The following is a 144,179-nucleotide window of genomic DNA, read 5'->3' as shown; positions in this document are numbered from 1 at the left end:
ATTTTTCTTTCCCACTAGACTGAGAATCCCTGGAGGGCATTTGCTGTATTAACCTTAGTAAGCCGGGTGTCTAGGCAGGGCCCAGAAGATAGTAGATGCTTAATAAACTCTGCGTGCGCGTGTGCGCACATGTGGATGTGTGTGTGTTTTACTGTGAATGGAACCTAGGGGCATTCTACCTCTGAGCTATTCCCCCACACGTATTTTTTATTTTGAAACAGGGTCTAATTAAGTTGCAGAGGGTCTCATTAAGTAGCTGAGGCAGCCTGTGAACTGCAATCCTCCTATTTTAGCCTCCTGAATGCTGGGATTATAAGAGTGTGCCACCATGCCTGTCTAGGGGCATGAGGGACAGTCTTTTCTATGACAGGAAAACATATCTGGTAAGTCCATTCCCTTCCTATAGTCAAGGTATTATTAAAAAAAAAAAAAAAAGAGGTGGGCATGGTGGCGCATGCTTGTTAATTCCAGCAGTTGGGAGGCTGAGACAGGAGGATCACAGGTTCACTGCCAGCCTCAGCTACTTAGTGAGGACATTTTGCAACTTAGTGAGATCCTGTTTCAAAATAAAGAATAAAAATAGGGCTGGGTATAGCTCAGAGGTAGAATGCCCCTGCATTCCATCTCCAGTGCTGACCAAAAAAAAAAAAGTAATATCTCACATTTACTGAGGACTTGCCATGTGTTAGGTGTTATTTTAAGCATTTTGCATGTGTTTAAAACTCTTTTAATCATCATAATAACCTCATGAGGAAAATATCTGTATTTTATAAACAAGTCTGAGATACAGAAAAGTTTTTAAATAACTTGCCTGAGATCATACAGCTAGCAAACATACTGTGTTGTAGCAATCAAAGATCACCTGAACCAGGAGTGGTGCCACATGCTTGTAATCCCAGCACTTGGGAGGCTGAGACAGGAGGATCGTGGTTTGCATTTAGCTTCAGCTACTTAGTGAGGCCCTCCACAACTTAGTGAGACCCTGTTTCAAAATAAAAAATAAAAAATAGGGCTGGGGATGTAGCTTGGAAGTAGAATGCAGAGGTCCATGCAGAGGTCCTGGGGACAGGACTGAGAGGGAGAGGGAAATCACTTGGTAAGACTGAAATCTTAGCAAAGGGAAGTAAAATCCTTGAGGCCATTTAATCTGGATCATGATATATTCACTCATTCCTTTCGTATGTGTGTGGTACTGGAAGTTTTTGAGTTTAAGAAAGTACTAACCAGTTCTCAATTATCCACACTAAGAAGGTAAAAAGTGACATAAATAATTCAAAGCAGAGAATAAAAAGAAATCCTCAATAATTTACCTTTGAATGCACTGTCATTTTTCCTAAAGATTTATATAAAAATTATCTTTTGGCTGAACTAATAATTACATAGCCTGGACACATATTAAAGACATCATGGAAGTAAATTCAAGATAAAACAGGAAACCAACATGAGATTTGGTTTTTTTTTTGTTTTTTTTTTGTTTTTTTTTTTGTTTTTTTTGGTGGTACTGGGTGTGGAACCCAGGGGCTTTTCTACCTCTGGGCTACACTCCCAGACCTATTTTATACTTTATTTGGAAACAGGGTCTCACTAAGTTGCTGAGAGCCTCACTCTGTAGCCGAGGCTGGCTTCAAACCTGTGCGATCCTCCTATCTCAGCCTCCCAAGCGCTGGGATTGCAAGCGTGCGCCACCATGCCCACATAATGAGATAAATTTTGATGGATAATTTGCATGAGGATAACTTAAATCTATTATATAATAATTCCTTTTGACCTCACAGCATCTTCTTGTGGCTCAGGCCTAGCCATAAAATTCTTTCAAATGAAAATCTCTATTTGTCACTTAGAAATAAAAGATGAGAACAAGTGAATTACCAGTGGTGAATCCATCTAGGTCCATGAGGCCACTAGAGAAGGTGAGTACTTTTCACCCACAGATCCAGAGGTATATTATGCCTATGGAGCTAGAAGTGGGTACCAGCCTAACCACAGGCAACTTATTTCATAAAACCAAGCTACTATTATCTTTGTCTAAACCCTTTGATTTTATAAAAGAAATCAAGATTCAGAAAAATGTCTATCAGACTATATAGTAAAAATCATTTATTGGGAAGTTTATTATTTAATAATTCACATATAAATAAATAACCCTTCTCCTATATTTCTTTGTTTCTGGTACTGGGGACTCAACCCAAAGGAATTCTACCACAGAGGAATTCTGCTTCTGAGTTCCTCCCCCACCCCTATTTTATTTTTTATTTTGAGGCAGGATTTCACTAAGTTGCTGAGAGTCTTGCTAAATTGCTAAAGCTGGCGTTGGACCTGAGATCCTTCTGTCTCAGCCTACCAGGTACTGGGATTACAGGTGTGTGCCACCACAGCCAGCTATAAAAAGTAACTTTAATAAATCCGGACTGCTTAAAGTTAGGCCATATCTACACATCTACTTTATCTTATAGTTCCATACTGCACAACATAAGGTGTACTAAATTAAAAGCAGTCACTGGGATATACCCTGAGCCCCATACCTGCCTTTCCACTACTTAACAACATAAACTCTCCTCTCCAGTTAGCTGACTCTAACCTGTTTGTCGGCTCACTCATCCCACGATATGCCTTTCTCAAAGTTGTCACACCACCCTGAAAGCCAGGATTCTACCTCTTATCTGAATACTTCCCTTCCAGATCCAGGTCAAATCCTACCTTGCCACCCCACTTTATTCTGAATTCTTCTCATACTTACTGTCACTTTCTTGGCAGTTGATAAGTGTTACTTAAAACTCATGAACTGACAAACATGGCATCGCCAGAATTGTACTTCTCTATATATGTCTTGCATTACTCCCAAGTTCTTTTTTGATAGAGATGAAACCTAGGAATACATACTTTTTTTCTGTGTATGGTACTGCAGATTGAACCCAGGTGGCATTCTACCTATGAGCTACACCCTCAGTCCTATTTTATTCTGTTTTTACTAAAACAGAATATTCTGGGGTTTTTTTTTTTTTTTTTCTGCTTAGTTGCTAAGTGCCTCACTAAGTTGCAGAGGTCCTCACTAAGTTGTACGTGCTGGCCATGAACCTGTGATCCTTCTATCTCAGCCTCCCAAGTACTAGGATTATAGGCATGTGTCACCATGCCCAGCTACAAATGTTTTTTGGGTTTATGTTTTTGTTTTGCAGTACTGGGGATGGAACCCCAGGGGCATTCTACCTTTAAGCTACACTCCAAGCCCTATTTTTCATTCTTCATTTGAAACAGGGTCTCACTAAGTTGCAGAGGGCCTCGCTAAGTAGATGAGGCCATCTGCGAACTGCCATCCTCCTGACTCAGGCTCCCAAATGCTGGGATTACAAGCATGAGCCACCAGACCTGGCTAGAAATAAGTACTTTAAAAAAAATGTGTCAGATGACAAAAACAGTTGCTATACAAATATAATTGATATTTTTCATTTATTAAAATGTCCTTTAATCTGGGCGTGGTGACACATACTTGTAATCCCAGTATTTGAGAGGGAGAGAGCAGAGGATCACAGTTCGCAGACAGCCTCAGCTACTTAGTGAGACTCTCTTTCAAAAAATAAAAAGACTAAGAAATAGGGCTGGGGATGTAGCTCGGAGGTACAATGCCTCTGAGTTCCATCCCCAGTACCGTTTAAAAAAAAAAAACAGTCCTTGCCGGGCGTGGTGGCGCACGCTTGTAATCCCCACGCTTGGGAGGCAGAGACAGGAGGATCGCGCAGGTTCAAAGCTAGCCCCGCGCGCTGGCTTAGGAGACCCTGTTTCCAAATAAAAATGCAAAAATAGGTCTGGGAGTGTAGCCCGGAGGTAGAAGGGCTTCCAGGAACCCCAGTACCACCAAAAAAAAAAACAGTCCTTGATTGACTGTGCATGCAGCTCAGTGGCAGAGTACTACTTGTCTAGCATGTATTGGATCCTGGATTCAATATCCAGTATACCAAGAAATTAAAAACAAAACAAACAAAAATGAACTTAATCTTTTCAACAGTAAAACAACTTAAGAAACAATTAGGAAAAAATTTAACACTGCACATTCTTTAACACAGTCATTCCACTGCAGGAACCAATCCTAAGGAATCAAATCAATCTAACCAGTATATAAAGATCTATGTACAAAGATGTGCATGACAGCATGATTTAGGAACAAAAACCAGAAAAGAAAGACATAAACAATAGAGAATTGGCAAAATAAAATACATTGTACCCATGTTATACATATGTATGCAGTTATTTGGAGAGATTATTTTTCCTGAGTTTTTAAATCAAGTTTTAAAACATTATAATCAGCTAGGCGTGGTGCCACAGACTTGTAATCCCAGCATTTGGGAGGCTGAGACAGGATAGCGGTTCACAGTCAGCCTCAGCTGCTTAGTGAGGCCCATTACAACTCAGTGAGTCCATGTTTCAAAATAAAGAATATAAAATAGGACTGGGGTGTAGCTTGGAGGTAGAATGCCCCTGGGCTCCATCTCCAGTACTGCAACACACACACACACACACACACACACACACACACACACACACACACATTCAATCCAGTTTTTGTAAAGACATACTTTCAATACAGATATATAATACATGCACATATACATTTAGAGAAATGTTCAATAAGATAATGAGATTCAGAAAATGTTAACTATAGTAAACTCTGTGTGGTGGAATTTTTAATCTCTTTTTTACCTTTTTCTTTACACTATATATATATTTTTTTTTTGGTGGTACTGGGAATAGAACCCTTCTACCTACAGGCTACACTCCCACACCTATTTTATATTTTATTTGGAAACAGGGTCTCTTAAGCCAGCGAGGCTGGCTTTGAACCTGTGTGATCCTCCTGTCTCTGCCTACCAAGCGCGGGGATTACAAGCATGAGCCACCACACCCAGCTTCTTTACACTTTTTAATTTTTTTCATAAATTATTTTATAATCAAAAAAAGTCAGCCGGGCGTGGTGGCACACACTTGTAATCCCAGCATTTGGGAGGCTGAGACTGGAGGATCAGGGTTCATGGACAGCCTCAGCTACTTAGTAAGGCGCTCTGCAACTCAGTGAGACCTGGTTTCAAAATAAATAAAAGCCGGGCATGGTGGCGCACGCTTGTAATCTCCACGCTTGGGAGGCTGAGACAGAAGGATCGCACACGTTTGAAGCCAGCCTCAGCTACTTAGTGAGGCTCTCAGCAACTTAGTGAGACCCTGTTTCCAAATAAAGTATAAAATAGGTCTGGAAGTATAGCCCGGAGGTAGAAAACCTCTGGGTTCCACCCCCAGTCCCACCAAAAAAATAAAGAAAGAATAAAATAAAATAAAGAATAAAAAAAATAGGGCAGGGGATGTAGCTTGGAGGTCAAATGCCTCTGGGTTCTATCCCCAGACCCCCAAAAGAAAAAAAAAAAAAAAAAAGAAAAGAAAAGAAAAGCAAATACTTTTACCCTGAAAAAATACAGTGTATATTTTTAAATTACATGCAACTCCTTTTAATGTTTTGTGTACAGTGCATTACTCCCACTTACTACAATCACAGTCATAAAGAGTAATAATCCCAGCCTGGTACAGTAGCACACACTTATTATCTCAGTACTTGAGAGACTAAGACAGGAGGATCACAGGTTTGAAGTCAGCTTCAGCAACTTAGGAGACCCTGTTTCAAAACAAAATATAAAACAGGACTAGGGGTGTAGTCTAGGATGTCCCTGGGTTCCATCCCCAACAAGAATCAAAGCTGATATGCAACTAAATTACCTGCTACCTTAATACTGCTTTTTCTTTTCTTTTCTTTCTTTTTTTTTTTTTTTTTTTTTTTTGGTGGTACTGGGGGGTCCTGGAAGCCCTTCTACTTCTGGGCTACACTCCCAGACCTATTTTTACATTTTTTTTTTTGGAAACAGGGTCTCCTAAGCCAGCGTGTGCAGCTGGCTTCGAACCTACAAGATCCTCCTGTCTCTGCCTCCCAAGCGCGGGGATTAAAAGCGTGCGCCACCACGCCCGACTTAATACTGCTTTTTCAACTCAGAAATTTCTGAAACAGCAGTCATGGTGGTACACACCTGCAATTCCAGTACTTGGAAGGCTGAGACAAAAGGATTACAGGTTCAAAGCCAGCCTCCACAACTTAGCAAGGCTCTAGAAACTTAGTGAGATCCTGTTTCCAAATAAATAATTTAGGGCTGAGGGTGTAACTCAAAGGTAGAATACTCCTGGATTCAATACCCAGGACTACAAAAAAATTAAAATTAAAAAAAAATCTGAAATAATTTACAATAGCTTTCACTGAAGGAAGTTTCTCGCCCATGCAGATAGATGTTTCCATGAGTGGCGAAACTATGGATGGCAATGATCAAGTCAAGTTATATTCCGAAGGTCAACCATCACCAGCACCCACTGTAAACCACCAAGGTGGAGGGGAACGACCACTGCTTTGGCACCCCTGGTCAACGGATTAGAGTACTGGGGTGCGCCCTGAGCAACATATTACTCCAGTATCCTTGTGTGGACAGGATGGCAACTTCATATCTTAGCAAAAAGAATTTTTTGGAACTTCTGCATTTACCAGATACCAACTTCTGAATTCTTCTCTCTGCACTCCTATCCCTCTACCAAAAGGAAGGAAAGAGCCAAGACATGAAAATCAAAAAATACAAAAACCCTGAGTGAGGATTTAGCTGGGTATACTGGAAAAATAGAAAGTAAGACAGCATAGCCTGAACATGGTAACCAAAGAAAACACTGTACTGCACAGGAAACAAGCAAGGACCATATCACATATGACTTGATAGGCATAATAAAGTGTGCATATTGTCATTTTCATCATCTTGTTACTTTCGTGGTGAATATATATACATATATATTTTTGTTTGTTTGCTTGTGATACTGGGGTTCCTGGAAACCCTTCTACCTCCGGGCTACACTCCCAGATCTATTTTTACATTTTTTTAATTTGGAAACAGGGTCTCTTAGGCCAGCAAGGCTGGCTACGAACTTGCATGATCTTCCTGTCTCTGCCTCCCATGTGTGGGGATTACAAGCGTGTGCCACCATGCCCAGCTTCATGGTGAATATTTTTATATAAATGAACTTGTTTAGTTTTCTTTTCTTTTTTCTTTCTTTCTTTCTTTTTTTTTCTTTCTTTTTTTTTTTTTTTGTGTGTGTGTTACTGGGGATGGAACCCAGGGGCCTTTCACCTCCGGGCTACACTCCCAAACCTATTTTATATTTTATTTGGAAACAGGGTCTCCTAAGCCAGCTCAGGCTGACTTTGAACCTGTGCGATCCTCCTGTCTCAGCCTCCCAAGCTCAGGGATTACATGCATGCGCCACCATGTCCAGCTGAACTTGTTTAGTTTTTAATGTATAAAAATAAGTTTCTAGGAGCCAAGCATAGTGGTGCACACTTGTATTCCCAGCACCTGGGAGGCTGCGACAGGAGGATCGCACAGGTTCAAAGTCAGCCTCAGCTACTTAGTGAGGCTCTCAGCAACTTAGTGAGCCCCTGTTTCCAAATAAATTATAAAATAGGGCTGGAGTGTAGCCCGGAAGTAGAAAGCCCCTGGGCTCCACTCCGCAGTAACACACACACACACACACACACACACACACACACACACACGTTACTAGATCTGTATTTCAAACCTCATCTCCTCTTTAAACTCCGTGTGAAAGATCCAACTGCCTGCTTGCTAGAGGGGGTCTCTCCTAAATGTTAACACATCCAAAGCCAAATACACTTTTTTCCCCACACAAGGTTCATTCTGACTGTTTCATATCTGTGGACAGACAAGCATTTATCCAAGTTTGACATCTCAGGATATCTTTAATTCCTTACCTTCTGTCCACCCCCACTGAATACAGGCTCCACAGGTCCTCAAATCTCCAACCTACTCTTTCTTTTCCAGTCCCACTGCCACTATCCCAGTTCACATTAGCACCAATTCTTGTTCAGATTACTGGAATAGGCTAACTAGTTTCCACACCTCCAGTTCCTTCTCTATCAAATTTATCCCATATGATGTCACTTAGACACTTTAAAGACCATCAATAAGCAGATGATATACAAATTACCTCAAGCTCATTTCATTTGAAGCTCTCCTCCTATATCTGCCTACTTAACATATTTATACTTAGCTTCATTCACATCTCAAATCTAAAACTGAACTCTTGATTTCTGATCTTCCCTCCAAATCCCACACCTACTTCTCCTCTCTATCTCCCACTCCCATCTCAGTAAATGACACCTCTATCTATCCAGTTGTTTGAGCCAGAAACCTGGGAGTCATTCTTGACACCTTCCTTTCCATCAACCCCCACATTCAATCAATAATTAATTCTTTCTTTAACATATTCCTCAAATACATCCACTTCTCTCCATCTCCTCTACCACTGAGTCCCACCTGCAAATATTCTTATTTAAGTGGTATAGGTGCAGGCCAGGCATCAGGAGTTTTAAAAGCTCCCCAGGTTGGAGTGTGGTGGTGCATGCCTGTAGTCCCACCTCTTGGGAGGCTGAGACAGGAGGATCGCAGGTTCATGGCTAGCCTCAGCAACTTAGTGAGGCCCTCCACAACTTAGTGAGACCTGGTTTCAAAATAAAAAATTAAAAATTGGGCTGGGGTGTGGCTTGGAAGTAGAATGTGCCCCTGAGTTCCATCCCCCCTATCACCAAAAAAAGAAAAAAATAAATAAAAAGGACTGGGGATGTAAGTCAGTGGCAGAATGCCCCTGGGTTCAATACACAGTGCCAAAAATATAAAAATTAAAAATTAAATAAAAATATGAAAGGTTTTCAGGTGATTCAAATATTACAGGATCTGGATTTAACTACTCTATAGAATCTGCTCTACAGGATCCAGGCTTTCTTTTGTTATGTTTGTGCATGGTATTGGGAATTGGATCCAGTATCATTAACACACCCAAGACCTTAATGTTTATCAATGTTATCTAATGCCATCTTTCATATCTCTCCAGTTGCCTTCTATAGGACCTTCAGAGCATTTCCCTCAACCCAGGTCTCAATCAAAGTTCACACACTGCTTTTCTGATTTTCATTCTTTGAACTACAAAGGTCCTTCCCATTCCTTTTCTTTTCTATCTATGTGATGCTGGGAACCAAACCCAAGGGCATTGTACCCCCAGCTACATCCCTAGACCTTTTTATTTTTTTGAAACAGACTCACTAAATTGCTAAGGCTGGTTCTGAACCTGCAATCCTTCTGTCTCGGTCTTCCAAGTACTGGGATTACAGGAGTGTGCCATCATGTCCGGCTTCTTATTTTGAAATAAGAATCTAAGACAGGGTAGGACACAGGATACACTGAAGTGTAAGGAAACTTATTACCTGATCTGATAATAACTAAGTCCTTAAGAAAATTTGGATGAAAGTTCAGAACTACAAAATGAGCCAATACTATGCTCTTCAACTGTCAGAAAAAAAAAATTAGTTCTTCAAGCAAATAATACTATTTTAATCATAAAGCATAAAGACCACCATTACTAGTAGGTTTGCACTGGCCTTTGGTCAAACTCAATACAAATACACTGGAATGATGAATCACCAGCCTTTCCTCCTGTACCTTTTCCAGAAAGGTCGAGCCATCCAAGTGCAATTTTTAGAGTAATTTCCCCCAACTATAAGAGTTAAAATATATTTAATCTTCCAGGCATGGTGGTATGTTCTTCTAAGTCCCAGCTACTTCCAAAGGCTGTGATAGGATTGAGTCCAGGAGTTCAAGGCCAGCTTGGGCAACAAGGGGGGTCATCTCAAAAGATAAGATATGACACTGAGGAGATAGAAAGGAAATAGGCAGATAGGGAAAAGGCCTCAATAGAAAAAAAAACTTAATTTCCTGAGGGGTGAGGGGCCAAGGTTCAGAGATAAGAAGGGCCAAAGCTTCACAAAGCCATCTGTTTACTAATCAACAAACCCAGGAACCATCACCTGAGCAAGTCTGACACTCCTACTGAATGAAAGGAGACTCTTCAAAGGACTTGCAAATACCCTATGCAAATTCTGAGAGCTGCTTCCCAGAATTCCCAGGATCCCAAACACAACACAACCAACAGAGGAACCTCAGACAGGCCACAAAATTGGGTTTCTCCCTCTCCAGTACCCCCTCCCCTTTGGGGAGCTTCTCTCTTCTTCTTCTTCTTCTTCTTCTTCTTCTTCTTCTTCTTCTTCTTCTTCTTCTTCTTCTTCTTCCTTCTCTCTCTCTCTCTCTCTCTCTCTCTCTCTCTCTCTCTCTCTCTCTCTCAGGTCGCGTTAGCCTTGAGAGAAGGTGGAGTGCAACTGAGGGCACGTGGCTTGGGCAACACTCGGGTAGTGACCTAAAGGCCTCTGCTGGACATCAAGGCTGACCAGGGCCCCTAGGGGTGACCTGCACTTTTCTGGCAGATCGCGTGGACCCTGGGAGAAAGTAGTTTGCAACTGAGACGGCACGGCACTTGGCTCGGGCGACACTTGGCTAGTGACCTGAAGGCAGCTACTGGACACCAGAGCCCCGACAGCCCCTTTGGGGTGTTCGGCCACTTTTCTGTACCATTACTGATAATGGCCTAGGAAGATTTGAGAAAGCTATGATTATTAATATATTTAAAAAACTGGGTGAGGGGCAAATCTGTGCAAGGACTTGGTTTCTGCCTAAAAGCAGGCAACTATTCCAATGTAAATTAACCTAGCAAAAAGCAATTAACAAGTCAATAGGAGAGGAGAACTAGGTCTTAGGAGGGGTCCACCTTCATGAAAGGAGACACTTTGCCACACCTTGGTAGGGGAGGTACCTTACAGGGACATTCACTACATCAGAATTACGTAAACAAGATGGAGGTCATGGGTATAAGGAGTCCAGTCCACGTGCTGTATCTGGGGAGTGGTGAGTTGGCCCGGGCCACCCTCCCCCCTCATGCCATTTTGGCATGGGGCTGTAACTATTTTCTGTATTTCTATTTTCTGTATTTCTATCTTTTTAATAAACTTCTTTAAATCTTCAGCAACTGTCCAAGCTATGCATATTTATTATTAGCTTAGGACAAGAACCCGCGGTTTTTCTGTTTTTGGTCGTTTGGGGTTTTGTTATGGGTTGGAGGAAAGTGTGTCCCGGTACCCTCACAGAGGTTCCCGGGGAACAGTTTCCTCACAACCATATTCTCCCAAACCATAACATTTTCCCTATTACTTTCTGGCAGATCGTGTGGACTCTGGAAGAAAGCAGCTTGCAATTGAAGGCATTATTCGGCTTAGGGTACTCTCAAGTATTATCCTGAAGGCAGCTGCTGGACTCCAGAGTTCCAACAGCCCCTTTGGGGTGCTCAGCCACTTCGCCGAGTTTCTTCTCACGAAACTCCGTTTCATCTTTGATGAAACTCCGGGTTTCTTCTCAAGAACCTGCCCCCCATTTCATCTTGGGGTCTCAGAAGAAACCCCCCGTTTCAACAACAGGGCCAAGCATGGTGGCATACGCTTGTAATCCCAGCACTTGGGAGGCTGAGACAGGAGGATTGCACAGGTTTGAAGCCAGCCTCAGCTACTTAGTGAGACCCTGTTTCCAAATAAAATATAAAATAGGTCTGGGAGTATATCCCGGAGATAGAAAGCCCCTGGGTTCCATCCCCAGTATCACCAAAAAAAAAAAAAGATAAGATACGTAGATAGATTTTTTCAACTGCCTGAAAAATGTTAATTATAGTGCATTTCTACATGAATGAATGCTATAAGCTTTATTAAAATAATTTATCCTAAGATTATCATCTACTTGAAAAAATATCTGACTGAAAATCTTTTTTGTGTGTGTGATACTGGGGATGGAACCCAGGGGCACTGGACCTCTGAGCTACACCCCCAGCCCTAAGTTTTATTCTTTGGAAACCAGGTCTCACTGAGTTGCAGAGGGCCTCACAAAGTAGCTGAAGCTGTCCCTGAACCACAATCCCCCGGTCTCTGCCTCCCAAATGGTGGGATTACAAGCGTGTGCCACCATGCCTGGCTGAAAATCTTAAACTCTTGTTGGAAACTGCTAACTCCTACAAATGTCTTTTTTTTTTTTTTGCAGGTCTGGGGATGGAACCCAGGGGCATTCGAACTCTGAACTACAGCCCCTGCCCTATTTTTTATTCTTTATTTTGAGATAGGGTCTCACTAAGTTGCGGAGGGCCTCACTAAGTAGCTGAGGCTGTCCGCGAACCGAGATCCTCCAGTCTCAGCCTCCAGAATGCTGGGATTATAAGCGTGTGCCACCACGCCCGGCTCTTAGGAATGTATTTCTGTTCAACTAGAAATGTGAAACTTTTTGTACTCTTTTAAAATAATCCACTTATTTTATCATGTTACATGATAAGTGACTTCGCTAGCAATCCAATAAAATTACACCATGAAATACTTGTTGCACTTCAAATACAGACCTTTGTTTCTGCGCCCACATGCTCTCTTAAATTGTGGTTCTCAGAGTGTTCCACAGATCTCTGAGGGTCCCCTTCAAAGGGTTTGTGAAGTCAAAAGTAATCCCATAATAATACTAAAAAACTGTTTGCTTTTTTATTGTGTTATTGGCTCTGAAGGTATGACAGCAACAATGGGAAAAGCTGCTGGTGGTTTATCCTAAACCAAGGTAAAGGCTTCAAACTGCACTAGAGTACTGTCTTATGCCACCATGACAGATGATTTAAAAAAAAAAAAAAAAGGCAATTGCATAAGGGATATTCTTTCTTTTTCTTTCTTTTTTTTTTTTGTGTGTGTGTCTGGTGCTGGGGCTTGAGCTCAGGGCCAGGCGCATTCTACCACCAAGCTACACCCCCTGCCCCACTTTTTATTCTTTATTTTGAAATAGGGTCTAAGTTGCAGAGGGCCTCACTACGTAACTGAGGCTGGCTGGCCGAAATCGCAGACCCCCTATCTCAGCCTCCCAAGTACTGGGATTACAAGTATTCACCAACCACACCCAGCTCTCTTTCTATTTTTAATACTGGGATTAATCCCGGGGCATTCTTTTTTTTTTAAACAGGGTCTCACTAAGTTGCTAAGAGTCTCACATAAGTCGCTGAGACTTGCTTCAAATCTGTAATCCTCTGTTTCAGCCTCCCAAGTACTAGGATTAAAGCATGAACCACCATGCTCAGCTATATGAAGAATGTTCTTGATGAAGCAATAAAATTATTTTATTAAATCTGAACCTCAGGGTATAGGTCTTTTAAATACTCTGTAATGAAATTTATGCATAAAGCCCTTCACAGAATACTCAAACACAATGGTTTCCAGGAAAAGCACTTGTGAGTAAGTTGTGAACTCAGCTACTTTTTTCATGGAACACTACTTTTTCTTGGAACTAAGGACAAACTGGTTATTCAGACATGAATATTTAGCAGACATTTCCTTGAAAATGGAGTCTGCCACATTAAGAAAAACAAATGACAGTATTTGTTGCCAACAATAAAGCTCTTAAGCTTTTAACGAAAAAATTTACAATTCTGGAAAACTTGTAGCTGCTTGACAGCTTCCCAAAACTGACAGACATTTCTCATAGAATGGGTGGTGATATTAACTATGATATTATCTAACATGCGGTTTTGTGTGTTTGTTTGTTTGTTTGTTTTGGTGGTACTGGGGTTCCTGGAAACCCTTCTACCTCCGGGTTACACTCCCAGACCTATTTTATATATATATATATATATATATATATATATATATATATATATATATATATATTTTTTTTTTTTTTTTTTTTTTTTTTTTTGGAAACAGGGTCTCTTAAGCCAGCGCGGCTGGCTTTGAACCAGCGCAATCCTCCTGTCTCCACCTCCAAAGCACTGGGATTACAAACGTGCGCCACCACGCCCGGCTGTTAATATGCGGTTTTAAAACACTGCATCATGCCGGGCGTGGTGGCTCACGCTTGTAATCCGCGCTTGGGAGGCAGAGACAAGAGGATCGCGCAGGTTCGAAGCCAGCCGCGCGCGCTGGCTTAGGAGACCCTGTTTCCAAATGTAAATGTAAAAATAGGTCTGGGAGTGTAGCCCGGAGGTAGAAGGGCTTCCAGGAACCCCAGTACCACCAAAAAAAAAAAAAAAAAAAACTGCATCATGAAATGTTTATAAAAATCTGGAAGATCTGCTCAATGCAATAATCTACTAGTTCCCAAATAACCAATACCTGATATTATAAAATCATGTATGGGTAAAAGATTCATTCAGCCATGTGCCTATAATCCCAGCTACTCTAGAGGCTGAGATGGTAGGATTATTTGAGTCCTGGAGTCTCGGGCTGGTCTGGGCAACATAGTGATACCCTATTTCTTAAATAAATAAATGAACCACTCAAATATAAGACAGACCTATGGGTTTCACCGTCACAGTAACATCAATATAAATCCAGATACCATACTGCAATGTAACTTACAAGAAACATTCATCAAGTTTTGATATAATATCAAAGAATGAGCACAATTGTCTGAAAAAGCTTTAAAATACTTCCCATCTTCCAATTATCCTTTGAGAAGTCATATTTTCTTCATTTTTTTACATACCCCTGAGGCCATATTTTTTCATATACTTCAATCAAAACAATCCATCACATCAAATTGAACATTGAAGCAAATATGAGAATCCATTAAGCTGGGTATTTGCAAAAAATCTAAAAAATGCCACTGTTTTCAATAATTTTAAAGTTATTTTTCATAAAAATATGTTAATGAAGCCAGGAGTGGTGGCGCACGCTTGTAATCCCCGTGCTTGGGAGGCAGAGACAGGAGGATGGCGCTGGCTTAGGAGAACCTGTTTCCAAATTTTTAAGAAAATGTAAAAATAGGTCTGGGAGTGTAGCCCGAAGGTAGAAGGGCTTCCAGGAATCCCAGTACCACAAAAAAATATATATATGTTAATGAAGTGAGTTTACTATTACAAATAATAAATATTTTTTAAAATGTTTTCCATTATAATTTCTAACGTGGCAAATATAACAGATTATAACCCACAAAAGAAAGTCCTTTTAGGGTACTCAATTTTTAAAAATGTATAGCATCCTAAGTGCTGGCATTGTGGCGTACACCTGTAATTCCAGTTCTTGGGAGGCTGAGACAAGAGAATCACAGGTGGGAAGCCAGCCCCAGCAATTTACCAAGGCCCTTAGCAACTTAGTAAGACCCTATTGCAAAATAAAAATAAAATAGTACTGGGGGTTTAGCTTGGAGGTAGAATGCCCCTGGGTTCCATCCCCACAACACAACCCCCCCCAAAAAAAAACACCTAAAACCAACATGCTTAAAATGCACTCATCTAAGAAAATGTGCCTCTTAAGTGAATTCATACCCAAAATATTCATTTGTACCGAATCTTCCCTTACTCATCCACAACTGTAGTTGAACCTGGGGCAGATAGCTGGCCCAGGGGAAATCAAGCCTTACCCTGACCAAATCAGATCTCCCTTAGGAACCTGAATTAAGCCTCGTGGAGACTAAGGTTTATTTATAGGAGAGCAGAAGAGTCTATAGCTCTGAATGCTGAAATATCTGGAACTGTTTTCAGTCTAGTTCTAAGTCTAGTTCAGTTTCTCCTTGTATTCTACAACTTCAACTCCCTTTTGATAAATCTCTTTGTATGGCCTAGTTTAAATTGGTTCCATTTCCTTTTTTTGTGTATGTGGTCCTAGGGATTGAACTCAGGTGCATTATACATTTAAGCTATCCTCTCCAGCCCTATTTTATTTTTCATTCTGAGACAGCATCTCTCTAAATTACAGAGGGCCTCACAGTTTCTGAGGCTGAGAACCTGTGATCTTCCTGTCTTAGCCTCCCAAGTACATCACTAGGCCCAGCTTCTATTTCCTTATGATCAAGAAAGTTTTAACATCATAAACCTAAAATGCCTTTATCAAAACTATTTTATTTGATGTCCTTGTTCAAGACCCAAATATAACATGATGCCTTTCCATTTGAAGATCATATCCTTATATGAAAATGAAAATCATTCCAAAGAAACTAAAAACTGAACAAAAATTGTACACTCATTCTGAATAAGTAGTCACTTGCTAAATAAGGCTAACTTTTTTTTTCTTTTGGAGGCCGTTACATATCATGTGAGTATGTTTAGACAGAAAATGGCTTCATTAATATGTACCAATCTTGTAATCCCAGCATTCGGGAGGCTGAGACCGGAGGATCGTGGTTCATGGACAGCCTCAGCTACTTAGGTCCTCTGCAACTCAGGGAGACACGGTTTCAAAATAAAGAATAAAAAATAGGGCAGGGGGTGTAGCTCAGAGATCGAATGCCCCTGGATTCCATCCCCAGATCCACACACACACACAAAAAAAGTACCAATCTGAGCCAGGCTTGGGGGTACACACTTGTAATTCCAGTACTTGGGAAGCTGCGACAGGAGGATCGCAGGTTCAGCGTCAGCCTTAGAAACTTAATGAGACCCTATTTCTTTTTCTTTCTTTTTATTTATTAATTTATTTATTTTTGCAGCACTGGGGAAGAAACTCAGGTATATTCTACCTCTGAGCAAAACCCCCAGCCATATTTTTTATTCTTTATTTTAAAACAGGGTCTCACTGAGTTGCAGAGGGCCTCACTAAGTAGCTGAGGATGTCCATGAACTGCGATCCTCTGGTCTCAGCCTCCCAAATGCTGGGATTACAAGAGTACACCACCACGCCCGGCTCAGCGAGCCCCTATTTCCAAATAAAAAGTAAAATAGCCCTAGGTTCAATCCTCAGTACCTCAAAAAAAAAAAAAAGGTACCAATCTTACTTGGGAGGCTGAGACAGGAGGATCGCAGGATCACAGCCAGCCTCAGCTACTTAGTGAGGTCCTTTGCAATTCAGTGAGACCTTGTGTCAAAATAAATAATAAAAAATAGGGCAGGGGTGTGTAGCTTGGAGGTAGAATGCCCCTGGGTTCAACCCCAGTACTGTGAGAGAAAAAAAAATCCCAATCTGACAGGGATTTTCAGGAAGCTTGATGAACAGAAAAAGGAAAAGATACTGAGTCTTGCTCTACCAGATAAGAATTATTACAAAGTTCTGATAAATTAAGGCAGCCGAGTATAGGCAAACAGACCAATGGTACAGAACAGAGAAATAAAGATATAAATTCTCACATATATGAAATATAATTGACATTATAAAGCAGGTGCATAGGTACAGGAAGTTGCAGCAGCACACACCTATAATCCCAGTGCTTCGGAGGCTGAGACAGAAGGATCACAGGTTAAAAGCCAGCCTCAGCAATTTAGCAAGACCCTGTTTAAAAAAATGAAATAAAATAAACCCCCCATATCCACAGCAGCATTACTCATATTAGCCAAAATGTGGAAATAGCCCAAGTGTTTACCAACAGATGAATGGATAGACAAAGTGTTGTATATACATACAATGGAATGGAATATTATTCAACCTTAAAAAGGAAGAAATTTTGGCACATGATACAACATGGCAGAATTTTTAGGATACTATGCTAAGTAAAACAAGTCAGAAAAAAATTCTGTATGAATCCACTTATATAAAACTCTTAGTCAAATTTCTAGAGAAAGAAATTCTCTAGAAATGGGTATAGCATTTCATATTACAAAATGAGAAAGTTCTAAACCAGGCCTGGTGACACATACCTATAATCCTAGTACTTAAGAGGCTGAGACAAGAGGATCACAGGTTCAAGGCCAGCTTCAGCAACTTAGTAGGACCCTATTTCAAAACAAAAAATAAAATAGGGATAGACATGTAGCTTTGAGGTAGAATGTCTCTAGGCTCATTCAACCTTCCAGTACCAAAAGAGAAATTAAAAAAAGAGAAAATTCTGGAGATTTGTGGCACAACAATGTGGATATATTTAATATTGAACAGTATACTTAAAATGGTTTAGATGAAGCTGGGTATGGCGGAGCACACTTGTAATCCCAGTACTTGGGAGGCTGAGACAGGAGGATCACAGTTTCGAGGGCATCCTCGGCAAAGTCTTGAGACTCTCATCAACCTAGCAAGACCATGTTTCAAAATAAAAATAAAATAGGACTGGGAGCCAGGCATGGTGGTGCACACTTGTAATTCCAGTATTTAGGAGGCTGAGACAGGATGATCACGGTTCATGGACAGTCTCAGCTACTACTTAGTGAGGCCCCCTGAAGCTCAGTGAGACCCTTTTCAAAATAAAGAATAAAAAACAGGGTTGGGGGGTATAGCTCGGAGGTAGAATGCCCCTGGGTCCATTCCCGATACCTAAAAAAAAAAAAAAAAAAAAAAAAGCCAGGCATCGTGGCACATGCTTGTAATCCCCAGGCTTGTGAGACAGAGACAGGAGGATCACGCAGGTTCAAGGCCAGTCTCGCTGGCTTAAGAGACCCTGTTTCCAAATAAAAATATAAAATAGGTCTGGGAGTATAGCCCAGAGGTAGAAGGGTTCCATCCCCAGTACCACCAAAAATAAATAAATAAAAATTGGACTTGGGTTGTAGCTTAAAGACAGAGAATATACCCCTAGGTTCAATCCCCAGTACCAAAAGAAAAGTTTAAGATGAAAATTTTAATGTTATGCTTTTAATTTTTTTAATGTTTATTTAATTTTTAAATGTTTATTTTTTAATGTTTTTATTCAATTTTTTAAATGTTTAATTATTATATATTTTTATTATTTATTTTTTATTTTTATTATTTATTATATTAAAATGTTTATTATTATCCATAATAAAAATTGTAAGGTGGGTGTCATGGCTCCTGCCTGTAATCCCAGGACTCGAGAGGCTGACAGGAGTATTGCAGGTTCAAGGCCAGCCTCAACAATTTAGCAAGCTCCTGCCTCTAAATAAAAATTAAGCCGGGCGTGGTGGGCACGAGCTTGGGAGGCGGAGACAGGAGGATCGCACTGGTTCGAAGCCAGCCTCGCTGGCTTAAGAGACCCTGTTTCCACATAAAAAAGTTAAAAGACAGGTCTGGGAGTGTAGCCCGTGGGAGTGTAGCCCGGAGGTAGAAGGGCTTCCAGGAACCCCAGTACCACCAATAAATAAATAAATAAATAAATAAATAAATATTAAAAAGGGCTGGTACTTCAGAGATAGAATGCCCCTGGTTCAATCACCAGTACCAAATAATAAATAAATACCCATTAGCAGGAAATGGATAAATAGTAATACAATATATTCATACAATAAAATACTATAGAGCAACTGAAATAGATTCAAGTTACATATCAACCTAAGTAAATCTCAAAAACCACATTAAGCACAAATATTAAAGAATAGATTATATAGTACATATTTGATGATAGCAAAGGTGGAAAATAATAAACATCGATTCAGGAAAGGTATTACCTCTAAGGAGGGAAGGAAGAAGAAAATAGGAGTATACCAAGGGTTTGCTTTTTCTATAATGTTAGAAAACAACTCCAAGCACTTCTCTGATGCAGCTGGTGCCACAGCAGAAAGACATATACCAACAGCATCTTAATAAGAAACATCCACAGCCAGGCATGGTGGTGCAGGTCTGTAACCCCAGTACTTGGGAGGCTGAGACAGAGGACCACAGGTTCAAGCCAGCCTCAATAATTTGGCCAGCCCCTCTGCAATTTAGTGAGACTCTATTTCGAAATAAAAAATAAAATAGAGCTGGTACAATGCCTTTGGGCAGCTGGGCATGGTGGCGCAAGCTTGAAATCCCAGCATTCGGGAGTTGAATTCCCAGACAGCCTCAGCTACTTAGTGAGGCCCTTTGCAACTCAGTGAGACCCTATTTCAAGAAAAAAAAAAAAAAGACTAAAAATAGGGCTAGGAGTGTAGCTTGGAGAAACAATGCCCCTGGATTCCATCCCTGATACCACAAAAAAAAAAAAAAGAGAGAGAGAGAGAGAGAGAGAGAGAGAGAAAGAAAAAAAACACCCAAGGCCAGGCATGGTGGCACATGCTTGCAATCTCAGTACTTAGGAAGCTGAGATTGGAGGATCTCAGGTTCCAGGCCAGCCTCAGCAACTTAGTGAGACTGTGTTTCAAAAAAAAATTTTTAATAAAATTAAAAAAGGCTTGGGGGAGGGGTGTAGCTTGGAGGTAGAATGCCCCTGGATTGAACCTCCAGTACCACAAACAAGAAAGAAAGAAAAGAAACATCCAGCTATGAGTGGTGGCGCACACCTGTTATGTCAGTATCTGGAAGGCTGAGACAGGAGGTTTGAGGCCAGCCTCAGTAATTTAGTGAGTCCCTCAGCAACTTAGACCCTGATTCAAAATAAAAATAAAATAGGGCTAGGGTTATAGCTTGGAGGCAGAATGCCCCTGGGTTCCATCCTTAGCACCAAAAGAAAAGAGGAATCTAGTAGATCTTAATAACAAATGTGTCAGCAGAGCCTTCCACAGTGATTTGGGCATGCTAGAAAACAAACACAAGAAACACGTGTGCTTCCCAAAATCCACAACCAGAATATGGAGCAGGTGTTATTATGCAACGAGGCTGAAGAAAAATAACCATGCAAATATGACAGGATGGTAATAAGAAATTGAAAAATGAATTTCAGATAAGTATCAGAATACTGCTATTGTCTGGTTTGTGTCCCCTGAGTCAGTAAGATTACTCAAAATACCAGTATGTAAACTGGATATGGTGGCACAAGCCTATAATCCCAGTACTTGGGAGGCTGAGAGGAGGATCGCAAGTTGCAGACAGCCTTAGCAACTTAACAAGACCCAGTTTTTCAAAATAAAAAAATAAATAGAGCTGGGGGTATAGTTCAGAGATATAATGCTCCTGGGTTCAATCCCCAGACACCAAAACAAAACACAAACAATATGCATGGGAAAAGTCTAATAAAACATTCCCCATCCCCGACTAGAAATTACACCATCCCCTGAACCAGCTTTAAAATGCAGTTCTATTATACGTTTCATTTGTATTAACCTTCATTAGTATGGTGGATTTTCAGAAAACACTGTAGATACACTGACATTTCTCCTTAGTCTACAGTACATGACAGAAATTCACAGGATTCAGCACTGTTCTAGACTTTAAGACAACTGGATATCAGAGTTCATGGCCTTGCTGAAGTTTTTTCCTTAATTAGGAACAATTTGTCTTCCTCTTTTATGATGAAAATCTAATGATAATAAAAAATATGCCATTAAAGCATAATCTTACATAACACTCCAACTGTATATAGAAATGTGTATAAATGAGAAAAAGGGAAGGAAAAACACGACTTGTGCATATACACACAAAGATGTTTTTATATAACAATAAAAATGCCACACTGGGTATGGTGATGCACACCTGTGATTCCAGTATTTGGAACACTGAGACATGAGGATTGCAGGTTCAACCAGCCTCAGGCCAGGCCTGGTGGGACATGCCTGTAATCCCAGTACTTGAGAGGCTGAGACAAGAGGACCTCAGGTTGCAGACCAGTCTCAGCAGTTTAGCAAGGCCCTCAGTAACTTAGCAATACTGTTTCTAAATAATATATAAAAATACATTGACTGTACATATGTGAATATATCAAAGTCAATCTCAGAAGTCTGTATTGGAAAGGGGGGAAATGGGGAGGTGGGGGAGGGCCAAGTGCTATGTGCATGTATGTCATTGTCAACATGATTTACGTTATGTGAGACTATTATGTACCAATAAAAGCACATTATAAAAACTAAACAAATAAATATAGCAACACACACACACACACAAACAAAAAAAAAGCAGCGTCAGTAATTCAGTGAGATTCTCAGCAACCAAGTGAAATCCTGTTTCAAAACAAAAAAAAAGGGTTGGGGCAGGATAGCAGCTTGGAGATAGAATGCCTCTTTTGGTGTAACACACTAACACACACACACACACACACACACACACACACACACACACACACACGCCACATCACCAACAAGGCTTATGAACACAATTTCAATTTCTAAATATCATTCTGTGTACTTTTTATCTCAGAAAAAAACAAGGTTGATGACAAGAGAAAAAAAATCCACCAGTCTTCTATATATAGCTAAACTTTTATCAAGGTGGGGTGGGGATCAATATACTACCTGTCTTTCACAAAGAATATTCAACAAAGTACAGTGACACACTCTCATAATCCAAGTATTCCCAGATATTCAGAATACTGAGGCAGGAGGATCAGTTTGAGGCCAGCCTCAGCAACATACTGAGACCCAGTCTCAAAACAAAAATAAAAACCAAGGGCTAAGGATGTAGCTCAGTGGTAGAGCACCTCAACGTTCAATCCCGAGTACAAAAAAGAAGGGGAAAGGGGGAGCAGGAGGGGAAGGTAGTGGCAGCTATGAGGGTTTTTTGGTGGACTAGGGATGGAAATTAGGGGCAATCTGAGACACGCTCAACACTATTTTATTTTTTATTTTGAAACAGGGCTTCACTAAGTTACTAAGAGCTTCACTAAACTGCTGAGGCCAGCCTGGAACATGTGTTCTTCCTATCTCAGCCTCCCAAGTAATGGGATTACAAGAATGCACTATCATACCTGGCTTAGAAGCTGAGTTCTAAGATCTAGAATCCAGCAATTCTAGTTGCATAGAAGTCAAACATTAGGCCCACTGGGTTAATGGGTTAAAATAAAAGGCACCTTTAGTTTTTAGAATTTGGTTCCATAAGGGAGATGAACAACCTAATTTACTGAAAGGCAAGATATATAAAGGTAAAGTGAGGGTTCCACATCTGGGACAGGAAAAATACAAAGTGAGCCAGGAACTTCTTGTGCCAGAAAGCAAGAAAGCACTCATACGCCAAGTTAAAGTGCTCCCACAAGCCAAATACAGAACATCTCATGCATCACAAAGACTGTCAGTAACTGCTGGTAAAACACAATAAATTGAAATCCATGAGTTCATGATGATACTAAAGGAGATTAAACAAAAATTCATTTACCACCATTAAAGATAACTACTATAAATCAGACGTGGTAGTGCATGCCTATAATCCCAGTACTTGGGAGGCTGAGATAGAAGGGTCGCAGGTTAAAATCTAACCTTAGAAACTTAGTGAGGCTCTTGGCAACATAGCAAGACCCTACTTACAAAGAAGAAATAAAATCAGGCTGGGGTGTAACTAAAGGTAGAATGCCCCTGGGTTCAACCTCCAGTACTGCAAAAAAAGAAAACAAAAGAAAGAAAGAAAAAGAAAAGAATGTCTCAACTTCAAAGCTGGGCATGACATGATAGTGCACACTTGTAATCCCAGTACTTGGGAGGCTGAGACAGGAGGATTACAGGTTTAGGAACAGCCTCAGCAACTTAATGAGACCCTTCAAGACTTAGTAAAACCCTGTTTCAAAATAAAAGAATAAAATAGGGCTGGGGGTGTAGTTCAGAGGTAGAATGCCCTTGAGTTCATCCCCAGTACCACACAAAAAGAAGTGTCTCAACTTTTTAAATAGAAATTTTAATTTATTCTTAATGATGAGGAAAATCTTTACAGAAAATTGAAAACTAATCAATACAGAAAGTATGATAGAATTGGAAAATCAACATTTTGTAACAATCTGATTCAGGCAAGGATCTTCATCATTAGGTAAAAAATTTCTAGAAAACTGCAATAGTATGGTGCCAGCCCGCTCTACAGATTACTAAGGAGAATACAATACAATACAGCTTTACAATACAGCTGGTATTTACAATACAGCTGGTATTATCACCTAAAACAAATGAGCAAGCAAAATCAACATCATTCCTAGAGGGCTATGGCATTATGTTCCTCCTCATATGATACGATGTAGAACAGAGAAACACCTATGAAGTATTCTTACCAAAACTATTTAATCAGAATCTCTCAAGCCTTTAGGTCTTAATATCAGTTATAGGTAATGCAGTGATAGAGGAAAAATTAAATGAAACGGTGAGAGAACAACCAGAAAATACCAGAAGTATTAGATTCTACAACACAAGTGGTCTGGTCTCTTCAAAAAGATCCAATGTTAGCTGGGTACAGTTGCACACATTTTTTATCCCAGTACTTGGGAGGCTGAGACAGAAGGATCACAGGTTCGTGGTCAGCCCCAGCAATTAATTGAGGCCCTCTGCAACTTAGTGAGATCTTGTTTCAAAAAAAAAATAAAAAATATAATAAAAAATAAGCCAGGCGTGGTGGCACATGCTTGTAATCCCAGCATTCAGGAGGCTGAGACCAGAGGATGGCGGTTTGCGGACAGCCTCAGCTACTTAGTGAGGCCCTCTGCAACTCAGTGAGACCCTGTTTCAAAATAAAGAATAAAAAATAGGTCAGGAGGTATGGCTCAGAGGTCGAATGCCCCTGGGTTCCATCCCCATACACACACAAAAATAAATAAATAAATAAATAAATAAATAAACAAAAATAAGTTAGATAGGGGTGCAGCTCAGAGGTAGAATGCCCCTGGGTTCAATCCCCAGTACCAAAAAAAAAAAAAAAAAACCCGCTGTTGTGGGTCATGGTGGCTTACACCTGTAAATGTACTGGGGATGCTGAGCCTCAGCAACTTAGCAAGACCCTGTCTCAAAATATAAAATTAAAAGGAAAGCCAGGCATGGAGGCACACACTTGTAATTTCAGTACTTGGGAGGCTGAGATAGGAGAATCACGGTTCGCAGTCTCCTAAGCACTGGGATTCCAGGTATGCATCACCATGCCCAGCTCAGGAGACTCTCTTTTTTTTTTTTTTTTTTTTTTGGTACTGAAGATGTAACCCAGGGGCATTCCACCTCTGAGCTACACCCCTAGCCCTATATTTTATTCTTTATTTTGAAACAGGGTCTCATTAAGTTGCAAAGGACCTAAGTAGCTGAGGCTGTCCGTGAACTGTGATCTTCCTGCCTCAGCCTCCCATGCTGGGATTACAAGCGTGCGCCACCACGCCCAGCTTCAGGAGACATTTAAAAGAGTGCTAATTCCAAAATTCCACCTGAGACAATAAGCACTCAGTAAAGCAATATTTTTTTTTTCAAACTGGGGATGGAACCCAGGGGCATTCTACCTCTGAGTGACACCTCCATCCCTAATATTTTATTCTTTTTTTTTTATGGTGGTACTGGGGTACCTGGAAACCCTTCTACCTCCGGCCTACACTCCCAGACCTATTTTATACTTTTATTTGGAAACAGGGTCTCTGAAGCCAGCTGACTTTGAACCTACGTGATCCTCCTGCCTCCGCCTCCCAAGCACGGGGATTACAAGTGTGCACCACCACACTCGGCCTTATTTTATTCTTTATTTTTGAAACAGGGTCTCACTGAGTTGCAAGGGGCCTCACTAAGTAGCTGAGGCTGCCCAGGAACTGCGATCCTCTGGCCTCTGCCTCCGAAATGCTGGGATTACAAGTGCGCACCACCATGCCCAGCCCAACAATTTCAAACCGAGTTAACTTTTCAATTTCTTAACAGAACAAAAATTCATTTGTATAAACAATCTCAAGTCAAATCAAAAGGAGATCACAAAAAAAATCATATAAAGGTTTACAGGGCTTAACATAGATAAATTGACATTTAAGAGGTAAAAGAGGCTGTGCACGGTAGCACATACTTGTAATCCCAGTACTTGGGAGGCTGAGACAGGAGGATTGCAGGTTCAAAGCTAGCCTTAGCTACTTAGTGAGGCCCACTACAACTTAGTGAGACCCTGTGTCAAAACAAAGAATAAAAAATTAGGGTTGGGGATATAGTTTGGAGGCAGAATGCCCCTGAATTCAATCTCTAGTTCCACACACACACAAAAAAAGTTAAATGAGTATAAGCCTTATATGCCTTCCTTGCACTGTCATGGATGTGCTGGCATGGGGCTTTATTCTCTGGCATTATTCATCAGCCCAACAATATCCTCCACCACCCCCTGATCTGCAAAACAGTGACTATATTTGTCCAAAATTCTTTTGTGCAATGAAGCTTAAGAAGCTACATAATAAAATTTGATACCTTAAATTTCAGGTGTGGTGGTGCACACCTATAATCCTAATATTTGGGAGGCAGAGATGGGAGGCTCGCAGATTCCAGGCCAGCTGGCAGCAATTTAGCAATGCCATCAGCAATTTAGCAAGACATTGTTTCAAAATAAAAAAATAAAAAGGGCTGGGGGTGTAGCTTGCAGGTTGAATGTCCCTGAATTCAATCTCAAGTACAAAAAAAAAAAGATTAAAAATTCTGATAACATAAACTGGGCGTGGTGGTGCATACTTGTAACCCCAGCGCTTGGGAGGCTGAGACAGGAGGATTGCACAGGTTGAAGCCAGCCTTTGCAACTCAGTGAGACACTGTTTCAAACAATAAGCAATAGAGCTGGGCTTGGTGGCACATGCACCCTTGTAATCCCAGTGCTTGGGAGGCTGAGATAGGAGGATTGCGCAGCTTGGAAGCCAGCCTCAGGTACTTAGTGAGCCTCTCAGCAACTTAGTGTGACCCTGTTTCCAAATAAAATATAAAATAGGTCTGGGAGTATAGTCCAGAGGTAGAGGCCCTTGGATTTCATCCTCAGCACCACAAAATAAATAAATAAATAAACAAATAACACAAAAAATAAAGAATAAAAAATAGTGCTGGGGGTGTGGCTTGGAGGTAGAATGCCTCTGGGTTCCACCGCCAGTACTGCAAAAAAAATTCTGACAACAGTAATGGTAAGGAAACAGGCAGACTCACACTGTTGACGGAAATATATATTTCATTCAACCTCTAATATTACCTAACTTTGAACATGTAGACCCATTGATCTAGCACTTCCACTAGAAATTCAATCCAACAGACATCCAAATATTTTAAGCACCTACAAATAATTAATTGTAGCTACCTGGGAGGCTAAGACAGAACAATCACAGGTTTAGGGCAAGCCTCACCAATTTATCAAGACCTCAACAACTTACTGAGGCCCCGATTCAAAATAAAAATGAAAAGGGCTAGAGGTGTAGCTCTGAGGTAGAATGCACCTGGGTTCAATCCCCAATACAAAAAAAAAAAAAAAGAACTGTAGCACTGGAAACAACCTGAATGTCCAATAAGAGTTGGATGAATGATGGACCATGCCACCTTCCAATACCTGTCATCTTTCAAAAAGGAAACGATACTGTGTAAACTTTATGGAATGATCATCAAGATAAATTAAGTGAAAGAACAAAGATTTTTCTCTCTTATATTGTGTACCTTTTGAATTTTGTCTCATATGAATTTACCTGTATTACTCATTTTATTTTAGAGTGATTTATTTTTTATTTTATTTTTTGTTTTGGTGGTACTGGGGTTCCTGGAAACCCTTCTACCTCCAGGCTACACTCCCAGACCTATTTTTATACTTTTTTAAATTTGGAAACAGAGTCTCTTAAGCCAGCACTGCTGGCTTCGAACCTGCATGATCCTCCTGTCTCCGCCTCCCAAGCGCGGGGATTACAAGCGTGTGCCACCACGCCTGGCTTTAGAGTGATTTTTAAAGCTCTATCCCAATACAAATTAATTAACAATATTTATATTAATCCTAAAAGCATTTCATGCCTTTGTACAATCAAAATTTTAAAGGAAGCTTCAGTGAATTCAACTAGATAAAATAATTTCAGATAAGAAAAAAGCATCCGAGAAAAAAGAAGCCTTCTGAGAAGACATTTATTAACTCAATAGTTTGACTTCTTGATTTTACCAGAACCTTTTTCCAAGTCTGGACCACAGGCATCATGAAATATGTCCAACAACCAAACTATTATTATTTTGGTGGGGGTTATACTGGGGACTGAACCCAGGGGCATTCTACCTCTGAACTACATCCCCAGCCCTATTTTATTTTTATTTTGAAACAGGGTCTCACTATGTTGATTAGAGTCTCACTACTTGCTGAGGCTGTCCTGGAACTTGTGATCCTCCTGTCTCAGCCTCCCAAGTACTAAGATGACCAGCATGCGCCACCACACCCAGCTTCTAACTACCAAACTAGACACTATAAAGACTGTCCAGGCCAGGTGTGGTAGCACACACCTATAATCCCAGTTTTTGGCTGAGACATGACAATTAAGACCAGTTTCAGTAACTTAGCAAGAGGTTCAGCTTTACAAAACAGTGTTTCAAAACAAAAAATAAAAAAGGGCTAAGGGTTATAGCTTGGAGGTAACATGCCCCTGGGTTCAATCCCCAGTACCATAAAAAAAAAATTGCCCAAAAGGAGAAATCATCAAAGTACCAAATGGATACCCACTGCCCCAATCTTAAGTGTGCAACTGACACAAGAACTTATAACCTTCAGTCTTCACAAAAAAAAGAAAGAAAAAAAAAAAAGGTTTCCAGCTCTTTCCCAGCACACTGGATATTTGCACCCCAAATCCCTGTGCTACCTCTGTGTCATTTCTTGGCTACAACTGTAATATGACCACAGGAAGTAGCACAGAAGACAGCTGAACCATGTAAAGGCCCAGGTTAAAAGGGAAAGTAAAAGCCGGGTGTGGTGGCGCACACTTGTAATCCCAGCATTCAGGAGGCTGAGACAGGAGGGTCCGGGTTTGCAGCTAGCCTCAGCTAGTGAGGCCCTTTGCAACTCAGTGAGACTCTGTTTCAAAATAAAGAATAAAAACAGGGCTGGGGGTGGAGCTCGGAGGTAGAATGCCTGGGTTCCATCTCCAGTACCGCAAAGGGGGGGGGGGGGATATGTATGTGTGTGTGTATGTATGTATATATACATATATATTTATTTATTTTAAGGCCAGGAACATGAAGTCCTGGTTAAGAATGACAGCAAAAAAAAAAAAAAAAAAAAAAAACTTGAGAAAGAATACCCAAACAAGGACACAAAGGAAAGAGACTTAGAAAATAAAGGTCATGAATATGTCCCATCCCCATTTGTCCATCTGGGAGGCGAGGCTGGTGAGGATAACTGAAAAACACAAAAAAATGCCCTTCTTCTCTGTGCCCCCCCATAGTTTAGCTATTCATTTCAACACTATTCAACAAATCTTTGCTAGTTTATCTTTTCTGATAGCAGAGGCAGACACAGCCAAGTATTCAAGAGAGGAGCAACACAGAACACACTAAAGAACCAAGTATAATCTGTCAATTTAAACCCAAGCCCAAGTTCACTAGCATTTTATTGTACCTTACAGTTATTTATTTATTTTGCAGTATTAGGGATTGAACCCAGAGGCAGTCTACCTTCGAGCAACATCCCCAGCCCTATTTTATTTTTTATTTTGAAATAGGGTCTCACTAAGTTGCGGAGGACCTCATAAGCTGCTGAGGGTGGCCACGAACCTGCAATTTTCTTGTCTCAGCCTGCGCAAGTACTGTGATTACAAGGGTGTGCCACCACGCCTGGCTTGCAGTTCTTTCATTTAAAATTATTTGCCAAGGTAAAACACTGCTGTCATTACTTAAAATTAAAACCTAGCTCCGCACAGTGGCACATGCCTGTATCCCAGTACTTGGGAGGATGAGACAGGATGATCACAGGTTTGAGGCCAGTCTCAGTAATACCCTCAAGTGACTTATAGAGATCCTGTTTCAAAATAAAGGTCTGGGGATGTGGATCAAAGGTAGAATGCCCCTGGGTTTCTATCCCCAGTTTCAAATAAATATATAAATGAGCCAGGGGTGGTGGCACACGCTTGAAATCCCAACATTTGGGAGGCAGAGACCAGAGGATCATGGTTCTTCGACAGCCTCAGCTACTTAGCGAGGCCCTTTGCAACTCAGTGGGACCCTGTTTCATAAATTTAAAAAAAGATACTAAAAAATAGGGCTGGAGGTGTAGCTCAAAGGTATAATGCCCCTGGTTTCCATCCCAGTACTGCAAAAACAAAGAAACAACAACAAAAATGCAATATATATATATATATATATATATATATATATATCTTTATTGCAGAAATTATTTTCCTTTTTTTTTTTTGGAGGTACTGGGGATGGAACCCAGGGGCCTTCTACCTCCGGGCTACACTCCCAGACCTATTTTATATTTTATTTGGAAACAGGGTATCTTAAGGCAGCTGAGGCTGGCTTTGAACCTGTGCGATCCTCCTGTCTCAGCCTCCCAAGCGCGGGGATTACATGCGTGCGCCACCACGCCTGGCTTATTTTCCTTTATTTTCATGGGATGGTCACAGAGCATCAATATTGTATAGCTAAAATGGAAGCACTAAGGAATATCTTTTTTTTTAAAAAAAAAAAAAAAAAAGCAGATTTCAGGGCATGGTGGCGCACGCTTGTAATCCCAGCATTTGGGAGGCTTGAGACAGGAGGATCACAGTTGGAAGACAGCCTCAGCTACTTAGGCCCTTTGCAAACTCAGTGAGACCCTGTTTCAAAATAAAGAATAAAAAATAGAACTGGGGCTTGGAAGTAAGAATGCCCAGGGTTCCATCCCCACTACTGAAGAAAAGGAAAAAAAGGAGGCAGAGAGGTCACACCAAGTAGGACTGGTAGATGAGAATCCTGATGTCTTGATTCTTAGTCTGTGATTTAAGCCTTAAACTCTATGTGCTTTTTCCCCTTTTCTATCTAGTTCTGTGAAGATAATTAAGAATTTTACTAAGAGGAATTCCCCTCTTCGTTTTTCATGATCCTTAGTCCTCCTTAGCAAAGATAATCAAAATCCCCTGCCAGATTAAATGAGTTGGGACACCTACTCCTAAATTTAGGGGAAGTTTTTACTAAAAGTATTACATGATGATGGAAGTAGAGGAAAGGAAAAGTAATCCTAGAACTAGAAGTTGCAGTGGCAGTTTCAAAAGGGTCAGTGTGGGACACATTGGCTCTGGTTGGCATTGGTAGCCTGGGAGTCTCTAGGGCAACACCCGATGCAAACAGTGCTTTGTCCTTAAGTCTCTCACATAATTTAAATTCTCCCTCTCGGAGAGGAGCAACAAGCTCACTATTGGGCAGCAAGTATAGCCCACTGCCTGGGAAGAAGGCGGGCGCGTGGTCAAGAGGCTCTTTATTCCGCCAGGTCCCTGCAACACTGCGATGCGCATGCGCCCGGGGGGCAGCGACCAGGCACCCCGAGCGCGTTCACACTCGCGCATGCGCAATCGCCCGCCTCGCCGCAGGCGACAGCTCACTATTTGGCAAGGGGGATGGGGCTGGGAAATGATGGGGGGGTGGAGGCAGGGGGCGCGTTCGTGTCTCCTGAATATGCTTGGGATAGGGAGAAGGGGCGTTTGAGTTGGCTCTGGCATTCGCAGACCACATAACCCGGCTGTAGGAAATGGGGCAGAGAAGAATATAAGTGTGTGGTGGTGGGGACAGTGGGGGGGGCGGTCACCTCCTATAGGAGGCGCCCCCCCACCCCGACAGGACCACCCCCTCCCTCGACTCTCCTCCCCCCCACTCACCTGAGAGCGGCGGCGACAGCTGCTGGTCCCCGTCCCCCTGCGCTCGACTCATACTGTCCGCAACATCCGGGACCTGCGGGACCGCCGATACACAAATACACACACTCGGAGCGCGCACACACACACTCACACACCACACTCACACACACACCGACACACACCGGCCGGAGCGTCCTAGCGTCAGCACGTCGACGCAGCGAGCGCGTACCCGCCCGGCCCCACCCCGCGCGGCCTCCTCCCTCTCCCCTCCCCTTCCTCTCCTCCCCTCCCCCCTCGCCTGGGCTCTGCGGCCCCGCCTCCCTCCTCAGACTCCGCCTACATCCCCTGGTGCGCATGCGCCGGGCCACCCGGGTCCCGGGATCTGAAGAGAAGGCGGGGCCTGAGTAGAAAGAGGCGGGAACTCGGAGAGGGTCGCGTGTAGGATGCGGGAGGCTGTGCTGAGGTGCGAGGACCAAAGGGAGGCGTTCCGCCCGGCAGGGTGGACAGCTTAACAATAAAGGCATTTCACAGCAGGAATTTGTGTTTGCAAGCATCTTATGGATTACCAACGACTTCTACATGTATTCGTTTGGTTTTATTTTATCGAAACCAATCCTATCAGTGAAGGATTTTGTTTTGTTTTGTTTTGGACAATGCTAAGGTAATTTTTTTTTTTTTTTTTTTTTGTACTGGGACCCAGGGGCATTCTACCGAGCTACACCCAGCCCTATTTTTTATTCTTTATATTGAAATGGAGTCTCACTGAGTTGCAAAGGGCCTCACTTAGTAGCCAAGGCTGTCTGTGAACCACGATCCTCCTGTCTCAGCCTCCCAAATGCTGGAATTACAAGTGTGTGCCATCACACCTGGCTTTGCTAGGGTTGTTTTGTTTTGTTTTTGTTTTTCAGTACTGGAGATGGAAACCAGGGACACCCCCAGCCCCTACTTTTTATTCTTTATTTTGAAACAGGGTATCACTGAGTTGCACAGGACCTCACTAAGTAGCTGAGGCTGTGCGCGAACTGCCATCCTCCGGTCTCAGCCTCCCAAATGTTGGGATTACAAGCATGCGCCACCACACCCGGGTTTGCTAGAAGATTAAAAGTGCTTTTTTTTTTTTAAGCCGGATGTGGTGGCACACGCTTGTAATCCCCACGTTTGGGAGGCGGAGACAGGAGGCTCAGGTTCGAAGCCAGCTGCGCTGGTTTATGAGACCCTATTTCCAAATTTTAAAAAAAAAGTACAAAAATAGGTCTGGGAGTGTAGCCCGGAGGTAGAAGGGTTTCCAGGAACCCCAGTACCACCAAAAAAAAAAAAAAAAAAAGTGCTTTTTTTTATTATTTAGAATTTGGAAACAAAAACAAAAAGGATGCCGGGCGTGATGGCGCATGTTTGTAATCCCTGCGCTTGGGAGGCTGAGACAGGAGGTTCGCACAGGTTCAAAGCCAGCCTCAGCTACTTAGTGAGGCTCTTAGCAACTTAGTGAGACCCTGTTTCTAAGTAAAATACAAAATAGGTCTGGGAGTATAGCCCAGAGGTAGAAAGCCTCTGGGTTCCACCTCCAGTACTACCAAAAAAAATAAATAAATAAATAAAAGGATGATTCTGTCCTGGGAAGGTGGAGTATCTAGATAACTTAAGTGAACAGAAGTTGATTCAATGACAGTGTGTTGTCGTGGACACCTGGATTCCTAGTTAGCATAACTTTTATTTTATTTTATTTTTGCAGTACTGGGGAAGGAACCCAGGGGCATTGTACCTCTGAGATACACCCCCAGCCCTATTTTTAGTCCGTTTATTTTATTTATGTTATTTATTTTATTTTAATAATTTATTTATTATTATTTATTATTATTAAAATTTTTTGGTGGTACTGGGGTTCCTGGAAACCCTTCTACCTCCGGGCTACATTCCCAGACCCATTTTATATTTTTATTTGGAAACAGGCTCTCTTAAGCCAGCGCGGCTGGCTTCGAACCTGCACCTCCTGTCTCCGCCTCCCAAGTGCGGGAATTACAAGTATGCGCCACCACACCCAGCTTTGCTAGGGTTTTGTTTTGTTTTGTTTTGTTTTCAGTACTGGGGCTGGAACCCAGGAACACCCTAGCCCCTACTTTTTTATTTTGAAACAGGGTCTCACTGAGTTGCACAGGACCTCACTAAGTAGCTGAGGCTGTGCTCGAACCACGATCTCCCGGTCTCATCTCAGCCTCCCAAATGTTGGGATTACAAGCGTGCACCTGCTAGAGTATTAAAAGTGTTTTTTGTTTTTTGTTTTTTTGGTTTTTTTACCTGGGCGTGATGGTGCATGAATCTAATCAAAGCACTTGGGAGGCAGAGACAGGAGGATCGGCAGGTTCGGAGCCAGCAGCGCTGGCTTAAGAGACCCCCGTTTCCAAATTTAAAAAAAAAAAAAAAAGTATAAAAATAGGTCTGGGAGTGTAGCCTGGAGGTAGAAGGGTTTCCAGAAACCCAGTAGCACCCCCCCAAAAAAAGTGTTTTTTTTATTTTTTTATTATTTAGCATTTGGAAACAAAAAGGATGATTCTGTCCTGGGAAGCTGGAGTATCTAGGTAACTTAAGTGAACAGAAGCTGATTCAATGACTGTTGTTGTGGACACCGGGATTCCTAGTTAGCATCACTTTTTTTTTTTTTTTTTTTTTTTTTTTTGCAGTACTGGGGAAGGAACCCAGGGGCATTGTACCTCCGAGATACACCCCCAGCCCTGTTTTTTAGTCCGTTTATTTTTATTTATTTATTTATTTATTTATTTATTTATTTATTTATTTATTGGTGGTACTGGGGTTCCTGGAAGCCCTTCTACCTCCGGGCTACACTCCCAGACCCGTTCTATATTTTTATTTGGAAACAGGGTCTCTTAAGCCAGCGCGGCTGGCTTCAAACCAGCACTATCCTCCTGTCTCAGCCTCCCAAGCGCAGGGATTACAAGCATGTGCCACCATGCCTGGCTTTTTTAAAAAAATTTTTGCAGTACTGGGGATGGAACCCAGGGGCATTCTATCTCTGAGCTAAATCCCCTGCCCCCTTTTTTTTTTAATTCATTATTTTGAAACAGGTTCTCACTAAGTTGCAGAGGGCCTCACTAAGTAGTTGAGTCTAAGAACCGAGATCCTCCAGTCTCTGTCTCCCGAATGCTGGGATTATTACAAGCATGTGCCGCCACACCCGGCTGGCATCACATCTTAACTTCCATGAGCAATAAATGCCTCCTGAGTTAAATACAGGAAAAAATCTCAATGCATCTTACCCCTGGGAGTAGAAAAGAAAAGTCATCCCTCACTGGAGTAATAATGTCATTGATGGGATATTTGTCGTTGTTATGATTCTTTAGCTTAGACTATTTGGGGGGGGGGGGGGGTACCTGGGATTGAACCCACTTTTTTGGGTTTTTTTTGGTGGTGGTACTGGGGTTCCTGGAAGCCCTTCTATCTCTGGGCTACACTCCCAGACCTATTTTATATATTTTATTTGGAAACAGGGTCTCTTAAGCCAGCACGGCTGGCTTCGAACCTGCGGGATCCTCCTGTCTCCACCTCCCAAGTACGGGGATTACAAGCGTGCGCCACCACGCCCGGCTTGAACCCACTTTTTATTTAGAAACAGATCTCACTAATTGGCTGAGGCTGGCCTTGAACCTGTGATCCTCTTCTCAGCCTCCCAAGTACTAGAATTATAGACAATGTGTTACCACACCTGACTTAGCTTAAACTTTTAAAAAATGGTTTTGCTGGACGCAGTGTTGCATGCCTGTAATCCCAGTACTTGGGAGGCTGAGACAGGAGGACAGCCTCAGAAAGTAGTGAGACTCAGCAACCTAGTGAGACCCTGTTTCAAAATAAAAATAAAAATAAAAATAGGACTGGAAGTGTAGCTCAGAGGTAGAATGCCAAAGCAGGCATTGTCTCCTTTCCATATTGAGATATTATTACACACACAAACCTACTCACATACACAATCATAAATGCACATGGCATTAGAAGCACAAGAACAACCTCGTGAACCCGTGGGTCACAGAGTAACAGCGCGGGCCCTCTTGTCTTGGGAAGAGCTTCCGGGCTTCCTGCTGCCTCCTAAGCCTGTGGGACGGTCTCCAGGAGATGGTGCTTGCTGTCTTCTGCCACATGCATCATGGTACCAGGTGTTTGGTGACCCTGTTCAGCAAGGAAGGCTGGCAGCCTATAAGCACAGAGCTTTGGTGAGAAACTCCTGACAGTGCCAGCTGTCATCCCTTTTTTTTTTTTTTTTTTTTTTTAGGCACTGGGGATTGACCAGTACCTCAAAAAACCTGTAGAACCCAGGAGCATTGTACTTCTAAGCTACACCCCAACCCTATTTTTTATTCTTTGTTTTGAAACAGGGTCTCACTAAGTTGCAGAGGGCCTCACTAAGTAGCTGAGGCTGGCTGCAAACCTGCAATCCCCCTGTCTCAGCCTCCCAAGTACAAGCATGGGATTACAAGCGTGCGCCACCACACCTAGCTGTCTTCCACTTTCAACCACAGAAGCACACTCTATAAATGCCAGAGCTTAAAATTTCTTAGAATCATAGACAAAACACTCCAAACTCGTAGAGCTTACACAACGCATATTTCAGCCAAAACGATATTTTTAAAAATGGGAGATCCTAAATTCTACAATGATGTTGTTGGTGTGCCTGCGCCACTTCAAAACAAAAAGAGCTTTCATCACCAATTAGGCAGATGCTTGAAACTTTCCAATTAGATTACACTTATCATTATCAACATTCATTCCTTTAGCTGAAGCTAGCAAGGTTTTTGGTCCTTGCAAAGACTCATAATGCCCCAAAGATATCCTAGTAACCAGTTACCACTGGCTCCTGCTATCACCGAGGCTGTTCAGTTACCTGTTCTCTTAACGAGATTTCATGGAAGGCAAAGAAGAAAAAAGAGAAAAGACTAGTCCATGGAGAAAGGAATCCATTGGTGGGGAGGGAGAGCAGAAAGGGGAAACTAGAGACCGCCTGCTTTAGCGTCCTCACAATTGAGATGAATCCTTACAGTGTAGCCAGACTCTACCCAGGATCTGGGAGAGGGCTCCTCGGGGCAAGTGAATCTATGCCAACAATTTGTCCAGACTGAGCCTGAATCCCCAGTGATCTGGAAGGACCGGAGAGGTCCTATCTCCATCTGGAGCTCAATGCAATGAGGTTCCCATTCTACTGTGGGATCTTACCGCCCACCTGAGAGCTGCTCCTACCAGCCTCTGTACAAAGGACTTTGATTCGGTGTGGGGCTGATTAAATGATTGTAGATGTCCTTGGAAGCACTACGTGGAAGAATTTTAAACAGCTTCTCCTTTTTAATATGCACTTCCTATTCGGTTTTAATTATTTTGTTCCTACATTTTCCCTTTCAATTTACTAAAATCTAGAAATGTAATTAGAGCAGAGGCCGGGCTCAGAGAAAGCTGCCAGGATTTCTACAGCATGATTAAATATACCAGGCATCCCTTTAGTGTGGGACTGAAAAATAGGATTCTCATTATTATCTTTCCCTTATCCAGGAAAGAATCGGCACCACGTACAGATACGGATTTATTGAAAATGCAGCACTAATTAAAAACTCACCCAGTCTCTTGACGAGGTTTGGGTAAAAAAAAAAAAAAAAAAGCAGTTATTTAATTATTTCCTCCATTTAATGTTTTGTTGTTGTAACCACAATAAGCAAGAAGCCCTCCTTGCTCCTCTTGCCTCAAAATAAAATTCTTCTCTCCTCATGAGGGACTTAATGAGGCTTTTATCTATGCACCAACAATCAAGTTTACAATGGCACCAATTCAATTCGCTGCTCCTTGTCATGGTAGGAAACTCATTTTCTTAATCCGAAAACACAAACGACAAAGTGTTCATTGGCCTGTTGTGAGCCAGGTCTGGGCAAGGAATCTGTCTCCAAAGACCCTGAGATGTCTGGCATTTATTTATTCTGCCAACAAGAATCTTCTGCTCCATTTTACAGCCCAGTAGGCAAAGGCATGGTTTCTCTCCAAACTGTAGGGGAGGAAGAAGCAACCAGGACTGGGAAGATAAGTACAAACTCCCATTTCAGTTGTAAGCACTTTAGGAAAAATCTGTTCTCTCTCCAGCTCATCCTTTGTCAGTCAAGAGCCAACTCTTTGTGTTTTCTTTCTTTCTTTCTTTCTTTCTTTCTTTCTTTCTTTCTTTCTTTCTTTCTTTCCTCCTCCTCCTCCTCCTCCTCCTCCTCCTCCTCCTCCTCCTCCTCTTCCTCTTCCTCTTCTTCTTCTTCTTCTTCTTCTTCTTCTTCTTCTTCTTCTTCTTCTTCTTCTTCTTCTTCTTCCTGGGAGTTGAACCCAGGGGCATTCTAAGTTGCTGAGGACCTCACTAAGTTGCTGATGCTAGCCTCAAACCTGTGATCCTCCTGTCTCAGCCTTCCAAGTACTGAGACTACAGATGTGCGCCACCACGCCTCACTGGTAGCCAACTTTCAATTGGGCCCCTGGGCCCTATGGCTGCCATGGTGGACATTGGAGAGGGCTATACAGGAAGAAAGACCTATACTGAATATAATCCTGTGCTCTAGAGATACCCAACCCAGAGGAAGAGTCAGATGACACACCCAAGGACACAGGTGTAAGATCACACAAGGAAACAACCACACATTGATGAGGTTGTGCTGGGGCCTCATGGGCTTAATAGAAAAAAAGTCACTAGAGAAATATTTACTGATGGATTAATTTTCATAGTGAAGCTGTAGCTTAATGAACAGCTTTCGTGTCTAGAGGTTCTAGTTCAAACACAGCACTAACACTTAACTATAAGACAAACTTGGATAAACTTCTCCGAGACTTTGTTTTTCCTCTGGAACAATGAAATAAATGATGCCCAGCTCGAAGGATGTGTTGGCGCACCCCTGTAATCCCAGCACTCAGGAGGCTGAGATAAGAGAATCTCAGGTTCAAGAGCAGCATCCGTGTTTCAAAACTACAAAAAAAAAGGGAAGCCGGGCATGGTGGTGCAAGCCTGTAATTCCAGTACTTGAAAGGCTGAGTCAGGAGGATCACGGGTTGGAAGACAGCCTCAGCAAGTAATGAGGCTCTCGTCAACCAAGTGAGACCTTGTTTCTAAGTGAAAAATAAAATAGGGCCGGGCGTGGTGGCGCACACTTGTAATCCCCGCGCTTGGGAGGCAGAGACAGGAGGATCGCGCAGGTCCGAAGCCAGCCGCGCGTGCTGGTTTAGGAGACCCTGTTTCCAAATAAAAATGTAAAAATAGGTCTGGGAGTGTAGCCCGGAGATAGAAGGGCTTCCAGGAACCCCAGTACCACAATAAATAAATAAATAAATAAATAAATAAATAAATAAATAAATAGGGCTGGGGCTGTAGCTTGGAGGTAGAATGCCCCCAGGTTCAATCCCCAGTACCAAAAATAAATAAGTAAATGGGGCTGAGTGTGTAGCTTAGAGGCAGAATGCCCCTGGATTCAATCTCCAACAATAAAACAATAAAAAATAATGCCCACCTTATCATATTAGGAGAATGAACTGGAATAATATTTGTTTGCTTGTTTGTTTTTGGTGGTACTGGGGGTGGAACCCAGGGGCTTTCTATCTCCGAGCTATACTCGAAGACCTATTTTAAATTTTATTTGGAAACAGGATCTCACTGAGTTTCCGTGAGCTTCACTAAGTAGCTGAGGCTGGCTTCAAATCTGCGCGATCCTCCTGTCTCAACCTCCCAAGCGCCGGGATTACAAGCGTGCGCCACCACGCCCGTCCTGAACTGAAATAATATTTGAACATAGCACAGTCCCTGGCATAGAGGACTATGTGTCCAGATGTGTCACTGAACATAGGTTTTGGGGGTAGTGTTGATAAACCTGCTGGTATTCAATCGCCACTCTGTGTATCATGCTTCCTCCTTCTCCCTGGCCCTTTATATTTCTCCAGGAAGTATGTTTTCAAGGAAACAGCACAGACTTTGTGGTCATAACACTGTCTTTTCCTAGCTATGACCCTGGAGCCCGTTTCCTCAGACATCAGTTTGATCGTACACCAACTTTGATCATAAGACCAGAACTGGAATTTACTGAAAAAATACTGTATTGATGACTTCCAGGTTTAACAGGAACTTAAAAAAAAAAAACAGAATAGGAATTTTGGCTGGAAACCAAGAGCCTGTGGTGGAAAACAACCTTCTCTGGAAGGACATTCTGGCAAGGTGGTCCAACTGCAGGTCACTGCCACTGAGTGCCACCATCAGACACATCACCACTGCTGCAAAGGATGTCTAACCTTCCCCCCAACCGTGTGCCTCATGCTGCAAACATGAAACCGCAGGTGGCAGAACCTTGCTGGCTAAACCTGGGCCCTGACACCAAGGAGAGCAAGGAGGGAAGGTCTCACTGCCGTGGTGTCCACGGTGAGATTTGGAGCCTTTCTTCTTATTCATTCTGTCCATAGCCGGGGATTCATCCCATACAGGAAGTGGGTCAGATATTGGACCCCCAGTCGTCCCCCCATCTCATGGGTGAAATGGGCCATTGATTATCACAAGGTAACAAACAGCACTGAACGACATGTCTGTTCAGAAGTGACTGGAATATAAAAGGCATTCTGTCATTTGACTTCCCTCTTTAATAAAACAAAAGGCTTGGTATACTTACCCGAGGATTTGATCAATATGCTTAAAGATATTGAAGTTCTGAGTTTTTAGCCTAGGAGAATGGCTGGGAAACATGATATCTGAAGGATGAAGGTTCAAACAAGAAAGCAGCAGCAGCAGTAAAACAGAGGGAGAAATGGCAGGTTGAGATCCCAGGTGTTTTTGTTTGTTTGTTTTTGCCTTGGACTGGCAACAAAACTCCATCTTCATCTCATTCATCTTTAAAACAAGCCTAGCCGAGCGCGGTGGCACACGCTTGTAATCCCAGCATTTTGGGAGGCTGAAACAGGAGGGTCATGATTCAAGGACAGCCTCAGTTACTACTTAGCAAGGCCCTTTGCAACTCAGTGAGATCTTGTTTCAAAATAAAGAATAAAAAATAGGGCTGGGGGGGATAGCTCAGAATAAAATGCCCTGGGTTTCATCCCCAGTACTGAAAAAATAAGAAAAAGAAAAAGGAAAAGAAAAGTCTAAACATTATCTGAAGACATTACTTCATAATAGGCTTTAGAAGGTTAACATTTGTTTTCAATATAGAACATATTACCAAGAGTAGATTATATTCACTATTGTGAATTATTCTCAGTGTTGTTTTTTTTTTTTTGAAATGGGATTAATTCAATACCTGTTAGCATATGACCCAAAATAAATTTACCTAAATGTAGGTAATTAGTTTAGCATAAACAAAAATTCTTTCTGCCTCCATTCAAACAGGAATTACTTTGGATTTTACAATTTTAGATTATCCCTGCTGTGGCTCTACTTTATCAAGGTGAATTGGTTTCAATTGAAAGTTTACTCTATGTTAGAATCCTATTTTTAAGAAGGAATTTAATCTAAAATTCAATTATGGAAGATCTGTGCCAAAGTGAAAAGTCAACTAGCACTTACTGAATGCTCCCCAGACACAGAGCTCCACCAGGGTACTACAGGATGAGTCAAAAGAAATAGAAATATTGCCCCTATTCACAGAATAAAAGCATCTTACATCGGGAAGGACCAGATCTAACCAGATTCACAGGATAAAAGCATCTTACATCGGGACCTTCATATCTAACTTGGTGGTTTTCAAATGATGCTTCCTTCTCAAGCTCCGGGCTTCTGAAGGTTTGTTCAGGGACTCCGAGGAAGAAGGGAACATTATGAATGGAGTAGACCAAGCTGAGAAAACCTGGCTCCCTTTCCATTAATTTAGACATCACTCGTCATCCCTGACTTTCCTATTCTCCTGGCACCTCACATCTGATCCATTGGGAAGTCCCATAAATTCTAGTTTCAAATATCTCTTGAAATCAGCCATTTCTCTCCATCTCTCCTGTCCTGTTTAGGTTCTAGCCACCATCATCTTTTGCCTGAACCATAGGAAGAGGCTCCTAACTAGTCTTTCTAATCCTCTGCATGTCCCTTCATTCTTGACTTTGCAATCAGGGGACCCTGAGTAAAAACTGAAGTCAGGTCACATTGCAACCCCACTTAAAACCTGTGAAGCAGCTGTGGCGCACGCTTGTAACCCCAGCATTCGGGAGGCTGAGCCTGGAGGATCGCGGTTCGCGGACAGCCTCAGCTACTTAGTGAGGCCCTCCGCAACTTAGTGAGACCCTGTTTCAAAATAAAGAATAAAAAATATGGCAGGGGGTGTAGCTCAGAGGTCAAATGCCCCTGGGTTCCATCTCTAGACCCGCAAACAAAACAAAACAAAACCCTGTGAAGCCAGGCGTGGTGGTACATGTTTGTAATACCAGTACTTGGGAAGCTGAGACAGGAGGATCTGGGATCGCGGCTACTTAGTGAGGCTCTCTGCAACTTGTAAGACCCTGTTTCAAAATAAAGAATTAGATCCGGGTGTGGTGGTGCACGCTTGTAATCCCAGCATTCGGGAGGCTGAGACCGGAGGATTGTGGTTCACGGACAGCCTCAGCTACTTAGTGAGGCCCTCTGTAACTTAGTGAGACCCTGTTTCAAAATAGAGGGGTGTAGCTCAGAGGTCGAATGCCCCTGGGTTCCATCCCCAGACCACCCCCCCAAAAAAAAGAATTTAAAAAATTAGGGCTGAGGGTGTACCTCGGAGGTAGAATGCCCCTGTGCTCAATCCCCAGTGCCATAAATAAACAATAAATAAATAAACAAACAAACAGCAGGACTAGAGATGTAGAATGCCCCTGGGTCCAGCCTACAGGAAAGGAAGGAGGGAAGGAAGGAAAGAAGGAAGGGAGGAAAGGAAGGAGAAAATCAAAACCTTGTCTCACTGCCTACAGAAGCTCAGCCCCATGGTCAATCACATTACGCCGCTTTGCTGTCTGTCCTCACTGCAGCCAACTGGTCATCTGTCACTTCCTAGAACCCACCAAGCTCTTCGCCTCCACAGGCCTTTGTGGTTACTATTCCTTCTGCCTGGAACACTTTACCCCCTCATTCTTCACATGGCTGGTTCTGCCTCTTCTTTCTGGTCTCAGCCCAACTGTCAACTCCTCAGAGAGCCTTTTCCAACTAACCCCCCCCCCGTCATGCCGTCCAAAATAAAAACCTTCTATCACTTCCTATCAAGGTCCTCTGTTTACTTCCTTTACAACACTAACAACAATCCGTACTTATTTCGTATATTCCCTTGTTCCTAATTAGGCTCCCCTACTAGACTGTCAACTCCATGGGGACAGGGCCTTGTCTGATTTGCTCTCCATCCTGTCCTGGCATCTGGCACAGAGCTGACACATGGACAGAAGGTGTTTAGCACATACTCATTGAATGAATGTCTGGAACGCACAGAACCTCGTCTGGCATGTCAGAGAAGACTCCGGCAAAGGTTGCAAGTACAGATGGAAGGTTGGTAGGCAAAGGCGGTGGAGAAGGGAAGAAAAAGAGTTCCAGCAGGCAAAGATCCTGAGCCCAGGGAGGGCACGGTGTTCTCGAGAAACTCTGGGATCATCGGTGTGGCTGGAGAGCAAGTGGGAGAGCCATGTGAGACGGTAGCAGGTTGGGCCAAACGGGCAGCATTTCTCCCCTGGGAGCCAAGCCACAGGTCTGAGCACAGGCAAGAGGGACTTTCCCAAGGGGAAGTCAGGGTGCTCTTGGTGGGAGAAAGGGGAAGCGTTCCTTCTCAGAACAGTCTCCTGTGCACCTTCCCTGCCCTCACTCCACCTCCCCCTGGTTTGTTCTTTGCTGATTCTTCAGGCTTCTGTATCCAGCTGATGCTCGAGGCAGCTCTGGACCATCCCAGGACCTGAGCAGGCTCTTCCCGGGTTCCTCCTCCAGGGCAGGTGTCTGGCCTCCACTCTGTGTTCCTCATCCAACAGGAAGCTCCTTGGAGGGAGGGTTCTTTCGCATTTTTCTCTGTCAGGAATGTATCTAGCAGCATCCCAGCACAGAACATAACAGGTATTCAGATAAATGCTCCTGGGATGAATAAATGAGTGAGCGAGTGAAACAAACATCCCTTTCAAGAGCTGGCTTCCTGGAGTCTGAGCCACAGAAGCCTGCACTTAGCTCCCTCTTCCTGCAGCCATGGTTGGCCAGCCACTGGAGCGGAGGTCAGCAGCCTGGGTGAACTCCACAGGCAATTCCAAAAGGCTCCTTGACTCAGACCCTCTGCTGGGAGCCAGTCTTCCCTTAAAAGGCCACCTTATCGGAAAGTGCCTGTGATGGCATTTATGAGCTCTATTTTTATCTATGTTGGAAAGCCTCAAAGTCAATTCCCAAGCCAAAGACATTAAACTCAGGAACGTGGATGAGCAAGGAAACATCTTGGTGACGCCTTTGAGTCACAGCTTTGTTTTCTGTGGCCAGGGCCTCGGATCCTCCCCGTCCTCCGGCACTGGCCCTCGTTTTTAAGGACCGGCTGGCTCTAAAAAGCTTTTGATCTCTCATTGGTTAAAACTAGATCCCGCAGCCCTTCATGGTCTAGGCGATAGTGACCTCTTCCCTAGGATTTTCTAAACTCTGCTGGGGCCCTGAGCACAGAGCAGAGAGGATTGCCAGCCAGCTCCTAGTGTGTTCACACTGGCTTCCCACCCCCGGCCCCAAATGGAAATTAATCATGGATGATGGAAGAAAGGATGTAGGGTGGCCAGAGGGGAGGGCTCTCAAAGATCCTGGCCAGAGAGAGAATTGGACAGAAGCAACAGAAATGAGGAGCGGAACCCAGCAGGGCTGGTGAGCAGCTGAACCGCTGCCAAGGAAAGGATTCCCAGAGATGGAGAGCAAGAGGAGAAGTGTGGACAGAGAGGAAAGACAGAAGCAGCCAGGATGGGAGGGATCATAGGTAGCTGGTGCAGAAGGGGAAGAAGCATGCATTTTCCCCTTTAATTCAAGGAAACAAGGGAGAAACAGGGTTAGAACCAGGTGGTGACCCCAGAGAGATGTGTGACTAGAAATTCAGATGTGTGGATTAGAAATGGCAGCCAGGGAGGGAATCATGGAAACTTCTCACTTTCAGACATAGGACCCTGACTCTGCCAACCATCGATCCCTCTGGGTTTAGAAAAATTAGGTTTCGCCGGGTATGGTGACTCACACCTGTAACCTTAGTACTTGGGAAGCTGGGACAGAGGATTGCAGGCTTGTGGCCAGCCTCGGTAATTTAGTGAGGCCCTCTGCAACTTAATTTAGTGAGTCCCTGTTTCAAAATAAAAAATAAAAAGCTTGGAGTGGTGGCGCACTCTTGTAATCCCCAGTATTTGGAGGCTGAGACAGAAGGATCACAGGTTCAAAGCCAGACTCAGCAACTTAGTAAAGCTGTCAGCAACTTAGTGAGAACTTGTTGCCAGATAAAGAATAAAAAATGGGGATGGGGATGTTTAACTTGGAGGTAGAATGCCCCTGGGTACCACAAAAATAAATAAATAAATAAATAAATAAATAAATAAATAAATAAGAAATAGGGCTGTAGCTCAGTGGCAGAATGCCCTTGGGTTCAATCATCACCAGTACCACATACAAAGAAGGGAAGAAAGAAAGAAAGAAAGAAAGAAAGAAAGAAAGAAAGAAAGAAAGGTAGTTTTGTCAAAGGGTACTAGAGACCAGGCATGGTGGCACATGATTATAATCCCAGTTCTTGGAAGGCTGAGATAGGAGGACCACACATCAAAGCCAGCCTCAGCAACTCAATGAAACTCTCAACAACAGCAAGATCCTGTTTCCAAATAAAAAATATAAAATAGATATGAGGGCATAGCCCAGAGGCAGATGGCCCCTGGGTTCCATCCCCAGTAACACACACACACACACACACACACACACACACACACACACACACACACAGTTTGGAACCTGTGTGACTCCAGATACTTTTTTTGTTTTTGTTTTGTTTTGTATTGGGGATTGAACCCAGGGGCATTCTACCTCTGAGGTATACCCCCAGCCCTTTTCATTTTGAAATAAAATCTCACTAAGTTGCTGAGGCTGGCCTTGAATCTGTCATCCTCCTGTCTCAGCCTCCCAAGTACTAGGATTACAGTTCCAGCCCACTGCACCTGGCTTTGCTCCATTTTTTATTCTCTCTGTCCTTTGCCTTAGCAAAAGCCTAAATAATTCCAGATTCTTGCCCCGTGTCTCCACCTTCCCTTCCCTCATTCCTCCTTCCCAGAACTGCATGCACACAGTCTTGGACCACCATCCCCTAGGTGCTCCTGTCTTGGGTACCCACTCTGAGACAGGATTTAGAGTCCATCATCCTAGCTGTTAGTGCTGCCTGCGGGAGAGATTGCTTCTTGGCGAGTCTTGTTTCAAAAGTGGTGACTGTCCAAGCACTGGGTAGGGAGCACCAGGCTCTATGGGGGTTGGGGGTGATTTCTGCTTTCAAGGTATTCCTCCTCAGAAAAGCGGAGACAGAAACCTCTCCTGTTCAGCCTAAGGAGAAACTCCAACCTACCTCGACTGCCCCGACACCCTCTCCTCTGTCCCATTCAGAAACCCCATTTTCCAACTCTCTCAAGAGATTTCAGGGACAAGATGGAGGCTCTGATTTCTGAATGATCTAGTTGCTTTTCAGATAAAATGTACTTTCTAAGCCTCAGATGTCTATTTTTCAAAGATTAGCCCTTATTCGCTGGGGCAGTGAGAACGCATATGGGTTGCTCCGTGTGGGCGTGAGGCAGCATCCTCTCTGGATGAAAAGGACAGCAAAACCCATTCCCGGCAAGCAGCAGACTACTCCGGGGTCAAGTGCCTCCTCTGCTTTTGGGGGCCCTGAAGAGGAATGTAAGCCGCCCCCACCCTTCTCTTTAACTTGGGAATTTTGATCACTCATACATCTTCTCCCCCAACGCAGGGCAAAGGATCATTTCAATGATCTCATTTTGGACAGGCGAGAAGAGAAAGCCTTTTAACTCTGACCTGCACAAATGCTTGCTATGCAGTGGGCACTCCGGTGGGTAGGCAGTGGGTGGCAGCAGCTGCCAGACACCTTCCCCCGAGGATGCATCGGTTGGTGCCAAAAGCCTATATAAGCTCTTTCTGATCTCTGTGCCAGTGGCAGCAAGTCCTGGAAGGAAGCCAGTGAGCCCCGCATTCTACCCCCACCATCCTCCTCAAGGAATGGGGAGGGATAGCCTGAGAGCCCACTGAGGAAGGAGCGGATGGTTCTCAGACACATTTTCCAGCTGTCCCACCTGCTAACATGGGAACTCACACTTGTATGCACACACACGCACTCGGTCATAAATCCAGCACCAGGCTTCCTTGTTCCATCTGCCCCACGCCCAGAGCAGCGGCAATAAGAACTTCCACCAACAAATGTTGTTCCCAGTCTGTCTCCTCCCTCCCTCCTCTTTTCCTTCCTTCCACAAACACTTATTGAACTCTTATCGTATTCGGGGCTTGACGCTACAAAGAGACACTCTTGGGGTTAAAAATACATTCGAGCGCTAATCTGAGGTAAGGCAGTAAGGTAAGTGCTGCAGTATTTTAGGTGGCAAACTTGTGGCCCTGGGCCAGCTTGACCCGCAGGCATGCTTACTTTAATCTGGCAAAGAATTCAAGAGTCAAGAGAGTTCATGCAAAATCAGGATTTCCATCTTCTCTTGAAAGAACAAATTTGGCAGCAATCAGGAAGAGGTTGAAAAGCCACTGCATCCTATAGATATAGACGGGACATGTTTGCTCACTTTGCCACAGGTCACACCACCCCCAGCTCCTTCCCTATTGGCTTAATTAACCTAGATCCTGCATTTGTGTGTTTGCAATTGATTGTGCACGCAAGGCGCTGGGATTTTAGGCCCTCGACTTGACAGCCATAAGGAAGGAACAGTCAACTCTATTTGAGACAGATCAGTTAACCCTTGAACTAAGTCCAAGCACCTTGTTTATTGCTTTACTTGTTTATGATTCCCTCCTCGCAGTGTCCTCAAGTCCCCAGCGTGAACCCCAAGGAAGGGCTACAGTCAGCAGGCCTTCTGCCCCACAGTATCTCCAGCACGTAGCACAGTGCCTGCTTCGTGGTCCATCTCAATGCAGACTGGTGAACTATGTTGAATGAACAGAGTCACAAGAAGCACCAAATGGAAAGGGAAATGCAAGCAGAGGGAACTTTTCAAGCACAAAAGCATGACAGTAAATAGCAACCAGGGAAACTGCAAATAGTTCCCGGTGAATGGGGGTGAAGGGGTGTGAGGTGTGTGGGATCCAGCAGGCTGGAAGTAGCAGGAGTCAAGGCAGGGAAAACAGACTCCAGCGGATCCTGAAGGGCTTTTTCATGCTGCATGGAGAAGGTAACCGTGGAACGTTGGAAGCCATTTAGAAGTGGAGTGACAGGATCTGATTCTTGATTCACAGAAATAGCTCTGGCAGGCTGGCAGGGTGAGAAGTGAGCTCCGGAGAAAAGACAGGAGCAGCAAATAGAACTTTCAATTCAACGCCCCCCACCCCCTTCCTGAAGCCCCTGGACCTCTCCTGGGGATTTATTTTAAGAGAATGGTGCCCCCTGCTGATGAAGCCTTGGGACTGCACTTACCCTGGACCATTAGGGGAATTAGAAAATTAGGGGCCTTGAACAAAAGCACCTGGAAGCCGGGTGCACAGAACTTCAAGTTGTGATGTATGTGCGTGTGCCTTCCCAAGAAGAGAGGGCCCATGAGCACATTCGTGATAATGACTAATCTACCAGTAGTGTTGCCAGATAAAATACCGAATGCCGGCTAAATTTGAATCGAGGGACATATTATATATATATAAAAAATCATGTGTTGTTTATCTGAAATTCAAATTTAGCCCAGCATCCTGTATTTTTATTTGTTAAATCTGGCAGCCCTAGATAGCAGGTGTATGAGGTCAGGAGGAAACTGGAAATGAAGCTGGGCGGTTGCTCTCCTCCTGCGTTTCTGCATCCTCAGCCCCATCCCTCCATCCAAGCTGAACTGCAGGGAGATGCCTCCTCAGGTTTTACGGTGGTGCGCATAATACAGCTCTATTTGGAAAATCACTTAATTAACTGAGTCCCGTGATTATGGTAGATCCTGTGTATGGCCCCCCTTGTTAATCTGAAGAGAGCTGTAGACCCTTTTATCAGAAAAACAAATCTAACATCCTCTCTCTCTCTCTCTCTCTCTCTCTCTCTCTCTCTCTCTCTCTCACACACACACACACACACACACACACACTTTTACATAAAATTTCAGAGAGAACAAGCCTTCATATAGATGTGACACATTCCTGCTAGGGCTGTGGTCTGAATGTGGCAGTTCTAGGGTCCTGAATAGGAAGAAACTGTGTCTGGCCAGAACTTAAGCTGAAACATGGCACTTATCAGCTCTGGGCACTTGAACACCATGACAAAACCAGCAACGGCAGGAAGAAAGTGTTCTGTCCTCTTCCCCCGTGGTAAATGCCTTGAACCACTTCTCTCTTTCACCTCTCCCAGAAATCACAGGGAGTCAGGCATATTTGGACAGAAAACCCACCAGCCCTGTGGGCTTGTGCCTCAGCCAGGCAGAAGGCACCGAATGAATCACTCTCCACTCCAAGTCCTTCTCGGTTCCCCTTCCCACCCTTCCTGCCAACGGCAGGCACAGCACGCTGGCTCGCAGTCTGAACACCACGCCTGTCAGAAATTGGCTTTCACTATTAGGCCGCTACCATGCAGAATTCTGGACACCCCAGGCTGGGGGATCAAAACCACTCTCTGAGCGCGCTGGGGATACTCTCCGGCAGCCTCCTTCCGCAGCCCTTCCTGGAAGCCCCCAGAGCCTCCACAGTCCGATCTCCTTCTGCCCCACAGAGGAAAGGCAGAAGGGGCATAGGCCAGGGATGTGGTTTGGGGACTCTCAGAATGTTCTAAATTGTAGAAAATGTCATTGCAGGTTGCTCCCGTCTCTTTCCTTTGTGTATCTGACATCGCAGTTCCCCTGGACCATGCTGTGGGATGGAATACGGCCTCTGGCTGCAGGCTGTGTCTCCAGCAAACACTCACAGTGACATACCCTACAATGCAATACCATAAAATAACACTTTATGTTGACCATTTCCTGCAATCTAAAAGTTAATCTATCAATATAATGGTATGATTTCAAATTATAATTGTGCATGAATGTATTACTGCAGACTGAACTCAGGGGCGTTCTACCTGAAAACTACACCCCCAGCCCTTTATAATTTACTTTTTTATTTTGAAATAGGGTTTTCCTTTGGGAAGCTGGGACAAGAGGATTCAGGTTCACGGACAGCCTCAGCTACTTAGTGAGACCCTTTGCAACTCAGTGAGACCCTGTTTCAAAATAAAGAACAAGCCGAGTGTGGTGGCGCACGCTTGTAATCCCAGCACTTGGGAGGCTGAGACAGGAGGATCGTGCAGGTTTGAAGCCAGCCTCAGCTACTTAGTGAGGCTCTCAGCAACTTAGTGACACCCTGTTTCCAAATGAAATAAAATAGGTCTGGGAGTGTAGCCCCGGGGATAGAAAGCCCCTGGGTTCCATCCTTAGTACCATAAAAAAAAGAATAAAAAGAATAAAAAATAGGGCTGGGGGGGTGTGGCTCGGAGGTAGAATGCCCCTGGGTCCCAATCCCAGTATTGCAAAATAATAAACAAACAAACAAACAAACAAACAAACAAATAAATAAGAAATAGGATTTTCCTGCCAGGTGTGGTGGTATGTGCTTGTCATCCAGTACTTGGGAGGCTGAGACAGGAGGATCATAGGTTTGAGGATGGCCTCAGCAAGTAGTGAGACTCTCATCAACCTAGCAAGACCCTGTTTAAAAATAAAAATAGAGCCGGGCCTGGTGGCGCAGGCTTGTAATCCCTGCGCTTGGGAGGCTGAGACAGGAGGATCGCACAGGTTCAAAGCCAGCCTCAGCTGGTTTAAGAAACCCTGTTTCCAAATAAAATATAAATTAGGTCTGGGAGTGTAGCCCAGAGGTAGAAGGCCTCTGGGTTCCATCCCCAGTACCACCAAAGAATAAAAAATAAAAATAGGGCCAGGGGTATAGTTCAGGGGTAAAATGCCCTGAGTCTGATCCACAGTAGAAAAGAAAGAAGGAAGAAGGAAGAAGGAAGGGACTTCCTAAGTTGCTGAGGGCCTTGTTAAATTACCACAGTTGGCCTCAAACCTGCAATTCTCCTGTCTCAGCCTCCCAAATACTTAAATTAGAGGCGTACACCACTACACCCAGCATATTTGTTTGTTTGTTTGTTTGTTTATTTATTTATTTATTTATTTATTTATTTTTATGGTACTGGAAACTGAGCCCGAGGCCTTCTGCCACTGAGCTATATCCCCAGCCACTCCTCCCCACATTTAAAATCTTGAGACAGGTCTTATTAAGTTTCCCAGATTGGCCTCAAACTTGTGCTCCTCCAGCTTTAGTGCTCCCCACCCCCCTTACCCCAGGCATTGGGATTACAGGCCTGTGCCATCACACTCAACTATAAAAAGTAGATAGCCTTTCCTACAATAAAAAAAAAAAGCCCTTTTGAGCCAGGCGTGGTGGCGCACACTTGCAATCCCCGTGCTTGGGAGGCTGAGACAGGAGGACCGCAAAGGTTCGAAGCCAGCCTCAGCTACTTAGTGAGGCTCTCAGCAACTCAGTGAGACCCTGTTTCCAAATAAAATATAAAAATAGGTCTGGGAGTATAGCCCGGGGATAGAAAGCCCCAGTACCACCAAAATAAAAATTTAAAAAGCTCTTTTCTAAACTATAATGGTGGTAACTAGACTTTAATGTCTTTTACTTGTAATATAAAGCAGCCAGCATACCTGTGTCAGTCCCCCAAATTATTTGGAAATTCTACTGGGAATTTCCAGAGACTCCAAACAGCCGGGATCCATGGGTTTAGCTCACCTAGAGCTAAAGAGCTCCCTGCCCCGTCGGTGGGAAGAGAGGGGCAACTGGCTTCTGGCTCCCGCCCTCCCATGGAAGCCTGCCACCTTCAGTGACTGTCCTTGGTGGGTTTCAGGCTTCCTATTCCAAATATGGAGACTTGCTTCTGACCTAACCTCTCCCCAGGAATGTTCTAAGGGTAAAATGTCACGTACTAAAGAGTTTGGGGAATGCAGGAACTCTATAAATATGTGAGATTACTGTTCCTGTATAGACAGCTGGTATGCTTTTGACGGGAAGGGCTGAATGATTCCACAGAGACCTGGGACAATTTCTCTGCCAGGGCATCTGGGGAACATTGACCAGCTCCGTTCATAAAATGTGCAAACTGTTCCCTGACAAGAGGAGCCAGACGGCAGAGGCAATTGGCCTCCTGAGAAGGGCTCAGGTCCAGGAGGCAACGAGAACTCAGGGGCATGCCCAGGGGGCTATCGCAGGTCACCACCGTTCAGTTTTCCCATCTCTAAATAGTGCAGATAAATGCTCAGTCCTCTTCACAAAGGTATTTCAGCAGAGATAAAACATAACCTATTCCTAAATACCCACTTTGTAGATTATCCGGTTAATGTCTCATTGCTGCCATTTAAGTCCTTTCTAAAAGAACGTGATTTTTTATTATTATTATTATTATTATCATTATTATTATTATTATATTTTTGTATCAGGAATTGAACTCAAGGGCATTCTACCTCTGAGCTATTTCCCCACATCCTTTTTCCCTTCTCTTTTTCCTTTTCCTTTTGCAGTACTGGGGAGGAAACTAGGGGCATTCTACCCCTGAGCTACATCCCCAGCCCTTTTTTTAAATTTTTGAAACAGGATCTAAGTTGCTGAGAACCTAAGTAGCTGAGGCTGGCCACAAAGCTTCGTCCGTCTCAGCCTCCCAAATACTCGGATTAAAAGAGTGTGGTACCAGGCTCGGCTTTTTTTTTTTTTAATGTTGAAACAGGGTTTTGCCAAGTTGCTGATGCTGGCCTGAAATCATGATCCTCCTGTTTTAGCCTCCCAAATACTGGGATTATAGGTGTACGTCACATCTGGCTCCCTTTTTTTTCTTTTTTTTCGGGGGGGTGGGAGGTTACTGGGAATGGAACCCAGGGGCATTCTACCTCCGAGCCACACTTCCAGCCATTTATTTATTTATTTATTTATTTATTTATTTATTTATTTATTTATTTGTGGTACTGGGGATGGAAACCAGGGGCATTCTATCTGAGCTACACTCCCAGCCCTATTTTTTAAATTCTTTTTTATTATTTATTTATTTTGTGGTACTGGGGATAGAACCCAGGGGCATTCCACCTCTGAGATACACCTTCAGCTCTATTTTTTATTCTTTTTAAAATTAATTAATTTATTTTTGTGGTACTGGGGTGGAACCCAGGGGCTTTTCTACTTCCGGACTATACTCCCAGACCTATTTTATACTTTATTTAGAAACAGGGTCTCACTAAGTTGCTGAGAGCCTAAGTAGGTGAGGCTGGCTTTGAACCTGTGTGATCCGTCTCAGCTTCCCAAGCGCTGGGATTACAAGCCTACGCCACCACACTTGGCTCTTAATTCTTTATTTTGAAACAGGGCCTCACTGATATGCAAAGGGCTTCACTAAGTAGCTAAGGCTACCTGATAAGTGCAGTCATCCTGTTTCAGCCCCGCAAATGCTAGGATTACAAGCGTATGACACCACACCAGGCTTATTCTTTATTTTTGAAACAGGGTCTCATTGAGTTGCAAAGGGCCTAAGTAGCTGAGGCTGTCCGTGAACTGCGATCCTCCCGTCTCAGCCTCCCAAATGCTGGGATTACAAGCGTGAGCCACCACACCGGGCTCCCTTTTTATTCTTTTGTATTGAACCCACGTGCTTTCTACATCTGTGCTAAACCCCAGCCCTATTTTTTATTTGGAACCAGAGTCTCACTAAGCTGCTGAGGTCCTGGCTAAGTTGCGGAGGATGGCTTCGAATCTGCGATCCTCGTCTCAGCCTCCTAAATACTGGGGTTACAGGCGTGTGCCACCAGGCTCAACTTTCTCTTTGTGTTCTGAAACAGGGTCTTGCTAAGTTGCTGAGGCTGGCCTTGAACTTGAATAGGTGTGCCCCGCTGCACCTGATAATTCTTATTTAATGCTTAATTACAGAATAATTTTCTCTAGGACTGTACTCCAAGTCACATTTGTGGGTCATTCCCCTTGCTGTAGGTTAAAGAGGTGCACAGGAAACGGAAAACCACTTTACCGTGAGCCTGAGCAAGAACAGCGGAGGTGGATGGACCCAACACTTTGACCAAAATAGACATAAGTACAGTGTTCCCCAAACTGAAAACACAGGGCCTGGGGAAATCTGCAAGCTGGTTCCCTCCCTTCGGCACACAGCTTAACTGTAGATGAAAGTCCTTTGATCTTTAGAAACCTGAGGCATCAGGCCGCTCAGGGTTAGCGATCAACAGTGCTCGTTTGAACTTGTCTGGTATTTCACATTCATCAGCCCCAATGTTATAAGCTAACAGTGGTACTGACTTTAGTCAAATCTGGCACTCTCTTCTCTGCGATGCCACAGGTTAGTATGCCAACCGGAATAAGCTGGCAGCCTAGGAAACATTCTAAGCTTATCTTCGAGGAAAGGGCTGCTTTGCTTGAAAGCTATTGTCCTGCCAGAGGCAGGGGATGGGGTGAGAGTGCAGCCAGGCAGTTGAAAAGCCCCTCTCCTGCTTGGCAGTGGTGCCGAAGCTCCATCTGCTCCGACTTTCATCTTCCTACACTTTCTAGTCAAGTCTCACCTTGCCCGGACACCTTCCTTCACTGTTACTCCTGCATTTCTAAGATGCAATGGTCTGTTTTCCTGTCCCCCAATTAGACTGTGAGACCCCTAGAGGGGAAGTACTAGTCCTACTTAACTTTGAACTCCCAACATGCTCACAGTGCGTGGCACCCAATAAGCAATCAATGTTAGATGGACGGGAGACTGAGGGACTCCATCAGAACAGGGCTGCCAGCCCAGTAGGTAGGACAGTCTCTCTACAAGCCATCGCTCCAGGATCAGGTGAGAGCCACGCAGAGCTGCTGGAACCCCCACATCTTGCTCTTGGTGACTAGTACTGGGCATTTTTGAGACAGTTAGTTGGGAATGGGAAAGGAAAGAGGTGGAGGGGCCCAGTGTGACAGCAGAGATGTCACTTGTTAAAAAACAGCAGGCCCAGCTGATGACTGTTGGTAGGCCCTTGGCTCTGCTAACGTGCTCTGACTGTCTAACCCAACTACAGAAGACTGGAGGAGTTGTCAGTCTAACAGGGAAGAAGGTAACTGATGAAACCTTTAGGATAAAGAAGCCAAGAGGGGGAAGGGGCGAGGAAAGAAAGCTCAGCCAGACGAGAGGGGGCCTTTCGGGGCAGGGCCGCAGCGACACCAGGCCCCAGGGGAGTGAGATGAGAGCAAGTGGGGCAGGGCTTGAAAGGCTGGGCAGGGGAGTGTCAAGGCAGCGCTCAGGAAGGAAGCCTGGCTCCCATCTGGAGAGCCAAGGGGCTGGGGCTGCTGAACAGATGGAGGGAAAGTTGCAGCTGGTGGAAATGCACTTTCATGTGTAAAGTTTGGTCCTTAGAGGATTGCGATTTCCAACTCTGAAGGCAGCAGTGGGCAGGTGGCTCTGCTCCATGCTCCGCCTTCTTCTCCCATTACCACCTAGAAAACTCTACCGAGGCTCTGGGCCAGGACTCAGCCACCGTGCCTTCCGCCAGCATCCCTTTCAACAGGCAGAAGCTGGCATGGTGACACCTTGGCACTGCTAGGATGGCAGAGGACTGCAGTGCTTTAGCAGCTGAAGGGGGCAGGGGAATAGGAGGGATTAATCCAGCCTCCCTGGAGAGGACCAGGTGGACTGAGAACAGACGGGGAGAGGAGGGGAGGGAACAGGACAAGCACTCTCATAGACCTTCCAAGGCTGTCTATGACATGCATGGGGTGTCTCTCTTGTGCTCTGGCTCAGGGGCAGCAGTGGGGACAGCAGAAAACACAGCAGACCCTGAGGCCAATTGGCCTCACAAACACAACTGACCCCAACATTGAGGTGTTTTGTAAAGAGAGAACAAATCTTTAGTTTTTCATGATGTATTTGCCCACTCGCGCTTAAGAGAAGTGATTCTTACATCCTCTGGCTCTAACAGACAGCCACCTGTCTTAGTACATTTAGAGCCTTGCCTGTGGGAGCAGAGACTCCTGGCACACCATCCAACCTCTCCAAGCTCCACCCTATCACGCTCAGGCCCTTGGGGAATCACCATCCAACCATGCTACCTGCACCAGAAGAGCGGCACCAGTGGTTGCAAGAATCAAACTTGGACTCTTCCTTTTTTTCTTTATTTGCACTAGACTCTGCTGCAGATTATTAAGAACAGAAACTGCCCACTTGTTAAAATCCAAGTGCTTTTTAAAGAATATGTAATTTTGCTTCTTTTGACTTAAAAAAAAAAAAAAGAGACTGGAACCTAGTCCCTTATTACTACCAAGTCCATTTTCCCAAGAGATGTCACTGCTGGGAGATAATAACTTAAGTATTCTTAGAGTGGAGGTAGTCTCTTTCTTCCTAGTGGGATGTCTTCTTTGTTCCTTTCCCAAACTTGGCATCAAGACCAAGACCTATGGAAAGAAGAAAATGGGCTTAGCTTGATGGGAAGATATGAAACCTACCAATAGTTTGGGAGAGTCAGCCTTGGTTCTCCAAACTGGACCTCTAAATAAAATAAATTTCAGAACACTCTTTTAAGTAATTTTCTCAGGGACAAGAGAATGGCATTGAATTTAAAAAAAAAAAAAAAAAAAAAGAGCTGGATGTGGTGGCACATATCTATAAATTCTTGATAGGCTGAGAAAGGAGGACCCAAGTTTGAGCCCAGCCTCAGTAATTTAGCAAGACTTGCAGGGACCTAGCAAGCCCCTGTTTCAAAACAAAAAAATAAAAGAAAGACTGGAGGAATAGCTTGGGAGATAGAATGCCCCTGAGTTCAATGCCCAATATCACACACACACACACACACACACACACACACACACACACACACACAGGCCAAGATATTGGTAATGACAGAGGCAGGCGTGCGTGCACACACGTATAACACAGCAAGGCCAAAAGTGCTTTTATTCTTTTGGTACTAGGGATTAAATGCAGGGGCTTTCTACCTCTAAGCCATACCCCTACATACATTTATTTATTTATTTATTTAATTTATTATTTATTTATTTATTTAAGTTATTATTTATTTATTTCAGTGGTGCTGGGGTTCCTGGAAATCCTTCTACCTCCAGGCTACACTTCCAGACCTATTTTATATTTTTTAAAATTTGGAAACAAGGTCTCTTAAGCCAGCAAGGCTGGCTTCAAACCTGTGCGATCCTCCTGTCTCCGCCTCCCAAGCACAGGGATTACAGAGTACGCCACCACGCCCGGCATTCATTCATTCATTCATTCATTCATTCATTCATTCATTCATTCGTGGTACTGGAGATTGAACCCAGGGGCATTCTACCTCCGAGCTATACCTGTAGCCCTTTTTGTTTTTTGTTTCGAAACAGGGTCTTGCTAAGTTGCTGAGGCCAGTCTTAACCCTGTGATCCTCTTGTCTCATCCTCCCAAAAACTGGGATTACAGACATGAGCCACCACACCTGACTTTATTTTTTTCTACTTTGAAACAAGCTGTTGAGAGTCTCACTCAGTTGTAGAGACTGGCCTCACACCTGTGATCCTCCTGTCTCAGCCTCCCAAGTACTGGGATTAGGTGAGCACTAATTTGCCCAATCTGAAGAGAAACTTGAGTCCAAACTTCTAAACTAGCCAGGTGTGGTGATGCACACTTATAATCGCAGTATTTGCGAAGCTGAGACAGGAGAACTGCAGGTTCTCAGCCAGCCTCATTAACTTAGTGAGGTCCTCCTCAACTTAGTGAGACTTTGTCTCAAAATAAAGAATAAAAAATGGAGGTGGGGATATAGCCCGGAGGCAAAATGCCTCTGGGTTACAATCCCCAGTACTCCACACACACAAAGAAAAACTTCAAATTATTTCTCTCTGCTCATACATAGTATCACAAGTCAGTAGGGAATAAGCACAATAAAGCACGATAATTCTGTCATGTTCAGGATCTGGGGAAGTTCTAGTCACTGAAAAGAAATCCCTGAGATGAAGTACACAATGGAAAGACTCCATCAACCAGGTGTGATGATGAACGCCTGCAATTTCAGTACTTGGGAGGCTGAGACAGAGGATCACAGGCTCGAGGAGCCTCAGCAAGTCGTGAGGCTCCCATCAACCTAGCAAGACCCTGATTCAGAATAAAAGTAAGTCGGGTATGGGGGTGCATGCTTTTCATCCTAGTACTTGGGAAGCTAAGATAGGAGGATGGCAGTTCAAGGACAGCCTCAGCTACTTAGTGAGGCCCTCTGAAACTTAGTGAGATTCTGTTTCAAAATAAAGAATAAAGCTGGGTGTGGTGGCGCACGCTTGTAATTCCCGCACTTGGGAGGTGGAGACAGGAGGATCACACAGGTTCGAAGCCAGCCTTGCTGGCTTAAGAGACCCTGTTTTCAAATAAAAATATAAAAATAGGTCTGGAAGTATAGCCCATAGGTAGAAGGGTTTCCAGGAACCCCAGTACCACAAAAAAAAAAAAAAAAAAAAAAAAAAAAAAAATAGGGCTGGAGGTGTAGCTCAAAGTTAGAATGCTCCTGGGTTCTATCCCTAGTACCCTCAAAATTAAATTAAATTAAAATAGGACTGGGGGTATAGTTGGGGCAGAAGGCCCCTGGGTTCCATTCTCAGTAACACACACACACACACACACACACACACACACACACACACACACACACACACACCTGCATTTGGGAGGCTGAGACAGAAAGATTATGGTTCAAGGACCACCTCAGCTACTTAGTGAGGCCCTTTGCAACCCAGTGAGACCCTGTTTCAAAATAAAGAATAAGCCGGACGTGGTGGCAGACGCTTGTAATCCCAGCATTCGGGAGGCTGAGACCAGAGGATCACAGTTCGCGGACAGCCTCAGCTACTTAATGAGGTCCTCTGCAACTCAGTGAGACCCGGTTTCAAATTAAAGAATAAAAAATCGGGCAGGGGGTGTAGCTCGGAGGTCAAATGCCCCTGGGTTCCATCCCCAGACCCGCTAAATAAATAAATAAATAAATAAATAAATAAATAAAAGGCCTGGGGGTGCAGCTTAAAGGTAGAATGTCCCTGTGTTCAATCCCCAGTACCACAAAAGAAAGAAAGGAAGAAAGGAAGGAAAGAAAGGAAAGAAGAAAGAAAAGAAAGGAGGGAAGAAAGAAAAGAAAGGAAGAAGGAAATAAAGGAAAGAAAAGGAAAGAGGAAGGAAGGAAGGAAGGAAGGAAGGAAGGACGGAAGGAAGGAAGGGGGGGGGGAAGAGAGAGAGAGAGAGAGAGAGAGAGAGAGAGAGAGAGAGAGAGAGAGAGAGAGAGAGAGAGAGAGAGAGAGAAATAATGTTTCCATCTGGTGTGGCGGTACCTAACTCTAATCCCAGTACTTGGGAGGCTGAGACAGGAGGATTGTAGGTTTGTGGCCAGACTCAGCAAGGCCCGCTGCAACTTAATGAGACTCTGTTTCAAAAATTAAAAAATAAAATAGGGCTGGGGGAATATTGCTGGGTTCAATCCCCAATACCCCCCCACACACACACACACACAAATAATGCTTTTCTTTTTCAAGAAAGTTTTCTCTAAAGTAACCAAGTAGACAAATCTCATAAATAAGTTTTAGGAAAAAAATAAAAACTATAGAGCTCTGTCACTGTCCCTCTGCATGGCCCAGGAAGACGACTGCTTCTGGGTGGCACTTACCCAGGAACACAAGTATAGTGCCCACCCACTGCATGGCACTGATGGGGTTGGCGAAGAGGATCACAGAGGCCAGAATGGTGAAGAACTTCCGAGTTGTAGTGATGATGGAGCAGGTCAGGGGACCAAAGTACACAACTGTCATGAAGATGAAACTCTAGAGAGAGAAAGGTAGGTCAGGCTGACTCGGGTATATGCCATGAAATCTTAAAAGTAACAGACATCAGGGCTAATTGTGCCTCTCTGCCCCCAGTCCCCTGCTCCTCCCAGCCAGGCCAGTCTTTCTTAAGGACTCAGGTACCACAGCGAAGAAGCCAAGTTATTCCCTCTCAAGTACTGACCTGACCCAGGGCACTAGTCAGGCCAAAGAGCAGGATGTTATAGACAATGGTCGGGTACCTTTCGGCAAAGCTCAAGAACTCCCAGAGCTCCCCAGTGAACAGGATTCCTAAGAAATGTCAAAAGATGAATAGCATATCTCATGTAGCATGCACACACACCTGCACACAGCCTACTCACGTACTGCGAAGGAGGGTGGGCATGGAAAAGTGTATGGAGTTTGTTTGTTTGTTTTTTTTTGGTAGTACTGGGGGTGGAACCCAGAGGCTTTCGGCCTCTGGGCTATACTCCCAGACCCATTTTATATTTTATTTGGAAACAGGGTCTGACTAAGTTGCTGAGAGCCTCATTAAGTAGCTGAGGCTGGCTTCGAACCTGCGCGATCCTCCTGTCTCAGCCTCCCAAGCGCGGGGATTACAAGCGTGCGCCATCACGCCCGGCCGGATGGAGTGAGTTTGTACTGTCCCAGCATGTACCTTTCTCAAATATTTTTCTAGGTAGAGAAACTAATTAAAAACTCAATTTTGTGAGAAAGATTTGATAGTTAGCAAGTTACTTCTATCCTAGAGATTGAAAGCAGTGAAGCTCCTTGGGCGTTGTGGAGACTGACCCACACGCCTCTAGCTTAAGGAAGCACCTCACATTAGGCATCAGCAGGTTTCTCCATTACCCTCAGTGTGCTCTACACACACACACACACACACACACACACACACACACACACACACACACACACTTTCTTTCTCACTCTTTTTTTTGTAGTGCTGGAGACTGAGCCCAGAGACACTTCAATATCAAGCCCTATCTCCAGACTTTTTTATATTTTATTTTGAGAGAGGGTCTTGCTCAGTTGCCAGGCTGACCTCAAACTTGTGGTACTCCTGCCTTAGCCTCAGGAGTACCTGGGATTACAGGCATGTGCCACCACATCTAGTACACAAAATACTTTCGTTGTGTGCTCAGATTTAAGCTAGAAAACACTGATTTCAGGCTGGGTGTGGTAGCACATACTTATAATCCCAGTACTTGGGAGGCTGAGACAGGAGGACCGCAGGTTCACGGCCAGCCTCAGCTACTTAGTGAGGATCTGTTTCAAAATGAAAAATAAGCCGGGTGTGGTAGTACAAACTTGTAATCCCAGCATCTGGGAGGCTGAGACAGGAGGATTGCAGTTTGAGGACACCCTCAGCTACTTAGTGAGGCCCTCCACAATGCCGTAAGACCCTGTCTGAATCTAAAGAATACAAAAAAAAAAAAAAAAAAAAAAAGCCAGGCGTGGTGGCACACGCTTGTAATCCCCGCACTTGGGAGGGTGAGACAAGAGGATTGCACAGGTTCGAAGCCAGCCTCAGCTACTTAGTGAGGCTTTCAGCAACTTAGTGAGACCCTGTTTCCAAATAAAATATAAAATAGGGATGGGAGTATAGCCCGGAGGTAGAAAGACTCTGGGTTCCACCCCCAAGTACCACACACACACAAAAAAGGCCTGGGGATTTAACTTGGAGGTAGAATGTCTCTGGGTTCAATTCCCAGTCACACAGATACACACACACAAACACACACACACAAGAAAACAATGATTTCAAAGCAAATGAGTTCATGTTTAAATTACATTTGGTGTAAGCCGGGCGTGGTGGCGCACGCTTGTAATCCCCGCGCTTGGGAGGCAGAGACAGGAGGATCACGCAGGTTCGAAGCCAGCCGCGCGCGTTGGCTTAGGAGACCCTGTTTCCAAATATAAAAAAAATGTAAAAATAGGTCTGGGAGTGTAGCCCGGAGGTAGAAGGGCTTCCAGGAACCCCAGTACCACCAAAAAAAAAAAAAAAAAAAAAAAAAATTACATTTGGTGTATACTTAAGTCTGTTTCTTGTGAGGACTATACCAATGTTTCATTTGCCTCATGGGAGAGAAAGTCCCCAGATATCCCCATGTTTTACCATGTGTATCTTTGTTTTGGTGGTACTAGAGATTGAAAACAGGGGCATTCTACCTCCAAGCTGCCCCCCAGCCCGGCCTATGTTTTTGTTTTGAAAGAGGGTCTTGCTGGGTTGCTTACAGTCACTATGTTACTGAGGCTGTTTCAAACCTGATACTCCTGTCTCAGCCTCTCAAGCACTGGGACGTGTGCCACCACACCCAACTTACTGTGCCTCACCATGATACCTGGCACAGGTTGACCCCTGCTGCATTCATTAGTGACCGGCAGCAAGCAGATCTTGCCTGTGCAGGTTTTCTAGGAAGGTTTCTCAGGGCTTGGACAGAAGAGCATCCTGGAACCATGTCACACCCTTGGCTGGCGCAAAGTTAGCAACTGGCAGTGGAGACAGTAATCAAGTGGACAAGAACAGCCTGCCCTCTGGTGATCCATGGGAAGAACAGCAGAACTGCTCCTTACCGGCTCCCAGCAGCAACGTCGACCAAAGGTTGATGTTCAACATCATGTGGTTGGAGCCTGTTTGGTAATGAGCTCGCATGTGGTCCTGGGAAACACCTGTCAGTCCATCCAGAGTCAGAGACAACAGCTAGGAAAGGAAGAGAGCAGCCTGCAATGAGGCGCCCAGCAAGGGCCCTCGGGACAAAGGATCCTCACTCTCAGTGCTCTCAGAGGCGCCACTGAAGCCAGAGTCCCCAGGACACCTTGCAGTTTGGTTCTGGGTAGAGAGCGGGGAGAGACCATGCTAGCCACCCCGCTCCCAGGCACTGGACTAACAGGCTAACAGCTACAGAATAGTACTGTAAACAGAGCAGAGCAGGAAGCCAACCACTTCCCTACATAAAGCTTTGAAGCTGGTGCCTAACAGGGGCCTAAAATAGGCTGTGGTGAGCCATCCACACCCTTCCATTAAAGCTGGAGAGATGAAATCGAGCCCCAGCAGGTTAGCATCCTAGCTTGGAGTACAGTGCCCCAGAGACTAGATTCTGTGGTCAGACTGTCCAAATTGGATCCTGACTCCATCACTTAAATGGCGTGTGATACTGGGCAAGTGACTTAACCTCTCTGGCCTCAGTTTCTTCACCTGTAAAATGCTACCTGTATAGGCAATTGTAACAAAAATTAACCAGTTAATATGTAAAACATTTGGACCAATGCCTAACGCACAAGCAATAGCTCCTATTGTATTATCTTCAAGTCTGGCCTCCATCTTTCTAAGAAAGTCACTCCTTCCTTCTCAGCTCTCAATGATCTCATCCCAGAACCTAGACACAGGCCTCAAAAATTATCTGCTCCTCAGAAGAGCTGAGCTGTAGTTCAATATTTGAGGTTTCCCACTAGGCCCAAGCAGAGCCAGGGACCCTGCACCAAAGACCAGAAACGAGGGGCAAGGCACACCATAACCTCCTTTGAGACATATAACTGGCTTTCTACTTGAAAAGATGTCCTTTGGCTAAGTTTGTCCCAAAAAAGCTGCCTTGCCCAGCAGGACCGCATACCAGGAGCAGCTCTCCGTAGCCGACTGTGTGTTCTTCCATCCCAACCACTTTCTTGGGTTTGTACATAAAAAGGGCCACTCCAGCCACAATTAGCAACACACACAGGTACTTGGCCAGTGGGTACTTCTTCTTTAAGAGGGTCACCCCAAGGAGCATAACTACAGGGAAAAAGCAGAATGCAAAATTCAGATACCCACAGGCATCAATGACCCCAATTGCCCTCCTCCCAGGAGCCAAGAAAAGACTCAGGGAGAAAAGAATGTCTAAGAAGGACGGCCTATAGAAGATAAGGTAAGGTATGCCAGGCTGGCACCTAGATAATGATTGAGCAACAGGACTGAGCAGAATATAAGCGGGGAAAGAGAGGACAAAGGTGAAAGGCCCAGGAAGGAACAAGGCAAGGGTGGGGAACAGTGGGGAGAGATGAGAGGTTGAGAGAAACTGATGACCACAATGGAATTTAGAGTGTGTAATGACAGTGTAAACACAGGACACCAAAATGAAGGACCACATGAAGCAAAGTCAGCCTCTATTTCCCACTGAGAATTGCCAGCCTATGCACACCACAGGAAGAGACCCAGATAACAGGATGGGCAGAGAAAACGGCTAGAGGAAGTCCTTGGAGAGAGCTATGGTGGGATAATGAACCCAGAGGGACACAGAATGCTAGCAGAGGAAAAGTGAGGACAGAAGATGGAGAACATCTTCTTCCGCTTACCTGGGATTGGCTTGCAGGATTTACCAAGGACCTGAAATTAAATTTAGCAAATAATTTCTGAGCATCTCTGATGTGCCAGGAACTGTACTGGGTGCCACATTAAGAATGAGTAAGTAAGCTGGGCATAGTGGCACACGCTTGTAATCCCAGCATTTGGGAGGCTGAGATAGGAGGATTGCAGTGTATAGATGGTCTCAGCTACTTAGTGAGGCCCTCTGCAACTCAATGAGACCCTGTTTCAAAATAAAGAATAAAAAATAGGGCTAGGGGTGTAGCTCAGAGGTAGAATGCCCCTGGGTTCCATCCCCAGTACCACAAAAACCAACAAACACAAAAAGAATGAGTAAGTGTAGGGCTTGCACCAGGGACCTCAGGCTCAGAGAGCAGCCCTATCATGGCCCAACCCACCACTCAACCCCAGTACTGTGATTTTCTACACACTCTGAATTTCTCAAACACACTCTCCCAGAGCTGTTTCTTATTAAGCTGAAACACAACAGAAGATTCCTTCATCCTTTTCAAACAATTTCTGAGCCAACCCTCATCCCACCCTGAGGTTTCACCTGAGTTGGGTAGTTGACAAACTGTAGTGCTGAGTTGCTGGAGACCATGGCACCCAGATAGGAGACAGAACAGGCAGCATAGAGCCAACTCCGAGTACGATCCACCCTGGCAGTGTCAAAAAACTGGATCACTGGGAGAAGACAAAAGAAAAAAAACATACAAGAGAAACCTGGTGGGGCTAGGATGGACCACTAAGCAAAAGCTGAAGCCACATGAAAGGAACATAGACATCTGCCAAGTAAGACAGTTATTTCTATTCTCTTAGACTGGGAACGCTCTGAAAATTATTTAACTCTGCAATTCTACCTAAGCCTAACATGAGAACACATGGCAGGTGGAGGTGGGGGTCTCATTTACTTCAAGAGAGGACTCAGCCCTGCTGCTAGTCTCCAGGGAACAAAGAAAGCTCAAAATGTGTTTGAAGATAACACACAAAGTCACAGGAACAAAGGAAAAACTGTTTTAAGTTTTCTCCATGAAGATATGGAACATGGAAGATCCATCCTCTGCACACTTCTGACTCAAAAGTTGATCTGATTTAACAAAATAATCTTTTAATCTCAGCCAGGCGTGGTGGCACATGCTTGTAATCCCAGCATTTGGGAGGCTGAGACAGGAGGATAGTGGTTCACAGATAGCTTCATTACTTAGGTCCTCTGCAACTCAGTGAGACCTTGTTTTAAAATGAGAATAAAAAGCTGGGCGTGGTGGCGCACGCGTATAATCCCCACACTTGGGAGGCTGAGACAGAAGGAACCAACAAGTTCGAAGCCAGCCTCAGCTACTGAGTGAGGCTCTCAGCAACTTAGTGAGACCCTGTTTCCAAATAAAATATAAAATAGGTCTCAAAGTATAGCCCGGAGGCAGAAAAGCCCCTGGGTTTCACCCCCAGTAACACACACACACACACACACACACACACACACACACACACTAAATAGGGCTGGGGGTGTAGCTCGGAAGTAGAATGCCCCTGGGTTCCATCTCTAGTACCACACAAACAAAAAAATTTTTTTAATCTCATTTCAAAGTCTTTACTATTATAGACTGCACAGAAAGGTTGTGTGAGTACTAAATGGAGTGGAGATTGGGAAAATTAGATAAGGTGGAATCAATAGTTAATGCCTAGGGTATGGGTGGCAAGATGGGGTCAGGGGAGTCAATATATTACCATCTAGGTACTCACAGATCTTGGCAAACATAGCATTGATCACACACTGGATGAAGACCAAAGTTAAGGCAAAGGTGAACGTCTCCTGTTTGGCTCCCTCTCCATATTTTCCTCTTGTTCTAAGAATGAAATGCATGAAAAGGGGGGGGGGTTAGTATATTTCACTCATGGTCATCTAGTGTCCAGAGCCATCTTGAAAACTCTAGAATTATGTTGACTCTCTGGACATAGAGAATTTACCAGGATAATTGGGCTAATTTACAAAAGGGGTTGATTTTATTTGCTGTAGAAAATAGACATTCGAGCCAGGTGTGGTGGTACACGTTTGTAATCCCAGCTCTTGGGAGGCTCAGAGAGGAGGATCCCACAGGTTCAAAGCCAGCCTCAGCTACTTAGTGAGACCCTGTTTCCAAATAAAGTACAGAATAGTTCTGGTAGTATAGCCCGAAGGTAGGAAAAAAAAAAAAAAAAAAGGAAAGAAAAAGGAAAAAGAAAAAAAAGAAAGAAAAGGAAACTAGACACTTTAGCACCTGCTGATCCCATATTCTAGGGAAAGAATGCCCGTAAAGGATGGATCTAGAGGAAAACATGGAATGTTAGCGAAACAAAGCACTCGGGGCAGAAGATATGTGCGCTAGAGAGGCGGCAAGGCCAAGTGCGAAAAACAGGCTGTCTGTCTACAAGCAACTGGGAGTTCCAAAGAGGGGCTGCCTTGGGTCAGGAAACCTGATTGGCTCTTGAAACCAAGACGAGTAAAAACAACTAAAGGAAGAAAAATAACCAAGTCCCGAGAACCCAGAGATCGACTCTGCGTTTGGAATTAGCGGGAGGCTCGGCCCGGGATACACAGGTAGGGTGGCGCTGGGCGAGCCAGAGAACCGGGCAGGAGGACAAAAGGAAAACCTGGAGTCCGAGCAGGGAGGCCTGAGAACTGCGCCCAGGCGGGGCGTGGGAACGGGGTAGTGCCTGCGCCCCCGCCCCAAGCTCCGCTCACATCTTCTCCTGCAGGATCCCATAGTAGAAATAGCAGACAAAGACACCCAGGAAGCAGAGCGGCAAGCGCAGCCGGTCTGGCACCACAGATTTGCTAGCGGCCATGAGATGCCCGGACGAGCCGACGGGAGACCCGCTCACAGCCGGTAACGGCAGCGGCGGCGGCGGCGACAGCTCCAGGCGGACATCGCCGACCGGCGGCAGGGGCCTCATAAGAGCTACATGCGCCCGTCGCCCCGTAGGGCCCAGCAGTCTCCTCCGGAACTGCCGGCGCAGGGCTGCCGACAGGGAAACTTCCCCGAACGCAGCAACCACTTTCTAGGAAAGGAGATCGGCCCGAGCACATTAGTTCCCTTCCTGGTGGCTGGGTCAGTCGACAGTCCAGAGCTTAACCCCTTGTTTTCGAGATTTTTCTGGACAGGCAACTCCGAGGACAACTACAACCCGAAACTCGATGGGGTGGCTTAAGGGATGCCTGGGCGCTGGGTGATGACGTATAAGGATGTGGAGTTTACCCATTGGCTGTGCCGTAATAAGATAGACGGATGGGCGGGGAAGGAGGCGGAGCGGCCCGCTGAGCAAATCAAATCATCTTTCTTCAGTCCGCGGCCAGACTTCTGCGGGGGTCCTAATTCCAGGAAGCACTGGAGCCTTAGCGCCCTCTAGTTGCTGCCCGGCGTCAGCGACTGCGCTCCGCTCTTCGGAGCGTTCGGGGCCCGCTTCTAGGCTTGCAAGCTAGAGAGCGCTGTGGTAAGGTGCCACGACGTCAGGACTCCTGTCACTTAGAGGCACGACAACCAACACGTGTTGCCTAAACTCGGCTCTACGGTTTTCCCAGTCTCTAGAGATAATTAGTAACAGCCGCCTTGTCGCCCTTTGTTCTGTGGATCAAATGAGTTGAAGTTGGTGAATGTGTTTTGTAAACTGCAAAGTGTGCCGTGCAAATTTGAGATAATTATTAAGTCATTACTCTTTCTCAACTTCGGTCTTATTTCCTCACATCCTGGAGGTGGAAACGTACTTGATAAAATTTTTCTTCAAGGCCTTCCAACTCACTAACAATAGAGGACAGCTTTTGCCCCCCCCACCCCACCCCCCAAGTTTCTCCCCGACCAAGAGCCCAACTCCATTCCCATTATAGAGCGCCTCATTGGATCCCTTCCCCATCCAAGGGTTAGGTCTCCACCTGCTGGCCCGAATTTCCAGGGCAAGATTGATCCGGGTTCTTTCCACTACCACTAATTCTCAGGTGGCCCTTGGACTGTGAAGCTTCTCTTTGAGCAGCCTGTTGGTTTGGCACGACCTCAGGCAAAGGAAGGAAACACTGGGCAGCACCACACCCATCGCCCGGGTTCTGACTCACTACGGCTGTGGGGGTAAGCCAGGCATCTTGGGGGGAGGGGATAAGAGATGGAAGACAAGGTCTGTCCCCAGCCCAGTCTCTTTCCTATTGGTGGGTCAGTGGGGGCGGGGAGGGGTCTTCACACATGTTCCCTCCTGTTCATTTGCTTTCTCTGCTGAATCAGGGGGCATCTCCAGGGAAGCAAAAAGCAGTTAAGTGACCTGGGTTCCACTCCCAGCTCTGCCTCTTTATCAGCTGGGACCTCCAACAATTCACTTGACCTCTGAGTCAAATTTCCTCATGTGAAATTAATGGGAATATAATAACAACCAGGAGAGCGCCATGGTTAGATGCATGGGCAGTGGATTCAAATGATCAGGTTTCCAGTCCTACCTCCCCCACTTGGTATGTGTCTTCTGGAAAAGTTATCCAATCTTTTTGACCCTCCCTCATTGGTATAGGGGAACTTACCACATTTCTCTCATTGGGTGGTTGTCACATAGTTCGATGACATTTCATGTGAAGCACCTAATATGGTATTTGCTGCTTTACCAAGCTAATAAATGCTAACTGGGTAACCTGTCCTATAGTTTGTTCTAAGGTGTTATGAAATAGATAAAATTGTACTCATTAGGACTGCCCTTAGAGCAGTCAACTTTCAATCCACACAGTGGGAATGTTTCTCTTGTGAGAATGCTTTGTAAATCCCAAAGCACTGTCAGAATGTTGGGATGGTTATTTTCATTTTCCAAAAAAAAACTCTTACAGAAGCAATACTGGACTGAGAAGATGCAAAAAGCAGGAATCCTCCAAGGCTGTACCCTGAATACTCACTGAGATGGAAAAATACCCAAAAGGAGGCACGGCTTCCCTAAAACAGTGCCAAGTCTACCTGAATGCTGGTCCCCGGTCTTGTTCCTCTTGCTAGTGCAAGAAGCACCCATGATGTCAAACTGTCGCCTCTTGGTCACTCTCATTTCTTCTCTAAAATCCACTCTTCCTATGGAACTTTTTCATGGAAGAACAGGTAGCTTCTCCAGTGGCTCCCTCACCCCACCTTCAGGAAACACCACACTCTCTGTTTTGGACAGACTTTAGTCAACTGTTTGTGTGTCCTTGTGAAGAGTCTAAGCATGGCATCCACCCATGTAGAACCAAGATGCACACAGTAATGTGTTAAGTCAGTGCTCCTTTTCATTTTTTAAAATTCTTTGATGGTACTGGGGATGGAACCCAGGGGCCTTCCACCTCCAGGCTACTCTCCCAGACCTATTTTATATTTTTTTTTATTTGGAAACAGGGTCTCAAGCCAGCGGAGGCTGGCTTCGAACCCGCACGATCCTCCTGTATCAGTCTCCCAAGCGCAGGGATTACAAGTGTGTGCCACCACACCCGGCTATTCTTTCTCTTGAAGATAGGCCCAAGCAATGACTGGAGCACCCTGTATCTCCACCCCACCCCTCCTGCTCCAGGTATTGAACAGAACTAACTTCAAGCTGCTGGGAATACTTATTTATTTGGTCTATTAACACCAAGATCTGCAAAAAAACAACCTCTAAACACAAGATAAGAAAACTCAAACATTAACAGTCTTCTTCAATTTTGTGTAAGCTCTGCAGTACGGAAAATATACAAACTTCAAACAGCTGCAAAAATAGTGTCTTTGGGAGAAAATAGAGTTTCTACATCAATACAAGAAAAATAGGCATTTTTCGAATCCAACCCAGCCCTGGGGCGGGTAGAGGGTGGAGGGTGACCCTTGCCTTGCCACCTGGAGGAATGCCAGCTCTTCCTCCCCCCACCCGCCTGGGGCTGGGCTGCCACTTTAAGACAATCTTTAGTCAGGGGAAAAGTGAGATGAAAATGCCACTTGGGAAAACACTTGGTTCCTCCCTCTGCCCGCAGCTGAATGGGTCAAGTGTTGTCGCCCTCTAGGGCCACTTTGGTCAGCTCCTCCAAAGAGGGAGGCGTGGGGACGGGGGTGTCTATCTCCTGGTCTGCTCTTCTGTGTTTCTGGAGGTGGGGAGGGAAGGAAATCTGTGGCCTCCCCTCTCCTTCAATCACAGCCGGCGTGCTCTACGACAAGAGGCTCCTCTCAGTCATTTGGACTCATGCCCTCAGTGGGGGACTCAAGACCTTCTGGGTGTTTCCACCAAGTGGGGGAGGCGGCGGGGACACAAGTGTGAGTCCTGAGCTACCCAGCTGCTAGTGGAGAAGGCAGGTCCCCTCACATTCAGAGGGGCCAGTGTCCATCAGAATGAGGACCTGGGGCTTTGACACAATAAATGAAAGTGCTCGAAGGCCAAGAGGGAAGGGCTCCTCCATCTCCCAGCTCGGGGAGCTAGAGATGGGCCTGCCACCAAGGCACTGATCTCTGTGGTGAAGTTGGGGTGCAGTCCCCTCAGACCACCAGGGAGCTCTGGAAAAGCACGGACTCTTCTGAGGGTGGGGTGCGCTGCCATGGCTCGAATGGCAGTGGGGAGGCCTTGGAGGCCTCTGGATCCTTCCGGGGTGGTGCCCTGGGGCTGGCAGGGGGAAGGGGAGACCCCGGGCTTGAGGGGCAGTTACGGAAGATGAAGCCCACGCCAGGGAAGAGGGGCTTCATCAAGTTGACAGGGCAGAAGGCCGAGCCGGTCGGGTTGAAATGTACTTTGTTCTTGTCAGGACAGGAAGTCAGGAAGGCCAGGTCAGGACCTGGGGACCTGGAAGAAGGAGAGAAACAGACACATGTTCACGCAGAAGAACAGTCAATGAGAGAGGGTGAGACATTACCGCAGGAGGGAAGCTGGGTCTCTGCTGAAACAGGACGTAACGTGACCAAAAAACGAATGGCTAAAGTCTTTAAGTCTGACAGTGCTTTATTTTTTAAATATATGGCTAAACAACAAGGAAATAGAATTTAGCTAGCAGGAGGGATTGCTTCCCCAAAATGTGATTCTAAGAGAGGAGACCAAAGGATCGTTTCATTGGAAAAATGTTATTAGTGAGTGGTGTTTTAGGATCAGACTACAGGCCTGACAGAGATCTTTTTTTGTTTGTTTGTTTTTTGGTACAGGGGATTGAACCCAGGGGAATTCTACCTCCAAGCTACATCCCTAACCATTTTTAGTTTTGAAACAGGGTCTCACTAGATTACTGAGATTCTCTGAGGCTGTCCTTGAGCCCATGATCCAACTGTTTCAGTCCCCTAAGTACTGGGATTCTGGGTGTGCGCCATCACGCTCGGCTAGGCACTATGACTTTCTAAGCCATTAGCCTAAAGCAGGGCTCTCAGCCTTAGCACTACTGATACTTTGAGCTGGATAGCTCATCATTGCAGAGGGCAGGGCGCTGCCCTACGCACACAGGATATCTAGCAGCATCCCTGGCCTCTCCCAGTAGAGGTAGTGATGCCAGCAGTGCCATATTGTTCCCCTCACACATGGAGTTGTGACAACTAAAAATATCTCTTGATATTGTCAAATACTTCCTCGGGGCCAAAACTGTCTCCTGTTGAAATCTACTAACTCAAAGAATCTAATTTTTAAACACATTTGAAAGGAGTGATTATTTAAACTTTTGCTGGGAGAAAAAGTAGACCTTTTGGAAGATATAGGGTTTTTTTGTTTGTTTGTTTTTTGTTTGGTGTGTATTTGTGTGTGTACTTGTGTTATTAGGTTCTAATTCCCCATGTGGTCTTGGCCATATTGTTTTTTGTTTGTTTGTTTTTTGTTTGGGGTGTGTGTGTGTGTGTGTGTGTGTGTGTGTGTGTGTGTGTGTTATTAGGTTCTAATTCCCCATGTGGTCTTGGCCATGTCTGCCTTGCCTTTGTGTGTATGTGTGTATGTGTGTATGTGTGTGGGGGGGGGGAGGAAAGTGTTTAGGGATTGAACCCAGGCCTTGTGCATGCTAGGTAAATGCTCCACTGCCTATAATCCTCATGCTTGGGAGGGTGAGACTGAAGGATCATAGGTAGGAGGCCAGCCCCAGCAACTTAGTGAGTCCCTTTACAACCTAGTGAGGCCTTGTTTTAAATTTTTAAAAAATCATAAAAAGGGCTGGGAGTGTGGTTTGGAGGTAGAATGCCTCTGGATTCAATCTCCATTATCAAAAAAAAAAAAAGAAAGAAAGAAAGAAAGAAAAGAAAAGAAAAAAGAAAGAAAGAAAAAGAAAAGAAAAGAAAAAAAACAACTGATGGGTCACAACCTCCCTCGCAGGGAGAACACAGAGGCAGGAAGCTAAATGAGATGACTTAAGACTGCTTCTGGCATCAGGAGTCTGTGAAAGAATTGGGATGAACAACAGCCTAACATCTACCAGCGTTTCCAGTTTTAACTTCTTACCTAAAATGTGCAGTGAGGCCGTAAGAGCCCAGAGTCCGGTTAAGCTAGAGCTGGCCTCTCCACAGCCCAGAAGAGCCTGTGGTCTTGAAGGGACACCAGACAACAGTGGCACCAGGACAAAACCCTGTTGGCAGCAGCTTTCTCTCCAACTCCCACCTTCATGTGTGGTCCTTGCCCTTATCTGGCATACAAACCCGGTCCCAGCTAAATCCTCTCTCATAACTAAACTTCCTGACTGCCACTGAAACCACAACTTCCAGTGTGAATCTACCCTGATGATTATGAAGCTGCAGGGGAAAGAAATCAACAGAAAAATGGCTTCTGAACTATACAGTCCAGTTTGGGAATATCCCAGGTTTCTTACTTGCAAGGACTGGAAATTTCTGTCTGGGAGTCCATGACACTTGAACCCCTATAGCCACAGGCTGAAGAACTACTAGGACGTATTCTCTTTCTCTCTCTCTCTCTGATTATGGTCTAGCAAATTCTCATACCTTCCCCAGGGATGGAAAAAAATAGAAGAAACAAAGGGCCTAGGTTTCAGATGTCTTTCCTTTCCAGCTCCTGCTGCGCTTATGGCTGGCATGTGGGCAGAGAGCAGGTTTCTATGGAGATAATGATAAGCAAAGATTTAAGTGCTCAGAGGAGGTAATGTCAACAAGTTTGATCATGGAAAAACTGCGGCACTGATAATCTGATGTTGACAACACCTCCAGACAAGAGAGAGTCTAAGACTGAAGAAGGACCTGTCAGGTAGGATAACACAGGGCTCACCCTCCATCCTCCTCCCTCCCTCCCTCCCTCCCATACCCCATGCACCTCAGATACTCACGTGGCCTCTTCAAACACTCGCACTCTCTCGCAGCCCTCTGGGGGCTCACGTTTGAAGACATAGCTATGATTGGGCCGAGGGGAGGCAGCAAAGGCAAGGACTGGAGATGGGCTGCCATCTTCGAGGAAGGCCGGGTGGCCTGGAGAGGAGGCTGCAAAAAGAGCAAGGGCAAGTCCAGCGGAGACGAAGAAAGACCTCTGCTTTCCTTGGCTCAGACTTTGGGCAGCAGGGGGCATGGCCTCCCCGAAGAAGAGGCTGGCAGTGGCTATACTAATCAGGCTGCTTTGTTTCATACTCTCCCTTAAAAATCCTGAAGAGACATACATACATGCAGCTTACAGGCATACACGCCACACAGTGGGACAAATACAGTTGAACTGATGGAAGAAAGTCTCATACCAATTCTACATTCCTAGGTCTCAGAGGTTAAGGAATCCTACCTGCCTCTTCCTGAGACTGCGCTGCCCTGCCCTGCCTGCCAGCACATGCTTTTCCTTGCTGCCATCTGGAGAAACCACGTCTCCTTCCAGGGAGTGCTCCTATACTGACTCTGAGGAGCAACCTTTGCACAACCCCACTCAGAGGACAGGATTCTTCTCACTTTCTACCCAGAGAACATACTTTGTCTAGGTTGCAAATATTGACTTTATCTGTTATTTATCTCGCTTTTATTCCTTTTTACTCCAGGCTCTATTTACCTCTGTGTATTGTTAGATCATGCCCTTGGCCAGCCTGCCTGGGGTTGCTGTGACAATCAAATCAGATGCTGCGGGCACACTGCTTCCTAACATATGGGCCATTAGTAGGGGGCAGGAATCCTATCTCATCCTCTCTGTGAAGTGCCAGGGCACAGGGGAAAGTCGGGACTTGGAGTCAGAGTTTGAGTGTGAGATGGGATCTAACTGTGGGACCCTGGGTGAGAGACCATATCCTCTTCTATCATGCAGCCACCCTGAGGGCTCTTGCTGGTAATGAGTGGCAGGGACACCTGAACAGAGATACGCTGGCTTTCCACTACAGCACGCTAATCCTCTGCCAGAGTGTGGGGACAAGAGGGCCTGCTCCTTTGGATTCCTGTGAAGATTCAGTAAAAGTATAGGTGCTGAGACTTTATAAACTACAAATCAGACTGTGATATAAACGACCATTATTATTTGCATAGTGTGCAGAATGAAAATGACTCATAAAGATATGCTGGTTGGTTCTTAAATAATGCTGGCCCTGAAGTGCTTAGCAGGAAAAGTGGGCGGAGCCACTCCTGTCGCCCGGAGTCAGCCCCGCTGCCACAGCTCCGCGGCTTACCTTTGTCACTGGGGATGGATGCCAGCTCCTCAATAGCACCCCGGGGTTCCTCAGGGCTGGCCCGGCCAGAGGGCTGGGGGGATGCCAAGGGCATGGAGGGAGAACTGGCAAGGTTGCCCGGCTCCAAGAGGAGGAGGGGATGATCACAGCTGCCACTCTGGGGAGGTGCGGGGGCTCGGTGCCCATCAGGGACCTCAAGAATCTGATGGGAAAGGAGGGGCAGACTCTCAGCCCTGGGCCTGTTCAGGCCTGCCGCACCGCGGTGACCTCGCAGTCCCTCCCAGGCCCTTTTTCTCGGCTCTATTCATCATCACACATGACAACAGAACACCATGGCTCAGGACATCAATTTCCTACCTCCCCTGCACCTGGGAGGAACTCCACTCCCCCATTCCTCCTCCATGGCACCTTGCTCTTCCTCCTCCTAGCACTGGCAATCCAATGTATAATCACATATTCATTTGTGTGGTGTGATCAACGTGTCACTCACTAAGTGTATAAGTCTCATGAAGACAGGGGCCTTCTTTCTGTGTGCTGGGCTCTGGGTGCACAAAGGATAATTATACCAAACACCTGCTGCCCCCTCCTTTTTAACCATTCAATAGTGCTTATACCCACAGCTCACTGAATTGTGTGCATGTGTTTGGGTATAAATAAAATCCTGCAAATATCCAAATTAAAAGTCAACTAGTTGGTAAATCATAAACTGGGTTGTGTGTCCATTACAATTAAATTAATACTGCCCAACTGGCATTCCCCAGTTGTACTGTGTCAGTACAAAAATGTGCCTGAGACTGCAGAAAAGGTAGCAGATAATTCTGCCTGGGAATGGGATGGGGAAAAGGCTGCACAGGGATGGATGCATATTGCCAGGTGGCACAAACTTCTAAACTCTGTACTTTGGAGGCCGAGACAGGAGGATCACAGATTCAAAGCCAGCCTCAGCTACTTAGTGAGAGCACTGCACCTAAGTGAGACCTTTTTTCAAAATAAAGAATAAAGTCGGGTGTGTTGGTGCACGCTTGTAATCCCAGTACTTGGGAGGCTGAAACAAGAGGATTGCACAGGTTCGAAGCCAGCCTCAGCTACTTAGTGAGGCTCGCAGCAACTTAGTGAGACCCTGTTTCCAAATAAAATAGGAAAAAGGTCTGGGAGTATAGCCCAAAGGTAGAAAGCCTCTGGGTTTCATCTCCAGCACCACAAAAAATTAAGAAAGAAAGAAAGAAAGAAAGGAAGGAAGGAAGGAAGAAAGAAAATGAAATAAAAAATAGGGGTAAGGGTGAAGCTCAGAGGTAGAATGCCTCAGGGTTCCATCCCCAGCACTGCAAAAATTAATTCATTAAATAAAATAAAGAGGGGGGGGGAAGGACATGGTGCTATGTAATGGGCGGCACGCGCTGAGGTCCAGGTGGATGAAGGTGCTTTTTTCTCCCAGCTGGGGATACTCTCCTCTGCCAATACTTGCTCCCCTCTACTCACTATGTGAGGCCTTCCCCAGATACACCCTCACACCTCTATTGTCCCTGTGCTCAAGTCCACTTCAAACTAATGAACTCACTCCACCTGGCAGGCAGGTGTTTGTCTGCCATTGTTTATGCAGCTACAGCCTGAGAGGCCCCAGACAGCGATGCTCCCACCTGCCCTCATGCAAGCCCAGCCAGGAGTTGCCTGCCGGTGTGTGCAGGGTTCAGGGGCCACTCACCCTCAGCAGCTCCTCTTCACCCTGTTCCTTCACGAACACCTCCTCCAGCTCTTGGTTGAGCCCTTCCAGGCTCCTGTGCAGGCAGGGGCTGAGTCGTAGGACAGGGCACCCTGAGGGGAAGCTGGGAGGGGACGCCTGAGGAGGAGGAGATGAAGCCATCACGGGAAGCCCCGCTAGCCCCCACCCAGTCTCACCTGCACCAGGGGTAATGGCTATGACCACCCCAGGACCAAGTGAACAAAGGACAACTTGGGGACGTCTACAGATTGCGATAGGCCTGCTCAGTGGGTTTGCTCCAGAAGAGTTTTGTGTACAGTATACTTTTAGAGTCATTGCCTCAACTGCACAGGGATGGGGAGGGAGGAGAGAGAGACATTCAGAACAGAAAGAAGCCAAGTCCAAGTGTGAGCTAAAACTTCACCTAGCCTCCCATACGGCCATGAAACACGCATTGTGGTAGGGCTCAGGATCTCCAAGACCCAGGAGCATTGTGCCCAGCAAGGAGGACACAGGGGAGCAGGTCAAGGGAGAAAGCGTACCCTCAGTGCTCCCCGCACGGCGTGGTCCCCTTGCAGCGGGGAGCCCCGCTCTTTCTCCTTCCCACTGCGGCTCAGCTTGGTCCTCTGTAATTGTTGCTTCAACTTGGTAATCTGAAGAGAGGAGAGAAGAGGGAGGTAAAGCAAAGCACTGGGACCCCCTCCCAGTAAAAAGAGAAAAAAAGAAAAACATTGAGAATATATAACACCATTACCATTTTTGTCTTTGACAGATTGCAAAGGTACAGGGGCACCACTTCACTAAGAACAATGAAAGGTGTTATTTCTGAATGCTGATGACCACTCACATCTCAAAGTACATTCTCAACTATCCCAAAGGCCCTAAGACCGGGAAGAATGAAGATATTTTTCTTTTTTTTTGAACCCAGGGCTATTCTACCTCCAAGATACACCCCCAGCCCTATCTTTTATTCTTAATTTGGAAACAAGGTCTCACTAAGTTATGGAGGCCCTCACTAAGTAGCTGAAGCTGGGAGTGAATCTATGATCCTCCTTTCTCAGACTCCCAAGTATTGCGATTACAAGCATGTGCCACTATGCCCAGCTTCTTTCTTTCTTTCTTTCTTTTTTTCTTTTTTTCTTTTTTTTTTTTTTTTGTGTGTGTGTGTGTGGTACCGAGGATGGAACCCAGGGGCATTCTACCTCCAAGCTACACCCCCAGCCCTATTTAGTCTTTTTATTTGAAACAGGGTCTCGCTGAGTTGTGAAAGGCCTCACTAAGTAGCTGAGGCTGTCCATGAACCATTATCCTCCGGTCTCTGCCTCCCGAACTGGGATTACAAGTGTGCACCACTATGCCTGGCTGTGAACCTGAGATCCTCCTGTCTCAGTCTCCCAAGTACTGGGAGGCTTAGATAGGAAGATCAGAGATTCAAAGCCAGCCTCAGCAACTTACTGAGGCCCTTAGTAACTGAGACCCTGTTTCAAAATAAAAATAAAATAGGGCTGAGGTGTAGCTTGGAGGTAGAATGGCCCTGGGTTTGCTGTACACGGTGGCGCACGCTTGTAATCCCAGTACTTGAGAGGCTAAAACAGGAGGCTCACACAGGTTTGAAGCCAGCCTCAGCTACTTAGTGAGGCTCTCAGCAACTTAGTGAGACCCTGTTTCCAAATAAAATATAAAATAGTTTGGGAGCATAGCCTGGAGGTAGAAGGCCCCTGGGTTCCATCTCTAGTACTACAGAAAAAAAAGAAGAAAAAGAAGATAAAAAAAAGAATACCCCTGGGATCAATACTCAGTAACACACAACACACACACACACACACACACACACACACACACACACAGACTATATTCTACAGGGTAAACTTTCTAGAAGGACTATTACATTTCCTCTTGACTCCCATGCCCTGTAACAATTAGAAAATCATCAACAACTTTGAATATTATCCTTGTCACATTTGTAATTCTGGGCCTCTCTTTCCTCAAGTAGCAAATACTCATGGATGTTGCACTATATAAATGGAATTTGGGCTGGGCGTGGTGGCACACACTTGTAATCCCTGTAATTGGGAGGCTGAGACAGGAGGATTACAGATTTGCGGCCAACCTCAGCTATTTAGTGAGGCTCTCTGCAACTTAGTGAAACCCCGTTTCAAAATAAAGAATAAAAAAGAGGGCTGGAGGTGTAGCTGGAGGTAGAATGCCCCTGGATTCCATCCCCAGTACTGCAAAATAAAAAGGAATTCAGAGAGTGACTCTATTAGCCAGGTGCAGTGGCGTATGCCTGTCATTTCAGTACTTGGGAGGTTGAGGCAGAAGGATCGCAGGTTCAAGCCCAGCCTCAGACCTTAGGGAGAGCCTCAGCAAGTTGTTAAGACCAAAAAGGGCCGGGGTGCAGCTCAGGTAGAATGGCCCTGGGTTCGACACCCAGTACCCAACACAAACACAAACAAGAAACCTTAGGAAGCTGGGCGTGGTGGCACATGCTTGTGATCCCAGCATTTGGGAGGCTGAGACAGGAGGATCGCGGTTTGTGGACAGCCTCAGCTACTGAGTGAGGCCCTCTCCAATTCAGTGAGATCCTGTTTCAAATTAGAGAAAAAAAATAGAGTTCGGGATGTCACTCAGAGGTAGAACGCCCCTTGGTTCAATCCCCAGTAAAATACACACACACACACACACACACACACACACGAAGAGAGAAAAATAAACCTATGACCATAGTCAGGAAGAAAGTGCTTTTAGATTTGTCACTGTGGGTCATTCACAGCATGATTCCCTATCCCAAGTGTGAATAACTTGCTTACTCTGAATGTTGAAGACTTTTAAGTGTTTTTAAATTTCCTCTTAGGCCTAAACTTGCAGTGCATTCACTTCATATTTTCTCCCTGTTCTCAGGGACAAGCAGGGCAGGAGCAACTTCCTTTAGTGAGGCCGTCCAGGGTGAGTCCTGCAAGTTGATCTTTTTAGGAACTGCCATACGACCGACCAGTCAGGAGGAGCCGGCTCCAGAGCCCTGGGGTCCCAGCCTCTGGCTTTCTCCTCTCAACCTCCATGCCTTGAGCCCTCCTGAGGCAGAGGCAGGGCCAGGGCACAGTGTTTAGGAATACATAATTATTTTTCTCTTCTTTTAAAATAAGGCGGGCTGAATAGTTAAGTGGTTAATAAGGCTGGGGGCTCCAGGAACTTGTTCCCTGTCTTCCTTTCGTCTTGGATCTGCTTATCTGGATCTAAGCACAGAGTAAAGGGAGAACAATGGTGACTCAACCAGCAGCCAGTGGCCTGGCCCTTCTCAAGCAGGAGGGTCTGGGATCCTAAGACCCTCAGAAGGCTGGAGCCAGGGCCGAAGGGCCATCTCAGGAGGTGAAGGTGAGACTGGCGAGCAAGGTATGGCTGCCCTTTGGAGCAGAGGCAGCATCCAAGAGGGCACTTACCTCTTTTCTGTGGTCTGTGCTGCCCCAAGACGCCGAGCGCTTGTGTGTGCAGGAGCTGGCCTGCTCACCTTCTGGCTCTTGCCAGGACAGGGGCGTCTGCAGGGAGAAACACAATGAGACAGAGCAGCTTCTCAGGCAGGCCTGGGAAGCAGATGGTTTCCCGGGCAGGGGAGATGGCCTTTGAAGCCTTCTGCATCTGCTCATTAACCTCCTAAGTGGGCCCTGTCTGGTGTGTTCTTCCAGCAGGAGAATCATCAGCACTGCCTCCGTTCTGTCTACGTCCTCCAGAAAACCATCCTGATAACTAGACCAGCCTCCTCTGCACTTGTTATAGTTCTCAGACAGGCATGATACCCACTACTCTAAATGTCCGGTTACACCTCCCCATGGTGATGAATACTATCCTTTTCTTTCCTAACCAGCTCCAAAAGAGCAGAGGCTTGGGAAACAGCAGCATTCTTTATTTTCTCACCCTTGATGTGTCTAGCATGGGCCCAGGTGCCTGGGAGCCTGACAAAAACAAGTGGATAGCCCGGACCCAGGAGGAGCCAATATTAGTAAAACGGGAAAAAGGTCAACACAGGTCCACACGACCCCGAGCAGGAGGTTCCTGTATAGTGGAGGGTCCCAAAATTGCTCCTAATCTTTTCCTGCCCAAAGAATGAGTGGGAAGGCCCAAAGTCATCCTGAATGAGAAAGGAGGACACGCCTTCCAAAGGAGGTAGCCAGAACTCTGAGCCCCACCCTGATTTCTAACTCCCCTTTGCCTTATCACTCCTTGTCCTGGGCCTGCCCTGCCCCTCACACAGAAGGGCTCTCAGCCTGCCATCCTCCACACCTCCCTCGCTACACCAAGACAGTGGCCCAAGATGGAGAGGGGTGTGTGTGTGTGTGTGTACCCTCTTTCTGAGCCCCCACCAAGAGAGAAAGCTGCTGGCTTAGAGCATGAAGCTGAAGAAGCCCAGATCCCTCCCCACTGCCAACATCCCTACTTCCATTCCAAGGGAGGGGCCTGAGGGGAGGGCTCCAGTGGGACCAATTCCTCTCTAACTTCTGTGCAACACACTGCCAAAAACACCAGAGCCTGGGAACTGTCTCCTCCAAGAGATCTGCTGACCTCCCCCAAGAGGTTGCTTCAAACAGAGGGGAGGGCGAGGGAAAACACCACTGCTCACCACCCAACAGCTGCTAGGAAGAGCTCAGCAGGGCAGCCTGAACTGACTGTGACAGCAGACTGCCATGTGCAACAGCTGTGTGGAGAAGGGCTTGGGGACTGAGCCCTGGCTCTTCCTGCCCTCAGCTGTCCACTGAGCAGGCAAGACCTTTACTGAAGTGCGCAACACAGCCAGGGTGAGACAATCGCCTTAACTTCCTTGTCCTGCTACTAATACCAGAGACAGAGACACATTACCTACCATTCCCCCTTTAGGACAAGGGCAGATGGCACTTCCTGTGGCACACAGTGTGGGTGCATGCCCCACAGCCCTCCAGATGATGCTGGCTCTGACAGTCCCTGGAAACCAAGCAACTGGTCTCATTCCAGATGCTCATGTCTCTCTGAACTGGTGTGTTAGCTCCTCAGAAAAGGCTGCTGCAGTGCTAAGAGGGAGAGGGAAGCCTGTCTCCCACAGCCCCCTAAACTCTGCAGATACATGGGCCTCCCTTCCCAGGGTGTCAGGGCCACGCCCGCAGCTCACTAGCTCTGCTAGTCAAAGCTGAGTCCCACACACCTGTCATCCTTGGGAAGGTGGCAGAGGCAATGAGGAGAGATGGCAACAGCGAGGGTGGTGACTGACACCTAGTTCCCCTCCTCAGGGGAGATGCTGCGCTCACAGAAGGCTGGTAAGGGAGAAAAAAACAGCCATTCCTGGGCCGCCATAGCTACTAACTGACATTTCTTCAAGCTCTTCGACTAGCTTCTTTCTTCTGGGGCAGATGAGGGGGTGGAAGGAGACATGTGGGCTACATAGGAGTTCAGAAAAGATTTAAAAATTCTGGTAGCTGGGAGCACCTCCTCCCAATCCACTCTACCTGACCTTTCTCTGCTAAGAAACATCTTCCACCAGTGACTGCCTACTCTGTGTAGACATACCACCAAAGTCTTTGCTTTGTTTCAACAACAACCCCAGCTGTGGGTACTACCATCTCGCCCTTCATCCTAGGGGCTCTCTGCTTACCCAGGAAAACCCATCTCCATCGCCTTCATCCTTCATCCCCTGACCTCTAAGCCTGGTTCCCCATCCAAAATGGTCCATTGGGCCGGGCGTGGTGGCGCACGCTTGTAATCCCCGCGCCTGGGAGGCGGAGACAGGAGGATCACACTGGTTTGGAGCCAGCTACGCTGGCTTAAGAGACCCTGTTTCCAAATAAAAAAAATATAAAATAGGTCTGGGAGTGTAGCCCGGATATAGAAGGGCTCCCAGGAACCCTAGTACCACCAAACAAACAAACAAAATGGTCCACTGGACGGCTCTTACAGTCTTGCTGTCAGCCAGCCTGTCCTATCTGGTCTGTCTCATGCTGAGTGCACGTCACTCGTGCACTCAGTAAATAGTGACTGAATGCACACCGTGTGCCCGGTTCTGGTCCAGGTGCTGGAGACCCAACAGTAGACAAAAATATCCTTAGCTCTTATGTTATACAGGGTGCACTGTTTAACAATGATATGTAGGGCTGGGTATAATGGTGCACGCTTGTAATCCCAGCATTTGAGAGGCTGAGACAGAAGGATCACAATATCTGGACAGCCTCAGCTACTTAGTCAAGCCCTTTGCAACTCAGTGAGACCCTGTTTCAAAATAAAGAATAAAAAATAGGGCTGGGGTGTAGCTTGCAGGTAGAATGCCCCTGGGTTCCATCCCCAATACTAAGAAAGTAAAGAAAGAATGATATGTGTTAACCCATACAGCAAACAAAAAGGAAAGGAATGGTGGGCAGAGGGGACACACTGAAATGCCAGGGAGCCCTCATTGAACAGGTAACATCTGCATAAAACCAGGAAGATGGTGAGAGCGAGAGACAGCTGGATATCTGAGGTGGGAGCCATCAAGACAGGGAGAAGAGATGCAGGAAGACCGGGAGGCAGGGAAAGCCTGGTGTCTGATAATCATAGGCAGCCGGGCGGTGGGGACAGAGCGAGGCAGGGGTAGAGCAGCAGGGGAGGAGGGCAGCGCTGCAGGTTGAAAAATATTCATAGCGCCTGCAGGCGACCTTTGTTTTCTATTTTATGCTTCTCAAGATTTTGTAAACAGTCTCTAATGCTTCCCAGTTCCTGCTGGCAATGGTAGTGGTCCTTCTAATTATAAAGTGATAAATGTCCACTGTAAAACATTAAAATATTATAAAGCTAAAGTGTAACTGGTATGTTGTGGAGTGTAAACTTGATGCGTAAAAAATGGTTTTGTTTTTTCCAATCACTTGTTTAACCATATTCTGTTGAGTGCCCCAAAATAAAGGAATGGGAGAGAATGAGAAGAAAAATGGTCCCTTGCAAATATATCAGATCTCCATATATGTTATTTTATATTGCAAAGACTTGTAAATGTGATCGAGGGTTGTTTTTGTTTTTGTTTTGTTTTGTTTTGTTTTTCAGTACTGGGATGGAACCCAGGGACATTCTACCTCCTAGCTCTATCTACAGGCTTATTTTTTATTCTTTATTTTGAAACAGGGTCTCACTGAGTTGCAGAGAGCCTCACTAAATAGCTGAGGCTGTCCTTGAACCGTGTGATCCTCCTGTCTCAGACTCTTGAATGCTGAGATTATAAGCTTAGAAACGTGAGCCACCATGCCCAGCTGTGATTAATGACCTTGAGATGAAATGTTTATGGTAGAGTTATCTGGGAAGGCCTGCAAAGCGATCGCAGTGGCCTAATAAGAGAGAGGAGCAGAGGGAGATTGTACCCACACAGAGGAGAAGGTGATGTGACCACGGAGACTGGAGTGACGTGGCTACAAGCCAAGGGGCACTAGCAGCCACAGGAAGTAGGATGAGGCAAGGAACAGACCCTCCCCCACCGAGAGTGTCTCGAGAGCATGTGGCCCGGCTAACACCTCAGTCCACTGGCTCTGACTGGCCTTTGGCCTCCAGGACTGTGACAGAGCAAGTTTCTGGGTTTTTGTTTGTTTGCTTGTTTGTTTTTGTTTTATGTGGTACTGAGGATTGAACCCAGGGGCATTCTATCTCTGGGCTATACCTCCAACCCTATTTATTTACTTATTATTTTTTTATTTACTTATTTATTTGGTACTGGGAACTGAACTCAGTGGCAGTCTACCTCCAAGCTATACCCCCCACCCTATGTTATTTATTTACTTATTTTTTGAAGCAGAGTCTCATTAGGTTGCTGAGAGTCAAAACTGCAATCCTCCTGTCTCAGCCTCCCAAGTACCGGGATTGCAGGTGTGTGCCACCATACCTGGCTATTCTTGATTTTGAAACAGGATCATACCAGGTTGCTGAGAGTCTCACTATATTGTTACTGAGGTTGTCCTCAAACCTGCAATCCTCCTGTCTTAGCCTCCCAAGTACTGGGATTACGGATGTGCACCGCCATGCCTGGCTTTGTTTGAAGCTCTTCATGTGCTGGCATTGAGTACTGTTAGGGCAGGTGTGCACTCAGATGTGGGCTTTAGCCCCTGCAACTGAGCTGGGTGAGTGAAGAGTGAGCACCAGGGGCTGTAGAGCACTTGCCTATCATGCATAAAGCCCAAGGTCCAATCCCTAGAATCACAGGAAAAAAAAAAAAAAGGGTGAAGACCATGCCCACTTATTTCCAGTACTTCTAATTAGCCAGAACCCTCTTCTTCTGGGTCTTACTACAGAGGTCTGGATCAACTTTTCCTTGGAGCACAGAAAAATCACAGCTAGAGAAGTCTACCCTTAGAGATGTAGCCAGGACGGGGGTCAAGCCAGGCCGCCTGGCAGCACTGTGAGTGATCATTCTAGGTGACCCTCTGGAAGCAGAACAGAGCTTGAGTACAAAAGACCAAAAAGTCATGTTCGTCAGTGGGCTCATGCAGCAGAACGCTCTTACTTCACAGCCTGGCCTGGGGAGCAGCGGAGGAGAAGCAGGGCCCCTGGCTAACCGTGAGTGGCAGCAGCAGGCTGTGCAGCTGGGGCTCTGATTGCGCAAACTGGACATGGTCAGACCAAGGAAGACTTGCCTGGGATTCTGAGGTCTCAGAGCAACATGTGGGAGGGTAACTGGGCATGGGAGAGGAGGAGAGCTTTCCCAAAAGCTAATATAGTGAGAAGGGGGACAAGATGGAGCTGGAAACTGCCCATGCTGGAATGCCTTTCTGGGCCTCCAACCCAACTAAATTTCTACCTGGACTCCAGGACAAGGGGCAGAAGAGCCCTGGTCCTGGCTGTTGCAACTGAGTGAGCTCCACGTGCAGGGCTGGGCTGGGCCCTGGGAAATAACACACTATATGTGCACAGAAATGAAGAGCAGTGCAATGCCTGGTCTGGAAGAGATGGTGAGTAACTAGATGATAACCCGAAAACCATCAGAGAATTAGTCCCTTAGAGCTCTGGCCAAATCACAAGTCAGGGAAAAGGCTCTGAAGGTGGTCTGTTGGTCAGCACTGGGAACTCTAGCTGCAAGTGGCCAAGTCACCATCTTTGGCCCTAAAGTGACTAAACAATCCTCAGATTTTCCATCATGGCCCCATTTTCAAATATCTGCTGCTGTTTTCAAACCACATACTGAACAACTGGTCCTGGTCACCAGTTTGGAAAACAGGCACTGTGCCCAGGCCCTCACACCCACCAAGAAAAACATGTTTTAAAGGCCTGTGGTAGTCACAGTGAATTGTGTGACACCACCGAATGCTGTTGCACTGGCTTGGGAAAGGAGAGGACAGCACGCAGGTAGGGAACGGATGCCGAAGGGGACACATCCCCAAACCCATGTGCTCACCTCTGCTCCGGCCCTCAGGACATGCGGCGGGGCTGGGCAAGGACTTGGGCTTGTTCTTCCCAAAGGGTAAATTGGGGCTAATGGAAAAAATATCATATCATAGAGGCTTTTGCATCTCACCTGGAAGATGCAGAAGAAACGGGGCTAGGGAGGAGGAGAATGGGGGCAAGTACCCAGAGTCCTGTCTGTGGGCAGGATGAGACCAGCAGGGGAACTTGGCTCAAACAGTCATCCCAGCTGTGGTGAGACCACTTCCTCCCTCTAGAAGAATGCAAGAAGACTCAAATACTTTGCACAGCAAGAGGGGAGGGGGTAACCAGCCACCGGCATGTGCTGCCATCAAGCTATATACACTGGGGTTATAGGCATGCGCCACCATGCCTGGACATCCACTCATCCAATTTAAATAGATCAAAAGCTTTCTAAGGGCTGGAGAAAACATAGCTTAGTTACGGAGTGCTTGTCTAGCATGCCCGAGGCCCTAGACCACAGCTCATTTGTTTCCCTAGGACCACAAATAAATCAATTGATTAATAAATAAAGCTTTCAAGGACTTGAGTAGGTCTCCTTCTCCTCCTTCTTTCTTCCCTCCCCCACACTCTGCATTTCTAGCCTTCCTGGGTGAGCTCCCAGTACTCAACAGGAAAGAAACATATTACTTAGATCCGAGATGTTGGGGGTGCCTCAGGCCTTTGCAGTGTGACACCTCAGGCCTTTGCAGTTGACGAAGGTAGCCTACGCCAGGCCAAGGGCCTCAAGCAGGAATTTGAACGGATCCCAAAACCTAGAAGCAGAAAATTCCCAGAAGACCAGGAACGAAAATGGGCAGAGTACATATTTTGGTCTGGATGCCTATGCTGATCCGAATTCTCCCACCTCCTGCCTGCAGCCACAATATTGACAGGTTGCTAAGAGTTCCTCGAGGGCTGGAGCCCATCCCGGGGAAAGAGGAAAGCTGTATGGCTGGGCCTTGCCAGACCCATGGAGGCGCATCGCTGACCTCTGTCTTGCTGTGGCAAGAAGCCCAGACTTGTTATATAAAAGATCTGGCCTGCAGCTGGAGCCGGAGCAAAACACGCAGCACTGAGCCCAGGCCTCTGCACCGGCCTGGGAACGTTTAGCCGGCCGCCGTGGGTTGACAGAGAGAAAGCTGCCTGAGGAACGAGACGGCGACTTCCTTCAAGGCTGGCAACAGGTAGTGACAGAGGCAGAGACAGGTCAGCTACACAGAAGTCTGCCGTCTGACAGAGAGGGATGCCATCGGGAGCCACACATTGAGACAAAGCCCAGCCCTCTCCTCCAGGAAGCCCTCCTTGAGGAAATCCAGTGTTTGGCTTGAGTTCTGCCCTCAAAAGAGAAAGGGGCACATGTTCCCAGGCCGATGAGAAGAAGCGTAACCTAGTCTACTTGCCCTTGTCCAGTCATAAAGGAAAACAGTGCTCAGGCGCCCAGGAAGTAGCCTGCTCCTGCTACCTCAGGTGATGCCCCTCACCTTTCACTCCTAGGTCTAAAGAGGACCCTCCATTTTCAATCTTGTTAAATTCTTGTTGGTTCAAGGTAGGGTATTCCGCAGAGAATTATCCTCCTCTAAACCTTACCAGACATTTGGCCCCCTCTCATCCAATGGCTGTCTGTTCACTGGCCATCATGGAACTGAAATCCAGACTCTGAGTATTGTCCTAATTTCCTTCTTCTTCTTTTTTTTAAATTTTTTATTGGTGCATTGTATCCAAACATCATAATGGGGTAAAAAAAAAAAACCTTGTGTAGACATACATGCACACATCACCCAGTTAGCCCCTACCCAATCCCCACCCCATCCCTCCTTCCCATGCTTGGCTTAGTGGTTGACTTCAGTATGTTTAAGTACATCGTGTGCTTTAGAGAGTTTCCTTCTTCCCCCTCCCATCCCCTCAGTTAGGTTGTCTTATTTGCTCCACTATAAGATTTCCTTTTTCATCTAGAGTTCCTCCTATGCTTATTCTTCATTTCAACCAAAATTAAATTTTGTGCCCAAAACAGGTCCGGGCATTCACATGCTCACTAATGACATTTGAAAATAAATCTCATAAAAAATAAAAGAAAGGAACTAATATGAAATGATCAGAAGATGACGTAGAGCGGGCCGCAGGGGGCCCTCTTCCCTGTTACCCGGCGTCACGCCGCCAAGGAGCAGCAGAGCAGGCCACTTCGCTCAGCGCGCAAAGGAAGAGCTGGCTTGCACCAGCACACAGAAGGAGGACTGACCCTGAGCCCAGGGCTCTTTCCTGTTTCTCTCTGCCTATCTAGGGACAATTCGTTTGTTTGAAAGTTAAACAGGAATCAGCTTAAACTGCATCAAAAACGAGGCTGGACTCTTATCGACCTAACCGCTAAGAATGTTGGAAGGCCTGAGTCAGATTAAGAAGTATCTTTGCATAATTTCATATATGGTGTGTGTTTGTTTGTTTGTTTGTTGCCTTAGGCTAATAGTATCTTACCCCAAAACTGACAAATGAACCTAATTGTCTATGGAAATTCTTGCCAAGCTTAGGGTGTGTGGTGTGTGCGTGTGCATGTGTGTGTGTGTGCGTGTGTGTGTGTGTGCGCGCGCGCGCACATGTGTCACTGGAGACTGAACCCAGGGGTATTCTACCATTGAGCTACATCCCCAGCCCTATTTATTGGAGACAGGGTCTCACTAAGTTGGCCAGGCTGGCTTCACACTTACAATCCTCCTGCCTCAGATGCCAAAGTAGTGAAGTTTAAGATTCTTAATGAGAAACTATCCTAAATAAAAATATGAAGGAGAGGAACCTGGGCTCCACAGGACTCAAATGGATATACTACAATCCTTGATGGCTGCTGGCAAGGAGTAACTCACTCTCTATTATCTGAGAACTTCCCATTCCTATTGCTTCAACTGATCTATCCTAGCTCGGCACACTTTTTTGGCTGCTTCCTTCAGCTGTTTGGGGAATGTAAACTCAATTAAATGTTGGCTGTAGTTTAATTTTAGCAAGGTAAACCTCATTTTTAAAGCCTAGACCAAGTTCCAAAGTCAACAACTGTTGATTATCCACACATGGATACTGAAAGCCAAACTGAAAACCCAGATTGATGCCTCTCTTCCACCAGAAAGATGGAATGCAAACTCATTCTCATGTAAGTTTACAAAGAAAAACAAGCTGGCAAACAGTAGAAGATGAAGAGCTTATATGTACAACCAAAACCCTGGACAATCGTCTCAGTGGTGAGAGTTGGTAAGTGGACCGAAGGCCTCTCAGCCAGCCCTCCTACCCCATCCTGATCCCATGAGGAGAGATCTGTGTTACCTGGGTGGCCTTGTCATTGGTACGGCAGGTGAAGGCCCCATCGACATCTCGTGGCCACTGGCCCAGAAGGTAGGAGCTGAGGATGGTGTCCAGGGAGAAGGTACGTCGGACCTGGGGTGGCTGAGGCCTACACACTGACTTTTCTGGGGCCACCGAACACGGGACGCTGGCTGGAAGAGAGCACAGCCCGCACACCTTGTCATCAGCATGGAGGAAGAAGACTTGGCAACCAGTCTTCTCTCTCCTAGGAAGCCTTGCCTGATTGCTACGAATTCACTTCCCTCCTATGAAAGCGAGAAGCAGCCTACAAGGCACATACAGTCTAATTAGAGCTTTCTTTTCTTTTCTTTTCTTTTTTTTTTTTTTTGAGGGTCTGGAACCCAGGGGCATTCGACCTCTGAGCTACAGCCCCTGCCCCCCCCTTTTTTTTTCTTTATTTTGAAACCGGGTCTCACTGAGTTGCAGAGGTCCTCCCTAAGTAGCTGAGGCTGTCTGTGAACTGTGATCCTCCGGTCTCAGCCTCCCAAATACTGGGATTACAAGCATGCGCCACCACCACGCCCAGCTTTTCTTTCTTTCCTCTTTCTTTCTTTCTTTCTTTCTTTCTTTCTTTCTTTCTTTCTTTCTTTCTTTCTTTCTTTCTTTCTTTCTGTGCTACTGGGGATGGAAGCCCGGGGAATTCTACCTCAGAGCTACACCCCCAGCCCTATTTTATTTTTCATTTGAAAACAGGATCTTACTAAGTTGCTGAGGCTGGCCATGACTCTGCGATCCTCCTGTTTCAACCTCCCAAGTACTGGGATTACAAGCATGTGCCAATACACCTGGCTAAACAAGAGCCTTCTTGACTTAACTACCTAGACTTTATCATTGGAAACTACTAATACCATTTCACTTTGGACCTAAGAATTACTTTACACATGTCTTCTATCTTTTTCCTGCTCCTAATGGACTATGAACTGCAAACTCCTAGATTCCACATGGAGTTTCTTGAGAGTAGCAGTGTTTTTCCTCATTAGAGAGGGAACTCTAAGTCTACAGAATTTGAGTAGAACCAAGTGTTCTCCCATCTTTTATCATTTGACCTCCTTCCTCCCTCCACTGCAGGGCTCCTGTGCACTGCAAACTTAACTCAATTAACTCCTTAGATTTCCTTCAGAACTAGTAGCTCCAGGGAACCTGGTGACTGAAACAAGAACATTCTAACTACTTCAAGCCTCTGGGACTGAGGAGTCCAGTAGAGGAAAATACCCAAGTCTTCTGGTTCTCTCCTGTCTCTGACTTCTATCTAAATGGGACAAAAAATAATGCAATTATAAATCCATCCATTTTATTCTATCCTAGTTAAAGAATTCTGGGAGAAGACCAAAACTGAAACCGTTGATAAAATGTAAGGGTTCTAGAATCATCTGAAAGTTTCAATGACCTGGGCTGACCCTGTTCTCCATGGCCACGTTCAAAACACTCCACTCTCCTGAGCCATAAAGGCTCTCTCCTTTAAACAGAACAAAATGCTTTCACATGTGTAGCGATCCCTTGATAATTTATGTGTATATTAAGCACAGCAAAAAGAAGTAGGAACTGTAGGTATAAATAGACTTGAAGAGCTTTATATTAAAAAGACACTAAAAGGTTGGCATTCCCTCAAAAAGTTAAATACAGAATTTCTTTATGATCCAGCAATTCTACCTGTAGGTACATAACTCCCAAAAAGCAGGAAGCAGAGACAGACCTGAAAAGATATTTATGCATTCATAATCAGAGGAGTATTAGTCATAACAGCCAAAGTTTGGAGGAGCCCAGGCTACAACACAGATGATGCTCAGTGAAAGAGCAGACACAAAAGGGCAAATATATATGATTCCCATTATGCCCAGTATCTGCAGGAAGCAAATTCACAGGGACAGAAAAACCTGCTGAGACCACCAGGGCCTTAGGAAGACAGGAAATGGCAGTTATTATTTAATGGATACAGAGTTTCTATTTGGGAAAATAAAGAATAATTCTGAAGCCCATAATGGGGGCACACACTCCTAGACCCAGCTACTCCTTCCTATTCAGGAGGATTTCTTGAGGCTAGAAATTTGAGACCAGTCTGGGCAACATCTGGTCTTAAAAAAAAAAAAAACACATACAAACAAACAAAAAAGGTTCTTGAAATGGATAGTGGTTATGTTTAGACAATATTGTGAATGTACTTAATGCCACTTAATTATGAACTTAAAATGTTAAAAATGAGCTGAGTGGGGGTCGCACATGTTTGTAATCCCAATGCTTGGGAGGCTGAGACAGGAGGATTGCAGGTTCATGGCCAGCCTCAGCTATTTAGCGAGGACCTTCACAATTTAGTGAGAACATGTTTCAAAATGAAAGAATAAGCCAAGCATGGTGGCTCACACTTGTAATCCCAGCGCTTGGGAGGCTGAGACAGGAGGATCACACAGGTTCGAAGCCACTCTCAGCTACTTAGTGAGGCTCTCAGCAACTCAGTGAGACCCTGTTTCCAAATGAAGTATAAAATAGGTCTGGGATTATAATCTCAGAGGTAGAAAAGCCCCTGGGCTCCACCCCCAGTACCACCAAAAAACAAAAATAAAAATAAAAATAAAAGAATAAAACAGGTGTAGCTAAGAGGTAGGATGTCCTTGGGTTCCATCCCCAGTAACACACATACACACACACACACACACACACACACACACACACACACACACACACAAATGGCAAATTTAGCTGGGTGTGGTGACGCATGCTTGTAATCCCCACGCTTGGGAGGCTGAGACAGGAGGATCGCACGAGTTCAAAGCCAGCCTCAGCTACTTAGTGAGGCTTTCAGGAACTTAGTGAGACCCTGTTTCCAAATAAAATACAAAAAAAGGTCTGAGAGTATAGCCCAGAGGTAGAAAGCCTCTGGGTTCCACCCCCAGTACCACCAAAAATAAATAAATAAATAAATAAAAATAAAAATTATAAATTTTATGTCATTTATATTTTATTTTTTTGCAGGTATAAGGATGGAACCCAGGGTCATTCGACCTCTGAACTACACCCCCTGCCCTATTTTTTAGTCTTTATTTTGAAACAGGGTCTCACTGAGTTGCAAAGGGCCTCACTAAGTAGCTGAGGCTGTCTGCAAACTATGATCCTCCTGTATTAGCCTTCCAACTGCTGGGATTACAAGTGTGCACCACCACGCCCAACCTATGTTGTTTATATTTTACCACAACAAAAAGACACTAACATCACCATATTCTCCAAATTCATTTAAGTACATATTTAATATTTTGACATGTTGATAATCAATATAAAATGTACCACATTATGTTCTACCTCATTCTACCCATTTTATAATTCTATTTCCAAGTACCAACAATCTGGCTATTTGTCACTTTTAAAGACTATATAATATTTTGCCAGACTGATATGTAGTAATTTGCTTAGTTATTCTTATATTATTAAACATTGACGGGTTTTCCTCCAATTTGGATATCATCAATATTATTGCATCAATGTTACTGCAATGCTACTGATAAATTTTCACTCTATTTTTAATCTAATCCTTTAGTTTTTTAAATATATTTTTTGTGGGTCTGGGAATAGAACCCAGGGGAATTCAACCGCCAAGCTACACCCCCAGCCCTATTTCTTATTCTTTATTTTGAAACAGGGTCTCACTAAGTTGCAGAAGTCCTCACTAAGTAGCTGAGGCTGTCCGCGAACTGCGATCCTCTGGTCTCAGCCTCTCAAATGCTGGGATTACAAGTGTGCGTCACCACACTGGCTTTAATCCTTTAATTTAATCCTATATTTCTAGATTATCTTTTTTTTTTTTTTTGGTGGTACTGGGGATGGGCATTTTATCTTTGAGCTACATCCCCAGCCCTATGTTTTATTCTTTATTTTGAAACAGGGTCTCACTGAGTTGCAAAGGGCCTCACTAAGTAGCAGAGGCTGTCCTTGAACCACAATCCTCCTGTCTCAGCCTCTCAAGTACTGGGATTACAAGAGTGCACCACCACACCTGGCTCTGTATCATCTTCTTCAGCCATCATATACTATATGCTTACTTAAAGGAACTTAGAAATGACCTAACTAAAAGCTACTATGTGTAGATTCTACAAAAGTCATGAAATATAGGAATAAAATTAAAAAACCTTGAATCTGAATGCCCAGAGATAACCACTAATAGTAGGATATACTATTATACATATATGTGTATATGATAGTATATATATATATACTATATTACTATAGTATATGAATCTGAATGCCCAGAGATAACCACTAATAGCAGGATATACTATGATACATGTATGTGTATATGATAATATATTATATACTATATTACTATAGTATATATTATACTACATACTATATATATACTATTTTACTGTGTTTTCAACTTATAGCATCAACATCTTTCCAAATCAATATATATTGACTATAACAAATCATTTTAGATTATTTTAACTGTTTTTTCTTTTTTTGCTTTTTGGTGTGTGTGTGTGTGTGCTCACATATGCTGAATGAACCCAGGGGCATTCTACCTCTGAACTATATCCACAATCTTTCTTATTATTTGTATTGAAACAGGATCTCACTAAGTTGCTCAGGGCCTTACTAGGTCACTGAGGCTGGCCATGGACCTGCAATCCTCCTTTCTCAGCCTCCCATATACTTGGATTACAAGCCTGGGCTGGAGAGGCTGGCCACAAACCCGTGCGATCCTACTGTCTCAGCCTCCCAGATACGTGGATTACAATCATGAGCCGCTACTCCTGGCTGATCTTAGCATTTCTATGTTAAAACTCTTCACAAGCTCTTTCAAAGACAGGAGGCAAAGGCTTCATGTCCTGGTCCCACCTACTCCTCCTTTACACCTCACTCCTCCTGTGATCCTGGACAAAGTACAGTACGCACACTTCCCCGCTGCTGTCTGGGGCCTTCCCTACTGAGGCTTTGCCCAGCCTTGAAATCTGAGCCATCTGTCAGGGCCAACCTAACTGCCCCCCCACCTCCACAGAGCCTTCTGGATCCCCGGAATCTCCTACAGGGAGTGTCTCGGGATTTTTTTTAGTGTCCTCAGTATATTTTGTATCCTACTTACCACTCTCCATCCCAGGTTACAGGTATTTTTGACTCCTAGATAATAAACAACCTGAGGCTGAGGACTGGCTCTGATTTATCTTTGTATCCCCCAGTGCCTAAAGCACAGGGCTGGCAACTGGCGGGTACCCAAGAACTTGAATAAAATTAAAAAATCTTTACTAAAGGGGTAAACTTGCTGTAGTTTACACCATAGGTTGTGCATTTGTCTGCATACATATCCGCACCCAGCTCACTTACCTTGACTGAAGACCCCATAAATTACTTTTCTCTCTCTCTGAAGCTCTGGAAGGGCCAACCTCTTTCTTATTTTCTCTGCAAAGTGATTACCTAGTAATTTAGTGACAGGCCCACTTGACTGCTCCCCAACTTTTTCTCCTATCCTAACATTTCAACCCTTCATTTTCCTGGGCTTAGGTTTAAGATCAAAAGGTGGCTATCCAAATATTTCTGGGAGGTGCCAGCGCATATCAGCAGCCAGCTAGGAACTGAAACACTGTCCTGTGGACCTCCAAAAGCCTTTATAAGCCACGCGTGGTGGCGCACGCTTGTAATCCCAGCATTCGGGAAGCTGAAACAGGAGGATCGCTGTTTGTGGGCAGCCTCAGCTACTTAGTGAGGCCCTTTGCAACTCAGTGAGACCCTGATTCAAAATAAAGAATTAAAAAATAGAGCTGGGAAAAAAAAAAAAAAAAAAAAGGCCGGGCGTGGTGGCGCACGCTTGTAATCCCCGCGCTTGGGAGGCGGAGACAGGAGGATCGCGCAGGTTTGAAGCCAGCCGTGCTGGCGTAAGAGACCCTGTTTCAAAAATATAAAATAGGTCTGGGAGTGTAGCCCGGAGGAAGAAGGGCTTCCAGGAACCCCAGTACCACCAAAAAAAAAAAAAAAAAAAAAATAGAGCTGGAGGTGTAGCTTGGAGGTAGACTGCCCCTGGGTTCCATCCCCAGTACTGGAAAAATAAAACAAACAAAAGCCTCTACAAGACTTGGTGATAAGGCAGAGCCCCTGAGAAGCAGTTTTGCAAAATTTCATGACAGATAACCAGAACTTATATCCTAGAGGCCACTTCATCCTTGTTCTCATGGGAGGGGCCATGACTCCAGGCTGAGAAACAGATGCGTGGAGTCACCTGTCCCATTCTTTCAACTGAGTCACTGCAAGCATCGCCTTTAGATTTTCCCGAGACCATAAAGTACTATCTTGTGTTTACATAGTACTCTTGAGTCTGCACAAAGTACTTTTGGGTGGTGTAATCTACTCTTCTGCTGGCTCTAGACGGGAATAGGGAGAGATTGATGAGACAAAGACACTAAGAAGCTCAGTGTCTAATGAGACCCCATCACCCAAGAGGCGGGCAGCATCTCAGACCTAAATCTAAGCCTCCTTCCTCCTCAATCTTCTGGCAACTGCTCCCCGAGTGGCACATCCCTCTTGCACAGGGAACCTCCTCTGAGTTGCTGGGACACTTGCTTGAGGAATTGCATCATGAGCTCCTTTTCAGGGACAGAGAGCAAAGGAAGAAATGGCAGGCCTGACCCTTGAGTCTTCAGTGACCTGTTCTGGGGCTTTTTAGTTTCTAGGGAGGTCTTTGAACCTGGCATAAAGGATTCTAACTTCTAGAGACAGTTTTAACTGCACTCCTCTTATATCAGTTCTCAGCACCCTTCAGTGAGCTCTAGTTGGAGGCCAAGGCCAACAATCACAGCGGTCCTCTGCCTCAGAACCCACAGCGCTAGGGAGCACCCAGGACCCTGGAGTGTGGCATGAGAATCCAGCCACCCATTCTGCTCGGTTCCTATTCTTTACAACCACCCCAGATTAAAGTTATTTGCAAAGATTCTATGGACTTTAGGAATCCTGACTTGCTACTCTGTATACAAAAAAATTACACAAAGAGGAAACAAATAAAAAGAAAGGAAGAAGAAAAGAGGAACAACGGCCGGGCGTGGTGGCGCACGCTTGTAATCCCCGCGCTTGGGAGGCAGAGACAGGAGGATCGCGCTGGTTCGGAGCCAGCCGCACTGGCTTAAGAGACCCTGTTTCCAAATAAAAAATATAAAATAGGTCTGGGAGTGTAGCCCGTGGGAGTGTATCCCGGAGGTAGAAGGGCTTCCAGGAACCCCAGTACCACCAAAAAAAAAAAAAAAAAAGAGGAACAAATGCCTCCCTCTCCCCATCACCCCATCAGACTCCTGCAAGGCTTTCAGCGCCCAAGAACAACGGGAGTTCTTGCCTCAGTTTCTCTTCCTCAAATGAGGAGAGAGAGCCGGGCGTGGTGGCGCACGCCTGTAATCCCAGCATTCGGGAGGCTGAAACAGGAGGATTGTGGTTTGCCGACAGCCTCAGCTACTTGGCGAGGCCCTCCAGAACTTAGTGAGACCCTGTTTCAAAATAAAGAATAAAAGTAGGGCAGGGGGTGTAGCTCCTGGGTTCCATCCCCAGACCCGCAAAAAAAAAAGGAGAGAGCTGGACCTCAGTCTTTTTTTTTTTTTTTTTTTTTTTGGTGCTGGGGATAGAAGCCAGGGTTATTCTACCTCCACGCTATACCCTCAGTCCTATTTTTAAATACATTATTATTATTATTATTATTATTATTATTATTATTATTATTATTGGTGGTACTGGGGTTCCTGGAAGCCCTTCTACCTCTGGCCTACACTCCCAGACCTATTTTTTTATATTTTGAAACAGGGTCTCTTAAGCCAACACGGCTGGCTTCGAACCTACGCGATCCTCCTGTCTCTGCCTCCCAAGCGCGGGGATTACAAGCGTGCCACCACGCCCGGCTAATACATTATTATTTTTTTTATTTTTTATTTTATTTATTTTTTGGGTTTTTTTTTTTTTTTTTTTTTTTTTTGGTGGTACTGGAGTTCCTGGAAGCCCTTCTACCTCCGGGCTACACTCCCAGACCTATTTTTACATTTTTATTTGGAAACAGGGTCTCCTAAGCCAGCGCGCGCGGCTGGCTTCGAACCTGCGTGATCCTCCTGTCTCTGCCTCCCAAGCGCGGGGATTACAAGCGTGCGCCACCACACCTGGCCTAATACATTATTTTTAAACAAGGTCTCACTGAGTTGCAAAGGGCCTAAGTAGCTGAGGCTGTCCATGAACCGCGATCCTCCTGTCTCAGCCTCCCAAATGCTGAGATTACAAGCGTGCACCACCACACTTGGCCTCAGTCTTATTTCCACAGACACTGCATCCTAGCACCGGGGCTCAGCTCCTAGATAGCCACAAGACAGATTTCTTGTGTCTCAGAGACCTCAGCAAGGCTCCACTGCCCCTCCCAAATCCTCAAATTCTTTGCATGTCCCAGCCCTTTTGAGGAGAAGAAATTACCATGTTTCTTTCATGCCTAGGTAATTAGAGGGGCACTTTAAAAAAAAAATAGATTGTGATAAGAAAAAATCTGCTTATTTCATAAACTTCTCCCCAAATGGTTTGGTAAGCACTGCTTTAGGCACTGAAACTGATGAAAGGCTAAATCAAGACATCAGTATTCTCTAAACAGAACATAAACCAAAGCCAAAATCAGACACCCATATGTTCTGTGGCATCCTTAGAGGGGGTGCAGGCTGGCAGGCACAGTGTGGCCCCAAGTCTGGTAGGGGCAAATATTCGAGCCGCACAGGTCCAACCGCAGCCCTGCCCTCCCCGTGGCATGGCTGCGCCTCGCCAGCCTGGCTTCCGTCTGCAGACAGGGGCATCCGGGCCCAAGTCACCTATTAGGCATGATGGAAAGAAGAGATGCAAATACATTTTAGTCCTTTAGGATTAAAGGTAGGGGTGAGTGCTAGGTGTGGTGGTATATGCCTGTAATCCCTTTACATAAGAGGCTGAGATAGGAGGATCACAGGTTCAAGACCAGCCCCAGCAACTTAGTGCCTCAGCAATTTAGCAAGTACTAGTTTCAAATTTAAAAATAAAACAGGAGCCGGGTGCACACTGGTAATCCCAGCATTTGGGAGGCTAAGACCAGAGGATCACAGTTTGCAGACAGTCTCAGCTACTTAGTGAGGCCCTCCGCAACTCAGTGAGACCCTGTTTCAAAATAAAGAATAAAAAATTGGGCAGGGAGTGTAGCTTGGAGGTCAAATGCCCCAGGGTTCCATTCCCAGACCCACACAAACAAACAAACAAACAAATAAATAAATAAAAAACAGGGCTTGGCATGTAGCTTGGAGGTAGAATGCCCCGGGCTCAATCCTCAGTACCCCCCCAAAAAATAAAATTAAATTAAAAAAATAGGGTGAGGGAGTAGGGAAAGAATAGACAACCCAGGAGAGTAAAGCTGGGACTAAACGACGTCTAGCACCTGTGTTTTCCTGGCCCCTGACTGGGAGGGGGGTTTAAAGCTGCTTGTAGCCTTGGACATCACTTAAGTCCTGATGCCATGCCCAGCGAGATCAACCTCAGTTGAGAACATCCCCTGTGAAATTTCACAAGTGAGGGCAGTGGGGTGGGGCTCCCAGGCTTACTCCTCATAGGCCTACCGGGAAGTGGGTTCTGCCCTGCACTTGTGTGATTATGGCTAAGGGTAGGAAGCCTTAAGAAGTCACAACGGTTGCTTGTGGTTGGGAGATGAACTGGTTTCATTTCTGGAAAGTACCCCTTTCAGATTTGGGAAACAGTACAATCGGCTCCTGAATCAGAAAAGAGAAGCCCGTATCATGACAAGCCATGACGAGGCAGCAGGTGCTGGGGCACCGGGGTGGCTGCGGGAGGGTGGAGTGTCCTGTTTACAGCACCGTGGGGTATTATCGGCCCATCGCATGCAGCTGCCTCCACAGCCCAACCACCTGGCGAGGCACTCTGGCACTAAGCCAGGCCATTTCACCACGCAGCTGAGCCGTGGCGGATGCTCTGCTTCTTGGGCAACCAGCAAATGGAAAACACAAAACAAAATAGCACACGCCGGAGATAAGAAGCCTGAGGTGCTATCTTCCAGAGCCATTTGGCCCTGTCTCCCAACTGCTATGCCCGTATGGCTTTGGGGAGAGGGGCTATGTATGCATGGAGAGGACCTGCAGCCAGGTGTGTGCCTGGTGGGGACAGTCAACAGAGCACAAGCAGACGAGATACTGCAGCAAGGGTGGGAGAAGTGCCCGGCACACCAGCGCCCCGATGCGCTCCTTCAGGAGGCAAGTATTGAGTACCCTGCACATGCCAGCTCTGTGACAGACTCTGCTGATGCCAGAGGAGTAAGACGAGATGCTGCTGACAAGGTCAAAGTGGGGACGTGCTATGACTGATTGGGAAGCGCCAGCTACCACCAGGCACAACCGCTGGGGCTGCCCCCCAGCACATGCCTCTTAGGAGGAACCCCAATTTGTCTCTAATGCTTCCAATACCCCTTGCTGTGAATCAGCTCAGGCTTGACCACACTGGGACACTCCCATCAGAGAAACCTCAAGAAGGGTAACAGCTCTTAGAAAAAGGGCAGAAATGGGGTCAGGGGAAGGAGGAAGGCAAGAGACAACAGGAGGCGAAGCGCGCAAGAGACAACAGGAGGCGAAGCGCTCCCATTGCTCCTCAGCCTGCCAGGGAGAGGCTGAGGGTGGGGGGATGTAGGTGTGTGTGTGTGTGTGTGTGTGTGTGTGTGTGTGTGTGTGTGTGTAGGGGGGTTACTGGGGATTGAACCCAGGGGCATTCTACCTCTGAGCTACACCCCAGCCCTTCTTATCTTACTTTTTTTGTGTGTGTGTGTGGCACTAGAGATGTAACTCAGAGGGGTTTTTTTCCTTTTTTAATCTCTGGGATATACTCCCAGACCTATTTTTTATATTTTATTTGGAAACAGGGTCTCATTAAATTGCTGAGATCCTTACTAAATAGCTGAGGCTGGCTTCGAACCTGTGCAATCCTCCTGTCTCAGCCTCCCAAGTACTGGGATTACAATTGTGGTCCACCATTGCTGGCTACTTTTTGTTTTGAAACAGGGTCTCTCTAATTTGCTAAGGCTATCCTCGAACTTGCTATTCTCGTGTCTCAGTCTCCCAAGCACTGGGGTTACAGATGCGTGCCACCATACGTGGTTCCAGGTATAATAATTTACCAGGAGAAACCAGCCCCTGACAATGGCTCTGGCTGGGCATCTGTGGGCTATCCCACTATTTTTGGGGGGGTAAGATACTGGAGATGGAACCCAGGGGCATTTTACCTCTGGGCTACACTCCCAGACCCACTTTATATTTTATTTGGAAACAGGGTCTCACTAAGTTGCTCCGAGTCTAAGTAGCTGAGGTTGGCTTTGAACCTGCGCAGTCCTCCTGTCTCAGCCTCCCAAGTACCGGGATTACAAGCGTGAGCCACCACGCCCAGCTTTATCCCACTATTTTATTATCTTTGGAGCAATGCAGAAAAGAGAAGCCTGGGACACAAAGACAAGACTACACTCTACCTCTCCATCATCATGAGGTCTAAACATCCCAATTTACCAAGAAGCACTACAGAAGGAAGAGAGAAAGAGCCAGCCATGAGATCTTACACATGGCAACAACTAGCTGATTCAACAAACAAGCTATGAGTCATTTGCTCATGTCCTCAGGCTTCAAAGCATTGTTAGTACCAGGCTTCTCCCCTCCTCCTTTTTTTTATGCGAGTGATTGAACCAGGGTCTTAGCATACTAGGCAAGTGCTCTACCACTGAGCTAACCCCACAGTCTTCACTTCCCCTCTTTTTTTTCCTTCCTTCCTTCCTTCCTTTTTTTTTTTTTTTTTTTTTTGCAGTACTGGGGATTGAACTCAGGAATATTCTACCTCCAAGCTATACCCCCAGCCCTATTTATTTATTTATTTATTTATTTATTTATTTATTTATTTATTTATTTATTTTGTAGTACTGGGGATGGAACCCAGGAGTATTCTACCTCTGAGCTATATCCCCAGCCCTATTTTTGATTCTTTATTTTGAAACAGGGTCTCACTGAGTTGCAAAGGGCCTCACTAAGGACATGAGGCTGTCTGGGAACCTGCGATCCTCCTGTCTCAGCCTCCCAAATGCTGGGATTACAAGCGTGCGCCACCATGTCCAGCTATTCTTTATCTGTGAAACAGGGTCTCACTGTGTTGTAGAAGGCCTCACTAAGTAGCTGAGGCTGTCCATAAACCACGATCCTTCTGTCTCAGCCTCCCAAGTACTGAGATTACAAGCATGCAACACCATGCTGGGCTTCACTTCCCTTCTTAAGGAGAAAATAAAATTTATTATAACAGAAGCTGCACAAATTACAGGAAATAAAATCATGCAGGTGAGCAAAAACTAAAAAACCACAGATGTACAACCATCCTGATCTTTCTTCATGCACATATGCAAATACATGTGTAATAAAATGAAGTCATTATACATACTTTTCCACAAGTGTTTTGTTTGTTTGTCAATGCTCTTCACTTAGGGAGGAAAAGCAGGCAGGGCCAGAGCAGTATGGCTGGACATAGAGGGAGCAGGTCCCGTTCCCTGTGACGCAGCACTTTTGTTGGAGAAAACTGTTAATCTGGAGAACAAAGTCAAACAGGATTCAGAACTTCTAAACATTTCCCAAAGAACAGATCTGCAGTAAGTAGGAGAAGTTCCTCTGAGCAGCCTCACAGGGATTATTTTTCTCTTTCAGAATGTGTGCTGAGATTAAAGAGGCAGGCAGACTCAGCTCCCTGTGGTCCAGTGCTACTTAACTGCTTAACTCGGGGACATATGGGTTTTGGAGGGAAGTCGTGGTGAAACAGAAATCCCCAATATGAATGTTTAAGAGTAAGAAGCCCTTCATGGGAAGTCCTTGAAGACTCCATGCATCTCAGCCAGAAAAATTAAACACCTCCTTCAATACCAAATTGCAGCTAACCTCAAGTTCAACAGAAAAGACCCAAGAAACTGGATTTAAAAGAAAAACAAAAAACAAAAAACAGCACTAACATCAGGCTTCTCCTCCCAAGAAGGCTTATTACCAAAAAGAGTGATGGTATTTGTATACACATGAATAACTTCTCAGCCAGGCCCTCAATCAATCACCAGCTCCATATTTAAATGTACAGCCCAAGAGAGAGTGCCAACGAAAGCATTTCTGGCCACAAGTCTGACTTCCCAAGATGCAGACCACATCTGGAGGCAGCTGGAGAGATGGGCCAAGAGAGACCCTTCTGGAGATGGCTGTGGGGGAAAATAAGGAATATGCTAACTCTCTATGCCAACAAGGAGGCCCAGGGTAACCTGAAACGTGTGTGTGTGCATGTGTGTGTGTGTATTAAGAAGACAGCAGTCATTCTGACATTTGTTCAAGTCTCAAGAAACTGCAGTTAGAAGAAAAGGAAGTGGTATGAACTCTTCACCTTTTATCTAAATTCTCTGAAGAGGAGCTCTGTAGGATAGTTCAACATTCTCAAGACAAAATTAAACACCAGCAGCTACTGATTGGAGTATGCTTTCTTATAGGATCATAGGGCCTTTTGCAATAGCATACATGGTGCATACCCTTATGCCCTCCCCCTAAAAGACATCCTCACTCCAGGGTTATTTGGGAGTGATGGATGTCTGGGTGGATCAGACACTCCAAGGAGAGGCCGATGCGCCTCATATCCTCACTTCTCATGGCAATCTGATTCCTATCAGGTAGAAAAGGAATCACAAGGCCCAGTCAGCTCTCAAGTTGTCTTTTAAGATGAAAGAAAAGAAGGAAAACCAGTTTTGGGAGGCTCATCTACAATGGATCTTGGGAGACGACAACTGTGATTGAAACTGTGCCTGAATTCTGCTCCGGAGATGTGCACCCCCCAGGCGCTCACGAATTCTCCAATGTGGCTAAGCATCCACAGTGTCTCAAAGGAAGGAGCTAACACCCTCCATGTAGAGGTGGACTGATGTATGTAGTGTTAAAGAACAAGACGAAGACCTTTACTCCCCAAACAGAAAACTTTTTCAAAGTACACTTCCCATTCTTTCACTGTCAGACTCAACTATGTCATGACCTCCTGGCTACCTTTGTTCAAAAACTGCTCTGGCGTGATGGCACACGCTTGTAATCCCCGCGCCTGGGAGGCTGAGACAGGAGAACTGCACAGGTTCAAAGCCAGACTCAACTATGGAGTGAGGCTCTCAGCGACTTAGTGAGACCCTGTCCAAAGAAAGTATAAAATAGGTCTGGGAGTATAGCCCGGAGGTAGAAGGCCCCTGGGTTCCATCGCCAGTACCTCCCCCAAAAAAGAAACAAAAAACAAAACTTCTCCGTAAGCCAGAAAGAAGATTCTATTCTCCTCTCTTGCTAGGAACCAGGATGATCATTCCTGGGTCTCAGGAACACTGTTTTACCCACTCGGCACTTTGGGTCATCCATGGGAAGAAAAGGACAACCAGGGGTATTGAGGGATCCCTTATTTAGTGAGGAAGGTAGAAAAAAACCAAAAGGAGGTTCACGGACAGCCTCAGCTACTTGTGAAACCCTCCAAAGGGCCTTACTGAGGCCCTTTGCAACTCAGTGAGACCTTGTTTCAAAAATAAGAATAAAAAATAGGGCTCGGGAGTGAAGCTTGGAGGCAGAATGCCCCTGGGATCTATCCCCAGTACCAAAAAAAAAAAAAAAAAAGGAAAGGAAGCTGGGCATGGTGGTGCATGCTTGTGATCCCAGTACTTGGGAGGCTGAGACAGGAGGATCGCAGGTTCACAGCCAGCCTCAGCAACTTGTGAGACCCTCCAAAACTTAGTGAGACCCTCCTTCAAAATAAAAAATAAGACAAAAAAATAGGGCTGGAGGTATATAGCTTGAAGGTAGAATGTTCCTGGGATCCATCCACAGTAACATACACACACAACACACACGGAAAAATACAAATAAATTCAAAATCTAAATAATTTCTGCTTTTGTGAACTATGACTTTAGCTCCACCCGGCCTGCCTTCTCCCTGACTTGACGCAAACTGCCAGACAACTAATATTCGGTGCGACAGTGCCCGAACCACCTACAAATGTTGACAGAATTTTGATGGCCCCATTTTATTGCCTTCCCAATGATTTCAAAGCCAAAAGAAAAACATTATATTCCTCTTTTGAATTGCTCATGTCAATACTCACATTCATTACTGTTAATTCAGAGTAACTGGCTTCGTGTACCTCCCAACATACTATCTCTATCAGGAAAACTCAACTGATGCCAAAACCACTGGGTGAAAGGTTGTGGGGAACAGAATATTTACATAGTGCCAGAGTATCACCCCATAAACACTTAATAAAAGAATAATGTGGAAATGTGGTGGTCACCACCTGAAGTGGACAGTGTGACCAGGCTGGGGTGGAGCTTAGTGGCAGGGCAAGCGCTTAGCATGCCCTAGGCCCTGGGGTCAGTCTGCAGCACCAAAAACCAGTGCATGAAAAAAATTAGCAGGACTAGTTACTGACATTCTGGCATTATGTACTTCAAGTAATAAATTATAAAATACACAACTTCATCCAGATGATATTCTTACCAGGAATGTTTAACCTGAATCAAATTTGGTCCCAGGCCTAACTTCCCATTTATAGAAAACACAGGAATAGAGGAACAAGTTAAATGTTGCTCTGAAGGAGGCAGAAAAATCCAGAGTGTGAATCAGCTAGAGACTTCTTTTTAAATGTCAGTCATAACCAGGCATGGTGGTATGTACCTATAATCCCAGTACTTAGGAGGCTGAGACAGGGAGATCACAGATTTGAAGCCAGCCTCAGAAACCTCATAAGGCCCTCTGCAACTCAGCAAGACCCTGTTTCAAAAATAAAAATAAGAATGGGGGTAGAGCTAAGAGGTCACACACACACACACACACACACACACACACACACACACACACACAATCGTTTAAAAAAAGGATGGGACGGAACACCGGGCGTGGTGGCGCACACTTGTAATCCCAGCACTTGGAAGGCCGAGACAGGAGGATTGTGCAGGTTCAAAGACAGACTCAGCTACTTAGTACTTAGTGAGGCTCTCAGCAACTCTGTTTCCAAATAAAATATAAAATAAGTCTGGGAGTATAGCCTGGAGGTAGAATGCCTCTGGATTCCACCCCCAGTACCAAATAAAATAAAATGGGAGTGGGGGATAATCCTAGATTTGTGTGTTGGTGCTGGTAACTGAACCCAGGGGCATTCTACCTCTGAGCTATACTCTCCGCCCAATTTTATCTTTTATATTGAAACAGGGTCTTGCTAAATTGCTGAAGCTTGCTTTCGAATCTGCAGTCCTTCAGTCTCAGCTGCCTAAGTACTGGACTACAGGCAGGCACCACCACCCCCAACTAGACTGAAAGAATTTTAAGTTGCTGAGGCTGACCTCATTGAGATTAAAAAAAAAAAAAAAAATAAGCAAATAAGATCCTTGACTGCGTCCTGGGTCACAAATCCACCGGAGGGGAGATACTGAGCACCAGAAGATGTAGAATCACAATTAATTTCCTTAGGCATAATACTACTATGGTTATATGGAAGAATATCTCTATCCTTGGGTGATGTCACTGAAAGATGAAGTGTCATGATATATATATATATATATATATATATATGAGAGAGAGAGAGAGAGAGAGAGAGAGAGAGAAGAGAGAGATTGATTGATTTTGGTATTGGGAATTGAACCCAGGAGCAATCTTCCCCCCAAGCTAATTTTTTTATTTTTATTTATTTTTTTATTTTGGTGGTGCTGGGGATTGAACCCTCTACCCTGGGAGCTACACCCCACAAAACATTTTTTTTTTTTTTTTTTTTTTTTTGGTGGTACTGGGATGGAACCCAGAGGTTTTCTACCTCCGGGCTATACTCCCAGACCCATTTTACATTTTATTTGGAAACAGGGTCTCACTAAGTTGCTGAGAGCCTCACTAAGTAGCTGAGGCTGGCTTTGAACCTGTGCAATCCTCCGGTTTCAGCCTCCCAAGCGCGGGGGTTACAAGCGTGTGCCACCATGCCTGGCCAACCCATTTTTTTTTTATTCTTTATTTTGAAACACAGTCTCACTAAGTTACAAGGGCCTCATGTCCTCGAACCACAATCCTCCTAAATTAGCCTTTCCAAGTACTGGGATTACAAGACCATGCCACCACGCCCCGCTTTTACTTATTTATTTATTTTTATTTTTTAATTTTTTGTGGTTCTGGGGATGGAATTCAGGAGCATTCAACATCCAAGCTACACCCCCTGCCCTATTTTTATATTCTTTATTTTGAAACAGGGTCTCACTAAGTTGTGGAGGGCCTCACTAAGTAGCTGAGGCTGTCCGCAAACCACGATCCTCTGGTCTCAGCCTCCCGAATGCTGGGATTACAAGCATGTGCCACCACGCCCAGTAAGCTTTTATTTTTATTTTTGAAACAGGGTCTCCTCTCCCTAGGTTCGCGAGTCTCACTACTCGCTGAGGCTGTCCTCAAACCTATGATCCTCCTGTCTCAGCCTCCCAAGTACTGGGATTACAGGCATGCAACACCAAGCCTGGCTATCAGGACATTTGAAATTTACTTTCAAATAGTACTTGGGAGCCTGAGATAAGAAGATTACAAGTTCCCAGTCTCAACAATTTATCAAGATATCCTATTTCAAAATAAAAAGGTGCAGTTTAGTAGGAGAACACCTTGGGTTCAATTCACAATACTGCACGCGCACACACGCACACACACACTGTATGCAGGTATACATATATGGGTATCTCTAGACACATATACACAGATAAAACATAAGAGAGAAGACAGATAAGACAATTGTAGGAAAAGTTACCAAGTCTAGGAGAAGGATAAATAGGTATGCATAATGCTCACAACTTTTCTACAGGTTTAAAAAAAATTTCAAAATAAAGTTGTGAGAAAAAAGAAAAACTGACTTATTTTGAGAAGACAGAAATTTAATTCACTCCGCAGCAAGACCTGAAACCTTTGGCATTTCAACCTTGGCAGGTTGGAGCCAAATTCAACTGGGTCATTGCTCTGGACTCTGGTGGAAAGAGAAGGTGGACAAGAATAATGCCATGAAGGTTTTATTTAATCTGAGGCAAGAAATGCAAACTCACAAAAAGATGGAAGTCAAAGCCAGGTAAGATGAAGATAGTAAGTAAAAGAAGACATTAAGAAGTGTGTTGTAAGCCGGGCGTGGTGGCGCACGCTTGTAATCCCCGCGCTTGGGAGGCGGAGACAGGGGATCGCACAGGTTTGAAGCCAGCCTCAGCTGGCTTAAGAGACCCTGTTTCCAAATAATATATAAAATAGGTCTGGAAGTGTAGCCCGGAGGTAGAAGGCCCCTGGGTTCCATCCCCAGTGTTAGGTTCTGGACCCCCATACGGGGCAGGGGCGGGGCTGACCCGCCTACCCTGCGAGACCCAGGATGTTCCCACGGAAAGCCACTCCCCTTTGATAAAAAGGGGACGGCGGGATCGAGGAAGACAGAAGCCTGTGGGACAGAGAGATTTCTACATCCGTGGAAGGCTCTCTTCCACGTCTCCCCCACCCCCACCCCGCACCCGCGACACGGGGGTGGGGGAGGGAGCTGCCCGGGACTAATGGGCCGATCTAATAAAGGCTTATGGCACCTGCATGGGTAATCTCGCGTGTCTGTGGAATTTGCAAACCATACACCCAGTACCTCCAAAAAAAAAAGTGTGTTGTTGGGCTGGGCATGGTGGTGCACACTTATAATCCCAGCATTTTGGAGGCTAAGATAGGAGGATTGTAGTTTGCAAAGAGCCTCAGCTACATAGTGAGGTCTTTTGCAACTCAGCGAGACCCTATTTCAAAATAAAGAAAAACAGGGCTGGGGTATAGCCCAGAGGTAGAATGCCCCTGGGTTCCATCCCCAGTACTGCAAAAAAAAAAAAAAAAAAAAAAGTGCCTTGTCAGCTGGGCATGGTGGTGCATATCTATAATCCCAATTACTTGGGAGGCTGAGACAGGAGGATTGTAGGTTTGAAGCCAGCCTCAGCAATTTAGTGAATCCCTCAGCAACTTAGCAAGACCCTTTTTCAGAATAAAAGATTTAAAAGAGGTTGGGGTGTAGTTCAGAACGCCCCAGGGTTCAATCCCCAGTAAAACAAGAAAAAAGAAGTGTCATGTCATCCTAGGAACAAGACAAAATCTGTGGACAGAATTAAGACAGTCTTTGGGGTCCAGAACAGAATGGTGTTGGCTCTAACTTCAGATATACCAAGTCAAGTGACCCTATGCATCTACTTGCCCTTATTGCTCTTCAAAAGGAAACCAGTGAGACACTGGGTGAGAACCCAGGGAAGAGGGGCAAAAAGATAAGAGGGGTGGTTGCCCCAGGAGGAAGGCAAAACAAATTAGAATTTCCCAGTAGCCTTCTGTATGGGTGAACACGAAGGGCAGTGGAAGGGCTTTCGCTGGAAGGAGAGAGTCTGGCTAGACAAAAGCAAGAACTTGCTCATCAGAAACGAATGAGGAAGATCGTAGCATCTGCCCTGGAAGGCGCCGGGAAGAGGCCGTTACAAGTCCCAAGCTGTCTCAATATTCACTCCCTGAAGGCAGAAGGTCTGGCCAGATGAGTTAGAGCTTCCTTCAATTCCAGAGTTCCCTAACTTTTATAGAGTAAATAAAAGATAGTGACCAGCACAGCTAAGTTGAAATCTCAGAGCTCAGACTATACCTGGGGCCAGATAAAGAGAAAAAGAAAAAAGGCCAAAGTCAAATAGAGGCTTGCCTGATCTTGGCTGTGCTGTGGGCTCCCAGATGACCTCTCCCACCTCCTCCCCCAAGCAGAATATAAATATTTCTCGATTTTCCTGTGGCTAGCCATTAGCAGAAGGTCCAGCCGTGCGACTGGGTGAGCCGGGAGGGACGGACAGCAGAGCTGGGAGCTCAGGGGCAGTCCTGCCCACTTGCCACACCTCACTAGGTTGACCGGCAGGATCCTCTGCTCGTAACCCTGACTCTGATTCTTTGTTCTGTTCTGGGCTAGCGGAGAGAGAGAAAGTATTTAAAGAAACAACTGCTCAGTCAGACTCCTCGGGGCCAGGAAGGTCAGAGTCACAGAGTCTGCTCTGCCTTCAGGGTCTAAGTAAGATCCTATGAAGGTTCCTCTCCTCTACCCTCACATCCTTGAAAACCTGTGTGTACCATCTTGTTCCACTTGTAGAAAGTCTCCTCTGATCATCTTCAGCTTCTCATTTGAGCTCTACTCTGTGTCCCACCAGGGTGATTCCCTACTGAGGCCCTGACCTTCTAGAACCGACCTCAAACTAATGGCAAATTCCCATGCTGTGCCCTAGCTATGGAAAAACCCCAAAGTGTGCTGAGCAACATTTCAGGGTGGCCTCTGCTCTGGAGCCCTGGTCTTGCCACTTGTTCAGACTTCCTGAGAGAGTCACAAAGGTTATACAGTGCCTCCAGGGTAAACTAGTCTGAAAAACAAGATTAGATGGCCCTCCACAAAGAGCCTTGAATGTAAGGCATTGGGAAGATTTTTTTTCTACCCTCAACAGATGCCTGAGACCATTGATGGCTCCCTAACAGAAGGCTGAGAACCGAGTTACCTCCCACCTACACGTCCAAAGGCAGAGGAAGGCGTGGCTCCACGCATCACTGGAAGGTGAGTTACACCATCTTTCCCTGCATAGCGCAGGCTTTGGGTCTCATCTGATATCAGCAGCGGCTTCATGGTAATGTCCTCTTTTGTCAGATAGAGAAAAGCTTTCTCTTGAAAAGAGAGAATTTGATCCAGGAAAATATGGAATGTTAATTACCAATATGTCTAGATGTCTAGGTTGCAGCTATATCTCAGTGGTAGAATACTTGCCCAAGAAAGGCCCTGGGTTCCACGCTGGGCATGATGGTGCACCCTTGTAATTCCAGTACTTGAGAGGCTGAGACAGGAGGATCCAGGTTCACGGCCAGCCTCAGCTACTTAGTGAGGTCCTCTGCAATTTTAGTGAGACCCTGTTTCACAATGAAGAATAAAATCGGGTTGGGGATGTAGCTCAGAGGTAATATGCCCCTGGGTTCCATCTTCACTAACAAAAAACAACAAAAAAAAAAGGCCCTGGGTTCCATTCCCAGCACTGCAAAACAAAACAAAACAAACAAACAAACAAACAAAAAATAAACAAGAAGAAGAAGCCGGGCATGGTGACGCACACTTGTAATCCCAGCATTCGGGAGGCTGAGACCCGAGGGTCGTGGTTTGCAGACAGCCTCAGCTACTTAGTGAGGCTCTGTGCAACTCAGTGAGACCTGGTTTCAAAATAAAGAATAAGCCAGGCATGGTGGCGCACGCTTGTAATCCCAGCGCTTGGGAGGCGGAGACAGGAGGATCGTGCTAGTTCGAAGCCAACTGCACTGGCTTAAGAGACCCTGTTTCCAAATAAAAATATAAAAATAGGTCTCGGAGTATAGCCCGGAGGTAGAAGGGCTTCCAGGAACCCCAGTACCACCAAAAAAAAAAAAAAAAAAAAAAAAAAAAAAAAAAAAAAAACCTTTCAAAATAAAGAATAAAAAACAGGGCTGGGGGTATAGCTTGGAGGTTGAATGCTCCTGGGTTCCATCCCCAACCCGCAAAAATAAATAAATAAATAAAATAACACAAAACCAGTATGTCCTAGCCTAGCAGTTAGGACTAGAAGGCGAATGCTCTGCTGTCACAACCTCTGTAAGCCGAGGCGTTGCCGCTGGCACAGCAGCTCCTACACAGACATCTGAGCTTCAGACAACCTCACAGGAATCTGGGGGCAGCCTTTTCCCACCCTCCTCCATCTTGCCCTAACTGGCTCTCATCCACTTGGCACTTATTTTGGGGGTAGGAAAGAGAATAGAGGTAGCTAAGTGCAGGAGCAGGAGTAATAGCACAGTGCGTGCCCATGGATCCATCCATGTAACTGTCTGAGCCACGGGGGTGGGAGCATCCTCTGAGGACAACCGAACCACAGCTAGATGAAACAAGTCTAAGGCAGCAACAGGTAAGTGTTTCAGATGAAGGACATACCGGAAAACTTGAGATTTTCAGAAAACGGCCCTTCCGTATTAAGATGTATTATAGGGGTCGATGGGATCACAGGTTTGCGGTCAACCTCAGCAACTTAGGGGGATCATCAGTACTTTAACAAAACCTTCTTTCTAAATAAAAAATAAAAAGAGCTGGGTTGTGGCTTAGAGGTAGACTGCCCCTTGGTTATATCCCCAGTGAAAGAAAACAAGAGCTGGGCGTGGTGGCGCACACTTGTAATCCCAGCATTTGGGGAGGCTGAGACAGGAAGATCATGGGTTCGTGGACAGCCTCAGCTACTTAGTGAGGCCTTTGCAACCCAGTGAGACCCTGTTTCAAAATAAACGATAAAAAATACAGCTGGGGATGTAGCTCAGAAGTAGAATACCCCTGGGTTCAATCCCCAGTACCAAAAGAAAAAAGAAAAAGCATGCAAGCAAGCAAGCATGCGATTGAACAAAAGTAGGGCCAGGCATGGTGGTACCCACCTATAATCCCAGCTACTTTAGAGGGCAAGGCAGAAAATTGCGATCTTGACACCAGGCTGGGCAACTTAGCCAGACTCTGTCTCAAAATCAAATAAAAAGGGCTGGACGTGTAGCTCAGTGGTAGAGCACTTGTCTAGCATGCCTGGGCCCTGGGTTCAATCCCCAGCATCTCTAAAAAAGAAGAGTTAAGAGATAACGTCAGTAAGCAAAAACGACAGGAATCACCAGGCGTGGTGGCACACATCAATCCCAGTACTTGAGAGGCTGAGACAGGAGGATCGCAGGTTCAAGATCAGCCCCAGCAACTTAGTAAGACCCTGTTTCAAAATAAAATAGGGAGCTGGACATGGTGGCGCATGCTTGTAATCCCAGCATTTGGGAGGCTGAGACAGGAGGATCTTGGTTCACGGCCAGCCTCAGCTACTTTAGTGAGGCCCTTTACAACTCAGTGAGATGTTATTTCAAAATAAAGAATAAAAAATAAGACTGGGGGTGTAGCTTGGAGGTAGAATGCCTGAGTTCCATCCCCAGTACTGCAAAAAACAAAACAAAAAAACCCAGGGAGGCAGGCATGGTGGCGCATGGTTGTAATCCCAACATTTGGGAGGCTGAGACAGGAGGATCGCAGGTTCACGGACAACCTCAGCTACTTAGGCCTTTGCAATTCAGTGATACCCTGTTTCAAAATAAAGAATAAAAAATAGGGCTGGGGGTATCGCTCAAAGGTAGAATGCCCCTGGGTTCTATTCCCAGTACCACAAAAAATAAAATAAAATAAGGGAGCTGGGTGTGGTGGCACATGCTTGTAATCCCAGTACTTTCGGAGGCTAAGACAGATCACAGGCTCACAGCCAGCCTCAGCTACTTAGTGAGGCCCTCTGCAAGTTAGAGAGACACTAACTGCAGTTAGAGAGACACTGTTTCAAAATTAAAAAATAAAATAGGGCTAAGGGTATGGCATGGAGGTAGAATGTCCCTGGGTTCAATCCCCAGTACCACAAAAAAAGAAAAGAAAAGAAAAGAAAGGAATAAAGAAAGAAGACAGGAAGGCCTTTTCATTCAAGGGCCTTCAACGAGCAGAGACAGATGCCCAACATGTGGTTTGGTGTGAAAAAAAAGTGGCTGGGACACAATGGCAGGGGCTGATCCCCTAACCGCCTCACAATGACTCCCAGATCCAGCCCTCCTTGGACTCATGATGAAAGGAAGGTTTTCACTGACTCACAGTGGGCCGTCCCTTTTTTGTATAAGGTTGTAATTCCAGCCCTACTCGGTACAGCGTGCTGCAGTAAACCACACAAACACCCTCCCCAAGGCCCAAGACATTTCACAAGGTGATGCGTACCAACCGACTGGTCCACAGGTGAAAAGCTACTGGCTCAGGCCCATAGCCTGGCATCACATTCAAAACCAAACTCGTCGCTTTCTGCCTCGGACCTCTACTGTATAAATGTGGCTCTGGTGCAGAAGAGTTTTCCGATTTCATGTAACTTAAGAAATAAAGAGGCAGGTGAAGACCGGTGATAGCGTGTAATCTTGGTAAGGAAGCAGTTCTGCATGGAAAGTACCTGGACGTCCTGCACATCCTGCGAGTTGCAGCACACTGCTGCAACCCTGCTAGCTCCACTGCTGGGTCCATGCGAGACGGGAGCAAGGGACAGCAGGCATCCGACTAGCTCTCAAAATCTGATGCCAACTCCGTCCAGCTAGAGTAATAAGGACCACCTGCAGTCTTTAAGAGGCGGCCCACCTGAGGGTCAGTACCTGGGCCCAAACCCTGCCTCTACCCCAGCATGCTTTGTGAACTCAGGTGAGTCACCTAACTTTTCTGGGCATCAGTTCTTCCATCTGGTAAATGGGCTGGAAGGGGGGAGTAAGAGATGTTATAAAGATGTAGAAGAAAACTTCCATTCTAAAGAACTCCTGGTACACTCAAATTAGCCTAGCACATATCATTTGTTAAACATTTTATTTGGAAATCATTTCAAATTTATAGATGCAAGAATAAGAACAGTACACACAGTGCTCACACAATTTTACCTAGATTTGCCTAGTAATATTTCCCTCAGTTGCTTTACTATTGGTTTTCTTTCACATATACTGTTCTTTATACCTGTTCACAACTCTCACTCACATTCACACTTGGCATCTATTTGTGCTGACATGCACGTATACACACACACACACACACACACACACACACACACACACACACACACACTCCTTTGTGATTTGTTATGTGGTGTGCTGTTTGAAAAGCGCAGGAACTACCGGAGGGTGGGAGGCTACAGATGAAGAGAAAGTAAAGGAGGCCTCGCCGGGCAGAGATGGTCCCATGCTTGTCTCCCCTCCTACAACACACAGCAGGTGCTCAAGTGTTCTGCTTTCGAGTTGATTTAGTATGTAGAAAGGGATCAGGAAAAGTACAAAAAAGGTATTTAAGATTGTTACTTTTTCAAAAAACAACAAAACCCAAGAAAAAAACAACAACAAACATTTGTATGAACCATGGAAATATCTTTATTATACAGAAATATTTTTATAATATTTATCGTAATGAGACTTTTTTTTAACCTTAAGAGGCTGGGAAGTAACTGGTAAAGAAAGGTTCCACACAAACATATGGAAATTAAAACATGAAGGAATTCTATATAAAATCTGGTTTGGAGATAAGAGCTTAGAGGTTAGATACCGCTAAGAAGGAGGCCAGGCAATTCTCCCTGACACCACGACCCTAGACAGAGCTTCCTCCCAGAGTTCAAGTCCCTTTCTGGACACTTTCACGTATTACTAGGACCGCACTCCCAACTAACCAAAAGTAAGGAGAGAAGGACAAGCTTGGGCAGATCACGTGCCCCCAGGCCGCATTCTCACCAGAAGGGGGCAGGTACCAGGGCTCCCATAAATGGAGGACTAAGTTGTCATCCTGGCAGAGTGCCACTTGCACCCGTGCCCCAGCCCCAGCAATGCACCGCCCACATTTTTTCCCAGGTGCTTTTTGGTTTCGCATAATAAAGCCACCCTGAGCATGCCTCCATCTGAGCTCTATCTGAGCATATCTCCTTGACAAGGCCCCAGCTTAGTAACCATGACCATGACCACACAGAGGCAGGAATACCCTGTCTGCCCCGTGCCCTACCAATTCCTGGTTAGCTACTCATTCCACATGAAAATGCTTCCCTCAGACCAGCTAGGAACACTCTAGAGCCAGGCACGGTGGGGAACACTTGTAATGCCAGTGCCAGTACTTGGGAGGCTGAGACAGGATGAGCGCAGATATGAGCATCAACCTAGACTCTCTTTCAAAGTAAAAATAAGATAGGGCTGGGGGTGTAGCTCAGAGGCATAATGTCCCTGGGTTCAAACCCCAATGCCCCCCACCCCCACACAGACAAAAAAAAAACCCTCACATGTAGAGTAAGGTGGTCACCATCATCTTTCAATTCTCTATACCTGTCTGTACCTCATAGGGAAGTACACGGGGTGGAAAGCCTGGAATGTAGATGGTCACCTTGAAGTGCTGAAGGTAGAGACTTCTTTGCAGCACAATTTTCAATTATTCTTTTTTTTTTTTTTTTTGCGGTATTGGGGATGGAGCCCAGGGGCATTCTACCTCCAAGCTACACACCCAGCCCTATTTTTATTTATTATTATTTTATTTATTTATTTATTTTTGGTGGTATTGGGGATAGAACCCTTCTACCACCGGGCTACACTCCCAGACCTATTTTTATATTTTTCTTTGGAAACAGGGTCTCTTAAGCCAGTGAGGCTGGCTCGAACCTACGCGATCCTCCTGTCTCCACCTCCCAAATGCGGGGATTACAAGTGTGTACCACCATGCCTGGCTTTATTCTTTATTTTGAAACAGGATCTCACTGAGTTGCAAAGGGCCTAAGTAGCTGAGGCTGTTTTCGAACCTTTAATCCTCCTGTCTCAGCCTCCCCAATGCTGGGATTACAAACATACACCACCACACCTGGCTTCAATTATCTTTTAAGGTCAGCTTAACAAATGAATCTGCTCCTGGAATACAGGTAAACAGAAGGGAAACAGAGACTGATGTGTAAGGCAGGTAATGGGGATGGCAGCCTGGAATGAAATTTAAAACAGACCCCTTATCCATATAGAGGGAAGAGTCCTTTGCTCAGTAAAACGCAAGAGTTTTATCAGTCACATGGTCTTGGGCAAGTTACTTCCTTTTCTGGGCCTTGGTTTCCTTATCTGCAAAAACCAGGAAGTGCCACCTGCGCCTGCATGACAGTTATGAGGGTGAATGAGAGACACCTGAGCACCCACTGTCAGCCCCAGAGCTAAACAAATGGAACACACTGTCAAAACTAAAGCCATCTGCCCTGGGTTCAATCCCTAGTACTGGGGAAAACAAAAACAACGACAAAAAAAACACTAAAACTATCCAGAGTTTCACGTTCTCTGAAGAATACAGGTGGACTGGGGGCCTTCCGGAGTTGGAGCCACAGCTTTCTGCTGTAGAAGCAGCTGTTTCAGTTTTCTGCGATGAGCACAGAACCACCCAGGATTGTGGCTCCGCTGAGAAAGCGTCTGGGGCTATTCTCAGCCCTGAGATGTGCGCGTCCCCCATGGACGCGGCTCCCATAGCCCTCCTCTCCCCACTTTCCACCCAGTCTATGTGACTTCCTGTGCAAGCCCTCTGGTCGCATCCCCTCTACCATTTTACTTATGACCACACCCACCCCACCCGCAGCTCCTGTGCCTATCTGATGGGCACAAGTTAAACAGACAATCCCTAAACCAGGGCCGTGCAGCAGGTTTCTGCCAGCCTGCAGCTGTGGGGCAAGGGAATGCACGTGTTATCAGCAGTGGTTCTCTCAAAGTCGTGTGGGCGATCAAACAGGCATGGAGCACAGAAAACTCTTAAAGGGAAGGGAGTGTGGAGGAGGGAAGAGAAACTGCCTATCCTCCTAATCACGTTTTCACTCTGTTCAAAGTTATACCAGGCTGAGAACGTTTATAAAGCCATTTTGACTAAGCCACCAAACCCATGGTTGGCAGCTTCAAGGAAGAACAAAATCTGAACCAGTGACTTCTGCACACACCTGTTCTTTCAGTACTTGGGAGGCTGAGAAAAGAGGATTGCAGGTTCGAGGCCAGCTTCTGCAAATTAGTGAGACCCTGTTTCAAAATAAAAACATAGCTGGGCATGGCGGCACATGCTTATAATCCCAGCATTTGGGAGGCTGAAAGAGAGGATCGCGGTTTGAGGACAGCCTCAGCTACTTAGTAGGCCCTTTGCAAGTCAGTGAGACCCTGCTTCAAAATAAAGAATAAAAAATAGGGCTAGGGGACTGATAATAAGCATTTCTCCATTTGGTTGGAGAAAAGGAAGAAAACGGTTATCACTGTATGGTGCTTGGTTTCTATCCTGAGCTTACCTGGGAGGCCACCCAAGGACCTAGGAAGTCACTGACTCATTTTTGGGGGTTGGGAGGATACTGGGAATTGAACCCAGGGGCATTCTACCCCTAGCCACACCCTAGCCCTACTTTATTTTTATTTATTTATTTTGTGGTCTGGGGATGGAACCCAGGGGCATTCTACCTCCAAGCTACATCCCCAACCCTATTATTATTAGTTTGTATTTGTGTAGGTGGGGCACTATGGATTGAACCCAGAGGCATTCTACTTCCCAGCTACATCCCCAGCCCTATTTTTATTTTTATTTAGAAACAGAGTCTCATTAGGTCGATGAAAGTCTTAACTATTTGCTGATGCTGTCCTCGAACCTGCAATCCTGTCTCAGACTTCCAAGTACTCTAATTACAAGCTTAGGTCACTACTCCTGGCTCTTACTTGTGTGTGTGTGTGTGTGTGTTTTGTTTTCTGTGGTACTGGGGATGGAACCCAGGGGCATTCTACCTCCAAGCTACATCCCCAGCTCTATTTTTTTTTTTTTTTTTTTTTTTTTTTGCGGGTCTGGGGTGGAACCCAGGGGGATTCTACCACGCAGCTACACCCCCAGCCCTATTTTTTTATTCTTTATTTTGAAACCAGGTCTCACTGAGTTGCAGAGGGCCTCACTAAGTAGCTGAGGCTGTCTGCGAACCACGATCCTTTGGTCTCAGCCTCCCGAATGCTGGGATTACAAGCGTGCGCCACCATGCCCGGCTTCATCCCCAGCCCAATTTTTCATTCTTTATTTTGAAACAGAGTCTCACTGAGTTGCAAAGGGCCTAAGTAGCTGAGGCTGTCCAGATATCATGTCCTGTCTCAGCCTCCCAAACGCTGGGATTACAAGTGTGTGCTGCAATGCCCAGCTACATTTTTATTTTGAAACAGGATCTCACTAGGTTGCAGAAGCGGGCCTTGAACCTGCAATCCTCCTGTCTCAGCCTCCCAAGTACTGAAAGAACAGGTGTGTGCAGAAGTCACTGGTTCAGATTTTGTTATCCTGTCTTTCCTTGCTACATGGCATAACAGCACGAAGGAGCTGGCACGAATCTACCTGGAGTGAAAGGACATCCTGCATTCATCTCAGTCTCTTCCCTCATCGCTCACAACTACTTCTAAGCCTAAAGACAGGTAGGCCTTTTTTTTTTTTTTTTTGCTATATTGGGGGTGGAACCCAGGGGCATTTGACCTCCAAGCTACCCCCCTCCCGGCCCTATTTTTTATTCTTTATTTTGAAACAGTGTCTCACTGAGTTGCAGAGGGCCTAAGTAGCTGAGGTTGCCCGCGAACCACCATCCTTCTGTCTCAGCCTCCCAAATGCTGGGATTACAAGCGTGCGCCACCACACCCAGCTTGTCAGGTAGGCTTTTTAACAAAATCCTACATCTTGGCTATTTCCTGGGACCCATGTGGTTAACTGCCCAAGCTCATCCTCTGGCTTTAAGTGTGTCGGAAAGACAACCCACAGGCCTGGCAATGACATTGATGGAAATGCCACATCTTTGCCACGAGCTGGGCTTCAAGCCCAGTGACCAGGATGAATAGGAGGCCAGTGATTTAAAGACAGAGTCTGAACACTTCAGAGGGTTTTGCCTCCTGAGTAGCTGAAGAGAGGTGTTGTAGAGGGGAAGCAGTGTCTGGAGACCAGAAGCGAGAAAGACCATTACAAGTGAGAGGGGGAGGTGTGGCTCCCTCTCCCCACCCCACTGCCTTTCCAGCAACTCAATCCAACAAGTATTTATTGAGCATGACACTCCCCATCTGCCCTGGCCCTCCCTCTGCAAAAACACTCAAATCTGTTCGAGCTGCAGGGTGAGTTCCATTGCACTCGAACTTGAAACATGAGGTACCTACCTCTTAAAAAGGCAGCACTCAGTTTCCATGATGGAGAAGGGACTTCAGAGGTTTGAAAAATGTAAGGAATACAGCTAACCAGACAAGACTACAGCATCACTTTTTTTTTTTTTGCAGGGGGTGGTGGTATTGGGGATTGAACCCAGGGCCTGGCACATGTTCTACCATGGAGCTATGCCCCCAGCCTCAACAGTGTCATTTTTGCACAGGAAGGGAGAGAAGAGAGTAAAAATGTAAACATCCCAGTAGTGCTCACCACACACCAACTATTCCTTCACTCTATGCCTCCTCCAGCTGAATTCCTATTTTGTGCACCTGTGGCACGCCAGCGTCTGTTTTGGAGTTCTGTACTGAATCCCACTTTGGCCTTTAAGGACATAACACTTCAGTACTCTCTTGCAGGTCTTCATTTAGAATCAGATAAGGGATCCAAGTGGCAGAGCTGGTGGTAGGCTAGGCTACTTCCTAACAAGCATGGTTTCCGGGGGAAAGTGGCCCACCATTTGCAGGATAGGGAGCTCAGGGTCAGAGAGCAGGAACTCAAAGTTACAATTCTGCTTTGCCAAATCCTGTCCCTCATTTGAGAAGCCTTGCAGAAAATACTCCCCCAACTCCAACCTCAGACAAACTGCTTCAGAGCACCCAAAGCCCTGGGAGGAGAAATCCCAGGCCTTCCCGCCTCTCTAGTGCTTTTATTTGGGAAAGTATAAACTGCTAATGCACAGGGGCTGAGCCCAAGGCGCTCCAGACACCCAAGGTCAGCTGGCTGGGGCTCAGACGCAAGCCCACAGACCTGTGTGCCTGAACAGGGCAGGGTAAATGTCTGTACAAGGCCTGGACTTCAGTTCCAGGTCCCCAGGGCTGGACTTGAAGTTTTCCTATTATGAAATACTTTGATAGCATTCTTTTAAGTTCATTAAAGCCACCCTTGATTGGCTGTGGTGCTCCCACACAGAAAAGTCAAGTGAGGCTTACTCGGGCCTGAGGATAAGATTTGAGTGACTCCAAAGCTACACATTCAGCTTTGCTGTGACCCTTGAGGGAGAGCAAAGTGCCAGAAACCCAGGTGGTCCGGTGGGCAACATGAACTGGAGATCTGCGTGTCCCAGCCAGCCGCACCAGAGCCTCCAGCACAGAGCTGTGCTCAGGAACCACAGCCCCTTCCCAAGCTCCACGTGGCTGCAGGGGAACTGGAGCACAGATAATTTAGGAACTTCAAATATCATCCCGGGCTCTTTCCTCTCTGAGATTAGATTTGTTTTTTACCTAACCATGTGAAAACATTTGGCTAATGTTTGGTTAATTCATACCCTGCGAACCAAATAACGGAATCCTCCAAGAACATGCAATTCCAGCACAGGGGAAACTGACCAGATTTCCCTCAGCCTTTCTTGGCTTCCACTACTCTTCCCTAACCCCCCCTTTTTATGTGGTGCTGGGGATGGAATCCAGGGGCATTCTACCTCCAAACTACACCCCCAGCCCTATTTTTTATTCTTTGTGTTTGGTGGTACTGGGGGTGGAACCCAGGGGCCTTTTCTACCTTCAGGCTATAATCTCAGATCTATTTTATACTTTCTTAGGAAACAGGGTCTGACTAAGTTGCTGAGAGCCTCGGTCAATAGCTGAGGCTGGCTTTGAACCTGCGCAATCCTCCTGTCTCAGCCTCCCAAACTATGGGATTACAAGCGTGCGTCACCACGCCCAGCCTATTCTTTATTTTAAAACAGGGTCTCACTGAGTCACAAAGTGCCTAAATAGCTGAGGCTGTCTGTGAACCACGATCCTCCTGTCTCATCCTCCCAAATGCTGGGATTACAAGCGTTGCACCACCACACACCACTCCCTGTTCCTTTTTTCTACAGCAGGAAAGAGCAGCTTCCATCTTGGAGGAGGAGAGAATTTACTAATCTGCAAAGACACTAACTTACTGCTGGGTATTGGCCTGTGCTTTGGACCGGGAAGGAAAAGCCAGGTTTCTCCTTTAAGTCCTGAGGAGGGTTCTACAGTCCCCACAGAATAAGAGGTTAAGAACAGTTAGAGCACTTGAATTAGTGTCAAAGAGCTTTTCCTTTCTTCTTTCTGGTACTGGGAACTGAACCCAGGGACATTTTACCTGGAAGCTACAACCCCAGCCCTTTTATTTAATTCATTTTAAAACAGGGTCTTACTAAGTTGCTGAGGGTATTACTAAATTGCTGAGGCTGACCTTGAACTTGTGATCCTTCTGTCTCAGCCTCCCAAGTCCTGAAATTATAGCATGTGCCACTGTACCTGGCTTCAAATAGTATTTTACATATGTGACAGTATTCGATAAGAAATCCAAAATGAGAGCTGGGCATGGTGGCGCACACTTGTAATCCCAGAGCTTGGGAGGCTGAGACAGGAGGATCGCACAGGTTCGAAGCCAGCCTCAGCTACTTAGTGAGGCTTTCAGCAACTTAGTGAAACCCTGTTTCAAAAAAAAAAAAAAAAAAAGGTCTGGGAGTATAGCCCCGAGGTAGAGAAAGCCTCTGGGTTCAACCCCCAGTACCACCAAAAAAAAAGAAAGAAATCCAAAATGAGACCTGCCCTCAGGATATGACACACTATGATATCTGAACCTTTTGACAGAAAGGCTCTATGTGAGATCAGTGAGAACCTGGAGGAGGATGCTCTAACAATTCCACTGAGATCAAGGAAGAGTGGGGCCCTGGGCTCATCACACCATTCAGTATATACTGAATTCAGCAGAGAATGCAGGCACAGTGTTTGCTTGGCTATTATAGCCTACCCACAGCCAGGTTTGGTGGTGCAGGCTTGTCACGCCAGTACTTGAGAGGCTGAGACAGGAGAATTAAAGGTTTGGGGCCAGCCTCAGTCAGGTACTTAGGTCTTCTGCAATTTAGTGAGACCCTGTTTTAAAATAAAGAATAAAAAAAAAAAAATAGGGCTGGGGTGTAGCTCAGAGGTAGAATGCTCCTGGGTGCAATCCCCAGTACTTAAAAAAATTAAAAAATGTTTTGTAATCCCGCCTCAAATTTCCTAGAGACCCATATCTGGAGGTCTGGATGTTCCTCTTACCACCACACCACACTGATGTTCTCACCCCTCCCCTACTGACCTCAGAGTGTTTTAGGTCTTAGTGCTATCATATTTATGTAAAGAACTTCCCATACTATATAATCCTGTGCTCGTCACAATACTGAAGACATGGACCCCACTCCTTTGTGTACCAAAGAGGCAGCAGTTAGGTGACAGCATTTAAGATAACATTTAAGAGTCAGATGTTTCGCTGCTGCATTTTGCTGACCACGTGCCTAGAGCTGGCAAAACTGTCAAAAGCAGCAGTTAGCAGTGTCAGGCCACCAAGAGCCTGGGGTTTTAATGATTCCCAAATAGAGGCTGCCTCAATCACAGGTTGCAGAAGGGCAACTGTAATTCCGAAAGGAATTCAACTGTACCCCCCCACCCAAGCCTCATGATAGCGAGATGGCTCCTTGGCAGAGAAAGTTTCCATTCTAGCGGGGAACAGTGGCACACAGCTACAATCTCAGTACTTGGGAAGGTGAGACTGGAGGATTGCAGGCTCGAGGCCAGCTTCAGCAACTGGTGAGCCTCTGTTTCAAAATAAAAAGGGATGAGGGTGTAGCTTGGAGGTAAAATAGCCCTGGGTTCAATCCTCAGTACCAAAACAAAAACATAAAAAAAAAAAGAAATTTCTAGCTGTATTCTAATCTCCAGGCTAGTCCAACACTAGAGGCCAGAAAGACCACAGCTTGATGAGGACTTTCTCCCTGGATCGCTAATCTACAACCTCCTCGATATGCCTCCATACCTATCTAAACAACCATCCCCCAAGCGCTAAGTTTTTAAAGCACTGCAAGAAGAGGAGCTTAATAATTACCAACAGCATTGCTAATAACAATGCTGCCTTATATTGAAGAAACAGCCAACCTCAGGAACCCAATCATTTGACATAACTACCCTTCCTATGTCCCTGTAGGGAAGCCAGAATTTCAGGGCAACCAATGACTACTGCCAGTTCTCGGTGATCTGTTCAGAAAACTAAAAGGTAGTTAAGAAATATTCAAAATTGAAGATACTGCCTAAGGTAATTTCCATTTGACTGTGAAATGTGTTCACTACAGTATGAGTTGTTAGGGTGAGCAGAGGGGAACCTAAAGGAAGTGGGAGAGCAAATTTGCCTAACAGTTAAGCTTTTATGTAAATTCAAATTAGCTCCATCTACTGAACACATGTCACCTGACAACAGTGGGGGTGGGGAGTCTGGATTCAAACGTGCTCATCTTCCACAAACACGGAGATCTGACTGGAAGCAGATGGCCCCTTTCCTCTAAAGTGATGGGGCATAGGCTGGTTAGTGTTCTTTACCCTCCAAGATTTTCTAAGGAAGTAAATATTATGCACATCTGTAACTGCTCCCCATCTAGGAGTACTGGTTGGGTGCACCGTTCAGGACAAGGGCAGGCAAACTTTCCTGTAAGGGGTCACAACAGTGAATATTTTAGGCTTTGTGGATAGTCTCTATTACAACTACTCAGTGCTGCCACTCAGAGCAAGAAAACAGCCATAGATAATACCTACAGGAGCTGGGCATCCTGTCCCACACCTGTAATCTAGTACCTGAGAGGCTGAGAGGAGGGGTCAATCACACAGAGAGACCTTATTGCAAAATTAAAAGGGCTGGGGAATGTCCCTTGGGTTCAATCCTTAGTACAAAAAAAAAACTTCTAAGAAGCTCAATGTTTAACACCTGCAGGTGAACACCTGCATTCCTAGTATTTGAAAGGCTAAGATAAGAATATGTTAGGTTTAAGGCCAGCCTTAGCAACTTAGCAAGGTCCTCAGCAATTTAGGAGACCCTGTTTCAAAATAAAAAATAAAAACCGGGCGTGGTGGCACACGCTTGTAATCCCAGCATTTGGGAGGCTGAGACCAGAGGATCACGGTTTGCGGACAACCTCAGCTACTTAGTGAGGCCCTCTGCAACTCAGTGAGACCCGGTTTCAAAATAAAGAATAAAAAAATAGGGCAGAAGGTGTAGCTCAGAGGTCGAATGCCCTTGGGTTCCATCCCCAGATCCGCAAAAAAAAAAAAAAAAATAAAATAAATAAATAAAGCTGGGCATGGTGGTGCATGCCTGTTATACCAGTACTTGGGAGCTGAGACAGGAGGGTCACAGGTTTGAGGACAGCCTCAGGAATTTAGTGAGACCCTGTTTCAAAATAAATAATAAAAAAAAATAGGGCTAGGTGTGTAGCTCGGAAGTAGAATATGCCTGTGTTCCACCCCCCAATACCGCAAAAAATAAATAAATACATAAAAAGGGCTAGGGGTGTACCTCAGATATAGAATGTGCCTGGGTTAAACACTCAGTACTAAATAAATAAATAATAAAATAGGGCTGAGGGTGTAGCTCAGAGGTAGAATACCTTTGGGTTCAATCTCTAGTATCAAAAACAACCACAAAACAACAACAACAACAAAACATAACACCTAAAGGAAGAATGTGGCTGTGTTCCAATAAAACTTTATTCACAAAAACTGGCAGAGCTATGTAGGATATGGCCTAGAGTATAAATGCCAACTACTGGTTTTAAGAAGATTCTGGTGGGTAGAGGAGGTTTCAAGGCAAAATTTGGTTCCCCAGGCAGCCATCTAGCCCCAGTACAGAAATAATTAGCAAAGTCTGATTAAACATTGTCAGGGCTGAGGGTGTAGCTCAGTGGTAGAGTGCTTGCCTAGCATGCACACAGGACCTGGGTTTGATCCTCAGCACCACAGAAACAAAACACAAAACAGAACAAAACAAAAACCCTGTTATCTCCATTCTAGGAGTATAGAAACAAGAAGCACTAAACAAGATAGGGAAGACTGAAACCCAGAAAAAAATCACCTCCTAGTCCTGTTCTGTTATCGGTGCTCTGGAAGAACACAAGTTAGCAGCCTCTTACTGACCTAAGACACAAAAGAGAATTTAATTTAAAGGGCAACCGCAGTAAGCAATTTATCCTGGGTTTCTACTACCCGCTAGTGGCTCTTAGCTTTCTTAGAGTTGGCCCTCATTTTTCTCTCCACTGTCTCAGCCTTCTTCACTCCCAGCTCAGGCTCATAAAAATGAAGTCGTTCCTCACATGAAGATAGCCCTTCTGGACAAATCCTGCTCTTTATACCATAACCTTTTTTTTTTTTTTTTAACAAGGTCTAATATATCTAGTCGAGAACACAGTAGGGTGTGCGGTATGGAGATAACTGCCCAGCCCTGGGTGTTACGTCACCGTGGGATGAGAGACAGAAAGAGTGACGACACTTAATTGTTCCTGAAACCCAGTCTCGGCTCACAGGCCTTTTTAAACAGTTGGATCTCAGAGCCCTGTTTAGAAAGCTCATTTTAAAAGATGAGGGAATAAAAATGCAAGAGGAGGCCCTGAAATTCTGAAACCTGCAGTACTGGTTTCACACCCATCTGGGTTTGCTCTTTGAAGCCTGAAAAGGCAATGGGCTCTGGCCAACAGTGCTTTCACCCTGGCTTGGCTGAGGGGGTAACGACAATATAAGCAGCAGCAAACACTTCTTGCAGCACTTGCTGAGAGCCAGGCACTGTTGTAAGCACTCTGTGAACTTATCTGATTCTTATGATGTTGGTGTTATTGTCCACAGATGAGGTACAGAAGTAACTGCCTTACACCACCCAGCTAGTAAATGGCAGAACCTGAGTTGAGAACCTAGGCATTCTGGTTCCCAATGCCATTCTCTTACTGGCTAAAAACGGTAAGGGGTCACCTCTATCACAAATGTCCTACTAGCCTAGAGGCCCTCCTGCTACTTCCCAAGCCAAGGAATAAAAACTACCTGAACATACATGAAGGTTGACGTTAACATGGAGGTCTGATATGCCCCCACACCAAAGGCTAGGCATATTCCTCTAATGCCCAGTCATAAGACCACAGGCTCAGGCTATTCTTGCCTTCCATTTTCTCTCTCCTCCCTTACTGAAAATCTACCATCCATTAAGCAAATGCCTTATTGGTACCTCTAGGATATTAACAGACAAAGAAACTATTGATCAGCTCAATATATGATTCCATTCACTTTGCCCCCAAGTCACCTAACAAGTTATGCAGGGCTCTCTTCCTGTGCTTTTATCAGATTCTAAGGACCGCGGATGCTACAAAAAGGAGCAGGCTGCTGGGCGTGGTGGTGCACGCTTGTAATCCCAAGATTCAGGGGGCGGACTAAAAAAATAGGTCTAGGTGTGTAGCTCGTAGGTACAATGCCCTGGGTTTGGGTTCCATCCCTGGTACCGCAAAAAATAAAATGAGCGGGTCATGTGAAGAACCCAGGCATCTAAATGTACCTTCTTCCCCTTTGGACAAAATCTACCAATATTTGTCCTTTAAATTTTAGCCCCGCAGTAGGAGTCACAAAACAGGATTGCTAATCAATCTCTAGCTACTACACAGGCCAGCTTTCTACTGATTTCTAGTAAAGTGATGACTGTTCTGGTGCTTGTTGTTCCACTAAGTTCCCTTGGTTTCAAGGAAGCCCAAACAAAATCAACAGGTTTTTTGTTTTTATTTATTTATTTTAGTGTGTGTGTGTGTGTGTGTGTGTGTGTGTGTGTGTGTGTGTTACTGAGGATTGAACTCAGGGGCATTCTACCTCTGAGCTCCACCCCCAGCCCTATTTTTATTCCTTATTTTGAAACAAGGTCTCACTGAGTTGCAAAGGGCCTCACTAGTATCTGAGGCTGACAGGGAGCCCAGATCCTCCTGTCTCAGCCTCCCAAATGCTGGTATTACAAGCATGCGCCACCACACCCGGCAAATCAACAGGTTTCTAGTCTTCTGGTTTACTTTATAGCTCCGGATAGGCATGAGTTTGGGCACTGCCTTCTACACCACCAGATTTTACACATACTTTTACTATTCGGTCACCATCTTGCTACCAGATTTGACCAAAGTTCTGTGTTCTAAGATGTGACGCTAATGTATACAGTGAGGTCCAGACAGACTTGGGGGCTTTTTACCTCAAAGACCCAATTAATCCCATTCCTACCTAGTAAGGAACTGTAACAGCTTTACTTTCCAGGGGGAAATGTGGAGCAACTAAGCTTAGTAATCACCAAAAGCTCAAGAGACTGTGGTTTAGAGAATGCCATTAACCATTAAGATGGCAGAGACCATGACTTCTGTACATTTGGTACAGACTCAGGCTTTGGAAGTGTGCAGTGATCTTTTCACATCTGGTGCGAATCAAATGCAAGCCTCACTTTCAACTTATTGCCAACCTCCTCAGCAAGTAGGTTCCTTTTCCGTTCCTACGTGCCTACGTTTGTGGGTCCCCTCACAGCTCTCAGTGTGAAAGCAAGATGAAGCCTGCACCTCCTTAGTTTCCCCCACACCCACTACGTCAAGCTGCTATTAAGAAACCGTTTCGGTGCTGTTCAGAAAGTGGGTTATTTGCCACAGCGTACTTGATTGTAGCCCTCACCCCACTGCCACGTTGACTGGCAATGCTCAGGACAAAACAACCTTGGCGGTGGGGGTGGGGTGGGGGGAAGGGGCATAAAGCCCAGGTTCTATGCACATGCACACACTACACAGGATGGTTGGAACGAGACCGCCATGTAAAGCAGGTCAATGATCTGGGAACACGAACTTCCAGGCCACACCGAAAGGAATGTAGGGAATCGGGAGCGGAGCGTCTGCACCGCTGCAAGAGCCGTTAAACTAACTTATTTCGACCGGCTGGGATTAAATCGGCTGAAGGAGGTGACAAAAAGGGGAGCGCACGTGAAGTGGTGGAAAAAGAACTCCAGAGCTGTGGAGAGGGATGCTGGGGCCAGACTCCAGCAAAGTAACACATGGCTCCACGGGCTCTCCTCCATGCCCCTCCCCCTCCCTGCAGGCGTCCAGCGCCCCCCGGCTCCTCGCTGGGAAGCGGCTCTGCGCAGGGCGCCCCACCACACGCCACTCTCCACACCTCGCCCCCCCCACCCCCCCGGGTCTTCCACTTACCCCCGTGCGACACCTCGGCTGGCTTTTTGGTTACGCCCCCAAGGCCAGCCTCCATCTGCCAGGTCCCTCCCCTCACCTTCAGTCCGGGACGCCCTGCATGCTCGGTCCGGGGCTGCACCCCAAGTTTCCGTAGCCTCTGGCTCTCGCTCCCTCTACCCTGGCAGCCTTCGCGCGCCCCCTTTCTCTTCCCTCGCCCCCATCCACTTCCCCTTCACACTTCTCCCTGTACCCCTCCCCCCGAGAGCGCCCCCTCCCCCAACGGCTCCTCCCCCAGCACCCGTTCCAGGCCCTGCTCACCTGCTCGGCCACCCCCGTCCCGGCGCTGGTGCGGCTGCTGCAGCTGGAAGGGGACTGTGGCCCTGAGCGGCTGCAGCCCAGCCCGAGGGGAGCCGGCGGGGGCTGGTGGAGAGCAGCCTCGCCGGAGACCCCCCGCCCCTCCACGCCCCGGCCCCCCGGCACCTCCGCCTCTGCCGCCCGCTGCGGCCCCCGCCATCGTCCGCCCGGCAGCCCGCCTGCCTCGGCCCCACAGCGAGCCCCACACAGCCCCCCAACCCCCGCCGCCGCTGCTTATCTGCCCTACGGGGCGGGGGCCAGCCCCCTCGGCTCAGAGCTCTAATTGGCCTACAGAGCCCCAGGCCCCCCCCACAGCCAATCCACGGTTGGCTCTTCCTTTCCCAAGGATGATTGGTCGATATGCCTACCGATCCAAACGAAGACCCCACCCCTGCCTGCTTTCCTACGTCCAAGAGGCAGTCAATTGGTCCGTCTGGAAGAGGGCTGGCTCTCCAGCACCACCAATGAGAAGTCTCAGAAAGTGGGAGCGTCACACCCAGTCCCAGGTAGTATGCAAATATATGTCACGTGACGTCAGGCTGTGCTGGGGAAGGGGTCCGGTGTTAGGTTCGAATCACTAGTAAAATCTTTATGGAGGGCAGTGTCAGACTTTAAGCAGTTGAGTCCCAGTAGCACCGAAAAAGCAATAACTTGAAAAGGCATTACTTTTACTTTAACCTAAAAACATTAGTTTTAAACCCTCATTAGGATCTGTGCTGCTTGCAAGCTCCAAAATAAAATTCTATAAAGTTTGCATATCATTTGCATGTGATTTGCATTATATTCACGAATTTAATGGCTACTTCGCCTCATGTGACATCCACATTTGTCTTTCTCCATGTTGCCAAGTCCCTACTTGGGGTTGATCCAGCATTTAAAAAAACAGCTGTTAGCCTGTAAATTAAATGGAGACTCTGCTAGGGAGCTGAGAATTTCCTTTCAAGGTCGTCCATTCCAAATCTACCTCAGTAGAGTGGCAGGGGCAAAATGATTAAAAAACTTGCTCAGGTTTGCAAAGTGACTCCATTAGCAAATCCGGGTTTTCCCAGTTCAATGCTCTCTGACTACAAGTCAAAATGAGACAGGATGGTCCCAAAAGAGAATGCATGTAGTCGTAAAAATCACATGCTAATACTGTATATGAAGGAATCTGGGAAATAAAACAGCATTTAAAATACTATTAGCCAGGCCTGGTGGCACACACCTCTAATCCCAATACTTAGAAGGCTAAGAAAGGAGGATTGCAAGTTTGAGGACAGTCTCAGCAATTCAGTGAGGCTATCAGCAACTTAACTGAGACCCTGTTTCAAGATTAAAATATAAAAGAGGGCTGGGAGTGTAGATCAGAGGTAGAATGCCCCTGGGTTCCATCCCCAATTGGGAGAGTGAAGGGGAGGGAGGGAGGGAGGGAGGGAGGGAAAGAGAGAGAGAGAGAGACAGAAAGACAGACAGACAGACACACTATTAAAAAGTATTAGGAACCAGGTGTGGTGGCACAGGCTTGTAATCCCTGCACTTGGGAGGCAGAGACAGGAGGATTGCACAGGTTTGAAGCCAGCCTCTCTGACTTGAGAGACCCTGTTTCCAAGTTTAAAAAAAGTATTAGTTTTCAGTTAAAGGCATGGTAATGCACACTTATAACATATTCCAGTATATTATATATACTCCAATATATATACTCCAGTACTTGGGAGTGTGAGACAGGAAGATCACAGGCTCAAGGGCGGCCTAAGCGACTTAGGAAGAACTTGTTTCGAAATAAAAAGGGCTGGGATATAGCTCAGAGGTAGAATGCACCTAAATTCAATTTCCGGTACAAAAAAAAAAATTGCTACTGTTCAAGAGAGAGAAAAAAAGTTACTCTTGATATTCCTTAACCATTTTGTTCTGTATATGGAAAAAGCAAAAGTCAATCAACTCGGGATTGTCTGTGATAAGGGACCATGCAAATAATTGGATGATTCCCTCTAGATTTGTATTTAGCTATGAATTCTATTTTTGATCTTGCTACAGATTTATCTTTCTATTTCTGTTTTTGCCCAGTTTAGTGTTAAAAGGAAGTTATTCCCTGAAGTCACACTAATTAATCAGAGAAAAGGAGATAAACTGGGAGCAAGAAGAGGTCATTCTGGGATTAAATATTGAAAGCAGATAATACTCAAAGTGGAAATTAAAGAGTTGGTTGAATATTAAAATCAGCCTACATACACAGAACAAGTTGAGGTAATACAACGTTCTGTAGAAAGCGTTTCTTGCAGATTTGAATGATTTGCTTCAAGATGTGACAGATAAATTGCTCTGTTCTTTTTTCTTTTCTTTCTTTTTTTTTTTTTTTTCTTTTTGGTGGTACTGGGGGTGGAACCCAGAGGCTTTCTACCTCCGGGCTCTCCTCTCAGACCTATCTTTTTATGTTTTATTTGGAAGCAGGATCTCACTAAGTTGCTGAGAGCCTCACTAAGTAGCTGAGGCTGGCTTTGAACCTGTGTGATCCTCCTGTCTCAGCCTCCCAAGTGCGGAGATTACCAGCGTGCGCCACCACGCCCGGCTTAACTTGCTCTATTCTTTGACTGGAGAAATGTACTTCTTTTCCATAAAAAGCCTCCTGAAAGGCAGATAGAAATGAACAAACACATGCCCAGCATTCAGGAGGTTGAGACAGGAGGATCTGGGTTCACAGACAGCTTCAGCTACTTAGTGAGGCCCTTCTCAACTCAGTGAGACCCTGTTTCAAAATAAAGAATAAAACAAACACTGATGACTTTTTTTTTTTTTTTTTTTTTTTTTTTTTTTTGCGGAACTGGGTATGGAACCCAGAGGCTTTCTACCTCTGGGCTACATCCCAGACCTATTTTATCATTTATTTGGAAACAGGGTCTCACTAAGTTGCTGAGAGCCTCACTGAGTAGCTGAGGCTGGCTTTGAACCTGTGTGATTCCCTGTCTCAGCCTCCCGAGTACTGGGATTACAAGCGTGCACCACCACGCCTGGCGCAAAATTTTCATACATTAAAAAATCCTTCTGGAGCCTGGCGTGGTGGCGCACGCTTGTAATCCCAGCATTCGAGAAGCTGAGACAGGAGGATCGCGGTTCGTGGACAGCCTCAGCCACTTAGTGAGGCCCTCTGCAACTCAGTGAGACCCTGTTTCAAAATAAAGAATACAAATTAGGGCAGGGGGTGTAGCTCAGAGGTTGAATGCCCCTGGGTTCCATATCCAGACCCACACACAAAAAATAAATAAATAAATAAATAAAAATAATAAAAAATACCTTTCTATCTGGCAGAGAAAACATAGACTCTTACCGTGGTCTAAGTAGGGAAACTGAGTTCCAGAAGTGAGTCCTTTTGATTCCCAGCTCAGCTCTTTATCATATTATTCCACATGGTATTGGACTACCCTCCCTTACATCTTCATTACGAGAATCAGTAATGGTAGTAACATTCACTGAGTTCTTTTCTCCACACCAGGAGCAAGTTAAGCACTATGCATGCATTATCTCATTTAATGCTCTTGACCACACCTGTGAAATGGATGTTCTTCTCTTCACTGAGGATTCAGGGAGAAGAAATGTACCCAGGATTGCTTAGGCAGCCTAACTCCAGAACTGAGTTCCTAATATTTATGCCTGGAGAAGTTTTTCATGAAACAGAAGGATTACCATTTTGTGTGTGGGGTTACTAAGAATTAAACTCTATTTCTGAGCTATATTCCAGCCCTATTTATTTATTTATTGTGGTCTGGGGATGGAACCCAGGGGCTTTCTACCTCTGGGATACACTCCCAGACCTATTTTATATTTTATTTGGAAACAGGGTCTCACTAAGTTGCAGAGGGCCTCACAAAGTAGCTGAGCCTGGCTTTGAACCGGAGTGATCCTCCTGTCTCAGCCTCCCAAGTACTGAAATTGCTAGCATGTGCCACCACACCCAGCTTCTATTTTATTTTATTCTTTATTTAATTATTTATTTATTTGCAGGTCCTGGGATGGAACCCAGGGGCATTAGGCCTCTGAGCTGCACCCCCCTGCCCAATTTTTTATTCTTTATTTTAAAACAGGGTGTCACTAAGTTGCAGAGGGCCTCACTAAGTAGCTGAGGCTGGCTGCAAACTGCGATCCTCCTCCAGTCTCAGCCTCCCAAATGCTGGGATTACAAGCATACGCCACCACACCTGGCTATTTTATTTTTAAGCAGGGTCTCATTAAGTTGTGGAGAGCCTCATAGAAGCTGGCCACAAACCTGTGATCCTCCTGTTTCAGCCTTTCAAGTACTAGGATTTCAAGCCACATCCAGCTGAAGGTTACTATTTATATTTAATAAATTTAAAATAAGCCAAGCATGGTGGCACACACTTGTAATCCCAGCACTTGGGAGGCAGATACAGGAGGATTGCAGATTCATGGCCAGCCTCAACAATTTGTGAGGCCCTCCATAACTTAGTGAGACTCTGTTTCAAAATAAAGAACAAAATAGGGTTGGGAGTGTAGCTCAGAGGTAGAATGCCTCTGGGCTCAACCCCCAGTAACACAAAATAAAAATAAAAATAAATATAAATAAAATCCAGGTGTGGTGGTGCATGCTTATAATCCCAGTACTTGGGAGGCTGAGACAGGAAGATCACAGGTTCAAGATCAGTCTCAGCAAGTAATGAGACTTTCATCAACCTGGCAAGATCCTGTTTCAAAAAAAAATAAAATAAAAAATAGGTCTAGGCATGTAGTTCAGTGGTAGAATGCCCCTGGGTTCCAATGCCCAGTACCACAAAAACAAAAGAAAGAGGGGGAAAAAAATATGTGTATATATATATATATATATATATATATATATATATAGTCTCCAAAGATGCAAAATATCTGGCTATGTTAAAATTAACATTTGAAGCTGGACATGGTGGCACACGCTTGTAATCCCAGTACTTGAGAGGCTGAGACAGGAGGATCTCAGGTTCGTAGCCAGCCTCAACTACTTAGGCCTCCCACAACTTAGTAAGACCCTATTTCAAAATAAAAAATAAGCCAGGCATGATGGTGCAAGCTTGTAATCCCCGCGTTTGGGAGGCGGAGACAGGAGGATTGCGCAGGTTTGAAGCCAAGCGCGCTGGCTTAAGAGACCCTGTTTCCAAAAATAAAAAAGTATAAAATAGGTCTGGGAGTATAGCTAGGAAGTAGAGGGGCTTCCAGGAACCCCAGTACCACCAAAATAATAAATAAATAATAAAAATTAAAAAATAAAATAAAAAATAAATAGCCGGGCATGGTGGCGCATGCTTGCAATCTCACCATTCAGCATTCGGGAGGCTGAGACTGGAGGATCGCGGTTCACGGACAGCCTCAGCTACTTAGTGAGGCCCTCCACAAACTTAGTGAGACCCTGTTTCAGAATAAAAAATTTAAAAAAAAATAGGGGAGAGGGTGTAGCTCAGAGGTCAAATGCCCCTGGGTTCCATCCCTAGATCTGCAAAACAAAAAAACAAATAAAACAATAAAATAGGACTGAGGGTATAGCTCGAAAGTAGAATGCCCTTGGGTTCAACCCCTAGTACCACACACACACACACACACACACACACACACACACACACACACATTAACATTTGTCTAGCGCCTTATAGTTTTTGTGTACATCATCTCATTTAATTTTCATAATATACATTTAACATAGAAAATGTAAACATTACTGTCTTCATTCTATAAGATGTTAAGTGCCTTTGCAACATAGCAAGACTCTCAGCAACCTAACAAGACCCTGTTTCAGAACCCCCTGGGTTCAGCCAGGCGTGGCGGCACACACTTGCAATCCCTGCGCTTGGGAGGCGGAGACAGAAGGATGGTGCAGTTCGAAGCCAGCCACACTGGCTTAAGAGACCCTGTTTCCAAATTTAAAAAAAGAGTATAAAATAGGTTTGGGAGTGTAGCCCGGAGATAGAAGAGCTTCCAGGAACCCCAGTACCAACAACAACAACAACAAAAAAAACAAAACAAAACAAAAAAAACCCTGGGTTCAATTTGCAGTACTAAAAAAAAAAAAAAAAGAGAGAGAGAGAGAGAGAGAGAGAGAGGTTAAATCACAGAGGTTACATGACTTGCCTAAGATTGTCCAGTTAGCCAGTTAGTAAATGGCAAACTCAGGCCTTATTTCTAGGTCTTTTGATTCAAGTACTTTCTTTTTGGGGGTGCGGGGGCCCACTGGGGATAGAACCCAAGGGCATTCTATGTTAGAGTTACACATCCAGCCCTATTTTTTTATACTTTATTTTGAAACAAGGTCTCACTGAGTTGCAGAGGGCCTAAGTAGCAGAGGCTGTCCTTGAACTGCAACCCTCTTGTGTCAGCCTCCCAAATGCGGGATTACAAGCATGTGCCACTACGCCCGGCTTCAAGTACTTTCCCAAACACTCAACTTCTAGACCAAAGTTGTTGTCTAAGAGCAAAAAAGGGAACTAGTTGGTCTTGAAATCTGTTCTTGTGTCACAACTCATACCATTTTACAACCCTTCAATGTGCAGATTTTTAGACAGTCTTAGGAGATGTGTATTTTTGTTTTGTTTTGCTTGCGGTGCTGGGGTTGGAACCCAGGGGCCTTCTACATCCAAGATACACCCCCAGCCCTATTTTTTATTCTTTATTTTGAAACAGGGTCTCACAGAGTTGCAGAGGGCCTCACTAAGTAGCTGAGGCTGTTCTCATACCATGATCCTTCTGTCTCAGTCTCCCAAATGCTGGGATTACAAGGTGCGCTACCACGCCTGGCTGAGGTAAATGTTTTTTATTGCTTGAGCCTTACATGTATGTTAGAGGTAAAAGATGGAATAATGGCTGGGTCCATGGTGATGCATGCCTTTAATTACTTAGGAGTACTTAGGAGGCTAAGACAGGAAGTTGGAGGTTCAAGACCAGCCTCCATAATTTAAGGAGACCCTGTTCCAAAATAAAAAAATAAGCTGGGCGTGGTGGCACATGCCTGTAATCCCACCATTCGAGAGGCTGAGACAGGAGGAGTATGGTTCGCAAACAGCCTCAGCTACTTATGAGGCCCTCTGCAACTATGTGAGACCCTGTTTCAAAATAAAGAATAAAAAATAGGGCTGGAGCCAGGCGTGGTGGCGCACGCTTGTAATCCCTGCACTTGGGAAGCTGAGACAGGAGGATCGCACAGGTTCGAAACCAGCCTCAGCTACTTTGTGAGGCTCTCAGCAACTTACTGAGACCCTGTTTCCAAATAAAATAGGTCTGGGAGTATAGCCCAGAGGTAGAACGCCTCTGGGTTCCACCCCCAGTACCACCAAAAAGAAAAAGAAAAAGAAAAAAAAAAGAGCTGGAGATATACCTCAGAGGTAGAATGCCCCTGAGTTCCATCCCCAGTACCACAAACACACACACACACAAACAAACAAACAAACAAACAAAAACCCTGGGATAATGGATCATAAAAAACACTTGGGCAAATGATTTCCTCTCTCTGCACCAGAATTGTTCCTGCCCTCATCAACCTCACTGACTTGTTCTAAAGATAAAATGAGCCAGGTTTGGTGGTGCATGCCTGTAATCACAGTACTTGGGAGCTGAGACAAGAGGATCACAGGTTCAAGTTCAGCCTCAGCAACTTAACAAGACCCTGTTTCAAAATTAAAAATAAAAAAAATAGGACTGAGGTTTTAGCTCAGGGGTAGAGTGGCCCTGGGGCTCAATTCTGGTACCACACACACAAAATAAATAAACAGATAGATAAAACGGCATGTTACTGTACAAATGCATTATTGCCTTGGACACAGGAGCAATGTGGGTAGTCCCAAAGACACAGGGTTTAAGCCATTCCAAAGCCAGTGTGCCAGGAATTGAGGACCTGCACGGTGAAGAAGAACCTCTGGAGGTGGCACAGCTGAAGAACTGAATCTTCGAGTCCAGAAAGTCATGTTCTTTTCTGATAAGTTGCTGGTAAAAGACACTGAAATGGACCCCAGCTGAAGGAGGAGAGGGCAGGCATGCAAAGGAGAGCTCTGTCCTCTCTTTACTAGGTATCATGCCCAACCAGCTGTCTCTTGTTCCCTTCTCTTCGCCTGATAGCTTCTCCTGGCGGGGGCGTGATGGGAGGATAAGGACCTCATCTAAAGGTCAGCCCCTGTCGGTTTCCTGCAATGAAAGAAGCCACAGCCATGGCCTGGGGGAGGCCTTGTGCTACCAAGGAGAGACGCTTTGCATTAGAGAGCATCTTCTTGCTTGCATGAAAACACTTCTGTCACCACTGTCATCCTTATCAACATCATTGCCATTAATTCACTCATCACAGGTTTATTAAAATGACTACTATGGAGCCGGGTGTGGTAGCGCAGGCTTGTAATTTCATCATTTGGGGGGCTGAGACAGGAGGATCGTGGGTGGTTCGCGGACAGTGAGGCCCTTTGCAACTTAGTGAGACCCTGTTTCAAAATAAAGAATAAAAAATAGTGCTGGGGGTGTAGCTCGGAGGAAGAATGTCCCTAGGTTTCATCTCCAGTACTGCAAAATAAAAATAAATAAATAAAATAAAATAAAATAAAAATAAATAAAATGACGATGTGCCAGAGCTAAGTACTAAGCAATGACAATAATGATCGAGATGTGGTCCTTACTCTGAAGTTTACAGCCAAGAAGGCCTGGGAGTTTGTATACAGGAATGGCACTGGGCTAGATGCTATTCCAGTTGAAAGACATGACCTGATTTCTGCTTTCAGAGTCTTTGGGTCTGAAGCAGGCACTCAAAAACATCAAAAGTGGAGGGCTGTCTGGGCGTGGTGGTGCATGCCTGTAATCCCAGTAATTTTGGGAGTCTGAGACAGGATGATCACAGGTTCAAGGACAGCCTCAGTAACATAGTGAGAGTCTCAAGAACCTAACAAAACTTTCAAAACAAAAAATGAAAAAACAAAAAGGGCACGTATGTCATTGTCAACATGATTTACATTAGGATATGAGGCTATAATGTGCCAATAAAATTATATAAATAAATAAATAAATAAAAATGAAACAAAGGGCTGGAAGTAAACTTAGAGGTATAATGCCCCTGGGTTCAATCCCCAGTACCAAAGGAGGGGAAAAAAGAAGAAAAGTTTACATATACCAAGTCTATCAATAGTTTACTTATTTGACTTATGGCTTTACAACCACAAATGCTTACAACCTTGATCCTAGACTACTCTGGGGATGTCTACAACTGACACAAATAAACAAGGGCTCAAAGAATTGGAGTTATTTTTCCTACAAGTGTGAGCCAGAAGTATAGCTACTTTCCAAGCAGTCCTGAATAGGCTTGGCTTAAAAGTTGCAGGACCCTGGTGGATGACCAAGGACAAAAGGCTCTGGAGGAATTGTGGCAGCTCAGTCCACAGGGAAGCCTTCTCCTACTGACCACTGAATCAGAAAGGTTAGGGGTGAGTCCCACACTGGGCACCTTGAATTGTGCCCCATGCATCCATTTGTGCCACAATAACCCACATGATCATTCAGGATAATTCCAGTTGTTTCTACTCCAAAATATGACAATCGATAGTACTTGTTCAGCAGAGACTTGAGAAGTCCTGATACTCCTTGGTCCCTGGGGGACTATCTCTGAACTTCCTGGCAAATGTCTACATACTTACGTCTTTGGCCCCCGAGTTCCAAAATAATAAGACAGAAAATAAGATGACGCAGACACACAATGTCTCTTTCCGCCCTACCTCCTTCGCTCAGCCTCTGTCTGAAATGTCAGGCCCAGATCCTCAGGGAATGAAATCCTGAGGAAATGGGGTCAGAACTGAAGGAGCAGAGCAGCCGGAGAGGGATTGGGAAGGAGAGCTGAGGGGTGAATGAGGTTATGGGAACAGAGAGGGGAGGGGGCCCATCCCTCAGCACCTCTTCCCATTCTGGTAGCCTCCCTCTCCCTACACCCCTTCCATTTCACTCCCAGGTCACCAGATGACCTGGATTTTGACCTTCCCATACTTTCTCTGACATATTTTGTTCCTTACTATAGCCCACAGCTATATCTTTATATAGCCCACAGTCTTTTTATCTTTTTCGTTAGTTCTTTTAAGTTCTTCCTCCCTCTCCCCCCCCCCTTTCTCTTCTCTCTCTCTCTCCTTTTTTTGTACTGGGGAGGACATTCTATCTCTGAGCTATGCCTCCAGTCTGTTTTATTTTTATTCTGAAACATGTCTCCCTAAATTGCTGAGGCTCGTCTCAAACCTTAGATTTCCCCGTAGCCTCCCAAGCGCTGGTATTACAGGTGCGTACCTGTAATTACACCGTTTGTCCTTCTCTTTCATTCAGACCGGATGATGTTCATTCCTTAACTCTCTGTGGAAATCTAAGTTTCTTATTAAATTGTAGCCTTTTAAAAATAAAAACTTCACCAAACGTGGTGGCGCACGCTTGTAATCTCAGCACTTGGGAGGCTGAGACAGGAGGATCGCACAGGTTCAAAGCCAGCCTCAGGTACTGAGTGAGGCTCTCAGCAACTTAGTGAGACCCTGTTTCCAAATAAACTATAAAATTGGGCTGGGAGTATAGCCTGGAGGTAGAAAAGCCCCTGGGTTCCACCCTTAGTACCACAAAAATAAATAAATAAATAAATAAATATAAAAATCTCATGTCAGGAGTGGTGGCACATACCTGTAACCCTAGTACTTGGGAGGCTAAGACAGGAGAATGGCAGGTTCAAAACCAGCCTCAGCAAACTTAGTGAGGCTTTCAGCAACTTAGCAAGACCCTGTTTCCAAATAAAAAATAAAATAGGGTTGGGAGCATAATCCAGAGGTAGAATGCTCCTAATTTCTATCCCCAGGATCACAAAATAAATAAAATAAAAATTCCCCATACTTATTTGTTTTTTGTTTTTGTGGGTCTGGGGATGGAACCCAGGGGCATTCAACCTCCGAGCTATACCCCCTGCCCTTTTTTTTTTTTTTTTTTTTTTTTTTGGTGGTACTGGGATTCCAGGAAACCCTTCTGCCTCCGGGCTACACTCTCAAACCTATTTTTATACTTTTTTAAATTTGGAAACAGGGTCTCTTAAGCCAGTGCGGCTGGCTTCGAACCTGCATGATCCTCCTGTCTCTGCCTCCCAAGCGCGGGGATTACAAGCGTGTGCCACCACGCCTGGCTTCCCCCGGCCCTATTTTTTATTCTTTACTTTGAAACAGGGTCTCACTAAGTTATGGAAGGCCTCACTAAGTATCTGAGGCTGTCTGCAAACCGTGATTCTTTGGTCTCAGCCTCCCGAATGCTGGGATTACAAGTGTGCACCGCCATGCCCAGCTAAAAATTCCTCATATGTAATAATAAAAGATATGGTGGAAAATTTCTAACAAGCCAAGAGTAAACATGAGATCAAAGACTTAAAATTCAGGCAGGTGTGGTAGCATGTCCTGTGATCCCAGTACTTGGGAAGCTGAGACAGGAGGATTGCAGTTTGAGGCTAGCCTCAGCCACTCAGCAAGACCCTGTTTCAGAAATTAAAAAAAGGCCTGAGCTGTACCTCAAAGGTAGATTACTCCTGGGTTCAAATAAGAGGCAGGGCAAAGGACCAGAACGTAGTAGTTCTGCTCACTGTTGCCTCAGAGAACATATGTAATTGCATGTGTGTGTGTGTGTGTGTGTGTGTGTGTGTGTGTGTGTGTGTCTATCTGTGTGAATGGTGCTAGGGATTGAGTCCAAGGGCGTTCTACCTCTGAGCTATCCCCCAGCCCTATTTTATTGCTTACTTGGAAACAGGGTCTCACTAAGTTGCTGAAGGTCTCTCTAAGTTGCTGGGCTAACTTCATACCTGCGATCCTCCTGTCTCAGCCTCCCAAATACTAAGATTTCAGGAGTGAGCCACTATGTCCGGATCATAAGTAACTTCTAAAAGAATTTAGATGGAATACTATTGTCAACAAAAAGGAACAGACTACTGATAAATGCTACGACATGGACGAAGCTTGAAAATATGATGCTTACTGAAAGAAGACAGACACAAAGACTACCTGTCGCACCATTCTGTGTACACAAAATGTCCAGAAAAAGCACATTCAGTGGCTAGCTGTGCTGTGCGCAGAAGCGACTCCAGACAGACTAAATGGAACTTCTGGGGTGATGAATGTTCCTAAAATGGAATGTGATAATAGTGGACAATTCTATAAATCTACTCTAAGGGAAAACCACAGACATACATGTATAATGGGTAAATTTTATGGCATATAGATTGTAATTAAATTACTTTTTTGTGTGTGGTGCTGTAGATAGAACCCAGAGGCTTTCTACCTTCGGGCTACACTCCCAGCCCTATTTTATATTTTATTTGGAAACAGGGTCTCACTAAGTTGCTGAGAGCCTCACTAAGTAGCTGAGGCTGGCTTCAAACCTGCGCGATCCTCTGTCTCAGCCTCCCAAGCGCGGGGATTACAAGTGTGCGCCACTACGCCTGGTAATCAAACTACTTTTTAAAAAGGACTTAAATTTATGGATGAGAAGCCAGGTATTGTGGTGTACCACTTGAATCTAACTACTCAAGACACTGAGGCGGGAAGATGGCAAGTTTAAGGCCAGATTGAGCAAATTAGCAAGAGGCTGTCTCAAAATAAAAATAAATAAATAAATAAATAAAGGAAGAAAGAAAGAAAAAGAAAGAAAGGCTGGGGGTATAGCTCAGTGGTAGAAGGCTTCAGGTTCTATCCCTAGTACCATACACACACACACACAAAAGGTGTCATGGCACATGCTTGAAATCCCAGTACTTGGGAGGCTGAGACAGGAGGATCAAAGATTCTCAAGCCCAGCCTCAGCAACTTGTGAAACCCTCTGCAACTTAGTGAGACCCTGCTACAAAATAAAGAATAAAAGAGGTTGAAGGTATAACTCAGAAGAAGAATGCCCCTGAATTCAATCCCCAGTAAATGCCCCCCCATATACACACACACACAGAGATGAGAGATCTATTACATGTAGAAGACCCTGATAATCTTTTTTTTTTTTTTTTTCGGTACTGGGGATGGAACCCAGGGGCATTCTACCTCTGAGCTACACCCCCAGCCCTATTTTTTTTCTTTATTTTGAAACAGGGTTTCACTGAGTTGCAAAGAGCCTCACTAGGTAGCTGAGGCTGTCAATGAACCATGATCCTCCTGTCTCAGCCTCCCTAATGCTGGGATTACAAGTGTGTGCCACCATGCCACACACATACACACACACACACACACACACACTCTCTCTCTCTCTCTCTCTCTCTCTCTTCTTTTTTTTTTGGTCCTGGGGATGGAACCCAGGGGCATTCTACCTCCAAACCACACTCCCAGCCTTATTTTATTTTTATTTGGAAACAGGGTCTTGCTAAATTCTAGAAGGCCTCACTAAATTGCTGAAGCTGGTCTCGAATTATACTCCCAAGTACTGGGATTGCAGGTGTGTAACACCAATAGTCTTGATCTTTTTGTTGTTGTTGTTACTGGGGATTAAACCCAAGGGTATTCAATCTCCAAGTTATACCCCAACCTGCTTTTTTTTTCTTTCTTTTCTTTTTCCTTTTTTTTTTTTTTTTTTTGTATGTGTGTGTATGTGGTACTAGGGATGGAAACCCCAGCCCTATTTTTTATTCCTTATTTTATTTTATTATATTATTTTTTGTGGTACTGGGGGTGGGACCCAGGGGCTTTTCTATCTCAGGGCTATACTACCAGACCTATTTTATATTTTATTTGGTAACAGGTCTCACTAAGTTGCTGAGAGCCTCAATAAGTAGCTGAGGCTGGCTTTGAACCTGTGCAATCCTTCTGTCTTTGCCTCCCAAGTGCTGGGATTACAAGTGTGTGCCACAACACCTGGCTTTTATTCTTTATTTTGAAACAGGGTCTCACTAAATTGTGGAGGGCCTCATTAAGTAGCTGAGGCTGGCCACGAACCTAGATCCTCCTGTCTTAGTCTCCCAAATGCTGGGATTACAAACATGCGCCACCATGCCCAGCTTTCTTATTTTGAATAAGTTGCTGAGGCTGGCTTCAAACCTATGATCCTCCTGTCTCAGCCTCCCAAGTACTGGGATTACAAGTGTACACCTCCATGCCTGGCTCCTGATGATCTTTTTAAAGACATGTTCCAGAAAACAAGTATACCTTCCCCCTTGATGTCACTAAAAGGTCACTAGAGAGACAGCAGATGAGGCTTTTCCAACTATGGAATATCTAGGCTGGCACTCCTCATTTTAAAATATAAATAAGGTTGCTGTGTGTGGTGGTATATACCTGTAATCCTCGTACTTGGGAAGCTGAGGCAGTAGGATCACAGGTTCATAGCCAGCCTCAGTTATTTAGTGAGGCCCACTGCGACTTAGTGAGCTCTTGTTGCAAAATGAAAAAATAAAATAGGGCTGGGGGTGTACATCGGAGACAGAATGCCCCTGGGTTCAATCCCCAGTACCACACATACATGGACGTGCACATGCACGCACACACACACACACACACACACAGTAGATAAATTTTCTTAGGAGAACAGGGGTGTCTTGGTCATCACTCTACAACCTAGCACTGTAACCAGAAAATAGATGGTGTTTTACAGAAAAATGAATTAAAATGTACTCTGGTTCCATCAAGCCATATGGTTCAGATATCTTGGGAGCCAGTGGTTTCTAGAGCAGTCTGTGCCCCCACACTCAGCTTCCCCAGTTACCATCTCTAGCCCCAGAGATGAAAGTCTTTAGAGAGAAGTTGGTTTAGTACCAAGGGTGGAGTAAAAACCAGAAAACCTAACTGCTTCATTTCCTCTTTAGAGTCTTCTTTTCTCTACTTTTGTTTCCAGTTACCCCTTCAAGTGTGCCTCAAAAATATCATTGCCAGGCTGGGCGTGGTGGCGCACACTTGTAATCCCAGCATGTGGGAGGCTGAGACAGGAGAATCTGGGTTTGCAGCCAGCCTCAGCTATTACTTAGTGAGGCCCTTTGCAACTGAGTGAGACTCTGTTTCCAAATAAAGAATAAAAAATAGGGCTGGGGGTGTAGCTTGGAGGTAGAATGCCCCTGGGTTCATCCCCGGTACTGTAAAAAATATATAAATATAAATAAATAAATATATATATATATATATATATATATATATATATATATATATAATCTCATTGGAGGACTCTAAATTGGAGACTAGCCTCAGCAACTTAGCAAGACTCTGTTTCAAAACAAAAAATTAAAAGCACTGGTGGTATAGCTCAGAGGTAGAAAGCCTATAGGTTCAATATATAGGTAAATAAGCAACAACCTCTTTGACATTCTCTATCTGGTTTCACATCCAATCCTTCTCCCCTCATGAAATGCATCATACCATACATCAAGTATCATCAAAATCCAATTAAATGATACTATAATCTCTAGCACCACAAAAAAATAAAATAAAAAATAAGCAAAGAGCGGGGGTGTGGTGGCGCACGCTTGTAATCCCCGCGCTTGGGAGGCGGAGACAGGAGGATCGCGCTGGTTCGAAGCCAGCCACGCTGGCTTAAGAGACCCTGTTTCCAAATAAAAAAGTTTTAAAAATAGGTCTGGGAGTGTAGCCCGTGGGAGTGTATCCCGGAGGTAGAAGGGCTTCCAGGAACCCCAGTACCACCAAAAATAAAAAAAATAAAAAAATAAGCAAAGAAGCTGGGCATGGTGGTGCACACTTGTAATCCCCGTAGTTGGAAGACTGAGACAGAAGGTATCGCAGGTTCATAGTCAGTCTAAGCTACTTAGTGAGGCCCTCTGCAACGTAATGAGACCCTGTTTCAAAAATAAGAGTAAAAAATAGGGCTGGGAATGTAGCTCAGAGGTAGAATGCCACTGGGTTCCATCCCCAGTACTGCAAATAATAATAATAATAATAGCCGGGCGTGGTGGCGCACACTTGTAATCCCCACGCTTGGGAGGCTGAGACAGGAGGATCGCACGGGTTCGAAGTCAGCCTCTGCTACTTAGTGAGGCTTTCAGCAACTTAGTGAGACCCTGTTTCCAAATAAAATATATTTTAAAAAAAGGTCTGGGAGTATAGCCCGGAGGTAGAAAGCCTCTGGGTTCCACCCCCAGTACCACCAAAAAAAAAAAAATAATAAATAATAATAATAATAATAATAACAACAACAACAACAATAATAATAATAAGCAAAGATATTTTAACAGAAGGGATGGGTATGGGTGCTTTGAAACTTGGTCTGTAGTATGATTTCCTTTAGACCAGGACACAGGCTCTAAAGCTTATTTTCACAGCCAAAAACATTATCTTTAGAGGGCCCTTATAATAGATAACTGCAAAGTAACACTACAGATTCTTATTCAATTTTTTGTGTGTGCCTTGAGGAATGAAATTCTCCCCTCCCTGCAACTCCACTTTTTCACCACTGTTTGCTTCAATTTCTAGTTAAAGAGTGTGCTTTCTCCAAACATTCCTCTACTGACCTTGTCAGACACTAATGATTCTCTCAGGACTTATGTGTGTGTTCGGTTTGTAGCCCATTGATTTATACTAGCTTGTAGGTAGCTTTATGATTTTTCCTAAGCCATTTTATATGTTTGTTCTTTCTCCCCTACTCTGAGCAAAAGGACCTATGATCTCTGGTATCTCTTGTCGGCACTAGCCCAAGCCC

At 45.2% G+C, this 144,179-nt stretch overlaps 2 protein-coding genes across 3 annotated transcripts; both read right to left on the bottom strand.

The window, feature by feature from the left end:
* Positions 1-55,753: 55,753 nt before the first annotated feature.
* SLC35B1 (solute carrier family 35 member B1) lies at positions 55,754-66,370 on the bottom strand (the record flags this gene model as incomplete). 2 transcript variants are annotated; one of them, XM_080712400.1, is made up of 9 exons in its annotated part: positions 66,252-66,370; positions 65,273-65,376; positions 64,086-64,216; positions 63,523-63,553; positions 62,805-62,962; positions 61,768-61,894; positions 59,375-59,481; positions 59,037-59,190; positions 55,754-55,806 (listed from the first exon to the last, which is right to left on the bottom strand). In XM_080712400.1, exons 1-9 carry the CDS (start codon positions 66,353-66,355, stop codon positions 55,754-55,756), a joined length of 969 nt encoding a protein of 322 aa, XP_080568526.1. In that variant the 5' UTR covers positions 66,356-66,370. The 2 variants fall into 2 exon arrangements, with proteins under 2 accessions (XP_080568526.1, XP_080568527.1); XM_080712401.1 differs by lacking the exon at positions 66,252-66,370 and having other exon boundaries at positions 64,086-64,191; positions 65,273-65,351.
* Positions 66,371-69,993: 3,623 nt separating this feature from the next.
* FAM117A (family with sequence similarity 117 member A) lies at positions 69,994-127,746 on the bottom strand (the record flags this gene model as incomplete). Its single annotated transcript, XM_080713720.1, has 8 exons — positions 69,994-70,294; positions 72,747-72,897; positions 74,049-74,250; positions 75,751-75,885; positions 76,290-76,400; positions 79,185-79,280; positions 88,423-88,592; positions 127,551-127,746. The coding sequence occupies 8 exons, from the start codon at positions 127,744-127,746 to the stop codon at positions 69,994-69,996; spliced, it is 1,362 nt and encodes a 453-aa protein (XP_080569846.1).
* Positions 127,747-144,179: the final 16,433 nt, after the last annotated feature.

This window comes from Muscardinus avellanarius, assembly GCF_963383645.1.
Source record: "Muscardinus avellanarius genome assembly, chromosome: 16".
NCBI classification, from domain to species: Eukaryota; Metazoa; Chordata; class Mammalia; order Rodentia; family Gliridae; genus Muscardinus; species Muscardinus avellanarius.
The sequence above is the reverse complement of the archived record's forward strand: the minus strand, read 5'-3'. Positions and strand labels throughout refer to the sequence as shown.